Genomic DNA, 138,394 nt, shown 5'->3' on the forward strand with positions numbered 1-138,394 from the left:
AATCATCATAGGACACCGCACTAGAACGACCGGGAACAAATCCTACCTAAAACGACCATGGGCGGTCAAAATGACCGCCAGTTTATAAACTCTATATTCTGTCAAGATAAATCCCCAAATGAGATATTAATGCATCGCATATGTTAGTATGTCTGTTAGGAAACGACTGACACCAAAATTAACATTTTAACAACTTAAATACTATTTTTCAAACAATTTAAAATCGCCGCTGTCCAACGCCAGTAAATACTGCAACGCCTCGGTGGTGGTCATGGCGCGTCTGTAACGGCGTCGGTACCCAGACATGTTGGCAATAATCAGAAATCAAGTTTAGACTATTACTCTCCACTGGAGGACGCTAGTGTGTTTCTAGGACAGAGCGATGAACTTCGTGAATGAAATGATGCGATCAACATCCTTGTTTTTGTGCAGTTGATCTTAAACTCGTTTTAATGTAAATATTGTGGTGACCCACATCTATATAACGAGAGACATTCACCTAAGAGGACGGTGTACCTTTAAGGGAAGAGGCGAGGGGTGAGATAATGCACTTCCGCTTCCGGTTGACAGTAGAGCGTCGTTGTCGAATGTATGACATGCTAAGTTGGAGCTAGTAAGCTACCTCGACTACGTCTACTCTCACGTCTCCTGTCTCGTTGTTTTCTAACTCCACAATATATGCGATTTTATCTTTTTTTTTTCTTTTCACAAAGTTTTTCAACTTTGAAAATCCAAAACCGTCAAAATAACTGCCTTGGTCGTTGCAGTGGTAAGATCTGCCGGTTATTCCCAGGTCTCCGTTTGTTACAAAGGGTGATCGGGCTTTTGCTGTAAGAGCCCCACACTATGGACCTCTCTTCCTGTTGAACTAAGACAAACCAAAATCTCTAGCTTCTTTCAAATCTCGTCTTAAAACGCTTCTTTTTGTGAAAGCTTTTACAAATGTCTGATATTTGTTTTTATTTATTGATACTGTTTTTCTTTTTTACTCTTACTTATTTGGTCTTGCTCTTGTTTTGTCTTGTCTGGTTTTATTTCTTTGTAAAGCCACCTACAAAGTGCTATGTAAATAAAAGTTATTACTTTTTGGGAGGGCTTTTCTCTCCTCTTTTACTCCCCAATTGTATCCGTCCAATTGCCCCACTCTTCCGAGCCGTCCCGGTCGCTGCTCCACCCCCTCTGCTGATCCGGGGAGGGCTGCAGACTACCACATGCCTCCTCCGGTACATGTGGAGTCGCCAGCTGCTTGTTTTCACCTGACAGTGAGGAGTTTCACCGGGGGGACGTAGCGCGTGGGAGGATGACGCTATTCCCCCCAGCCCCCCCTCCCCCTGAACAGGTGCCCCGACCGACTGAAGGAGGCGCTAGTGCAGCGACCAGGACACATACCCATATCTGGCTTCCCACCCGTAGACACGGCCAATTGTGTCTGTAGGGACGCCTGACCAATCCGGAGGTAACACGGGGATTCGAACCAGCGATCTCCATGTTGGTTAGCAACGGAATAGACCACCACACCACCCAGATGCCCCAAATATTATTTATTATTGTAATTATAAATGCGACTCCCCTCCATACCCCTGTACCTTGAAGCAGGATGCTCTATACAGGAGTTGCACCACATGGCCGATGCTGGTCTTGGAGATCCGGGGGAGCTCGGCACAGAGCTTTGGGACTACAACAAAAATTAGGAGCTTCCTAGACAGAGCTTAGCCATTCTCCAGAGAACTAGCTTTAAAGCATCTTCCTGCATAGATGGAAAGGAAGAATGGGAGAAAGGGATGCGGCGGGGGGGGGGGGCAGCAGGACAAGGAGGATGGGGAAAGAGAGAGATAGGGAGAGATTTGAGCAAGATAGAAAAGTAGTTCAACAGAAATACATCATACACAAACAGCACAAGTTCCATATCTCCCACACTGTCACTATGAATAATGGGAAAAACAAAGCGATGGAATGACATCTGGGGTTACAAGTTGTTTAAAAAAACATGTCTAGGTGTCCTCAGTCTGAAACTTACTCATTCTCTTATCATGCTGAGAAATAGTTTCCCAGTCAAAATCTGCCCTATGAGTAATCATCACAGGACACCACTAAGACATTACAAACTCACTAGTAGCAAGCTGAAGCAATGAAGATAGTCATTTCTACCAACAACCAAGACCCCCCACCCCCGTGTTAATGAAATGATCGTTGCTCTAGCTTATCTAAACATCTTAAAGGCGACCTCTGGACTCTGTGACAAAACTTAATGGGATATGAAATTATACCAGTCTGACATCTAGTAGTGATCTTATAGGATTCAAAGATTAAGATCGAAATCAAAAAGTTCGAACAGCTGAAAAGACTCGGTCAGACCGCCCCACATGTACTGGAGGTCATACAGGGAAGTCTCCACCCTGTCTGGCCACTGTATGTAGGGGTTGTGCAGTGGTGGGACCTCAGGAGAACAGGGGTAAATGGACATGCCAAATTGGGATAAAAAGGGGACAAAATTTAAAAAAAAGGCAATCAACATGAAATGCCTTGTGTCGTGTGGTTACATGACACAAGGCTGTACATTATAATGGTAGAATGAAATGAGCTGTTTGAACTTACACTGCAAAAACAAAAACAAAATAAACAAACATTTCTTAAAATGTATAATTTCTATCTCTTTACTTGCCCAGTAGTCCAAGTATTTGTGATACGGTAACAAATAAAGTGTTTTTTGACACTAATTACTAGGGACGCACTGATACCAATACTGGTGTTGGATATTGGGCCGCAAATGGCTTCATGGTCAGAAAAACGTATCCCAACTACTTCCCTTATTGACTTGAACTAATGGTCTACGTTTGCACTGTTCATCAAGTGATGGATCAGTACTCAGCATCGGCCGATACTTCAGAGATCCTGCCTTGGAATCTGTATCTGCAGGGAAACAGTGACATCAGTGCATCCTTACTCATTACTGCTATTTCTTTGGAGATGTGTCACTTTTCCATTGTAGCAATTAAGCAATCTCGTATCTGATTCATTTGCAGCACACCTCATGGGAAACTGAATTTGTGCGTAAAGTATTTTTACTGAGGCCTTTTCAAGTACACAGACCACTCTGTATGCTGTATGACACGTTGAAAAGATTTAAGAGATAATGGCTATCTTTATAGAGAAGTACCTAAGTAATTAATTTTAGGTTTGACTTTGGTAGAAATGGTATGGGGGAAGAGCCTCTTATTTGGAGCTAACTGATAGCTAGTGGGTGCTACAGAGCAGAAACATTAGCTTAATTATACATGTCACAATTTGACTAAAAGACTCACTTTGCAATGCCCTTAGAGTATGTCTTGTTTATGCCCTAAAAACAGCATATATATATATATATATATATATATATATATATATATATGTGTGTGTGTGTGGGGGGGCAGTTTTAAATAAAGTTTAAAGGCTAAAGACTTTATATCTCTTGGTATTATTAGACTAAATCTATCTCTCTCTGACACTCTGGTGGACTTAAGTGGATGAGATACTGTTGACGAGGACAAACTCATACACAGAGACATAGACATATACAAATGCTGTTTCAGTTCTCATTTGGAAAGCGCATATCAAAAATAAGTTAATTATATTTATACTTCAGCTATATTTCCCCCTCAAACATAAGCCAAGAGTCACCACTTACACACATACACATTTTAAAGCCTGAAAACACGTCTGCTTTTTGGAAAGCTCTGCCAGTATACATACAGTGCTTGCCCCCTGGCAGAATGTGCACCTGTTGCTCTGGCTGCCTATTACATCTGCCCCGAGCCTCGACAAAAAAGACAGCTGGTGCCCTTTTTAGACACAGTCAGGGTGAGGCTTATCTCAACCATTCAACTGGAGAAAGTAACGCAGTGGATTACCTACATAAACAAACCAGAGCTAGGGGAAGGTTTCTGCTGTTTGTCTTGAGAGTCTGTGGTTCCGCCAGTATGAAAAACCGTTGGTCTGTGTTAAGGTGGCCGTTGAGATGTTGCGTAATGCTGATCTGCAAGCTGATCTGCAAGCAGGCTCTGGGACGGCACTTTGTCACTGAGTCGTGGAAGCCGTTGCCAGCGGGGTGACTGTCTTTAGTCTGGCCATGATTCTCATTTGAACCTCAGCAGATTCAGCTGTCATGGCTGGTAGGATGGTTTCAGCTGGTCCGGGTCTGTCCTCATGTATCTCCTGCCTACCGGGCGGTCATTCAGGGTGCTGAACTGTATGGTCATCCTGTTGTAGCCTCTCCATCTCAAGTCGTGACAGTAGCTTCCTTCTTTTTGAGCACTGAGCCACTAGTTTCTTCGGAGTCAGTGTGGAAGTAGATCTCCTTCTGGTCCACAGTTCCCACATTGGCTTCATATAGCCCCTCTTCAGGGGTCTGCTGTTGTAGTACAGCATGCCATCAGTTTCAGGTTCTCGGCCCTTGTCCATGAAGGCCTTGTTCCGGTAGTAAATGTCTGATCAGGTTGCACTGGTTCCCCAACACGTGACGCGGACCTTGTTGACCCGGGCGACATCCGAGCCGGTATGACTCTATTCATGGTACTCTCACTCATATCCGATGTAGCTATGTATAGCATTAGGAGTCTAAGCCACGGACCCTTACTGGATACTTGTCCCAACCGGAATTTAGTGCACAAAGGAATGTACTGAAAGTCCCTCTCAGGTACTTCGCCTAAACAAGCCTTGTGGTATGGGCAGAATATTCATCTCTGTGCAGGATGTGTTTTGCCACTGTTGGTTAGTTTAATGGAATTAAAGTGCGGCCCGTCCGTTGCCACTGGGCGGGTTCAGGACAGACACGGTTTCGGGGGGGGGGCAGAGAGTTTCTATTTACAACGTCTATACAGTCTTTCATTGGCACTGGCCGGTGTGCTCAGCTGCTGGAGCCGTTACTGCCCCCCACCCCCCCTCTCTCTCCCTCCCTCCATCTCTCTGTGTCGTTCTGTGCCCGCTGTTGTCACGTTTCCCCCCCCCCCCCAGTGTCAGTCCAGGAGCCTCACAGCACAATATCAAGCGTAGCCAGTCGTCTGAGCACACCTGAGGCCGATCCGCCACTCATCAGCCACTACCGTGCCTGCTCTCGCGCCACCCACGCCCCCCTTCTCTCCGTTTGCAGCCGAGGTTAAACCCACTACCACATAAATAAAACACGCAAAGCTACATGTCCTGTGCTATGTATGTAAAATCAATGTTTTCCAGACCACGTTTGACAGCACTGAGGGAGGTGGTCAGGTAGTTACAGAGGTATTCACATATTTCACATTACATCGGCGAATATCCCCCAAACCAAGCGTTGTGGTGCGTGGAGACTATAAATCAGCATCTTTTATAACATATTTGGCATCATACAGTCAAATGGTTGAAGTCAATGGTTCGAGTTACCGAATATCCAAACGAAAAATAACTTTACTGCATGGGGAGGCGGCGGGTGGGGTGCAAATGTCTATTTACTTTTGCATAATTCCTTCAGACTGTTTCAGTTTCCGATTGTATCACTTTCAAGCAACTTTTACGCAGCTTAATCGCCTTTTGGACCCGACCAATAAACGTAGCATAAGGCACGCGACCCGACAACCTACCAAGTCTGCGAGACTGCGCAGCGTCCGCGTTGTCTCCCGGACTGCGTGGTGCGCTCACGCGTCGTTTTCCTTCCGCGACGAGCCCCCAAATACCACCGACCCAAATCAATAAGGCTTTGTAGGGCCGAGCCTCGAGGGGCGACTTGTCGAGACGTCGCAGGCTGATAAAAAGTTTCGCGCTAAAATATTGCAAACGCGGATACGTCCCTGAACGGAACCCCCCCCCCCTGCTCTTGTGTGCATCCAGGGGGGTTGTTGGGGGCAGCGCAGACTGTAGGGGCAAGACTACCGCCAACGACCACCTGTTGCAGCTCGAAACAATTGCTGCATCCTGATCTGCCCAGAGCCCCCCGGAAGAAGATAACCCGCGTACTTCTGAGGCTGCCTGTCTGTCTGATACCTCTGTATATTGGCCTTACTGGATGCAAAGGGGTGGATAAGCTGCAGTTTTCCTGCATCATACCCCCGGTACATATCAAATCAGAAACACTGCTAAACGGGAGATTACATAAACTGCATGCACAACAGCGTGCCCACTTGCAAACATGCACACACAATCTCTCTCTCTCTCACACACACACACACACACACACACAAAGACTCTATAGAGCCAAACGAGTCTTGGATTATCGCTGTCATGTGACAGAGCGGAGGGTAAGTGGTTTATTGCAGACTTCAGCTTCCTCAACACAAAGGGGAAATGGTTTTCAGCAGTGCAGCATGTCATGCCTGTGTTTTAAGGAAGGCTTGTTCGGCGACTGTTAACAGTGCAGGGTTACGTGGCCATTACAAGGCCCCCTCAGTTTAACAACTAGGCGTGCTTGAAACCACCAGATGAATTCACTGACGCTATGTTGTGTCCTTGCAGCCAGCTATAGCGTTCATGAGGACAGTCAGTCTTTACTTGCCACAACGCAGTATGATGGGGGGTGGACATGTGCAGTTGCCTTTTGGTGTGTGTGTCTCTCTCGGTACGGCTGTCTCTGCCATTGTATACGTGGTTGCATCTGTGTCTGTCTGTCTGTCTGTGACTGCTGCCTCATGCATTTACCACACTTCAGTTAGAAACTTCAACGTGAGCATTCATGTAGGCATAAAGCAGCAAATTAACACAATTCCCTCTTATTTAATCCTTGTCTTTTCACTTACAGACGTGTATTTAGTACTGGGAGTCAGAGTACTAAATAATTATTAATGCAATGAATAAAAAATGTCTTTTTTTATATTTATCACATTGTCTTCATAGTATAACTGCCACTTTGTATTTGCCAGACTGTTGTACCAGTACTATTAGCAGTAGTCGCATTAGTAGTAGTAGTAGTAGCATTAGTAGTAGTAGTAGTAGTAGTAGTAGTAGCAGTAGTCGCATTAGTAGTAGCAGTAGTAGTAGTAGTAGTAGCATTAGTAGTAGTAGTAGTAGTAGTAGTAGTAGTAGTCGCATTAGTAGTAGCAGTAGCAGTAGTCGCATTAGTAGTAGTAGTAGTAGTAGTAGCAGTAGTAGTAGTAGTAGCAGTAGTCGCATTAGTAGTAGCAGTAGTAGTAGCAGTAGTAGTAGTAGTAGTAGCAGTAGTCGCATTAGTAGTATTAGCAGTAGTAGTAGTAGTAGCAGTAGTCGCATTAGTAGTAGTAGTAGGAGTAATAGTAGTAGTAGTAGTAGTAGTAGTCGATTTCCTTCAACAACTAATAGTTAGTGGGGGGGGGGTGTTTGGGAAGTATGCTCAGACTGGTGGGCAAGCACCAATGATGTTCCATGGCCTTTAAACTAGAACGACCAAGGCGGTCATTTTGACCGTTTTGCATTTTCAAAGTTTAATAACTCTGTGGGGGGAAAAAAAGAAAAAGATACAGACCTGCCGCTACCCGAATGAACATAAAATTGCCTATATTTGCGTTAAAATTAGTTTTAGATCAATTGCACAAAAGGTTAGAAGGTCTACCTAAAATGACCGCTTGTCATTTGCGCGTCATCGTGCGCGTCACGTCACTATTTGAGACGTGTGTGGGTCGCGTCATTTCATTCGCGAAATTTCTGTCAAACACTCCCCGCCTGCCGCCCAATGGCTGCTGGGATAGGCTCCAGCATCTCCGGGGAAGAGGTTTTGGGTAATGTAACATCTTAGACCAACAATGTGCCTAAAAATAAGTAAATAAATAAATAAAGCATACCTTTATTCATTTTAAACGGTGGGCTAGGGCTACGTCGAATGTGCATTTTTAATAATAAAGTGAGTAAACTCTCCATCCAAATCTGCTGCGAACGCGCCTTACGAACAAAAAAATGACGTCATACTGTAGCCACCGGGGAGGCGGTCGCTCTGACTGTCGGCGGTTCTGCGCTGGGGGAGCGCAATGGCTGATGGGACTGTTAAGGTTAGATTTCAAATTGTGTTTTAATGATGTGGTGTTCATGTTGTGGGTTATTCTTGTGTTGTTGTTTTGGGGGTTCGACTCAGACTATGTAGGAGACCGTTTACTGACTAACTGACAGTAGCACCGTAGGATCTCTCTGTTGTGTTATGGGGCAAATTGTGCAGCAGGCGTCCAAGCTGGTGCCCAGGTTTGTCCACTGAAAGTTTGAGACTGAAGGTCTAGTTTCAAATACGAGACCTCGATATACGGCCGCTGTGAGTATCATCTGTATTTTACGACCATCCAGAGACCTCGTCTATCCAAATCCAGTCTTGCACAGGTAAATCTGAATAACTCCATATTCTGGTGCGGCATGTACTCTTTCTAGAAATTCCTGCTTTGCTTCCACTATGGGTTCAGGCCTGTGTTTCAAAGTAGAGCCAGAAAACTCAATAAATTTCATCATCACAAGTTGCAGGATTTGAGAATGAGCCGGGATGCTCCCAGGTCTAATGCCATAGGCTAACTGACATGATCAACCACTTGTACACAATCTCATCTCATCACATCTCATCACATTTCATCTCATCACATCTCATCACATTTCATCTCATCTCATCTCATCTCATCTCACCTCATCTCATTTAATCTCATCTCACCTCACCTCATTTCATCTCATCACATCTCATTTCATCACATCTCATTTCATCTAATCACATCTCATCACATCTCATCTCACCTCATTTCATCTCATATCATCTTATCTCATCTCATCTCATTTCATCACATCTCACCTCCTCTCATCTCATCTCATCTCATTGTGGGCAGTGTGACCAGTGGAGGTTAATTGTAGTAACACCGCCCCTTTAAGTTTGTATTAGCTGGTTTGATACATGGCGGAATGTTTGGTTGCTACTTGAAGGCATTTGGTCGCTGCTTGTAGAAGCAGAAAGTGCAAGTTGATTCCACACGGCCAGTGGACGGTACACAAGGAAGTGTGACAAATACAGGTGGGCAACAGGAGGCTACAGCGTTTGAATTGTTACCCTACCCAGTGACTTCCGCCTAACAATAGGGTAGGTGATTGAACCATAACCAAACATTTCATCAAGGGTGATGTGGTTAATACGTGGACTAAATGTATGCTTTTGTTTTACAGCTTTTGCATATTGCTGTCAGCCGCTGTTCTTCTATTGTTTTTTACTTTTATCATTTTTATCTGCCGTGTTATTGCTGCTAGTGGTGGTTTTGTCATTTTATTTTTGCCAACCAGTTACATTAACAACTAAGCCCTCTAAGTGAAGTTGGTTAGCCATAACTGTGTTTGTTTCTCATAGTCTGGATGCATTTTATATCAGGCCATTCATAGTCAACCATAACTGGGCCCACTGATTGGGACGTTAGTTTGAAGCGCTCACCGTTTGTGCTCTGTGTGCATTTTTGTAGTTTCCTAGCCCTGAGTTGGCTTCTTGGTGTGATTTTTATGCCTATTGGCACTTAGCCTTGAGTTGGCTCATTTATTATTATATGTAGATGGAGTGATTGCTGTGTGAGACTTTTTGCTTCTTTATTTGCATGCTAACTATAGATTCGGAGTGTTCCGATGTCCCTATCAGTGGCCCAGTTTGTTTGAGGTTGGATGACCTATGCCATCTCTGTTCATTTTGGTATAGTTGTTTTTATTGACGTATTGCTACAGCAGTAAAGGTTCTTTTAATCTGTTCTCCCAACCAACTGAATGAATACTTTTGTGTGTATTTTGAAACCTTTTGGTCTGTTCATTCAAACTGAACACGCATCTGTACACTTTCTCCGGGTCTCCCACCCTGTAATTGGGGGGGGGGGTTGTCACTATAGTAGTGGTTGGAATACTAGCAACCCCCAGGGTCCATCTCATCTCATCTCCATCTCCATCTCCATCTCATCTCATCTCATCTCATCTCATCTCATCTCATCTCATCTCATCTCCATCTCATCTCATCTCATCTCATCTCATCTCATCTCATCTCATCTCAGCTTGTACAAAATCTACAACGGCAAAATCACAACAACTTGCCCAACTTGAGTCTGTGATTCGACAGCAATGAACTCTTATAAACAACATCTCTATTGGACAAGGCGTGCGAAAGTGCCGCGCGTATACGTTCACTCACCTCTCGCAGCAGAGTAGAGTAGAGTAGAGGGATGAGCGCGTTCATGGACGCCAACAGGACAGCGTCGCGCAGCGAAATTTAAAAAAAAAAATCCTCCATCATTTGCAAAACAACATCGCGCAAGTCAGAGCGACGATCCAGGTCGTTGCGTGACACGGCGTCGTATAGCCCTACACGGCATATGAGGACTGGTTCTGGGTTTCTTGGTCCAAATCCTTCACCCACCCACCCACCCACCCACCTTTTTCTACTCGACAGTCAGGTTCGCACACAGGTACACAGCGAGCCGCACGCCCTCGGTTTGGGTGGGGGGAGAGCGGGGAGGAGGGTGACGGATGAACCGTGCCACGCCGCGACTCCCGCTGCGCACGCGGGTCTCACCCAGATCCCTGATACCACACATCCATCAACACCTCGATCTGTCCCCCTCAACGATGTCACGCATGCGACACTATTTCAACATTTTGAGCAACAAGGACAATCCGGAACAAGCCGCTTTTCGAGGCGTGGGCTTGTCGGTTTTAAAGGGACAAGCACAAGACGGGGGATGCCATCCGGCAAGTGCGGCTGACACCACCGTAAACCCTCCACCAGGGTCCCTCTACCACACATCCATAGGAAGTGGAACAACAGCGCACTTCTGCAGCCCGCAGACGCTGTAATCCCGTTAGCTGACCAGCGTCCCCGGGTGCGCCCATAACTGATGTGTGAAGGTGTGTCAGTAACTCTGGAGACTTTCTGACCAGGAAGTCGGATTATTCAAATGAGCTGCACGGCTCACTAGAGTCATGCCGCAGCCTAATTAAGGTTGCCTGGTTTTCCTATGAGGTCTTTTTATGTCGTCGCAGGTCCTGCTCTGTACTGTGTGCGTGTGCGTGCGTGTGCGTGCGTGTGCGTGCTCCTTTCCTTTATCTTGCTTTTGTTGCTGCTTTTCCACCTTTGTCTTATTTCATCTCTTATTGGATTTTGATGTTTCATTGGCTCATTTGTTTTCATCACGTGTCCTCTTTATTTTACTATAAAGCACTTTCGATCGATCAATCAATCAAGTTGCATTTTATATAGCGCTTTTCTAGCTGCAACAGCCACTCAAAGCGCTTTACATAAACATAAATTAACTTCTTGGCCTTGTTAAAGGAGGTACTATATAAACAAAGCTGCTGCTGCTGCTGCTGCTTCTTCTTCTGCTTCTTCTTCTTCTGCTTCCTCTTCTTCTTCTCATTATTACTGAGTATTGTCATAAAATATTCATGGCTTTCAGTCACGTGGTTTTTGTTGCTATGACCACCATCTTGAGAACCGCGGTCCCCAGGAAGTTTGAAAGACTGTCCAGAATCGCTCACTTAGCCACGGAGGAGAAGCAGCGTTATCTGCAAAAAATCGAGTTTTTAGAATTGGATCCTTATCTTCTATCCAAAGACCAATTAACCCCACTTCAGTCTGCTATAGACCTTCCTCATTTTACGTTTCACGACGTTTACGTGTACCTCGTCCGCAATCCCTCGCCATACTCAGGCGTCCCCGCGCTTAAGCATATCAGTTCCTTCACGCCTCAGAGCGCCTACGCTTCCGATGGCCTTACGGTCGCCCCATCCTACTTCTGACACCAATGTAGCGAATTCGGGGGACAACGCAACCACAGAAACTGCCGCGGCCGGGAAGCGAACCCGTACCGCCCGCACCGCAGGAGGCATCGCTAACCGCTAGACTAAAGGGTCAGATCCACGAGCCAGCGGTCAGCGTGTCTTCTTATCCACGCACGTTACAATATATTACATTTTTTGGGTTACCCCAGATGTTATGATGTTGGTCAGAATATAGGGGATGATGTGATGTAGGTATTTATTTCATGCAAACTATATATATATATAAAATATAGTTTGCATGTTATTATTTCAAACGCAGCAAATAAGCAAAAGGTACATGTTTTAAAAGCAGCAGGAGGAAGTTTCTACTTCTTATATCCTGCCCCCTCTCTGATGCTCAGTCTACACAATCTCGTTAATAAACTTGTGGGTTTTTTTTTACACATGTAGACTATGCCTTACTCATATACCTTGTCAATGAGTCAACAACAAAAAACAATAAGAATAGTAATGATGGCAATTAAAAATGGAATAAAAATACGAAAAATAGTGGAAAAAATGAAATTAATTTGTGTGTGTGTGCGTGCACAGGTGCGCGCATGTTTATTTATTAAAGCAATAAAAATATAGAGAGAATTCACCCCAACTCTGAAAAAATGCCAGCTTAATAAATAAATAAACAATAAATGATAACTAACTTGATAAACTTAACTTGCTAAATGATAACTTTATTTAAATTCCACCTTTCTGAAGAGCGTCACAAGGTGCCTTACACAACAGGACAAAGTAATGCACATAGTCAAGTCAGTCAAGTCAGTTTTATCTGTATAGCCCAATATCACAAATTCCAAATTTGCCAACATAAAACAACACAATACAATAAAAATGTAAGACACAATACCAGATCTGCTCCACAGAACAAGGTAAAACACTGTCAGGATGAAGTCACAAGAGCATAAGAGAATCAGAGCGGATTAAACAAGGATTATGATAAAAATAAATAAGATGATTAAAGCAAAATGTAAAGAATTAAAAATGTAAAATTATAAAAGTATAAGATATAAACATTATAAAAAATTAAAAATTGGTCAACAACAGATTTACTATAAAAAAAAGCCTTCCTGTAAAAGTAAGATTTAAGAAATGGTTTACAAGAAGGCAGTGGGTTTGCTAGCCTAATTTCCTCAGGGACGGAGGTTCACAGCTGTGGGGCTCTTACAGAAAATGCCCTTTAGTAAGGAGGCTGGCTGAGGACACAGTTAAAAAGGACCTGCCTGAGGACCACAGGCAGCGTCCAGGCTCATGGGCTGTGAGTAAATCAGTGATATATGTAGGAGCGAGGCCATGTAGGGCTTTAAAAGTAACCAGTAAAAGTTTAAAAGCAATCCTTTTCCTAACAGGTAGCCAGGGAAGCATGGCCAGAATGAGGGTGATGTGTTCATGTCTCTGGGAATTGGTTAACAGTCTGGCAGCCGAGTTTTGGACAAGCTGGAGGCGGGAGATGGACTTTTGACTGAGCCCTGAATACAGGGAGTTACCATAATCCAGACATGATGAGATGAATGCATGGAGGACTTTTTCAAGGTCCATTTGAGATAGAGAATGTTTAACCTTTGTGATGTTCCTAATTTGTAGAAAGCAAGACTTTACTACCTTGGTAGTGAACTCTTGCTTGTGTCAAAATGGAGCTTGGAGTCAAAAAAGAAACCTGCATTGTGGGCAGAGTGTGTAACATTGGAGGACAGGTTCCCTAGACTCGTTTCCATGTTGCCAGTTAGGTCAGGCGGGCCGAATAAAAGGACCTCAGATTTGGACTCATTGAGCCGCAGGACGTTTTGTGACATCCTGAACTTAATATCGAAGAAATGAGCCATAACAGGAGAAAGATCGTGTGTGCCATTACCAGTAAGTGGGACATAAAGCTGGGTGTCGTCCGCATAACAGTGAAAATTAATATTGTGATGACGGATGATCTGACCCAGGGGTCCACATTCCCATCGCTGTGATCATTATCCTCTTCCTCTTCCTCTTACAGTCTTTTTACCTACTAGATTCCTCCTTCATCCTCCTTCTCTTCCCTTTCTTTTATACTACATAGTTTCTCATCCATAATAGAAGGGTCTTGAACACCACACTTAATCTATGTGTATCCACTCTGCACGTGTGTGTGTGTGTGTGTGTGTGTGTGTGTGTGTGTAATCACAATTATTTCATTCCACTCTGACGTTAAATGAGGAGCGAGACAAGAATCTCTTACAATATTGTCACACTTTAATATGCTCATGACCAGATGCATGCCGATCAGTACAGTACAGTCTCTCTTATTATCGGGCAGTTGTCTGTTCTTCCCCTCCTTACCTCATGTCTTCCAGCTGACACCCCACCAAGCACGTTTCTCCGGTTACTGAGTATGGACTTTGTTGCGCTCAGTGAGTTTCCCACACATTCCTCTGTTATCAACCAGCAGTGAACAATGGGCCTTTAAGTGCTCACGTGGGGAAGACACTTCATAAGACTACCTCTGTTCTGCTACATAAGACTACCTCTGTTCTGTTACACATGAACTTTACGCACCTAGCCAACCCATATAAACTAAAGTTAAACATGGTGTAGCTCAGGGATGGGCAACTTTGTTGATAGAGGGTGCCACAAAATGTTTTATCCTCACTACCAGAGGGCCAGATTGTGACCGTGCACTTCCACCAGTGGGATACTGTAATCCCATCACTCAATTTACCAATTACAGCCACTAATTTAGTGAAAAGAATAAAATATATACCAACATTTCTATTTCATGAGCTTAACACAGAAACAAAATGTCCACATTCCCATTATTTCAGTGCAATGGGGGTCTCAAAAACCATCATTCAATAATGTACAGAAGTTAACATTCACACCAAGGGCAACAACTAATATACGTACATGTTTGCAGTGCATTTCTACTTGCTCTCCCATTCCATGACATATTTCAAATAAACATGCATTGAGCTCAAAGTGGTAAAATAGGACTGCATTTTATAAAGCGCCTTTCTAGTCTACCCACCACTCTAAGCGCTTTTTTACAATAAGTGCCTCACATTCACCCACTCACGCACACATTCATATACTGATGAAGCCATTCAAAGCCCTTGAAACGTACCCACAGGTGGACAAGTACAACGTGCTGTCCTACAATAGACTGCATGTCAATGTTTGTGCGTCCAGTCCGCATGAGCTGGAAGAATTTAATCTGTCAGCCTGTTTCTCTATTTTGACTTGATGTGCTTCACTGTTGAGAAGCTGCTCTTGCAGATGTATGTGCGCCCAAACATGCTGGCCATTGCGGGTGCAAAATCCCCCGAGGAGTGGAAAGCAGGACTCGGGTAGTAGTCTCCAAAATAAAATTCCTCTCTCATTGCGCTTGGCTTGAAAGAAGGGTTTTGACTGTAGTTTGCAAAGTTCAAGCTGCGCCTCTGGGGGTTGCTCACTGACAGCAGCAGAGAGGGGGTCAGTGAATAATACAATTTGTGGCTGCATGGCGTGGACATCTTGAAAGCATCCCCTCAACTGCTGCTGCAGCGTTTCTGTGTCTGCTCTGTACTTGGGAAATGTCCTCTCACATTCGGGGACATCTTTGTGCATCTCTTCACAGGCAGGGGAAAGTGTGTCAAATTTGGATGGTCGGATGAAACGCCTTCTTTGAGCAGGGCTAATTTACGTTTAAATGCGTTCATGTGTGCATAGACATTCAACACCATATGGCCTCTTTCCTGCAACTGCATATTAAGGTGATTAAGGTAATATCCACAAGGAAGGCCATATTGCAGAGAAGATCTGTATCCCTGAGTTTATTGCAGTAAGCACTTGTATCACGTCGAATGCTGTCCTCCAAGAACACTGGGATTTCAGTGCACAGTGCAAAAAAACCTCTCCAAGCACTTCCCGCGGCTCATCCATCTGATCCCAGTGTGCATCTGTAAATCCCCATAAAGCGGCACTCACTTCATCCAAAAAGGCTACAAACTTACTATGATTGAGAGACCTGTTACCCCCTCAAATGAGATCGGTAACCTTGGTGACTAAATCCATGACATGGCTGAAGTTCATTGTCTTGGCACAGAAGGCCTTCTGTAAGATCAAAATAAAGTAGGATTTAGCCTATGATTGAAAAAAAAGATCTCACAAAGAAAACCCACATTCACAACCATATATTAATAGTTAGCTAGCAGTAACATTACCCACCTGATGTATGATGCAGTGCAATATTGGACAGTTAATGCCACTCTGTTGGAGGAGCCTGGCAAATTCAGTGCATCTTCCTTGAACTGATGGTGTGCCATTGGTAACAAGAGCTGAAAGCTTGTCAAAGCTCCCATGCTCACTTACAACACTTTTAATGGTGCTGAAAACATCCTTGCCCTTGGTAGTGTCATGCCAAGACATCGATTCCAATAACGCCTTGTGCACTTCAAATGAACTGTCAATGGCTCTTGTGTTAATGAGAAGCTGGCTAACATCCATCACATCTGTACTCTCATCCAATGCAAAGGAGGAGCACTTGCTGTCACGCATGATTTGTTTTAGCTTTCCCTCAACATGATTCAGAATGTCAAAATTCTTCATGTCACTGTGTGACGGGACAGAGAGGCGGTTTCAAAGTTCTTAGCCCTGTTATCATCTCCAAATGCCACCTCTACTGCAAATAGTTTCACTGTTTCGCCATCTGACAGGGTTTCTTTGCTTTAGCAAGCTCAGGGGAAACAACACAAGACGCCTTGAGCAAGGATTCCTGTGTAGACGTGGCTTTGGTAAAGAGGCTCTGCTGTCAGTGTATTTGTCCTTTGAGAGCAGCGATTATAGTGGCTCTGGCACCTCCGGTGTACATGCCATATGTTATCCAAAGGAGTTGAATCAAGTGCAACTGGACTGGTATATATCCGTGAAGACGTTTTGCCTCTCATCCAAGAGGCTTCCTCAGTTCGTGCCTTTCTGACTTGACCAAGCTAGTCTACTACTCGGGTAGTAGTCTCCAAAATAAAATTCCTCTCTCATTGCGCTTGGCTTGAAAGAAGGGTTCTGACTGTAGTTTGCAAAGTTCAAGCTGCACCTCTGGGGGTTGCTCACTGACAGCAGCAGAGAGGGGGCCAGTGAATAATATAATTTGTGGCGTCATGGCATGGACATCTTGAAAGCATCCCCTCAACTGCTGCTGCAGTGTTTCTTCGTCTTTCTGACTAGCTTGGTCTAGTCAGAAAGGCACGAACTGAGGAAGCCTCTTGGATGAGAGGCGAAACGTCTTCACGGATATATACCAGTCCAGTTGCACTTGATTCAACTCCTTTGGATAACCATGACCTGGATGAATGAGAACATTCACAGACATGCCATATGTTAAAATCCCTCATAGCTGATTTTGATTCCAGGCGCACTAAACACATAGGTTTGCCTTTGAATTCCATAAAAAGATATTCTTGCCTGGAAGACACGGTTCTCTATGTCAAGTTTTCTGTTTTTGCTGCTCATTTGTAGTTTGTTTTTTGATTTTCGGTTGTTGAGTTACCAGTGCTGGGGGTGCCGCTGCTGGTTGTCTCTGCTGGGGGACATCTTGTCAGGCCTGAACAAAAGATGAACTCCACAGAGCAGAGCTGTTAAATACAGGGTGACCAATTGGGCTCTACCAACTACCCACCATGTCATAGGGGGGAATGTTATTCTTAATTTAGATATTTTCTTTGTTTCTTTGGAATATGTTAGGTTTTGGTTCTTTTGCTTTGGTTACTATTTAAATGGGTTAATGTATTGAAGAATTGTCCTGGTTTTTGTTTTTGTTTTTGTTATTTGTGGTTTAGTTGGTGGACTGATGTTTGTGTGTTACCCCTTTTGTTTCAAAAGGGTCTGACCAGCCAGTATATATGTTCCCCCTTGTGTTCAGTTTGTAAGGTCAGTTTGGTATGTGAGTTAAGTTCTGTTTAGTTGACCTCTTTTATGGGCCCAGAGCTTTCTGCTATCACGGGGGAATGGTTTTGGATAAATAAAAACTTGTTTTTTGAAAAAACGACCTGTGATTCCTCTTGCCTACCAGCTTGGTCCCTTACAGGTGTGCTGCCAAAGAGGGTGAAAATGAACATGGTACAAATACATGACAATTTGTAGAGAGACACTTCTACATAGGCGATGGGCTCATGTCCCTGCCCACCAACACAGCCAATCAATCTCCTCCAGAGGACTCAATAATCTCTCACTGAATCAAACGTCCACCTCCACAATACCGTTTCCAACAGGCCAGCTGTAATGAAGGCTTTCCAACCAAAGTATCATGCCCAAGGCATAAAGGATTTGGACCTCAGCGGATAGACCACACTTACACAGAGGATTCTTGGGTTGTGCTGGGAGATAGGTAATAATGACACATTCACCTTTGGAATATCAATGTGTGACAAATCATTCATGCGGTGCAGGGTTCTGTCTGCCATAAAGTGTATTCCATCCCTTTGGTCTGGTCTCTCGGGTCACTGTACAAGGACGAGCTCAACTGCAGGAACTAACCAGTGACACATCTGGTTGGGATGCTCCACTCCAGAGGAGAAAGGGAGTGAATTGGTAGTCTGGCAAGACTCACTCCAGGAGTTGAAGTGGCTGCATATCCCATGCACCTAGACACCAGATTCCCTCTCCAAGGAAAGATGCACGGAACTGTGTGTGTTTTCCGATGCCTCCACCAAGGCTATTGGTCAGGTGGCTTATCTCAGGGCCATCGAAAAATATGGAAACAGCAATGTCGGCTTCATCCTAGGGAAAGCCAAGCTAGCTTCTCAGTGTGAGCCTACCATCCCTAGGCTTGAACTTTGTGCTACAGTCCTAGCAGTAGAAATGGCAGAGCTCATCCTTAACAAGATCAACCTCAAGATGGGTGCAAGTGAAGTTTTACTGTGATAGCAAGTTAGTACTCGGATACATACATAATGAGGTAAAGCACTTCTATGTGTATGTGCACAATAGAGTCCAGTGGATAAGTCAGTCAGCTAAGCCACAGCAGTGGTTCTACATACCAACAGAGCATAATCCGCCTGATCATGTGTCCAGGACTGTCCCTGCATCCCACCTTGCAAAACAAAATAGCTCAGCGGACCAGCTTTCCTTCATAGACCATATTAGGGTCTGCAAGAAAAACCTCAGTCTTTTGAGCTCATCAGTCCTGAACCTGATGTCAAAGTGTGGCCTGAGGTGTCAAGCTTCCACACACATGTTCAAAGGCAAGACCTCACCATGGACTAGTTCAAGCGCTTCTCTACATGGGACTCACTACTGAGAGCTTCTGCCTTCCTCATCCACATAGCTCGAGCTCACAAGTCTACAGACTATGCCAAAGAATGTAGAGGGTTGCATTGGTGCAAACAATCCCACAATCCTGATGATCTTTCCCAAGCTATGGACGTCATCATAAATGCAGTCCAAAAAGAAGCTTTCTCAGTGGAATTCTCTGTCCTCGTTGATGGCAAAAGCCTGCCCAAGAGCAGCCCACTCTTCAAACTCAGTCTTGTGCTTCAAGAAAGCCTCATGAGAATTGGAGGCAGACTCAAACACGCACCAGTAGAACATGCTGAGAAGAACCCCTTGGTTCTACCTAAACACAACCACATCTCTACTCCCTTAGTATGCCACTTCAAGCAGGTGAACCATCAAGGCTGCCATTTCACTAAAGGGCCCATCAGATCTTCTGGCCTCTGGATCATCAGATACAAAAGGCTCATCAATTCAGTCGTACAAATGTATTTCACCTGTTGGAAGCTCTATGGCAAGATGGAGGTGCAAATCATGGCAGACTTGCTACCTGAATGCCTCAGCACACGTCCCCATACACCAACAAGGGATTGGATGTCCTTGGGCCTTAGAAAGTCACTGCAAGGTGCACAAGAAGTGGGCATGCTGAGAGCAAGCATTGGGTGATATTGTCTTTATGTATGCTCAATAATCCAGGTAAGAAAATCCCAGAAAGGGGAACAAGTTCATACAGACACAACGTTTAGTAGGAGAAACGTTTCATCACTCATCCAAGTGACCGCATCAGTCTCAACTGACTGCAGGTATCCCTCAGCCTTATAAACAGCACAGCTGCATAACAACCGAAACCAATGATTGGTTTCATATGCAAATAGGCGTGACCACCAACTATAGTTTCAATAGCCATGTCTACTATTCACAGAGGATTGGGGAATAGTTGCAATCACATTATTGTAAGAAGACAGCAGATGTACTTTCAACCATCCCTGAACCGAGGGGGCAGCCTAAGAATATTGGCAAATTTCACCTCTGTGTTGATGTAGGACTAACAAATTAGGCTTCCGATAGAGCCCTAACATCTGTAGACTCTCAACTACTCCTACGTGTGAGGAAAAGGCTCGTGGACAGGCTGCATTAAGCTCTCATGGGTCGACTTCAGAGCCCTTTGGAGCTGAAGGCATCTAAATCTGTAGGAGTTCTGCAATTTCTCACAAGATAATTACGACTTCTACCTTAATTTTACTTACTGATTGTTGTTTGATGTTTTTTATATTGAATTTTATCATCTTGATTATTCTCTTGTGTGTTTGACTTTTTTCCCCAAGTTTTTAATGTTGCCTGCTTTTTTCTTGTCTTTGCCTTGCAACTGTCATAGACATGACTTGGCCCCTACTTCAACACCATTATGAACCATTAACAGGCACATATCCACACACTTATGTATGCTGTGTACAATTGGGGAGAGCTGCTTTGCTTAGTGTAATGGAATCTCCCCAAACATACAAACTATCTCTAATCATAAGCACTTAAATTACAAATCTTCACAAATAAATATGTTTGCCCGGAGACTTGTCTTTCATTCAACAATAAAACCCTATTATTTATGGATTCATGCACTGAGACAACGCTATGACTGGGAAACAATTGTGTCTACTGGTAATGAATTACCAGTCCCATGTGGCTAACTGTGAGCCAAGTTAATGAATAGAGGGCATTAGAGACGAAGATACATTTACTATTGCTCAAAGTTTTCATGCTCGCAGAAGGAGACCATGTTTCAAAAAATTTCTGGTCCCTTAGGGGTGGGGGTGGGGGTGGGGTGGAAGTTGTTGAGAGTGGGAAATGGGTGGGGGCATAGGGCAAAAAGAAGGAAAATTATTAGCCATAGGATTGGTGGACTGGCTGAAGCCAGTCAATGAAATCTAGCCTCCTGGCTTTGTACTGTATCTGTTTAGTTCTGTCCTCAACACAGGACAGTCCATTATCAGCTGGTCTCTGGAGCACTTTCTCTGCCAGGGATAATGCCAGGCATCTTCTTGATCATGTATCATGTTTGAGAAGTGCAGTGTTGGGAGGGTTACTTTTAAAATGTATTCCGCTACAGATTACAGAATACATGTCATGAAATGTAATTTGTAACATATTCCATTAGATTACTCAATGTGAGTAACATATTCTGAATACTTTGGGTTACTTTAATGTTTCCTTACATTTTGTGTAACAGTATATGTAGCATTCACACAATGCTACTTACTTGAGTAGACTATTCTGTTTCTTCTCAACATGCTGAATGCATTTGAGTCAACTTAAATGTATATTAACAAAAGCTAGAAGAGTATGTAAACACAAAAGATCTATGATTTTTTATCTGGTAAAAGAAACAAAGAAGAGAACTTTCCCATGTCCTTTTCTTTATTTCCATAGCTGTTAGAATGAAAAACCTTAGACAAAGATGAAGATATAGCATACTGTTTTACTGAATTTACTGTTGAACTAACATTTAGGTATCACGTTCTCGTCATTTTGTGTCGCAGTCCTCTTAAAATTAGAATGGCACCAAAGGAGAAAAAAAAGTAATCCATTAATTTCAAGAATGTAACTGTATTCTGAATACCATACATTTAAATTGTAACTGTATTTGAATACAGTTACTCATATTTTGTATTCTAAATACGTAACGCTGTTACATGTACTCAGTTACTCCCCAACACTGGAGAAGTGTAATATTTATATGCATGTCTACTGTTATTGTTGTATAATAACATATTGTCTTTAAGATTATTATAGCGAAACTGCAGTTTAGACAGCCGTTCTCTATTTTATTTATTTATTTATTTATTTATTTATTTGTTTTGTGTGTGTGTGTGTGTGTGTGTGTGTGTGTGTGTGTGTGTGTGTGTGTGTGCTGTTCCTGCATTTTCCCAGGAAACAGTCATTTTGTTAGTGACTTTTCCGTTTTCTTTTTGAGTGGGGCAAACTAGTTAACGGTAGTTTTTAGCTTTGCATGATGGCTGTCCTCAAGGTCTTTGTAATAGATAGTGGCACTAAATGTAACGGACCAGCTTAAAGTATGATGAAGATATTAACATCTTTTCTGAACAATTTGCTCAGTATTTAAAGGCTCGTTTCATGCGTCAGCAATAAAATGAACACAATAATGTTCAGAAATGACGGTGTCTGCAAGAGATGTTATTTCTGATACGAATCTCCAATTTAGACCAATGCCCTGTGTATGTCCACATGAGCAGGCCCCCTGACATGGTGTGTAAAATCCATGGATTCTAAAATGTAAATTCCATGGACGTTAAAACATTGTTTAAATGTGTTACCACAATATCTGTAAGATTATCAATATGATTCAGATTCAGACAACTTTATTTATATCCCAGCAGGGCAATTCAGTTTTGCAAAATACCCAGACCCACAAACTCACAGAGAAGTGCCAACAGCAGTACGTCAGAGACAGCAGACAGATCAGCACATGGGCGAGACATGCACACTGGCTCCCTCTTGTGGTCATTTATGCAGACACACATGAGGACCAGTCGAAGTTCAAGACGTAAATTTAAGACGAAGTCTCCTATTATTTATATATCATCACGGTGGCCCAGTGGTTAGCACGGTTGCCTCACTGCAAGAAGGTCCCGGGTTCAAATCCCAGACCGTCTCAGCTCCTTTCTCTGTGGAGTTTGCATGTTCTCCCCGTGTCCGTATGGGTTTCCTCAGGGTGCTCCGGTTTCCTCCCACCATCAAAAAGACATGCATGTTAGTCTTGATGCATGCTCAATAATCCAGGTAAGAAAATCAAAGAAGGTTGAATCAGCTCATCTGGATACAACGTTTATTGACTGATACGTTTCATCACTCAGCTAAGTGACCTCTTCAGTCACAACTGACTGCAGGTACCCCCACCCCTTATACACTTTTATTTACTATCGATGCTTTCAAAGCAGAAGAGGGGCAGATCCAACAGAGACTCACGTTGTGCAGTCACAGCATTGTCCATCTGACAAGGCTGTGCTTGCAAACATCCCCAAAATCCTCTGTGAATTGTACACATGGCCTTTGAAACTCCAGTGGTCAGGCCCATGTTTGCATATGAAACTAGTCGTTGGTTTTGGTCGTTATGTCACTGTATTGTTTACAAGGGTGGGGGTACCTGCAGTCGGTTTAGACTGAAGAGGTCCCTTAGTTGAGAGATGAAACGTTTCTGTCAATACACGTATCCAGATGAACTGATTCAACCTTCTTTGACATGCATGTTAGGGTTAATGCTCCTGTCTGTGCCCCTGAGCAAGGCGACGGAAAGAAGAACTGGAGTTGGCCCCCGGGTGCTGCAGCTGCCCACTGCTCCTATACAGTGGGATGGGTTAAATGCAGAGAATAAATTTCATTGTGACAATACAACGTCAAATAAAGTGGCTTTTTTTCCATTTTCATTTCAGTGAATAATGGATAAAAGCTTTGAGAGGTCATTTGAGAATATAGCCCTTTGTTGGGGGGGGGGGGGCAGCACACTACAACAGTTAGCACCATGGGGTTTAGACTTTAGTAAAACAGCGAGGGGGTCTTGACACAGACCGAGGATGCAGGTACGCTGGCAGTACCTCAACCTTTCCTGTCACTGCTTATCTCAAGTACAAAGGCAACATTTGGTGGGGATGCCCTGGTTACCACAGCTCCGCCATCCATTTGGAGCCATGTTTGAGTTAAAATTAAATTACACCTGGGGCTGGGCGATATGGACACAATCAAATATCACGATATTTTGGACCAAATACCTCGATATTGATGTTTTGACGATATTTTACAGGTGACAATTGGTGCTCTCACGAAATATTTACACAATGACATTTTTGATAAACACTCATTAGTAATGTGGATGTGATGTCCAAACAGGTAGCGACAAATGATATAACAATTTGCAAAGTCTAATAAGGCCAGAAAACTGCATCTCTTTACTGTAACGCCACCTTTAAAACCAGGAAAAGACAACACTTATGCCATATCACAATAGTACTATATCCAAAACCCCAGATGATATCTAGTCTCATATCACGAGTGATATATTGTCCAGCTCTAATTCACCATCTATTTTTTCCTCACCTATTTGATTAGGTAATTAATAATTAATAGCTGATAGTTAATGTATTTGACAGTGACTCAGTCTTTGAATGCGCCATGTTTAATTTCAAAGTGTAGCTAAACTGATTTTTCTTTTTTCTTTTCCTGGAATCTACTAATAGACAAATAGATGGTGGCACAAACCTACGGCCTCACCCAGCGGCGGCCTCACCCAGTGATGGCTGGGAGAGCTGGTGCTGGATTGGCTGGGGGAGCTTGGTCTGCTGCGTCCGGTAGGCCCAGGGACCACGGCCCTGCCTGGAGTTGCATCTGCAGAAGAGACACTGAGGGCAGTCTGACAGGATGTGGAAGCGGGGTAGGCTAAGCTAACTGTTAGCCCACGCAGACTGGCAGTTCTGACAGTCATCCTGACTTTCGTTCTCTTGGACAGTGATTTTTTTGTTTTTTGTAGTTTGATATATGTGTTCTTGTAGTTTTTAGATGTGTTTTTGTCTTTGTGTAGCATTGCTGTGGGCTTGGGGGAAATGATATCGAAATGAAAAAGTGTTCCTGATTTCTGAATTTGAATGAAATCTCCTAAGTGACCCCTTCTCATTCTTTTATAAGCATTTGAGGCAGGTAGATACACTTCATACGTTGGTGGAGGAGCAGATCAGCTGACCTGTGAGCAGCCTTGACACTCACATTGGTTTCCCGCTCAGTAGAGCAACAGTTTGAGAAACTTGCATAAAAGATGCAATGATCCGGGAGTTATCCATAGTTGTTGTTAGGAGAGCTGGTTCTTCACATCAGCCTCGTCTTAAGAAGATTGCTGGCTTAGTTTATGGGAGAAGATAAAATAACCCTTTGAATTAAAGTTTTTGAACAAAATGAACTGCTCCTGTGTCTTTACATTAACTGAGGATAATAATTTGGAGAGTCAATATACCCATATATACTCATTTGATCACTGAAATCATCAATAGTCGTTGGTTAGTTTTTATTATGTTTCTTTTATTAAATGACAATGTTGTTCTGTAAAGAACAAATCATTCAAACAAGCCATCAAACAATTACTTTGTACTGTAGGTATAAGCTGTAAGTGAAAAGCAAGCACATATTTTCATTCAATTTAGGTGTAACCTGTTGCTATACTTGCAACAATTTGGCTTCTTTAAGGCAATTTTACCACACTGTCTTTTCCATACTTACAAGCCTTATTAAAATGCTTCTTATCTGGATACAGTTCTCAGAGGTGCCCTAAACTACATGAGCAATAAACATATAATGTGATAAAGCTAGACAGGCCACAAAATACATCAAGTGAAGATTAATTCAGTAGGATATTTGCAGCTACAAAACCTACGTTACACCTCGACCTTATGCTTTCCACTAGTCATTTGTATATATTCAGTTTAGGCACTATAGTACGCCTTGTCTGTTTAAAGAAGATTCGTCTTTGGCTGCATTCAGTAAAGTCTTCCAACACAAATCCCATTTATAATGCAAAAGATGATGAAAAGGCGGGGGAAACAATTTCCTGTTCAAACTAATCCAACAACCTTATCCGGCGAACTTTCTCCGGGCATACTGTAGGCACGCACATGCACAAACATATATAGCAGAGTGGCGCATTTATACACTCAGTACAACAGTTTAATACAGTGTAGTGTATTTACATATGGCAGAGAAAAGCAGCAATAACAGTCATTTGTATTATGCTGCTGCTGTGAATCCATCAGCTCAGCAGTTCTCAATCGGTTTGCAATGAACAAGCACTGAAGTGAGCTGCGGGCTTTGTTCGTGTGTTCAGCAAACTTATATCAGATTGAAATATTATATTAATGTAATTAAATTGATTGGCTTGCCATTCATCTCTTCTGAGTCAATGCAATTTTGTGACAAGCAGCTTATTTTCTTCACTGCTCCATTATTTGACAGGGAACAGCAAGAAAATAACTCCAGCAGTTATTTTGTATGGCTTGAAATTTAGTCATTTTTCCTAGGCAAAAAAAAAAAAAAAAAGAAAAGAAAAAAAGACTGCAGTTGAATTTGTCATTGGATTTTTACTTTTGAGATCTGAACAAAAGAGATCTGAACATTTTATGAGACCATAGTCACATTCAGATTTGATGTGTGATGATGTGGCACTTTATCCAACAATTGTATTATTTTTGCTGTTTTTACCTTCTGCTATTGATATTGTAGTGCTCAGGTGTACATTTTTACTAGACTGCAACCAAAGTATATGATAGTCCCAGCACAGTGCGAGCCTGACCACCTCAGGATCTAGTATTGGTATGTGGATTACATTGAGTTCAAAGCAGACTTGGGAGTGTCCAGACTGAAAAATGCCAAGAAATTATGATTAAACTGTTTTCTCTAAGAACAATGCCAGTGCCTAAGAATTACGCTATGGGTGCTACTTGGGCTTCAATCAACAATTTCCTCAAGCACATTCTGCAGGCTACTCTTGCCATGGATGTCCTTTAGGTGACGCCTTAGGCCAGGCTTGTGTGCAAAGTGAACAGCACAGTAGTTACACTTATGAGGTTTGTTCCCTGTGTGCAGGTTGAGGTGGTCCTGCAGCGTGGCCTTCTGGGAAAATGTCTTGTGGCACAGTGGGCAGTGGAAGGGCTTTATGCCGGTGTGGACCCGTATGTGACGTGTCAGGTTACTCTTCTGAGAGAAGATCTTCCCACAAAGTAGACACAAGTACTGCCTGTGTTCTTTGAGGTGTCCTACGTAATTTTCCAAGTGCTGGAAGACCCGGTCACACCTCCTGCACAAATAGGGCCTCTGAACTAAGAGGCCTTCCACATCTGTTTGCTCTACTCCAGATAAATGATTCCCCGATAGGTTTGCTCCTGCAAGATGAAGCAGGTGGGCCTCCACTGAGTCTTGATCTTCTTGTGGCTGAGTAGTCAACATATACATTTCCTCCTCCTCCTTTTGCCCCTCCCCTTCTTCATCACCATGTTCCTGGGAGCTGTCTGCCAGTTCTGACTGAGTAGCAGAACTTTCATTGACTGAAGATGGTTTTGGGTTGCGGAAGGATGTAGGAGGTCTCTGTTTGCGTCTATGGGCACCTGTATAGTGGTAGAGGTCGTAAGAACGACTGTTTGTATGGACCTGCTGGACTGCTCCATCTTCCTCTGAGTCCAGGGTTTCAAGGCAAAAGGCTGTGTTGTTTGATAATTCAACTTTAGTTTTATCTACTTTTTCATCTTCTCTGACCTCCCTTTGTTTTGTACTCTCTACCTTGGCCTCTTGCTTCACAATCAGCTCAGACTTAAATCCGCCTGCTCCATAATGGTCAGTTCTTACCGCCCCCTGATTTGGAAAGCTGGTGCTTGGCCGTTCTACATCTCTTTCCCCCTGATCTTGGAAATTAATGTTGGGCCAGCCGCTGTCTGGCTGCTGGGTTTCCATTGTTTCTCCTTCTGACTGTTTTTCTATTTTCAGGTGAGCCAACGTAGGATTAAGATACTTAGAGACAGCCTGGGCAATCCTCTCCACCACCTGACTCATCTGGAGGGCACTGGCTGCAGTGAGGTAGCTCACTAACTCTCTAAGAGGGACCTGTATAGGAGAAATGAAATTGATTATATATTTCACAAAGTAGGTTTATTTATATTATCATTCTATGTCAGGACAACTGAACAAACAAGTGTTTTACTGAGAAGTAAGCTTTTGGAAAATGTCATGGAAAGGGTTAGGACATGTTTTTAAGAATTTGGAACAATGATTCTCATATTATTGGTCAGTTTGAATTAACACATCCTTAATGCAGTTAAGTGTAAGACTGCCATTGCCCTAAAATGATCTTCATGTACTTTGAAGAATCATTCCTGTTGAAATGAGCAAAAAAGTGAATGATTTGGCACCTCTAGCATCCCTGTGTAGCAAGAGTGGAGCAGCCTTCTGCCAACCTCCATGTTTTGCACCACACCCAAATTCAGCTGAGACTGTCCCTCATGAAGTAGAAACTGGTCATGCAGGAAGTCAGAAGATGCCCCCAACACCACACGGTGACCATGGAAATGAAGAGGAGGGGTATCAGTGGTGTCTTTTGACCCTTTAAGCAGAAGTGTGATATCACAAAAGCGGCGTTCCTCTCTCAGGGCCCTCATTTTGGTAAGGATGGAGTCACCATAGCCAGGGAAATAAAACTGTAGCGTGTCAGAGGAGGCTGACATGATGGTCTGTATCTGTTTCAGAGAGATAAAAAAGTACACAGTGTTATTACTATGGTAATATATTGGCTACAATATCTGTTCTTACATGTAATTTCATGCACCTTCTGTCTTGTTCCATTATCAGCAGGCCTATTACTATGTAGATAGTATGTCCTTTAACTATTAATGGTGAGTCCCCAAATTGCATAGTTTCTTAGTTTTATGTTTCTGGATCCAAGAGTAAGAAAGGATATTTGAATTATTTTTTCAGTGTGAAATATAATTTTCTGAGTGAAGAAATGACATATTTGATGACAATGTGAGCTTGCCTGCTGCTACACGGCCCAATCGTGACTTTACATCATATCACTGTGGGATGGTTTTGTTTTGCTGTTAAAGAATAACTGCAAACTTAAATATGATTTAGAGGGGAAAAACTGAAGTACATTGCTTCATTCCAACTGATGACAAGTGTTGGATGAAATCTTCAACCACATTTGCCTTAATAAATTTGCCAACTTATGCCCCTGGTGGTTGTGGCTGATATACACCTGCAGCCCAGAATGCATGTCCAAATTCTTTTGTCCACAGACACATCAGTCATGCAAAAAAAGTATGGATGTTACCACCCCCACTGCCCAGACAGACGGTATGGCGAACCACTTCACATGTCCTTGTCCTACATAGAAAGACTCCCCCAAGACCCCCACCCACAATGTTCTATTCCTGAGCATTTTGCAAAAATGAGAAAGGGTGATGTAGGAGGTTAACGACAGGTTATTCTTTAAACACAATTCAAACATCTCCAAAAAAAAAAATAAACAAAATAAAACAAAACACAGACTGCAACTTCACCATTCAAACCCCGCCTTTTACTGTGGCCTTGTCCTCTGAGATGATGAACCTTGACGTAAAGCAACGGTGGTGCCCCGGCCAGAGCTCTCACCGTTGGAAGAGGCGGGATAGTCGATAGCAGGACCGTCTAATTAGCTGATTTTTTTTCACAGTAAAGCAAGGGAGAAAATAAAACCAAAACAAAATTAAACAAACGCAACTGCCTATTCATTCTTTAATGTGGACTGATGACATACGTTGGCAGCCGGTGATGAGCGACGGTCATTCAGAAGTGAGCTCGTCTTCCTGCTTCTGAGGCTTATTTACGCACGGTGTCTGGCGTGGGGCGCGCGCAGGAATGAATTAACCCCTTCGTTACCTCTGCTTTACCGGGCATCTCGGCAAAGACGTCAAACGACGGGCTGTTGTGCTGTGCACTAAATCCACTCTATCGACAAAGCAATGCCGGTTAGCGAACTGAAAGTACGCTTTAAAAAAACAAAAAAAAAAAAACAAAAGCAAACGCAGCAAAATAAATAAATAAATACAAAGAAACAAGCGCTGTAATGACCAAAACAAACCACTTGTCGGAAATAAAGCCGTGTGATTGACGTCTAAAATCTCTCCTCCGTCCGAGCTATCTTTACACTTTGGGTCACTTATAGCGGCGCATATACTCCCAAAGCGTGGGTCGCTATCAATGAAATGCGGCGCCGTTAAGTTTCGACGACACGGACAGTTTTACGTTACCGTCGCGTAGCTTTCCCGCAGTCCCGTTCCTACGGCAACGGACTATACAACGGAGCGGCAGAGCCGTCTTCAAAATAAAAGCCACTGGCGCGGTCACAAATATCGGGTTTGTACTGGCAAAATAAAAGCGACTAATCTGAACGAAGGTTGTTTACGTTATATAAGAAAAAGAAAAAGGAAAGGAAAGGAAAGTCCCACACTGTTCCGCAAGTTATCCCCGAGCCGAGCCGCGGCGGCGTCTCTGTCGTGGGGAGCGGCGGCTAGACCGGAGGCGCTCAGGTCAAACTGATGGGGAGTTTAGAATAACATGTCGGCGATGTGCTGGAGTCAGCCTCATCTTCTGCCCTCTCCGTTTATCTTCCGTCCGCGGCTGGCGAAGGCACGGTGAGCAACGTGATTCACCCACTTGGGGCTGACTAACAGAGAGGTGGGATAACGCGGTCAATCGTAACGACTAGCCGTCGTGGATGATGCTGAATAGACAGTTTGCGAGCTCCGAAGAAGCCATTTAACCGAGGCATGAAGTCATTTCGCTAACTCACCGACGCCGATGGAATGGAAGAAGAAGACACGGCACGAGAACACTTTGGTCGACAGCCGACGGCGACGTAAATGCGGGGCGACTAGCTAAATCGGCAAACGTTAGCTAGCCAACTTTTAAGTTTCTCTGAAGTTACACTATCAGCGGGAGGACTACGATATATATATATATATATATTTTTTTTTATTCAAACCGGATTCGCCCAACTGTTGAAACTAGCTCAAGTGCGGAAAAGTAAGTATCGTCCGCCAACATTGTGATAATTAACTACTTAGCTACTGTAGATGACAGCGTTGACATTAGCGTCCGTGTTGCCTCCACCGGACTGTGCAACAGTTTCGTTGCTCAGGCTGTGAGGCTCCTCAGCAGCCCAACACTTAGACTTGGACCGTCCATAAGGTGACCTTTTGACCGTCTTACTCACTGTGCGCTTGTGATGTTTGGGTCTGAAATATTTGTTGTCTTTTAATGCACTTTTTTGTTCTTAATATCTATTGTGTGTTATGTGTTTTTATGCGGCGCTGATGTCCTTGTGAAACGTAATTTCGCTCCCTTGTGTGTGTGTGAGACATGCATATAAGGCAGTGACAAATAAAAGCAGTCTCAGTCTAAGCCTAATATATTTTAATTACAATATCTGGCAGGCTTTTGTTTTGCTGCATGGTCTCCAGAGCTTGAATTTACGCATTTAATAAAAGCAGACCGACATTCGCCGCTGTCATAGCTGAACATGATTCATGATGCAGTGGTGCAAACCTAAACCAAGTTCACGCGGAATTAATGGTTACGGGTTCTCAGTGTTAGAAATGGTGAAGTTATGCACTTTTATATGTTTGGGTGGAATTCAGCATTCGAAAAGATTAACATGTAAACATGTCTGAGATGTGTACTAGCGTGTACACAGAGTTTTTGTTTGAATTGCAGCGCCATTAGCTCTGAACCACATGTGCCCTTTTCTCCAAACAATCCCACAAGTGCTCTTACATTGATACCATAGGTCTAATACTTGGATTGATAATGTTAACCACATAAAAGATCAGGATCCACTACGTACCAAGAGACGTTGTTTGGAAAGTTCATTCATTCTCAGGTTAAAGTTTTTAGCTATTTATTTATAGCAGAGATTTTTCATGTTTAAATTGTGGGTGATCCCAGATGGCAAGTTAGTAAGAAATAAGAGGTGATTTTTAAACCGTGGTTTTTCAGGTGCATAGGTTTTTTGAGCTGACAGGGCTATATGTCATTTAAACGACTTTACATTGTATCAAGGCTATGCAAATATGAATCCTGGTTGTCTCGTATATGTGCACGTTATGGGGAGCGGGATATGCCAGAGAGGGTTTTTACTCAAATCTTTGAACTCTTTCCATAGCACCTAATAATGTTCAATACCAGTATCCTATTAACATAACAATTGCCAAAAATGGACACACATTCCCAGAGCAAGGTAGAGAAAGGTTACTCTATCTGTCTGTGAATGTTCTCATTCATCCAGGTCGTGGTTATCCAAGGAGTTGAATCATATACCAAGTCCAGTTGCACTTGATTCAACTCCTTTGGGTTACTCTATCTGTTTACTTATCTCTTTTGCATTTTATTCATCTGTGCACTATTCTGTTGTTTCTGCTGGGCAAACCCAAAGACCCCATGAAGTGAGATATGGGTTTTGGTGATGGTTAAGGGATGAACCTGTTTAAAATGTATGCCTAGTCCATTATTCTTCCTGTGACCATTGCACAACCTCCAGTCAAGGACACAATTGTTTGATATACCGAAGCTGCTGAGATACTGACATCTTTGTGTGAGGTGCTAAAGTGGTGTTCTGGTTCCAAATTTATACAAACTACCTAAATGTAGACTTTGTAATGGTGTCAAAACGATGGCATCTAGGTAAATGAGCAGCTCTAAATAAGCTCTTTGCTTATATATTTTTTGTTTTAGTCTGATGTGTGAGCATGCGTATGTTTCGAATTGAGTGGGGTAGAGGAGGGGTTGTGAGAGTGGGCGTTAGCTTCCTTGAAATGGTATGGCCTAAGATGTTTTTCTCTCTGATTGCTCTGTCCGTATAGTAGAATGAAATGTCCTGACGAAAGCCATCATAGCCTTAAATTTTTTTCATTTTATTTTTTGTTTATGTAGATTCATTTTAGACTTCCATGTTGAAAAACATCCAGAAGAGGATTAAATATATTCCCGGTATGTTTCTTTATCCCCATGGTACTGTCACACCTCATTTTGAAAGAGGACCTGGGTGGGGATGTTTGTTCAGAGCACACGTTCTTGTGGGATGTTCTGGATTTTATATCACTCATGCAGGCAACCACCTTGAACTGGCTGAGAGAGGTGAAAACTAAGGTTATGTGAATGGATCCCCCCCCCCTTTTCTCCCCAATTTTACTTGGCGAATTACCCCACTGTTCCGAGCCATCCTGGTCACTGCACCACCCCCTCCGCCGATCTGGGGAGGGCTGCACATTACCACATGCCATGCCTCCTCCAATACATGTGGAGTCGCCAGCCGCTTGTTTTCACCTGACAGTGAGGAGTTTCGCCAGGGGGACGTTGTGCGTGGGAGGATCACGTTATTCCCCCAAGTTCCCCCTCCCCCTGAACAGACCCCCGACCGACCAGAGGAGGTGCTAGTGCAGTGACTGGGACACATATCCACATGTGGCTTCCCACCCGCAGACATGGCCTAGGGATGCCCGACTAAGCCGGAGGTAACATAGGGATTCGAACCGGCTATCGCTGTGTTGGTAGGCAATAGAATAGACCGCTACGCTACCTGGACGCCAATAGATTTAAACCTCCCTGGATTTGTTATTTTTTATCTTTATTTTTTTATTTTGATAATTCAGGTTGGTAGTTTTAAATTGATGAGCCCGGCTGCCCAGATGATTACATCTATACAGCCTGTGTTGATCAATACTGTACCTATAATCACAATCCATAATCACAAATGTATGCTTCTAAAGAAGGGAAGGGCTCACTATTTAATTGATAGTGGAGACTAACATTATTTTTAATTTTTTTTATTGAATCTATGAACATTACTCAATATTAATGAAGAGGACCTTCTAGTAACACAAGATGTGGGCTCTTTATATACTTCCATACCCACTAATACTGGACTAGGGGCTCAGATTCTTCCTTTCTAATTATGAAAATACTGTTACCTGCTGAATACATCATTAAGTCAAACTCATCTGGTGCTTACCAACAATTATTTTCTGTTTGACAAGGATTACTGCTTATAATTCCATGGGACTGCTATGGGAACTCCATTATCCCCAAATACTCTAATCTACACATGGACAATTTTGAAATAAGCTACATTTAAAACTATAACTCAAATAAATGTTCAATCAAATATTAGGCTAGATATATTGACTGGTTTGGAGCTACTCAGTAAACAAGATAAGGGACGTTGTAGAGTATATTAATTCCAAGCCACCATCTTTGTCCTTTACAGTTTACATGAATCCAACGGCAATGGCCAAGACAATGGCTCTTGTACAGCCACCTGTTTATATAAAGTAGACTATGAAGTCTTTGTGGCAGCGGTCTCTGAAGCCTTAATTTTACAATGTCTTGACTTTTGCTTTTGTTCATTTTGAAGCAGAGGGAATGCTGTACAAACTACTCTAAAAACTAATTGTGTGCCCCATATTTGTTTATTTACTTGTACTTTGCCTTGAATTTTGACTGACAAGAGCACTATTATTAGTGTACTGGTGGTCTTTGCACTCCTCTTCAGAGCTCTTTGTTCTTTAACTTCCTGATATGTTGCCGCAAACTTCTGCAAAATTTGAGATGAAACGTGAAGAATTGTCAAGGGAGTCTTTAAGTATGAAACCCTCAATCTGTCCCCTGTCGCCTAGTGTGAACAGGGTCAAGATAGCAGGCAAGACCGATCATTAATACCAGTGTTTAAGTCTGAACAGCCTGTGTTGGCACAGACTAGTTCAGTTTCCAAATGTAGAGCTGCCTTTCCTTGCCTTCAGATGTGGCCCTGGTTTATGATTCAAAGGTCCATGACACTTTGGAGCCACCTAGATGCTCAAGACTGACATGTCACTCTTCAGATCAAGAGCTTTCCAACAATGTCTTTGTTATTGTGCCATGATAAAGTTGGAATTCCACCCTTGGCCTCCTTTTTCGAGATAAAAAGAGCAAAATCTTCAAGTAGGAGTCAAAGAAAGTTGAATCAGTTTATCTGGACACAACGTTTATTGCGAGAGAAACATTTCATCACTCATCTGAGCGACCGCTTCAATTTCAACTGACTGCAGGTATTCCCACCCTTATAAACAATACAATGACATAACGACTGAAACCAATGATCGGTTTCATATGCGAATTGCCGTGAGCATTAACAAGAGTTTCGATGGCAATGTGTACTAGTCACATAGGATTGGGAAATAGTTGCAATCACGGCATTGTAAGATGGCAACAGATGATCTCTTACCCCCCACCCCCCACTCCCAGTTCAGGGATAGTTGTTCCCTCTTCATATAAATTGCCTCTTTGACTCCCCGTTCAAACCAGCAGTGAGTCAACTGTAAACTGTAATTGAGGCATCAAACTCTTGCCAGCTGTGGCTGATCAACTCTATACCTCTGTAGTTGCTACAGCTCTGCACATCACCCTTATTCTTGAAAATTGGTACCAGTATGCTTCTTCTCCACTCCTCAACCATCCTCTTAAACAATCTAGTGAAAAACTCCACTGCCATCTCTCCGAAACACCTCCATGCCTCCACACGTATGTCATCTGGACCAACCGCCTTTCCACTCTTCATCCGCTTCATGGCTGCCCACACTTCCTCCTTGCTAATCCACTGTACTTCCTGATTCACTATCCCCACATTGTCCAACCTTCTCTCTCTCTCATTTCCTTCATTCATCAGCCTCTCAAAGTATTCCTTCCACCTTCTCAACGCACTCTCCTTGCTTGTCATCACACTTCCATCTCTATCCTTCATCGCTCTAACCTGCTGCACATCCTTTCCAGCTTGGTCCCTCTGTCTAGCCAATCGGTACAAGTCGTTTTCTCCTTTCTTAGTGTCCAACCTCTCATACGACTCACCATATGCCTTTAACTTTGCCTTTGCTACATCTCTCTTTGCTTTACACCGCAGCTCCTTGTACTCCTGTCTACTTTCTTTACCTTTCTTACTATTCCACTTCTTTGCCAACCTCTTCCTCTGTATACTTTGCTGTAGTTCCTCATTCTACCACCCAGTATCATTGTCTTCCTTCCTCTGTCCAGATGACACACCAAGTACCTTCCTAGCTGTCTCCCTCACTGCTTCTGCAGTAGTTGCCCAATCACCTGGCAACTCTTCACTACCAGCCTATGCCTGTCTGAACTCCTCCTTGAACTCCACACAACAGTCTTCCTTCTTAAACTTCCACCATTTGAGCCTTGGCTCTGCCTTTACTCTCTTCCTCTTCTTGATCTCCACAGTCAGCCTACATACCACCATCTGATGCTGCCTAGCTATGTTCACCCCTGTCACTGCCTAGTAGTCTCAAATCCCTTTCAGATTGCGCTTCCTACATAAGATATAGTCCACCTGTGTGCACTTTCTTCCACTCTTATATGTCACCCATTGTTCCTCCCTCTTCTTGAAATATGTATTCACTACAGCCATTTCCATCCTTTTTGCAAGATCCACCACCATCTGTCCTTCCACATTCCTCTCCTTGACACCATACCTACCCATCACCTCTCTTCTTTTCACCAACATGCCCACTGAAGTCAGCTCCAATCACTACTCTCTCCTTGGGTACACTCTCCGCCACTTCATCCCACTCACTCCAGAATTCTTCTTTCTCTTCTATCTCACACCCAACTGAGGGGCATATGCGCTTCTAACATTCATCATCACACCTTCAGTTTCCAGCTTCATACTCATCACTCTGTTTGACACTCTTCACCTCCTACACACACTCTTGACATAATCTTCCTTCCAAATTACCCCTACCCCATTTCTCCTTGGTAGAAGAGTTTGAACCCACCTCTGATGCTCCTGGTCTCACTTCCCTTCCATCTGGTCTCTTGCAGTATATCTGCTTTCCTTCTGTCCATCATATCAGCCAGCTCTCTCCCTTTACCAGTCATAGTGCCAATGTTCAAAGTTACGACTCTCACCTCCACACACTTACCCGTCCTCCTCTCCTGCTGCCTCTGGACATGCTTTCCCCCTCTCCTTCTCATTCGCCCAACAGTAGCATAGTTTCCACTGGCACCCTGCTGGCCAACAGTACTGGTGGCAGTCGTTGGTAACCCGGGCCTCGACCGAGCCAGTATGGAAATCTGATTTATGATCTGCATATTTGATTTCGCAAAGGTTTTACGGCAGATGCCCTTCCTGACACAGCCCTCCCCATTTATCTGTGCTTAGGACCGGCACTAAGAATGTACTTGCTTGTGCATCCTCAGTGGCTGCTGGCTGGGTTAGACATTACACAAAAAGAATATAAGAAAATAAAAAATAAGCAATTACAATTTTAGGAATGGATTCTCTTTAAGTTGTCACTATAAATCCTACAGCCGCAGCACACTATAAATGGTTACCTCTCCTCACTGTGCATCGGTGCTTTAAAATACTACCAGTAACCTATTAACAAAAAAAATTTATTAATTGGAAATACACTTGCATCCATTTTCCACCATGACGGTGTTCTGACGATCCTTTCCTGGTTGCTGTCCTTTGCAATTTATTGGAAAAGTTTGAGGCATAAATGACCTACACAACATTGATATTGCAATGGACTGTAGTCTGAAAATCTGATCTTGCATATTATCTGGTCTTGCAAATTATCTCCAAATGATCCCTACAATTAACTCCAAATTAGTATTCCCACTGATATCTAAGGGAAAAATGTATAAAAACAGAAATATAATCTTTGGTGGGAGCATAATGGCCTTTGGTTAGTAGTGTTTCAGTAGTATCCATGAACAGCAATATATTCAATTTGTTATCGTGAGATAAATATGGAATGAGAACCGCTGTACCAATTCGTTTTGAAAGAGTAAAGGCCAATAGGGAAACTCGGCCGACCAATTGTGTAACTTCAGTGAAGTTGTTGGTCACCTGATCCAGTGGCCCAATTATGTCTAACACAGTCACCCAGTCACTCCGAAATGATCACTCAGTCACTCCAAAATGATCACTCAGTCACTCAAAACATTATCACTCCATCACTGTAAACATGATCATGGACAGACATTTGTGGTTGTCGGGCTGGCCCCGCTGGCCGCTCTTGCCAAAAATAGGTTGCTGTCAGTGTGTGTGTGTTTTAATATATATATTGCTTTAGAGGATGGTTGTAGTTTTGTGTGCCACAAGATGCTGATAATGATGTTCCTTAAAATAGCTGGAGAAACAATGACAGGGACATGTGCTCAGAGTTGTTTTGTTCTGTTCCCCCCCCCCTTTTTTTGTGTGCAGGCCATTGGCCTTTACTTTTAAAAGGTGCTATATTTTGCCAGCTTTCAGCTGTACTAATTTTTTGTAATTCACAGTGTCGACCTTGGAGCCTTTTGACCAAATCAAGTCACGTCAATTTTATTTGTATAGCCCATTATCATAAATTACAAATTTGCCTCAGTGGGCTTTATAGCAATAAAACATCCTGTCCTTAGACGCTTGCATTGGATAAGGAACAGCTCCCTGAAAAAAACCCTTTAACAGGGAGAAAAAATAGGAAGAAACCTGAAATCAATGTATTTTCTACTTCTCTACAGAAACAAGGAATCTCTGGGTATGAAGCAAAACGCAAAAGAAAATGTCTCCCTGAATGGAATATATATAGCATGCATACTACTATCTAAATATGCGGACCATATAGCACAATGTGTTCAAATGTTCTTGTAAAATTTGTTTTTTTGGCAAGAAACTTGAATAAACACAGCTGTTGGAAGGAGAAATTTGTTGATGTTTTCACAGCAGTATAAAATAGATATTAGCGAATTACAACATTTTTAACTTCCTAACACAATTCTAATCAGCTTATAATACATAATTAAAACTGCTCATCTCAAATTTTTAATCAAAGCAATTATTTAAATAAAAATACAATAATTTTCCCGAATCAATTGAATATTGTTTTGTTTTGTTTTTTGATTCCCCCCCCCCTTTCTCCCAATTGTACTTGGCCAATTACCCTATTTTTACAAGCTGTCCCGGTTGCTGCTCCACCCCCTCTGCCGATCCGGGGAGGGCTGCAGACTACCACATGCTTCCTCCGATACATGCGGAGTCGCCAGCTGCTTCTTTTCACCTGGCAGTGAGGAGTTTCACTAGGGGGACATAGCGTGAGGATCATGCTATTCCCCCCAGTTCCCCCTCCCCCCGAACAGGTGCCCTGACTGACCAGAGGAGATGCTAGTGCAGCGACCAGGACACATACCCACATCCGCCTTCCCACTCACAGACACAGCCAATTGTGTCTGTAGGGATGCCCGACCAAGCCGGAGGTAACATGGGGATTTGAACCGGCAATCCTCGTATTGGTAGGCAATGGAATAGACTGCTACGCTACCCGAATGCCCGAATAGTGTATTTTTATGCAAATAACCACTATAGATAACAAGAACAAAGTAAAAAGACAACAGTTAGAATTTGGGATGGTTTACACTGACTTTGGGATGGTTGCAGGATGGTGGTGAAAAAAGTTAGCCTGGAGCCCTGCCTTTGGAGGATCACGCAACGATTTGTTTACTGATCAACAGCCGGAGATGGCATGTTTGACATGGTCAGCTTTACTTGTCATCTTGCAAGTCAGCACGTCTGAGCTCTGTTAATAATTCTGAAGAAATAATATGATGGAGATTATCTGATTCAAAGGAAAAGCTTCATAGGGGCAAGTTTATACAAATTACTATGTCAAAAATGATTGGCTAATTTCACAGAGGCCTACATGGGATGTGAATCATGGGACTAACTCTGACCAGCTTGTTAAGTCTGAAACTTTTTCTTATTACAAGGCCAGTGAAATGGGACGCCGCACAAAGTACATAATTTCCCAGCATATAAATGTCATATGGAGCCAGCACCTCCAAGTCTGAGGCCATGGTTCTCTTGCAGAAAATGGGGGATTGCTCCCTCCGGGTTGGGGATGAGTTGTTACCTCAAATGAAGGAGTTCAAGTATCTCGGGGTCTTGTTCATGACTGAGGTTAGGATGGAGCAGGAGAATGACAGGCGATTGGTGCAGCATCAGCAGTAATGCGGACGTTGTGCCGGACTGTTGTAGTGAAGAGGGAGCTGAGCCGGAAGGCAAAGTTCTCAATTTACCAGTCAATCTTCATTCCAACCCTCACCTATGGCCATGAGCTTTGGGTAGTGACTGAAAGGGTGAGGTCGCGGATATAAGCAGCTGAAATGAGTTTCCTCTGTAGTGTGTCTGGGCTCAGCCTTAGAGATAGAATGAGGAGCTCGGCGATCCGGAGGGTGCTCGGAGTAGAGCCGCTGCTCCTTCATGTCGAAAGGAGCCAGTTGAGGTGGTTCGGGCATCTGATTAGGATGTCTCCTGGGTGCCTTCCTTTGGAGGTTTTCTGGGCACCTCCAACTGGGAGGAGATCCAGGGGTAGACCCAGAACTCGCTGGAGGGACTACATGTCCAATCTGGCCTGGGAATGACTTGGGATCGCCCAGGAGGAGCTGGAGGGCATTGCTGGGGAGAAGGATGTCTGGAGTGCCCTACTTAGCTTGCTGCCACCATGACCCGACCCCAGAGAAGCGGCTGATGATGAGATCAGATGAGATGAGATGAAATGAGATCAGATGAGATAAATATCATATACAGTTCAATCAATGCCACGACTAGGGAAGTCCTGTTTTATAAAATATATGACCTGCCTGTCCAGGGTGTCTCCCTACCTGTCACCCAATGACTTTTGGGATAGGCTCCAGCATCCCTGCGACCCTTAGAGCAGAATAAGCGGTTTGGAAAATGGATGGATGGATGACCTATAACTGATGGTATCCAAAAACATAACATATTGAGTTGCTTTATATGCCAGTCTCTTTAGGCTGAATTCAGGACTTGTGGGAATCACAGAGCCACCTGGCTTTTAATCTTGATCCAGTATATATCAAAACTAAGCCTTCAGGATCTGTTTACCCACACAACAAGTGAACACAAAAAGTTCAACATGTACAAACAGACTAAAAACTTAAGTCAGGCAGGAAGAGAGAGAGAGACGTGATAAGTTGAATGACATCATTAGCTTGCAGTAGAGTAGAGCACCCTCAAAAGACAAGGTCTGGTTGAGCAGATAGCTCAGTCCTCAGCTAGAACCAAGACTGATAAGAAAAAACAACAAGAAAACTGGTATCATTTTCTTTGCCTGCCTGCTGAATGATAAATACATGGGTTTATATAAACACACACACATGCACGTACACACACACGCACACACACACACACACACACACACACACACACACACACACACACACACACACACACACACACACACACACACACACAGAATAGAGAGAAAGCATAGTGTGTTTCTGCATTATTAAATGTGTGCTCAGCTTCCGATCTTGGAAGGGCTGTATTTTCCCTGCATTCATGTGACAGCGGTGATCTCCCCATGTATGCATGCCTAAAGCCATAAAATTGAATTATCAAAATAAAATATATGGACATTTTTTTCAGACATCAGTTCTAGCTTTCCCTGAATATCACATAGCAAAAGCACAGAACCAAGTTCAAAATTAGCCCGTAATTGTCAACTTCTGCAAACCAATAGGACTTCCTGTGTGCAGTGCAGCTGGGCAGAGGTTAGGTACTGGGTCATTGCTTGGACAAAAGAAATGATCAAACTCCCTTACTATTAGGAAAAAACCTCACAAAAGACATTAGACAGCAACACAAATTTATTGTATAGACGTTTCCTTAGGGATAAAGGGATATTTGCCATAGCATAACTGCTCAATTAAAGATCTGATGTGTGTGTTTTTCCTTGTTTGTTTAGGGGCACAGTTTATGCTAAGGAAATTTGGCCCTGCCCAATTGTGTGTGGGGAGAGTCCAGAATTTAGGATAGATGGGAAAAGGTCTGGTCATGTCTATGCCTTGCATGCATTATACAAGAAGATCAAAGCATCAACACAATCAGATTTAATATTGCATTTATTTTAATTAAAAATCCTTGGTCATTTGGACTGGCGGCCTGTCCAGGGTGTCTCCCCGCCTGCCATCCAATGACTGCTGGGATAGGCTCCTGCATCCCGCAACCCTGAGTATAATAAATGGCTTGGATAATGGATGGATGGATTAAAATAAAGGACATGAGTTGAATTCTAAAAACATCAACATATTAGAAATGTGAAGTAAAGGAGCACTGCTTACAGTTTGTGGCTATTCCAATCCAGGCCCGGAGGCAACTGAAGCTCACAAAGGGGGCACTTGGAAATGTTTGTTGTGTGTGTGTAATATAATTGGGTGGTACGGTGGCGCAGTCGTTAGCGCGGTTGCCTCAAAGCAAGAAGGTCCTAGGTTCGAGCCCTAGGGTGATCCAACCTTGGGGGTCATCCCAGGTCGTCCTCTGTGTGGCGTTTGCATGTTCTCCCCGTGTCTGGGGGTGGAGTCATGTTTCTTTGAAAGTGCAGGTGTCACAACACCCATAACACCGGCGGCTGTGACGCCCATGGATTTTTGTGTATCTCAAGTCTGTCAAGTCACCATCAGATGCATCCTTGTTTCAGTGGGTGGGCCAAGACCACAGCCGGCCTTTGAAGCATTCTTGGCCAAATGTGCACATATATTTTGTGACAGTACTTGTGCCATGATAGATGTAAAGACCATAGTCTGTATAAAAAACATGGATGCAGTGCCTGTGATGTCACCCATTGGTTTATGAAGAGTCATTTTGAAGCCTAAAGTTTGGTTTTAAGCTTGCTGCCGTTTAGTTTTTGGAGCCAGAAAATCGAAATTTGGGTAATGGGGTGGAACATGTGTAGGAGCTGGGTGAAACCTCGGTGGCGGACAGGTCGACAGACCTGTCAATCAAGGCAGACGCTCTCACCATGCCACTTTTTTAATCCTTAATATCTTCTTAACAGAACAACAATTTTCAAACGAAATTGGTGATTGAGACCCTGACTACTTGTAGGGAAAATATTGACTTCATATTTGAAGGTGAAGTGGGGAATTCTTTCATTGACTCAAGAGGAAAAGTGGAGATTAGATGGCTTCATTTAACACCAGCTCCAAACACATTCCGCTGATAATATATTCTTTCTCGTTCTCATATGTGCCCCAGATGGCCATGCACATCTGCCACAAAAATACCAAAAGTGCCCTTGCCAAGTCCCGAGCCCCCTACCTGCTATGAAGCTGGCTGTGCATTGCATCATGCACCTTGATTCAGGAAAATAGGGCCCATACTGTCCATCTACTCTGTTACATGTTAAGCAAATGTACAATATATCACACTTGGTAAGGGAAATATTAGTTGAAAATGCACAGAAGCCTTAAAGATAGAGACATATGGGCTGAAAGTCTAACACAATACTTTAGAGAGGATTGGGCATTGCATGTTCTATTGTCAAAAGCAATGTAGCCCAATCTTTTTATTTAACAATCTCCCTCAACCTCTTCTTTTGTCTTTCTGCATCTCTCTCTTTTCTCTGACAGGTGGATATTCTTAGTTTTGTAGGGCCTGCTTTATACTGATGGTCATGGAATCACCCACTGCTGGTTACTCATTACATCAAAAGAGCCTTCTCTCCAACCTTGACCCAACCCAACGCCTTGACCCCAAAGAGAAAGTCGTTGCCACCTGCCTGAGGGTGCAGCTTTACTACATTGGAAAGGGGAGAGAAGGGGAAGAGATTAACAGATCAGCGAGTGAGCTCGCATATCCACCTGGAGTCTATGTAGCAGAGGAGCTGTGTATTGATGCAGCCAAAGCAAGTGGTAAGTCGCTAGAGTTTTCCCTCTGAAGCACCATAACCTTCATTTGCATGTTTAAGGTTCATTGACAACCATGCAAACACACACACACACACACACACACACACACACACACACTTCTCTTCAGGTTGTCCATTGTGTCCAATGATGACCCCTACTTTTGTTTGTTATGAGTCCTTTGGTGGCTGTAAAGTCCAGTGTGGGATGCACACTGTCTTACACAGCCAGTGCACACGAAGGCAATGGCAGAGGGTGGTGTGGAATTAACCGCAACCATGGATTTGTATCTCCTACACTTCTTTGTCAGGTGCTTTTCCTCCCCTTTTTTCTTGGCAAGCTTCAAGCCTTTATGGCATACACGGCAACAGTTGGGTTGTTCAGCAGCTGCCATCTCTAGTATGCCAGGATGGAGCACATACTTCTTAAGGGAGGCCTTCTGTTGGTCTTTGAACCTCTTTTTTGGTCCACTGGCTGAGCGGTGTCCTAGTCTCAGCTTGCCATAGAGGACCTTCTGAGGGATGCATTTCTCTAGCATTCTGATGAGGTGACCAAGCCATCTGAGTTGGTGATGAAAGATGGTGGCCTCTATGCTCCTGCTGCTGGTGCATTTTAGAATCTCCAGATGTGACAGACAATCCTGCTAGGTCACTTTCAAGATCCGCTGGAGCAATTTTATGTGAAAGGCTTCAAGCTGTTTCAGGTGGTGGCTATAAAGTGTCCATGTCTCACATCCATACAGAAGTGTGGATAGGCACACTGCCTGATAGACCGCCATCTTTGTATTGAGGTGCAGGTTGTTATTGGTGAAGATCCACTCCCTGAAGTGTCCAAAAGAGGACGAGGCCTGTTGGATCCTGTTCTGGATGTCCTGATTGATGTTGTAGTCACCAGAGAGGATGCTACCAAGGTCTTTGAAGTGTGGTAAAGGGACAAGAGGGGAGTCTCAGATGTAAAATATGGGAAGTTCTGGTGAGGGATCAGATGACTATTGGCAGAGTATTTCTTGTTTGGGGATGTTAACAGACAATCCCATTCGAATGTATACCCTCACAGCAGCTGTAAGTGTGGCTTGCAGTACTGCTGGGGTGTGTGCCACAAGAGCACAGTTTTCAGCATACTTTAGCTTGAGTATGCACACTGACCTGAGCTTTGTGTTAGCTTGGAACCTTCTGATGTCGAAGAGGTTCCTATCCAATTGGAAATCAATAATCACCCCACTCTCTGCCTCTACGTCCTTGAGCATGAGAGTTGTCACACAGAGGAGAAAGGTTTTAAAAAGCAATGGTGCAAGCACACAGCCTTATCTCATGCCTGTGTCTACACCAAATGCTTCAGACTCACCTTAGAGCTCAACCTTTCATGAAATTGACGTAAGACATTGACGAATTTTGTGGGGCAGCCATAATGCAGGAGGACCTCCCAAAGGAGGTCACAGTCTACTGTGTCAAAGGCCTTTGAGAGGTCGACAAAGGCAGTGAACAGGTTTTGCTTCTGTTCTCAACACTTTTCCTGCAGTTGTCGTGCAGCGACGATCATGTTCACAATGCTTCTGTTTTTCCTGAAGTCACACTGGGATTCTGGAAGGAGCCCCTCAGTGATGTTGTCAACTACCCTGCAGAGTATGACTTTTGTCAGTACTTTTCCAGCCACTGCAAGAAGGAGCAATATCCCCTTGCTGTTGCCACACACAGATTTATAACTCATGTTCTTGCAGATGATGACGATATTCACGTCCCTCCACTATTGATGAGGGATATATTCCTGCTTCCTCACCTTGGCAATGAACAGGTAAACTGCTCATGTACAGAGGTAGCCTCATTGCTTTAGAATTTTGGCAGGGATAGAATCACGACCTGGGCTGTTGTTGTTCTTCAATGATTTGATGGCTGAGAAGACTTTGCCGAAGGATGGAGGTGCATAGAGGATTCTGGATGGTGGACAACAATGGAAGCTCATCAAGGATGGAGGTGTCCACTGTGTTGGAGTGATTGAGGAGTTATTCAAAGTGTTCTCTCCATCATTGAGTGATCTCAACCTGGTCCTTTATGAGGCTTGACCCATTAGTGCTTCTAAAAGGACAGTCAGAGCAGCTTCTACCCACAAGGTAGGGCAGGGAAGGGCAGTGGTTGGCTGATGGCAGGGTGGGCCCAGTTATCATTCCTCTGGGGACCACTACAACTCCGAGATCCCCTACCAGTTTAGCCTGGAGTCGCAAGACTGTCAGTTACTATGGGCTGCCACGAGGAGGTATGTTAGGAGTCTTGGTGAGAGAGAGGCCGTGTACTGGCCTCGGAAGTCTTATGCTTTCGGCTTCCTTTACCCTGGTCTGGGTGAGCCAGCGACAGGGGCTAAGGGAGGAAGGTCATATGCATCCCTACATGCAAGCGTCTCACTAGCATGCTACACAAGGTGCATCACTACACTCTGTGAGCAAAGTTCACAACACACACACACACACACACACGAACACACACGCGCACACACACACACACACACACACACACACACACACACATATTTGCACACTGTCACTCTTTCACTTGTTTTGGCTGAGAATATCTGTCCTTTGCTGATGTTTTTTTTATATCGTGGTATCAAGGGCTGTCCCGAAGTATTCGGTTATTTGTTTGGCAGGTTGGTGTTCAACCATAATTTCAGTATTTGGTCCTTCTTCTTTTTTTGCACAGCCAAATGCATAGTTTTTATTTACCGTTTCATGACTAACTATTCTGTAGTGTAGCCTAAGACGACATCCAAATGAGCCAAGTCCTTCTGAAAACAGCTTTTATTTCAATGAAATAGAGATGAGCAGAATGTCCTTATGCATGCTCAATAATCCAGGTAAGGAAATCAAAGAAGGTTAAATCAGTTAATCTGGATAAAAAGTTTATTGACATAAACGTTTCATCACTCATCTAATTGACCTCCTCAGTCTGAAGAGGTCACTTAGATGAGGACATGTGTTTGCCCACCAAAACCTTCTGTACCTTTAACAACAATAGGCCCTGGTTTTCAGCTAAACTCAGGCAGCTTCGTCAGGCCAAAGAGGAAGCCTACTGGAGTGGAGCTAGGATCTGGTATAACAAAGTCAGAAATACACTCACAGAGGAGATCAGAGTGGCAAAAAGGTGCTACTCTGAAAAGCTGAAAAACAGGTTTTCTGCGAATGACCCATCATCAGTCTGGAGTGGTTTGAAAGACATTAACAACCACAGGAGACCATCCCCTCACACTACAGGGAACCATCAACTGGCTGACGACCTAAATGGGTTTTACTGCAGGTTTGAAAAGCAAACTTTCACACCCCTCACCCTCTCCAGCCACAATACACAACCAACTGCACCCCCTGCCAGCCCCTCTCCCCTCCCCACCCCACCCCCACCCACACTCAGGATCTGTGTTGAGGTCGTGCGCCAGCTCTTCCAGAGACAGAAGGCCAGGAAGGCACCGGGTCCGGATGGCATGTCACCCTCCTGTTTTAAAGTCTGTGGTGACCAGCTGGCCCCTATTTTCACACTGATCTTCAACAGATCACTGGAGCTGTGTGAAGTCCCCTTTTGCTTCAAGAGTGCCACTATCATCCCGATCCCCAAGAAACCCAGTGTCACAGGATTACATGACTACAGGCCCACTACAGGCTATGGTCATGAAATCTTTTGAGATACTGGTGTTGGCCCACCTGAAAGAAATCAGAGGCCCCCTGCTCGACCCCCTGCAGTATGCTTACCCAGCAAAAAGATCAGTGGATGATGCAGTCAACATGGGATTGCACTGTATCTTCCAACACCTCGACTCCCCAGGGACATACGCAAGGGTCCTGTTTGTGGACTTCAGCTCAGCGTTCAACACCACCATTCCAGATATTCTCCACTTCAAATTGTTCAAAACCCCATCTGCCAATGGATTAAAATCTTCCTGACAGACAGTAGGCAGCTGGTGAGGCTGGGGAAATTCACATCCAGCACCCAGACAATCAGCACTGGAGCCCCCCAGGGATGTGTTTTCTCCCCTCTGCTCTTCTCTCTCTACACAAATGACTACACTTCAGGTGACCCATTTGTTAAACTCCTGAAGTTTGCAGATGACACAACCATCATTGGCCTTATCCGGGATGGTGACGAGTCTGCATGTGGACAGGAGGTTGATCAGCTGGCCTTCTGGTGCAGCCATAACAACCTGGAGCTGAACTGAACATGCTCAAAACAGTGGCGATGACAGTGTTCTTCAGGAGGAGCCCCTCAAGACTGTCCTCCCTCACCATACTCAACAGCACGATGTCTACAGTGAAAACCTACACATTTCTCGGTTCCACAATCTCCCAGGACCCAAGGTGGGCATCCGACATAGACACAACCATCAAAAAAGCCCAGCAGAGGATGTACTTTCACCGCCAGCTCAAGAAATTCAACCTGCGTTAGGAACCATTGATTCAGTTCTACACTGCCATAATCCAGTCTGTCCTCTACACATCCATCTCTGTCTGGTTTGGTTCGGCCACCAAACAGGACAGGGACAGGCTACAACGGACAGTTAGGTCTGCAGAGAAAATCATCGGTGCCAACCTGCCCTCCATTCAGGATTTATACACTTCCAGACTTAGAAAATGGGCACGCAACATCACTGCAGACTCATCACACCCTGATCACAACCTGTTCCAACTCCTGTCCTCTGGCAGGCACTGCAGAGCACTGTACCCCAAAACAACCAGATATAAAAACAGTTTCTTTCCACGGGATGTCATTCAAATGAATGCTTAACACTGTCAGTAAATCCAACCATTTTGTATATACTGTACTGTACATTGTACATCTACTGATACACTGTCATGCCCATCTACCTCAGGCATGCATGAAAGTAATCTGCTAACATCTATTTCAGCATCTCTGCACCATTGCATCTTATCAATCCTGTGTCTATATCTGAATATTGTTGTATTGTAGTGCTGTTATTCTATGTTAAGTACGCAGAGAGAGCCATGAAACTGGAGCCAAATTCCATGTATGTGCAAATCTACATGGCAAATAAACATGATTCTAATTCTGATAAGCATGGTTCTGGTTGTGAGCCTATCAGAGAATAATCCCCATTCATTTCTCCATTGACCAGTTTTTGAAAAATTCTTATAAAGCCATACCAGCATAGTTATTGAAATCGCAGGGTTGTGGTGATATTAAAGAACCATGAAATGAAAAAAAAAATCAAAAATCAAAAATTGGTCAAAAAAGTTTATTTAATATGTAACTACGCAATAAACAAAAGTTCTCTCAGATCATATCTTAGTGGTTGTGATCACTTCATAGTTCACAGAAGATTTCCCCAAATCATGTCTCTTAAAATGCAATCTCGTGAAATAACTCAAATCTTGTGTGTGTGTGTGTGTGTGTGTGTGTGTGTGTGTGTGTGTGTGTGTGTGTGTGTGTGTGTGTGTGGTGGAGTACCTCAATTCTGTTTTCAGCATTTTTCATTCTAGTCAGAATGCAAGAAGTCAGGTTGGCTTGCTGGTAAAATGACTAACCATCAGCAGTCAGACATGTAACTGGAAGAAACGCCTCACACTGACTGAAATAAAAAATGTTTTTAGAAACATTCTAACTAAAAGGAATTACTGATTCAAAAGTCCAAATCTTTCTGAATGACATGCATTTTCCTACTGGGTTTCCTACTGGGTTTTACGGATTTTCTGTAGTGATTATTATCAGCAGTCACTTGCAATATAGCCATCAGCTCAAAAACAAGGACTTTAAAAACAGTTCATTATTTTGAAGATATCATTGCTGATATCTTGATTTATTTATTTTGATAAGAGGTTTGATGTGATGCAACAGAAGTTAGTTTGCTTTAGAAGTTGAGATCTCATACTACTACTACCACTACTGTTAAAACTACTACTCATAATATACAAAAACTGCTACTACTAACACTACTAAAACTACTTATATAAAAACATCCCAGTCTTGATGTAATAGTAAGGATTTTTCACAGGTGTCAATGGAAAAAAAACCTTACTATTACATCAACATTGGGATATGGCCAGTTATGCAACCTAGTTAAAAGCTTTAAACTGAAGAGGCTAACGCAACTATACTTTTATGCCCTATCTGACTTAGTGCTTCATTACACTTTAATTAGAGTAAAAACTGCCATTTTGGTGCCTTTACTAATTCATATTCATGAGTTTGAGAGACTTGTCGTATAGCATCATATGATGACTTGCATTGGATTGGTTGAAAATTGATATTCATGAGCATCACAACCAATCAGTGTCAGTTAGCTGTTATGTTATTGCTGCCACACTTGAAATCATGTTCACATGAGGTAGCTATTGGTCAGGTTGAAAAAAAAAACAAAAACACACTAGTATTGGATGCCACTTGATATGGGTTCTAATGGTTACTTAACTGAAATTTACTTGGGGATATGATAGTTTTTTTCTAATAAATAATCTTAGCACTTTAGCCTATGAGACTCCCTGTCATTCCGACGAAATCAGGACCTAGTGGCAAAGGCTATATAGCAGGTTCATTTTAAACCTATGGGAGATACGCTACATGGCCACCAGTATGTGGGCACCCCTTCTTATTAGTTGGTTTGCTATTTCAGCCACAGCTATTGCTAACAGGTGCATAAAATCAAGTATACGCCCATGCAATCTCCATAGAAAAACATTGGCACAGAATGGGTCATACTGAAGCGCTCAGTGACGTTCAACGTGGCCCTGTCATAGGATGCCACCTTAACAAAAAATTTCTGCCCTGCTAGATCTGCCCTGGTCAACTGTAAGTCTGTTATTGTTAAGTGGAAATGTCTAGGAGTAACAACATCTCAGCCATGAAGTGATAGGTCACACAAGCTCACAGAACAGGACTGCTGAGTTCAGAAGTGCATTGCGCATAAAAAGTGTCGGTCCCTTGGTTGCAACACTCACTACCAAGTTCCAAACTGCCCTTTGAAGCAACATCAGCACAAGAACTGATCATCGGGAGCTTGATGAAATCGGTTCTATGGCCAAGCAGCCACACCTGAGCCTAAGATCCCCATGCACAATGCCAAGCGTCGGCGGGAGTGGTGTGAAGTAAACCGCCATTGGACTCTGGAGCAGTGGAAACGCATTCGCTGGAGTGATGAATCACGCTTCACTATCCGGCAGTCTGACAGAGCAACCTTGGTTTAGCAGATGGCAGGAGAACGCTACTTACCCGAATAGATAGTGCCAACTGTAAAGTTAGGTAGAGGAGGAATAACGGTCCGGGGCCATTTTTGGGCCCTGACACACCAATCGTCGGCCCGTCAGTGAGCATCTGTGACCCTAGTTTTTGCAGTATCTCCCGCACCATCAGCATTAGTTGGACTTCTGTCGCAGCTTTTCAGCCGATTCAGCATGTTGAATCTGCGGAGCCCGTCTGTGAAAGAGATCACTCTGATCAGCTGTTCAGCTTAGCGAATCAGTACAGAACATACTACATGCTAGCTGGCCGTCGGCTGTAGCCTTTGCGGTGTGTTCAAGTGCTACTTTTTGGCCCAGGCAGCAGGTGACGCAACAGTCGGCCTTCGTTGCTGCTAGTCGGTTTGGTGCGTCTGGGCCCTTACATGGTTTCGGCTAGGCCCCTTAGTTCCTGTGAAGGGAAGTCTTAATGTTACAGCATACAATTACATTCCAGAGAATTATTGTCATTACACTACCCCTCTCCTTCATGTGAAGTGGGATCCCCGGCTGTGACAGTCCAGCCGGGGACGCACTATCCCGAAGGAGGGGGGTAACGTACACAGATAAGTAGACACGTTAGCCCTTGGCTAATGGGTGGGACCCTTTAGTCGACTGGTTAACGTTGTCGCCCGCGGTTTGGGAAATCCGAGTTCGCCTCCTGGCTGTGACGGTCCAGCCAGGCTGCACCCCAAATCCGCTACATTGGTGTCAGAAGTGGGATGGTGAGATCGTGAAGGACCGTGATGTCATTGCAAGCATTTCCCGAAGGAGGGGGGTAGTGTAACATACACAAATAAGTAGACCAGCTAAGGGGTCGGACCCTTTAGTCGACTGGTTAGCGTTATTGCCCACGGTGCGGAATACACGAGTTCGCGTACCGGCTGTGACGGTCCGGTCGGGCTGCCCCCCAAATTCGCTACAATTTACACGTGTATACACACACACACAGAGAAAGAAGTATATGGCTGTGTCAGCCCCTATAGTCTCTCCATAATCAGCTTGTCACTATCGACTGGTTCTGTCCCTGCTTATTTTAAGAATGCAATTGTTCAACCCCTTCTGAGAAAACCATCTTTAGACCCTAACTCTCCGGATGATTTCAGACCAATCTCCAAACTGCCCTTCCTTTCCAAGGTTCTCGAAAAACTTGTTAAACAATTGAATGCATTTTTAAATAGAAATGAACTTTCTGAGATCAAAGAAGGTTGAATCAGTTCCCCTGGATACAACGTTTATTGACAGATACGTGTCACCACTCAAGTAAGTGACCTCTTCAGTCTAAACTGACTGCAGGTGTCCCCACCCCTTATAAACATCCATCCATCCATCCAGCCATTATCCGAACCGTTTATCCTGTTCTCAGGGTCGCGGGGATGCTGGAGCCTATCCCAGCAGTCACTGGGCAGCAGGTGGGGAAACACCCTGGACAGGCCACCAGGCCATCACAGGGCCCGTTATAAACAACACAGTACAATAGAGTGCCTAACGACCGGTTTCATGATCAAATATGGGTATGCCCATTAATTAGAGTTTTGATGGCCATGTGTACTATTCACGGAGGGTTGGGGATTGTTGTTAGGACAGCATTGTAAGATGTGAACAGGGAATGGCGATCCTTGAACTGGGGGGGGGGGCTAAGAGTACATCTGTTGCCATCTTACAATGTTGTGTTTTATTACTATTTATTTATTGATTATTGATTATTTTAATTATTTTACATTGTTTTATTGTACTTATTTTGTTTCCCCTCATATGCAAAATAGTTTTGTGACGGGAGGAGGGCCACTCAGACCCCCCCCCCTCCCCGGGTGAAAAATCTCCCAATAGTCATACTGATAACATCTTGACCTGAACCACAGATTGAGAGTTCGAACTGTTTTTCTCGTTGGAGATAGCACAGATCTGGACGTGAGGTAGGGGGTGTTTGTCGAATGTAAAGGTTGGGAAACACCGCGGTTTACCCTCCTAGAGTAAAAAGCAAACATCATGTCTTCATACCAGGTCAGCAAACCTGCTAACTGAGTCTGTGTAGTCATACTTAATGTGGGAGTTTTAAAGAGCCACTGTTTTCTTTGAAATTATTCATGTTTCAGTGGCTTGATATTTCATAATTTCCCACAATTTATCATCAAAAAACAACTAAGTAAATAAAATATTTTATGTATTATAAATGCCCAGTCCTTAGCATGTAAGAGTTTTATGTAAATGGCATTTCCCTTATCTGTTTTAAATAGCTACCATTTTATAATTGCTCTAGCATCAGTAATTTTCTTTCTTTGACTATCTCTCTCTCTCTCTTTGTCATTCTGTCGCTCTCTTTCATATGCGGTTTGACGATGTCATATCAGGAAACAGTTGGCTGTCTTATATTTTTCCTCTCCTCCCAAGTCTTTATCTCATTTTTTACAACACTACCATCAGTCCCTCTGCTACAGGTTAGCAGCAACCACCCGTTCTACTTCTCCTTTTTGTGCTTCATTCATCATCATTTTGCTTTATTTGTGTCAAGTATTTCATATTCTGTTCTTCCCTCTCTCTTCATCTCCTTTTGTTCTGTACTCAGGTCAAACCCCTTCCACTTTCCCTACTGTACACCTCTCCCTTTTATGCGTAAACACAGTAAATAAATTCCATGTTAGTGGATCATATATGGCAGCACGGTGGCTTAGTGGTTAGCGCTGTTGCCTCACTGCAAGAAGGTCCTGGGTTCGAACCCCAGGCCATCCCAGGGCCTTTCTGTGTGGAGTCTGCATGTTCTCCCCGTGTCTGCGTGGGTTTCCTCCCACCATCAAAAAGACACGCATGTTAGGGTTAATACTCCTGCCTGTGCCCCTGAGCAAGGCAATGGAAGGAAGAACTGGAGTTGGTCCCCGGGAGCTGCAGCTGCCCACTGCTGCTACACAATAGGATGGGTTAGATACAGAAGAACACGTTTCATTGTAACCGTACCATGACAAAAACTAAGTGGATTTCTCTCTTCATATTATTCATGTTATGATTGTGTTTTGACCTAGTTTAACTTACTGTTGCACAACATTATGTGACTTATAATGCTGGGATACACTAGATAACGCGTATAAACCAACAAAAAGTGAGTCCACGAGTTAGTTAAACAATATTTGGAGGGTAGCTTATATGAAAGAATAACAACCCATAAAGCACAATACTGAATTGTTTGTCTCTAGCTTAATTCCTTGCACGTTATTTTTTTAAAATTATTATTATTTTGTCTATCCCAAGCAGTGCAAAGATAGAGGTACAAGTCAGGCCAAAGTTTTAAAAATATGTACATTGTATTGGTGTTGAAATACTCTCAGTATATTCTCTTAATATGCATTGTTATTTCGTTTTAATATTACATATACAGGTCAGTGTACAGTATTGTAGGAGAGGCAGCAAAGCATTTGCAGATTTTTTCCAGAAGAGGATTATTCAGCTGACAGATGAATTATCATTCAGTCCATTATAAAATGCTCCGGAGAAAACGATTTGTTTAGGAGAATGTTCCAGCATTTTAATTCAGTATCCCGCTCTGCATTTATTGAATGCAGCGTGAATCCTCAGTCCTGTGTGGTTGAGTCAGTCTTGTTAGTGTTCACACATTTGTTAGGTTTTGATTTGCCTTGCTCGTCCCGCTGACATGTGGTCTGGTTTTGATACGGTTGACCTGGTTTTGTCGACCGTGACAGTGAACCTAGAATATAGTTCAAGTAACACTGTTGTGTCAGTGTTCCCTGAAGAAATCACTCTTAATTTTAGGGGTTTGGTGGAATCTGTGTACTAATACTCGTGTTAACTGTAGGTCCGATTTCAGTTTAAGTTTGAGTTGTGGGGTGTCGGGGTGGCGTAGCGGTCTAGTCCATTGCCTACCAACATGGGGATCGCCGGTTCGAATCCCTGTGTTACCTCTGGCTCGGTCGAGCGTCGCCTGCAGACGCAATTGGCCACATCTATGGGTGGGAAGTTGGATGTGGGTATGTGTCCTGGTCGCTGCACTAGCGCCTCCTCTGGTCGGTCGGGGTGGCTGTTCAGGAGGGAGGGGGAATTGGGGGGAATAGCATGATCTTCCCACGCGCTATGTCCCCCTGGTGAAACTCCTCACTGTCAGGTGAAAAAAAGTGGATGGCGACTCCACATGTATCGGAGGAGGCATGTGGTAGTCTGCAGCCCTCCCCAGATCGGCAGAGGGGGTGGAGCAGCGACCGGGACGGCTTGGAAGAGGGGGTTAATTGGCTGGATCCATCCATCCATTATCCAAACCACTTATCCTGCTCTCTCTGGAGCCTATCCCAGCAGTCATTAGGCGGCAGGCGGGGAGACAAGCCATTACAGGCCCGACACACACACACACACACACACACACACACACACACACACACACACACACACACACACATTCACACCTAGGGACAATCTAGTATGGCCGATTCACCTGACCTACATGTCTTTGGACTGTGGGAGGAAACCGGAGCCCCCGGAGGAAACCCACGCAGACACGGGGAGAACATGCAAACTCCACACAGGACAACCCGGGACGACCCCCAAGTTTGGACTACCCCAGGGCTCGAACCCAGGACCTTGTTTCTGTGAGGCAACCGCACTAACCAGTGTACCACCATGCCGCCCTGGCCGGATACAATTGGGGAGAAAAAGGGGGGTGTCCATAAATAAATAAATGAATAAATGCCACAGTAATGTAACAAGTGCAGTAATGGATCGTTGTTTCTTGGTTGTAGTAAGCCGTTTCCTTTTATCTGGAGTGAGTAACAAAGGTGTATGTTAATCATTTCAGGTGTTTATAGCAGTATTAAGTAAGATGTACTGTAGGTGAACACAAAGACACATTCTCAGAATCAGGTTCATGTTTATTGGCCATGAAGGTTTGCACCTACATGGAATTTGACTCAGGTTTCGTGGCTCTCTCAGTGTACTTAACATAGACTAACAACACTACAACACAACAATCTTCATAGATATATATATACAAAGATTGACTTATACAGGTGAAATAAGAGGTGATAAGGTGCAATGGTGCAGAGAATATAAGATATGTTTTGCATGAACTTTACTTTGTTCACTTGAGTGCGGCTGTGTGTAAGCGGTGTTTCTGAGTGGGGAAGGTTTTCACTTTGATGATCAATGATGTGAAAATCAAAACAATAAGGGTAATTGAATGGGAGTGTAGACAGTAATTGATTTGTTTGGACTCTGAGGTCATCATGGGAGAGGATGGTTAAAGCACTGACAACTATCTGCTTAACAAGCCTTGATCAGGACTCACTGACTGAGGGACTTGATGCATACAGATGATGACCTTATCGTTGTGGTCGAGTTCACTTCCTCCTGCAGTGTTTATTTTCTCACATCGACCCTTTATATTGTCAGTACTTCCTGTTCTGTGATATCACTTCTTGCCCGTGGATAAGCCACTTTGCTTGAAGGTTTTCACATTTTGACATGGGCCTACATGTGACCTTTTGCTGCTGTTTGTGAAAGATTGATAAATTAATTTATAATTTGGTCCCTTGAATGCGGTCATCATGGTGAGAGCAACACATTTTTGCCACCTGGTATTTTTTGACGAGGTAACCATATCCATAATATGTCATCATGACCAGTTTCAATTTTATTATTATTGAGGCGAGTGACACATAGGTTATGTATTAGTCAACCAAATCTTTGGTCCAAATCTGTCTTAGACTGTAGATTAGTCTAATAACGAACAACGTGTGACCTCTTTATTGGCACAAATCACTCATCAATTTCTTCCGATCATCAATGCTGACATTATACTTAGAAACTCAGTATGGCCTACAGACACTCTGTTATTAGAGTAGGTGTTAAAAACTGTACCGAGGTTTGGGTGATAACTCGGTCAAGGTGGTGTTATTCACATGACAGTTACCCTCCACTTTTGTGTGGTAAACACTCTGCCAGCTTTCACAAAGGTGCCGTTTCCTTATAAATGCTTGGGACTCCAAGTTGTCTCTTGCCTGTCTTTCCGGATGTGCACGTTACTACAATGTGAAAAGCAGTCACAATGAAAGAGATCACAAAATTATTTTTTTGGTGGCATCCGGGTAGCATAGCGGTCTGTTCTGTTGCCTACCAACACGGGGATCCCCGGTTCGAATCCCCGTGTTACCGCCGGCTTGGTCGGGCAACCCTACAGACACAACTGGCCATGTCTGCGGGTGGGAAGCCGGATGTGGGTATGTGTCCTAGTTGCTGCACTAGCATCTCCTCTGGTCAGTCGGGGTGCCTGTTCGGGGGGGATGGGGGGATTAGCGTGATCCTCCCACGCGCTACGTCCCCCTGGCGAAACTCCTCACTGTCAGGTGAAAAGAAGCAGCTGGCGACTCCACATGTATTGAAGGAGGCATTTGGTAGTCTGCAGTAACCGGGATGGCTCGGAATATTGGGGTAATTGGCCAGATACAATTGGAGAGAAAAAGGGGGGCCCAAAGTCCAAAAAAGAAAAAAGAAAGCGATCACAAAATTGTTTTTTGATCACTACAAGAGTGGTGAGAAAAAAACATCTAATTCCATTTGTCTTGGAGTTGAGATAATCAAGCCTCGTGGCAATCATCGCCATTGGAAGGTACACTATATGGACAAAAGTTTTTGGACACCTGGCCATTACACCTACAGGAGCTTTTATAACATCCCCGTTCTAAATCCATAAGCATTAATATGGAGTTGGTCCCGCCTTTGCAGCTATAACAGCTTCCACTCTTCTGGGAAGGCTCTCCACAAGATTTTGGAACGTGTCTGTGGGAATTTTTGCCCATTCATCCAGAAGAGCATTTGTGAGGTCAGGCACTGATGTTGGACGAGAAGACCTGCATTGCTATTTCCGTTCTAGTTTATCCCAAAGGTTTTCGATGGGGTTGAGGTCAGGGCTCTGTGCGGGCCAGTCAGGTTCTTCCACACCAAACTCACCCAACCATGTCGTCATGGACCTTGCTTTGTGAACTGGGGCACAGTCATGCTGGAACAGAAAAGGGCCCTCCCCAAACTGTTCCCACAAAGTTGGAAGTATAGAATTGTCCAAAATGTCTTGGTATGCTGAAGCATTAAGAGTTCCCCTCACTGGAACTAAGGGGCCTAGCCCAACCCCTGAAAAACAACCCCATACCATTATCCCTCCTCCACCAAACTTTATAGTTGGCACAATGCAGTCAGGCAGGTAATGTTCTCCTGGCATCCACCAAGCCCAGACTCGTCCATCAGACTGCCAGACAGAGAAGCGTGATTCATCACTCCACAGAACATGTTTCCACTGCTCCAGAGTCCAGTGGCAGCGTGCTTTACACCACTCCATCTGACGCTTGGCATTGTGCTTGGTGATGTAAGGCTTGCATGCAGCTGCTCAGCCATGGAAACCAATTCCATGACGCACAGTTTTTGTGCTGATGTTAATGCCAGAGGAAGTTTGGAATGCTGCAGTTATGGAGTCAACAGAGCGTTGGCGACTATGCGCCTCAGCACTCATTGAACCCGCTGTGTGACTTTACGTAGTCTGCCACTTCATGGCTGAGTTGCTGTTGTTCTTAAATGCTTCCACTTTTCAATAATACCACTTACAGTTGGAATATCTAGCAGGGAAGCAGTTTCACGAACTGACTTATTGCAAAGGTGGCATCCTATGACAGCACCGCACTTGAATTCACTGAGCTCTTCAGAAGGACCCATTCTTTCACAAATGTTTGTAAATGCAGACTGCGTGGCTAGCTGCTGGATTTTATACACCTGTGGCAATGGGTCTGAATGAAACACCTGAATTCAATGATTAAGTGGTGTGTCCCAATACTTTTGTACATATAGTATATCTTGAGTCTATCACTATGCTTGGCTTAAAGGGACAATTCACCAATTTTCAACCTTATCTCTGCAGGGATTGAAAAACAAAAAAAACACCTGCAGTTGTCCCTGATCGTTTCTGCGTCTCTGAGGCGGCAGTGAAACCAAGTTTTTTCCCAGCCTCCAAGTGACGTGTCGTGAAGTCATTTGGCAGCTAGAAAAACTAAAGCCTAGCAGGGTTTCTAATACTCTAATCTACTCTGAACACGCTGTTCACAAAACACATCATCATTCTTTCGGCTAAACTACATTTCTGATGGTGGAAATGGCATCCTTCAACTCTAGAGAATACAGAGGCTTACACGCAATGCATTCTGGTACGTGTAGGTACTGTGGGAAAGGCTCTGTGAGCAGGACAACACCGATTTCTCCATCAATAGAGTACACAGTGAGGACTTTATCGCTTCAATCCACTACATCACTCACCAGTACTGATTGCACATGCACAAATCCATTTGTGGAAGTTTCTTTTAATCTCGTGGTTGTTTAATACTATTTAATATTCAATGCCTGATCAAAAGTGACTGGTTTATACAATAGAGACATTTCTTGACTGATGATGGTTTAACAATTTATTGTTTGCTCTCTTTGCACAGGGATCTCTCCAGTGTACTGCAGCCTATTTGGCCTGATGAGGGAGAGTGATCATTTGTGGTTACCACCCAATTACATTCTTACACTTGACCAGTCAGCCAACCAGAGTCTCCTTTTTAGAGTCAGGTAAGAAGTGATGCTTTTAACGATAATTGTGTCAGTCCCTGTACTTTAAATTTCTTGGCAGTATGGACTTGGCTAGTTCTTGGATGGGAGACCTCCTGGGAAAACTGAGTCGCTGCAGGAAGTGCTGTTGGTGGGCCAGTAGTCTTCACTCTTGGTCCTAATAAAAACAACAAATATCAAATCCCAATGCCCCAGTTCAGTGACGGGGACACTTGCTGTAGGAGATGTCGTCCTTCGGATGAGACGTTAAATCGAGGGTCTGACTCACTGTGGTCATTAAAGATCCCATGGCACTTATTGCAAAGAGTAGGGGGTTCCCCGGTGTCCTGACAAAACTCCCAACCTGGCTCTCTCCACCTGGCCACCTAATAATCCCCCCATGTAATTGACTCAATGATTCCTCCCTCTCCACCTCAAGCTGATGTGTGGTGAGCATTCTGGTGCAAAATGGCTGCCATGCATCACTCAGGTGGGTGCTACACATCGGTGGTGGTTGAAGTGAGATACCCCCTTCAATATGAAGCACTTTGGGTAACTAGAAAAGTGCCATATAAATGTAATGAATATATTACTATTTCATTTTTTCCTTATTTTTGCATTTTCTTCTTTTTCTAATTTGATCCTCCTCATTTCCTGTAGGTACCACTTCTCTGGCTTGTTCAATAGTGAGACTTCATCCTGCGTGCATCGATATGGAGTATCTAAGGGAACGGAGAGTCCTGTAATGGATGACTCCACCATGGCATACCTATTTGCTCAGGTTAGTCTCCCTGGGATTAATATGGTGTTACCTTGTTCTAATGACGAGTCTGATGTTTATCAATTACAATAATAATTGAATTTATTGGTTTTTCCGACAAAGAAAGCAATTCTCCTGACTTAACTGATGAACTGTGTTGAATGTTATTTTAGCTTTGGTTGTATGTTTTCAGTTCCCTTTCTCTCTTGTCGACTGAAGCTTTACATCTGTTCATGTGTGTGACAGAGGCACAAAAAGGCAACTGGGGTACATTAAGGTTGTTTTACCAGTGTCTGAATGATTTTAAGTGTGTGTGGTTAAAAAGTCTATGCTCAATGGGGCATCCGGGTGGTGTGGCGGTTTATTCCATTGCCTACCAACACAGGGATCGCCGCTTCGAATCCCCGTGTTGCCTTTGGCTTGGTCGGAAGCCGGATGTGGGTATGTGTCCTGGTCACTGCACTAGCGCCTCCTCTGGTTGGTCAGAGCGCCTGTTCAGGGGAGGACTGGGAGGAATGGTGTGATCCTCCCACACGCTACATCCCCCTGGCGAAACTCCTCACTGTCGGGTGAAAAGAAGAAGCAGCTGGTGACTCCACATGTATCGAAGGAGGCATGTGGTAGTCTGCAGCCCTCCCCGGATCGGCAAAGGGGGCGGAGCAGCGACCCGGAAGGGCTCGGAAGAGTGGGGTAATTAGCCGGGTACAATCGGGCAGGAAAAGGCCCCCCCCCCAAAAAAAATAGTATTAAAAAAAATTACACTGAATAAGTTTGCCCCCCCCATACCAGATCTGTACATAGTTGTGTATCTCTTCTATCATAGCAACACAAAACCCTTTGAGTTTCAAGAGACTGTCCGTTTCTGTGACATGCAACTACCTGCTTTCACACAGCAGTGTGTTTAGCTGGCTGGGAGGGAGAAATGAGAGCAGTTGCACTTCTGCTTTGAAAAATGTCAGCGGTCCAGCCGACAGTCTTTTCATGTGTTTGGAAATCAAGTGATAAGCTTATTGAGGTGTTTGTGGGCTTAACCTCTGCATACTTTCAACAAGTTAACTTGACTGTACATCCTTATTTGCTTCATTCCTTGCTCTGGAACAGATTTGTTTCTTCGTTCATCAAAAAATGTAGAAACAGCACAGTCAGATTACATTTTTGTCATCTGTTGAGCTGTTTGTGCTCAGTTTAGCTTTATTGTCAGGGTATTTCTTTAACAGCTTTGGAACGAGGCAGTCTATACCTGCCGGGACTCAATGGGAGTACTTGAATTTGGGTTACGTCTTACTCCTTTTTTATTTTTTTTCAAACTATTTTTATTGATATTTGTTAACATTGTAAACAATATTTTCTGTTGTTTCAACATTTTTTTTCCCATCCGTTATCTTAAACCGCTTATCCTGCTCTCAGGGTTGTGGGGATGCTGGAGCCTATCCCAGCAGTCCTTGGGCGGCAGACGGGGAGACACCCTGGACAGGCTGCCAGGCCAGCTTCACTGAGTTATACTCTGGAACTGTAATGTCTCAATATGGTCAAAGAGGGGTTGCCATATTTTGAACTATTTAGCCGTAGACCCACGTAGTGTGTATTTGATCTTTTCGAATCTAATAAAATGAAGAACATCTCTGATCCAAGCCTCATGCGATGGAGGAGAGGATGACGTCCAACGAAGTAATATCCGTCTTCTAGCTAATAGAGTCAAGAAGGCCACAATGTCTGCTTTAATTTTTGGCAGGACCACTCTATCTGGTATTACCCCAAAGAGTGCTGTTAATGCAACTGGATTAAAGGGCACCCGAAGTACCCCTGATAATGTTTCAAAATATTGGACCAATAGCTATGAAGAGATGGAGCTTGGAGATGAGCTCCATAGGAGCTTGGTGACACCTGTCGCAGACCGGGTTAATATGAGGGTAAATTTGAGAAAGTCTGAGTTTTGTCCAGTGAGTGCGGTGTATCATTGGATTAGACCATGTTTTACACATATAGATGAAGAGTGGACCCGGAGAAGAATATCATCCCATAGGTCAGTGTTAATTTCTTCACCTATATCCTGCTCCTCCAAGATGCTTTGACAGCTAACAATGAGGAGCTCTGAAGAGAGAAAATTCTCTCATATCCACATGATATGATACCTGTTGAGCGGCATGGTGGCGCAGTCGTTAGCGCGGTCGCCTCTCAGCAATAAGATCCTGGGTTCGAGCCCCGGGGTAGTCCAACCTTGGGGGTTGTCCTGGGTCATCCTCTGTGTGGAGTTTGCATATTCTCCCTGTGTTTGCGTGGGTTTCCTCCGGGTGCTCCGGTTTCCTTCCACAGTCCAAAGACGTGTAGGTCAGGTGAATCAGCTGTACTAAATGGTCCCTAGGTATGAATTTGTGTGAGTGTCGGCCATGTGATGGGACTAGCAGCCTGTCCAGGGTGTCTCCCCGCCTGCCGCTCAATGACTGCTGGGATAGGCTCCAGCATCCCTGTGACTTTGAGCAGGATAAGCGGTGTAGATGATGGATGGATGGATGATACCTGTTGATGTAGGGGGTGATGATAAAAATCAATGGAGGGGCTTTATGGGCTGAGAGGGAAATTGGGAGCTCGTGACACGGGCAAAACGTCAAACCTGTCGATATGTAAAAACTAATTTTTCTCTTCCCTCTACCATATCTACCATGTCATCCACCCCCTTTCTTCTCCTTTATTTTTTTCTCTTGCTCATGTGCCTCAATATTTCACCCATCCTCCTCCTTCTTGCCTGTCTTTCCTCCCTCCCTTCCTCCCTCCACCAGTACCACAGTGACTTTGTGAACGACAGGCTGAATGTTCCAGTCAGCCACGAGGCTCTTCAAGAGTGTTTGGGTCTGGTTGTGCTAGACATGATGAGGCTCGCCAAGGAGAGTGGCCAGTCGCCCGTGGACATCTACAACGATACCAGGTAAGACAAAATGCACACATTTGCAAGCACATGGACATAAACATAAGCAATTCTGGAACACATAAGGAAGCATGAAGGCATATCTCCGCACAGCTGTGTGTGTATGCTACACAGACAATTATCCAACTGTTGCAGTGGAAGTACACATACAAAAGAGCAAACCCAGCGTGTCAGATCAGTTTGACAGACTCAACAGGACATTGGATGCCATTGTGTTCATTGGGTCCCCCAATGGCACAAAGACAGTTTAAATATGTGCGCTCATGCAACAGAATAAAAGAATTAGATTTCACGGTGTGAGTGAGATAATGTCTTAAATCAAAAACGTGTGCTTGAAATCTGATCTTCAGTCAGCATTTGTCTAAAGATTAAACTAATGCGCTATGTCTTTACATACAATGTTCAGTGTCCTTTTCTGCCTCCCCTCCTCACCCAGCACTCAATGTGGGAACATTAATAATGATATTGTCAGGATAGCTACATCTATAACTGCTGCATTATGTAATGATTATTCTCTCGCTCTTTTTTTGGAGCGCCCCCATAATATCATAGATTAAGCAAACAAATTCTGTTCTTGACATGGCTCTCTTTTCCACTGTTCTCTTTGTATCTCTCTCTCTCTCTATCGCTCTCTCTCTCTCTCTCTGTCCATCTGTCTGTCACCCCCCCTCCTCTGTATTCTCTTCTTAATTCTGTCATCTTCGTCTCATATTTCTCTTACCCCCCCAACCTTCCATACCCGTAGCTACAAGTCCTTCCTGCCAGCAGGCATGCGAGCCCACATCCAGGAGTATAACATTGTGACCCGGAAGCGGATCCGCCATCGCTTCAGAAAGTTTATTCGGCGGTTCAGCGAATGCGACACTACCCTGTGTGACCTGAAGTTCATATATCTGACAAGCCTCGAGACACTCCTGCCCTCTCTTTACTCCGAGCGCTTCCTGGTCACAGACCTCTCGGGCCGTGAGGTTTCCATCACTGTCACCGGAAATGATGGCATCCAGTGGTCAGACGGGAACGAGGAGGAGCTGAAGGTGAGAGGGAAATGTCATGTTGCTGTACTGGTGCGCTGACACGTCTGTCACCAACCGATCCGTACCACCTGCCGGGTCTGCACCATGCATGCACACCATTGTGTACAAATTATGATAGTTAATGCAGATTACTCCTGTAATGCCCACTCTGTACACAACGTGACATTTTACAATGATGCTTGTCACAGCCGACCTGTACCACACATTATTTAAGGGAAATAAGGAATGGGATTTACAGGAAAAACACGTTCACCGTCCATTTGCCAAAAGTTAGCAGTTTTACATAAATCAGATAAGTATCAGGTATCTAAAGTTAAAGCTGCATTATTCTTGATAAGCAACAGTTTTGATATTAACTGTGAATCAAATGACTCCCTGTAGGGACGGAAGGGGTGGAAAGTTGAGTGTGTGTTTTGAATCTCTGTAGCACTGCCGTTTTCCATCTTGTGGTCAAATATTGTATAACAGCTTTAATTGTTCTTTTGGGGTATTTAAGAGAGAGTAGTGACTCACAACAGTGTCAGTCTGCCCCTTAGATTAATTTCTAGACTCCTCACCTTGTGCTTTCTAGTAGTGTGTAATATTTCATGGCACGAGATGATAACAGACCTTGGCCCAGTCTGGCATGCCAACCCAATGGTGCAGTGACAACCTTCATGTACCCACCATTTACTGTTCAGTTTAATAGTTAAATTCCTCGTTTTTGTTAATGGTTGAGTCAGATGTTCCTCTTGCAAAACGGGCATGATTAAAGTTAAAGCTTTACATCTTGCAAGATTATTTTTCCCAATAATATTAGCTGTGTGTCGTGCATAGCACAAAATCTAAATCTAAATGAGGAAGTTTCATTTCATCAGGTATTCAGCAGATCAGGAAGTTTAGAAAGCAGTACATTTGCAGAATGGTTTGGGCAGTGAAGTAAAACGTGGTATTCTGTATGCATATGTGGCACTGACACGCGTATACGGATTGGCCAGAAGGATCAGGAAGTAACAATACCACCACAAGAGACAGCTGCAATATCATGCCGTTTTAGCCGGCTGCAGGTTCTAGTCTTTCCCAAAAGATGGAGCTCCTTTGCTAGGTTTTAGAAAGCAACGTGTAGTATGTGTTTCTATGTTTACATGTATTAGACACTTGGCAGTGCATTTTCATGAATGTCTTGCAGCTGAATTTGTGTTGCTTTAGTTTAGCTGCATTTGTGTTGGTTCAGTTTAGCTGCTGAGATGGCACAGCCATACATTCAGACAGTAAAACATCAACGTGGTATTTTGTACGCTGTCTCTGTCTCATACAGACATACTGTGACTTCCCTGAGGTGATTCACATCACCATCAAACAGGCCAATGAGGAGAGTTCTTCAGAAAGCCAGATTGTTACCCTCACCAGACAGGACAACCAGATCCTGGTATAGTATGGTCTCCTCTTTACTCTATAATAATCTACACTAATACACTGTGAAAAAAACCAAATGCTCAGTGTCTGGCTAGTGGCTGCAGTAACAGAGTAATCAGTAATTAATTCTTTAGGTAAGAGCAATTGTATCAAATCTATTTTGGACATGACACAGAACAGTGCAAAATTTTCACAATTATAGCAATACACAGGTCCTCTGGTATTTTTTTTCCCTTTTTTGTATTCAAACTGAGTTGATCCTATAAAAATATATGTCAGTACAGAATGTGAGAGTAAGACAGGCTCAGCAGTTCAAGGCCGGTAAAACATACACTTAGGCCATTCAAATGGCAAGTCATTTGCCCAACTGGGTCAGCTGTTTGAAGAAAGCTTGTGGTCTTACTATTTCTCACCTAAGGATAATAATAATGATAAATCAAACTTATATAGCGCATTTCTAACATTCGAAGTCACTTTACAATAAATGGGTTGAAACAAGACAACAGATAAACATAGCATAAACATACAGAGTGGATGGGAAGGGGGGCTACAAGAGAAGCAGAAGCGACACACAACATCAGCAGTACTCTCCAACTTAAACAGATACAGAAGGGCAAGAAAAACAAAAAACAACAGCACCGTGGAATAAGCCTATTGTCATTACATGTGTGTTCTCTCATTGGTCCAGTTTCTTCTAAAATGTGTGTGGGGAGGACACAGCGATGAGTAAATCAAACTATCAAACAAAGTATAAAAGAGGCTGTTTAGTTATTCCTCTAAGAAGGTTCCCTTAGGCAAGACAAGGCAAATTTATTTATATAGCACCTTTTTTTACACAAATATAACCCAAAGTGTTTTACAAAAGGCACAAAAAGCCCACAGTAGGCATAAAAAGCATAACTGCAATAAAAGTAAAGAAACTGAAAAAAGAAGGAATATATTTAAGAGGAAACAATTAAACAAGAAAGTGATAATAACAGTTCCTGGGGCATTACTTATTAAAAATATGAAAAGATTAAACTCCTCCTCTCTGGCCTTGGATTAAAATGGTATCAGACAACTGAAGTGCTGTTTTGTGTAATGTAGTGATGGACACAAGTTTTTAACCTGGAGTTAAATGTACTCAAGATTGGTGCAAATCTACTCTCTTAAGGTAGTTTGTTCTAATTGTGAGTTTTATTATGTGCTGTACCATGTTTGGTTTTAACCCTGGGAACTACTAGTAGAGCAGCCTTAGATGACCTAAGAAGTCTGGAAGGTTCATATTCTGAAAGCAGGTCCGTGCTGTACTTCGTCTCTGAATCATTAAGAGATTTATGAACAAGTAGCAGTATTTCAAAATTGATTTTGTGGAAGCCAGTGAATGGATCTGAGAACTGGAGTTATGTGTTCAGTCTTCCTAGTCCTTGACAGAACTCTAGCAGCAGTATGGGCTGTAGCTGTTTGGTTGCTTTTTTGGGGGGAGACCAGAAAAAAAGACCATTATAATAATCTTATCTACTGGAACTTAAGGAATGAGTTTCTAAAGTCTTCTTTGGACAGGAATCCTCTTATTCTTGCTATGTTTTTAAGATGGTAATATGCCAACGTTGCTACTGTTTTTAATTTGTGGCTATCAAGATTTATTTGAGTCTGTAATTATGCCCGGATGTTTAGTTTGGCCTGTAGTCTAGATTGACAGGGATTCAAGGTGAGCAAAAATTTTCAGCCTCTCTTTCCTAGGGCCAAAGACAGTGGTCTCAATTTTATATTTGTTAAATTGGAGAAAATTCTGGGAGATACAGTCATTAATTTGTTTCAAGTACTGACGTAACAAACTATGGGGCCATAATCACTTAGTGAGGGAGCTATGTATATTTGAGTATCATCTGCATAGCTGAGGTAAGTAACTTTGTTGTGTTGCAGAACTTGACCAAATGGACCAAGTCAGTAAAGTTTGGACAATACTGGCTCAAGGATTGAGCTATGGGGGACCCTGCAGATCCTTTTCCTGTGATCAGATACATAGCAGCCAATTGAACCAAAGTAGTCACTATGTTGACAATATTATTTGAACCAATTTAGGACGATTCAGGAAATCCCAACATAGTTCCCCAGAACTTTCTAGAAATAGTGCATGGTCGACAGTGTCAAAAGCGGCACTATGATTAAGTAGCATTAAGCCTGAGGTGTTGCTAAAGTAGATGTTTGGATGAATGTCATTTAAAACCTTAATAAGTGCAGTTTCAGTGCGGGCCTGAGATCCTGAAATTATCCAGCAATCCATTTGATGTTAAGAAGCGACAACTTGTTGAAGAACAACCTTTCAATAATTTACTCCTGAAAGGTAAATTTGAAATAAGCCCGTAGTAGCTAATTACAGAGGCATCCAGGTTACACTTTTTTTTAAGGGAGGCTTAATGACAGCAGTTTTTAAGGAAAAAAAAAGAACCACATCCTGTTTTGTCCAAGATCGTCACTCGATGGCCTGCTGGAAGGGACAGCTGCCCTCCCGGATCATTATTATCCTGACCTTAAGCACACTAAGACCATGCCTAAACTCAAGTTGAAGGTTTCTGCGAGTGTGCCACCAGACTACGTGGTCTGCTGAGAGGTCATGACAGCTAGCTAGGGGAAAGGACCATCCCCTTCACGGACTTAACCAATGAGCATTGCGATCCTTTCGTGGTTCCTTGCCTGTACCGTGGGACTGTTTCATGTTTCCGTAATTACTATTAAGTAAATAAGATAGGAAGTCCCACTTGCATTTCCATCTAACACCGTGACTTTTCCCTTTGAATGACCTTCAGTGGTCATACCCAGGTCATGGTGTATTAAGAGGGTTGTTACTCAGAAATGGATTAGAATAGACGGTGGATTTCTGTTATTGACAGATATGAAATTATGGGTTTCATTCAACTCTGTGACCTTCAATCAAACTCAACATTACAGATTTTCAGAGTAAAGTAAATGTGTAAATGATGTTGTCATTATATGACTTTTTACATGCCAGGCTATAGCCAGCCACTCTCAAAATGATGAAGGTTGTGATGGTTATACTGTCAAAAGAGTCAAGAAAATAGTCTACCAGGTGTAGGGGTAGGTAGCGTAGGGGTCTATTCTGTTGCCTACTAACACAGGGATCGCTGATTCGAATCCCCCTGTTACCTCTGGCTTGGTCGGGCATCCCTATAGACACAAATTGGCCGTGTCTGCGGGTGGGAAGCCAGATGTGGGTTTATGTCCTGGTCGCTGTGCTAGCGCCTCCTATGGAGGACCCTGCAAATCCTTTTCCTGTGATCAGATACATAGCAGCCAATTGAACCAAAGTAGTCACCATGTTGAAAATATTATTTGAACCAATTTAGGACGATTCAGGAAATCCCAACGTAGTTCCCCAGATCTTTCTAGAAATTATAAGTGGTCAACAGTGTCAAAAGCAGCACTATGAGTAAGTAGCATTAAGACTGAGGTACTGCCAGAGTTGGTGTTTGGATGAATGTCATTTAAAACCTTAATAAGTGCAGTTTCCGTGCTGTGGTGGGCCTGAGATCTTGATTGGAAATTATCCAGCAATCTATTTGATGTTAAGAAGCTACAAACTTGTTGAAGGACAACCTTTCAACAATTTTACTCATGAAAGGTAAATTTGAAATAAGCCCATAGTAGCTAATTACAGAGGCATCCAGGTTACACTTTTTTAAGAGAGGCTCAATGACAGCAGTTTTTAAGGCATTTGGAAAATTATCTGTGAGAAGAGAAGCACTAACCATTTGCAATAGATCCCTTGGCAAGGCAGCTGAAAATATTTTTTACTCAGGCTTGATGGAATAGGATCAATAGAGTAGGTGGATGGATTAAGAGAAAGCACAATTTCCTTGAATAATTTGTAGCCAATGGCATCAAATTGTGATATGGATGCCAAGCTTTTATACAAATGTATAGGTGGTCAAAGGTTTTTTCCTGCTGCAGCGTTGCTGATGACGTATTGTTTTCAATTTTATTGCTAAGAAGGGCAGAAAATTCATTTTATTTGATAGTGGAAAGAAATTCAGGTGGTATAGTTGTTGGGGAATTTGTCAGCTCATCAACATTAGAAAATAAAATATGTGCATTGTTAATTTTTTTTTTTTTTTGTGTAATGACTGAAGTGAAAAAGCATTGCCTAGCCTTTCTCAATTCTAGGCTATAGATGCATGGTATGGTGTATGTGAAGCTTTGTTTTCTGCCATTAATACTCATATTTCTCCAAGGGGCTTTTTGCTTACCAGAGAATCGTTTAGCATTAAAATTATTTATCTGTTACTGCAACATGTTATGGCAGTTGTATGTGACCCATACTAGTGACAAACACACACAATGCTTTGCTGAATGACAACATTCAGCAGGACTAAGGTTTTATGTCAGTAAAACAGGCAGATGACGATCCTCCATGAGATCTAACAAAATCATTTCAGTACAGGTGAATTCAAAGATTTACTAGCATCACAGATTTAGTTCATGTTACTGCTTGGTTACATTTATAGAAAAATAGAAACTTAAGTTGTGAAGGCTCACTCATCAATACAATAAATGCAATTGAGTTTTAAAAATCAAATATTGCAAATCCATTCAAAGATGATCAATCAATACCTGATATATATATATATATATATATATATATATATATATATATATATATATATATATATATATATATATACACATATGAGCAGAACAGACATTCTGGCTTAACCAGACATGCAAAGATTTTCCTAACATTTAATATTTCACATCTCACCACCTTAGAGGACATTGTCTGTGCAAGGTTCGGTTGTGTTTAATTATAAAAACTAGTAGTTGGCAGAAAAGCTACAAGCCATTGAACTTTGCTTGCTCTTTCTGACTCTCTCTTCATCCCCCTTCTTCACTGTCTTTTACTTTCGGACCGTAAAGGAATTGGAATTCCATTCACGGTCAGAGGCGCTATCGTTTGTGTCATTGGTGGATGGGTACTACAGACTAGTGGCGGATGCCCACAGCTACCTGTGTAAAGAGGTTGTTCCACCTAGACTTCTGGAAGCCATTCAGAGTCACTGCCATGGTCCTGTGTCGTAAGTCAGAAACCCCAATGACAAACACACACACACACACACACACACACACACACACACACACAAACACATACACAAAATGATGAGTCCTATTGGAATTATTTCAGGACTACTGCAGTAGGTGCATGTTGTACATCAAGGATGGGCAACATGATCCAGAAAGGGCGGTGTTCCAACCAAGCAGTTACGCACCTGATTCTATTAGTAAACATGTAGCCTTTGCTAAGGACTTTGATTTATAGACTCAGTCGTGTAACTTCTTGGTTGGAACAAAGACCTCCACCCACACCGGCCCTTTCTGGGTCATGTTGCCCATCCCTGTTGTACATTACCGTGCATTTCAGACACCTGTGGCACAGACATTTCATGAGAACTCGTTCTTATTCACATACTTTCACACCCAAACAAGCATATACATGCAGTATAATAACTCACTAAGTGATCAGATATGTTCATGCTCACTTACTGATATACTTAGTTACATGCATACTCGTACTGCTTTGATTATACACACGTTCAACTGACTGAGCTTTACCATTCTGTGTTTTTGCATATAGGATGGAATTTGCAACTGCTAAACTACGCCGCTCTGGCAACCACCAAGGCTTCTATATCCTTCACTGCAGCCCCAGAGACTACAACACATATTTCATGTCTTTCGTTGTTGGGGTATGTTGTGCCAATGATTAGGGAGGAAGAGTAAGGTTGTGACTGAGCCAGTCCTCTGTGGTCAGATAACTAAAATTCATACTAAAACATGGATCTATTCACACATTAGCGTTATAATTATAGTATTATCAAGCCATACTTCAGAGCGATTTGACCGACACATTTCTGTAATGATAATAATGAATCAAACTTATACGGCGCTTTTCTGGCACTTAAAGTTGCTTTACAATAAACGGGTGAAACAAGACAACAGGTAAACATAACACAGACATACAGGGGTGGATGGGAAGGGGGGCTACGAGAGGGAGAAGCGGCAGCCACACACGACGCCAGCAGTACTCTCCGACTCAAACAGATACAGAAGGGCAAGGAAAACACAAAACAACAGCACTGTGGACGTTGATTTTCTGTAGGGGTTTACTCCCGTAGCCTATTCCTTCCCCGAGGTATCCACCAGGCAGTGGCACTCTTTAACCCATAGCTGGGGGCTGGTTCATGGGCATCAGGGAATATCCACACACCGGTGGGCTTGCGTATCGCACAACTAGGGGCCATACCTCCTCCGAGTCCCTTGTACTTCAGCCAGAGTCCAAGGTCTACCCGGTTACCATGAGTCACCACGGGGGGGGGGGGGTGCGCTACACAGGGCTTGCTGTTGGAGAAGCTATGTATTGACAGGGAGAGACTTGCATGCTTGGCTCTCCTGTTCGCATTATTGCTAGCCAGCGGTGAAGGTTGAGAGTGAGACGTGACAGGCACAGAACACTACACCAACACACTAGACGCTTCACAACAGCCCCACTTCTTACACAAGAATATCAGACACAAGTGATACAGAAATGAACTGCATATCTCCATGTCATGAGATGGTGACTAAGAGATGCATTCATTCAGGGAGTGTGCATTCAAGTAAATAATTTTTTTCTGACCTTTTAGCAAGAAAATGACATTTTATTACAATTGCAGCTTTATTTTACATTTATGCTTTGCAGTCAATCATGAAGGTTCTAATTATTTTCATATAACTTTACAAATACACCTTTGATTCAACACAGCCCACCTTCATAGGAAGTTAGTAATTGCTGTTCATTTGACTCAGCTTATGCTTCACCCCGGCTAACAACTAAATGCCCTTCTACCCACTAGCTCCCAAACTAATTTACATATGAGCTCACACTGTTTATGGCATCATCGCAACATTTCTTAAACATAATGAAGTGCTTTGGCATAGTAAACACATTTGCGTGACTTCATATTCAGTGATAGCTGCATCATGAGCATGGGCTGATTAGCTGTTTCTGTCAAGTGAGCAAGCTGTCTGTCGTTTACACTTACTGGCTGTCAAAATCATCCACAGTCTTATCAACACGGGGTTCGCTGGTTCGAATCCCCGTGTTATCTCCGGCTTGGTCGGGCGTCCCTACAGACACAATTGGCTGTGTCTAAGGCTGGGAAGCTAGATTTGAGTATGTGTCCTGGTCGCTGCACTAGCGCCTCCTCTGGTCGGTCGGGGTGCCTGTTCGGGGAGGGGGGGTTGGGGTGGACTGGAGGGAATAGCGTGATCCTCCCACATGCTACATCCCCCTGGCGACACTTCACTGTCAGGTGAAAAGTAGGGGGTGGCGACTCCACATGTATCAGAGGAGGAATGTGGTAGTGTACAGCCCTCCCCGGCTCGGCAGAGGGGGTGGAGCAAGGATCGGTATAGTTTGGAAAATAGGGTAATTGGCCAAGTACAACTGGGGAGAAAAAGGGGGGGGAAAAAATCTGCAATCTTGGGGGTGGACACGTTCTATATATTGGATTGTTTATGTTAAACACTAGAGGGAGCAATAACCCTTTATTTCTCACAAAAAATTTAGATATCAAATGTTGACCCGTCGAACATGAATAGCCACAAAGAACAGCTCTTGAAGAGCCACCAGTAGTACACAGGTCACACCTTTTCACTGGAAAGTATCTGTGGGCTTAGGTCCAAGTCGAGAGTTTGTCAACACGCTCTATGTCACGCTGCCATAGTAGTTCATTATTACTTGTCTGTTCTCAGTGTGACGCAATGGTGGACTATAAGCACTGCCTGATCTTGAAGAGTGAGTCTGGCCAGTACATCTGGAGTAGCACCAAGAAGAGTTTTGACTCACTGAGGGAACTTGTGCAACACTGTCAAAAGGAGGCACACCGCACTGATGGACACACGTTCCACTTCACCAAGGGCTTCCCGCCGAGTGCCCGAGGTCAGAACTGTCACGCACCCCCACACAGCGAGGCCAGAAATACACACTGGTGAACATGTAGGCTATAGTTCTACCATTACATTAGCACTCCCTTCAGTAATAAAATGCTGTCATTTATGGTTCACGTGACGTTAAGAACTGGAGAGCAAATCTCATACTTTTGGACTATTGAAATTCTAACGTTTATTAAGAACAAAATTAAATGACAATTGTAATATTGTTTTTTTTTAATTTGAGGGGAATTTGTTAGCTGGTCTGTCACTTCAGTCAGTAATACATATACAGGCAAAACACAAGCTGATAGGTATGAAGAAAAAATGACAGGTGTTGATCTCTCTACCTTTTTCCTTAGACAAGTCTAACCTGTTGGTGTGTAGACAAAACCAGGCCACAGAGGTTCCTCTTTCCCCATCCCTCCAAAAACACAGCATCAGCCAGATGGTTTTCCATAAGATCCGGAAGGAGGACCTTGTCATTGTGAGACACTCATTAATTATCTTTCTTCTAGATAGACAAAACATACTAAAGTTTGTAGTAGAGTTTGTAGGGGGAGGGGAAAAAAAGTCTCCTGCTTCAAGGGAACCTGGCTAAGCAATGACCAGCCCTGCTTGAGCTCTCCTTTTGCAGCTTGGTAACTTAAGAATACAAATTGGGCCTCATAAAAGAAAATTCTCTATCTGTCGATGTCCAGCTGAGCTGAACCTCAGTGTTGTGATGCTAGTTTAATAATCCCCCATGCCACCAGCGTACCCCCCCCCACTCCATTGACCATATCTAATGACCTTATCATCATGAAAGCTGAATGAGTCTGGAGTCCTGTGCTGTACTCTTCTCCCCAGAACAACAGTCTTGGCCAGGGGACCTTTACGAAGATCTTCTGCGGTGTAAGGCAGGAGCTGGCGGATTATGGGGAGATGCATCAGATGGACGTCATAGTCAAGATCCTGGACAAGTCTAACCGCAACTACTCTGAGGTCGGCTCTTTTAGTGGGTTAATGAGTGGGAGATGGTGCTGCTCTTTTTATTGTTGGTCTTCATACTAGTAGAGGTAAAATTACCTTAGAAAAGGATAATTTATTTCTTATCCCTTTTGTGGTCCGCACATTCTGTATACTGCCCTTGTTTGAAGGGTCATTTATGACCCGCCTTCATTAAGCCTCTAAATTAAAGCAACTTAATTTCATTTTAAAACCCCAAATCTATTTTGCACGTAGAAAAAACCTGTCATTCATCACAAACTTTGTGACTCTCTGGGTTTTCTCTCTTCACAGTGGGGTCAAACATGACCCAAACACGTCTTAGGGGTCAAAATAACCCTAAGACAAGCTTAGTACTCTAGTGGTGTACAGCTTTCAAAAATAACGATTCACTTTTTCTAATGTTGGGGTCACTGTAGGAAAAGCCATCTAATTTCAGGTTGAAAAAAAGATAATTTAGAGTCTTTTCTCTGCTGTTTAACACACGTTATGGGTCATTTTGACCCATAAGACAACAGACGGGTTAAACTGACATCTTGCGTTTTCTTATTTTCTCTTTCCACATTTATCTCTTAACAGTCATTCTTCGAAGCAGCCAGTATGATGAGCCAACTCTCCCACAAGCACCTTCTTCTTATCTATGGTGTGTGTGTTTGTGGCGAGGAGAGTAAGTGTGCAACACACACACACACACACACACACACACACAACCACACACATGCACACTTGGTGTAACTGTTCTAGCCGGCAGCTGTTCATTATATTCTCCATCCACGTCTCTTCGCTTTTGCCGTTTTCACCCACCTGGTCATCTTGATGAACAACAAATCATTGCTGATACTTTGGGATATATGTAAGTGGGGTAGAGCAAAGTGCAAAACCTAAAGAAATTAGGGGTACTAAGGAAAGAGATGCTTGAACACTATGCAATTGCACCAGAACTGTGAAAATGTACTAAAAAGCAGAAGTTTGTGATATATTCAAACCCAATACCAAAGTAAAATGTATAAGTACCCACTTAAAGAGATGTGTAAATACAAGACAGTCCAAAGTTGTCTACAAATAATAACAAGTTGAAACTTTTCTTATCAACACATGCACTACTGCATACATTCACAATTGTGATAGATAGACTTGTTCCTCATCACATTTAACTACTTTTGTTTGATTCGATCATCTTTAACTTACACGCAGGGGTTAAATTGGGCCGGATCTTTCCAGATCTGAGATCCAGCACCTAGGATCAAAATTGGAACCAAGCGGATCTCAGCTCCGGCACCTTAGATCGTCATAGAAATATATTGTAATTGTTAAATTAAAAAGAATATTGATCGCTTCATAATAAGTCTAAAGTAATGTCGTTGGTTTGGCTATACCCAGTGCCGTATAGAGAGTGCTCTGGTGTTGATGAATAATGGGCCACACTGACATTTGCAGTGCAAACTCAAGCTGCATCATCATTGGTTCGTTGTGTCTCGTGTCAGCGCGGGATCTGGAGACGTCAAGCAAAAAGCGCCATAGTGTGCACAGAATCCAGAAGCGAGCAGCAGAGTAGAGCAGATGACTGTGCACTGACTGAGATAAATGATAGGTTATTTAACTTGCTTGCTAGATCTAGCATCCAGACAGTCAATACTATAGCAAAAAAATATGTCTGTAGACTAATAGCAAGCAAAAATAGCTGTCTGCTGGGGAGCAGTACATAAAGGGATTTGTGGGCAGTGTCGTGTGATGGTGTGGAGAGAAAAATATAACCTTGGCCAGGCAGCTAACATTAGCTATTGTTGCTAGCGGGCACTCGACTGAGTGAGGTAATTTAGCAAATAAATGTATGGTAAGTTAGCTACAGCTGACTTTAGCCAGCTGTCTAGTTGGTTCAGTAGGTTTATTGGGAGCAAAATGGATTTGTGTGGAGAGGAAAACAGCTAGCTAGCTAGTTAGCTACACAGAAAGCTAAGTTAGCTTTCATTTGAAACCACATTTTGTTACCACTCTAATTTACCTGCGCAATTCAGCAAAGGAGGAGGGGATGATAAAAACAGCTGACAGTCAGATTCGCATACTGAGTGAGAGACATTTTTAATAGCTTCCAGCAGTGAAATAGCACATCGTTTTTTTTTTTACTATCAGTGTGATATGTGTTATTGGCACCATTCCAGCCGCATCTTATTATTATTTTTTTTAATAAATTTATTTCTGATTTTTCCCTTTTTTCTCCCAATTTAGTGGCCAATTGATCCCTATTTTAATTCAAACACCCACCCTCGTATTGCATGCGTTCGCCAACTGCATCTCTCCGGCCGGCAGTCTCGAAGGAAAGCGCCTCCCCACTTTCGTGACAAGGCGAATCCAAGCCGAACCACTGTTTTTCCGACACACACAGAGACGCATTCACATGACGAACACAAGCCGACTCCGCCCCCCTCCCGAAGACAGCGTTGCCAATGATTGCTGCTTCACCGAGTCCGGCCATAGTCGGATCTGACGAGACCGGTTCCAGCCGCATCTTAGTCCCGACCTCCACCAACTAGGGATCCCCCACCTCAGAAATCCCAATTTAACCACTGCTTACACGATGCCATTGTTTTTGACTCCGTTTGTTTCAGTGTTTCTGTTTGTTTGTGTTAACAACATGAGAGAAAATCTTTTGACTTAAGGGAAATGAAAATGACAGTACGGAATAACATCCCAGAATTTTTCCATTAAATTTTGGACAAAATCAGGTCAGGGTCAAGTCAAATTCACCAAAAAAGTGAAAATACTTTTTTTGTCATACTTGGTAAAAAATTGTCAATGTTGCTTCAGACTAGAGCCTGAATGTTCATTTTTCTATTTCTGGATATTCTGTCCATTACGATGATATCAAATTGGTTATTTTTAGGATTTGTGGGGTCTAAAGTTTAGGGGTTCAATATCTTGATATTATTTAAAACATGCTGCAGATAGCCACTTGATAATTATTTTTGACAGAAAGGGAAATCTCGCGGTTAAAAATATGGTGTCAAGGGGTGTCCGGATAGCGTAGCGGTCTACTCCGTTGCCTACCAATACGGGGATCGCTGGGGGGTTCGAATCCCCGTGTTACCTCCGACTTGGTCGGGCATCCCTACAGACACAACTGGCCGTGTCTGGGAGGGAAACTGGATGTGGGTATGTGTCCTGGTCGCTGCACTAGCGCCTGGATCCTGGCACAGGGGGTGGAGCAGCGACTGGGACGGCTCGGAAAATAGGGTCATTCGCCAAGTACAATTGGGGTGAAAAAGGGGGAAAACTCCACAAAAAAAAAAAACGTCAAATGAAAGCACAGATTTTCCTTTGACACCATCACCCTTGATATTGCGTGACCCTTGAGAGGTCATATTTAAGGTTATGGGATTTCTAAAGGATATCACTCACAACTGCAGATAAACACTTCTTTAGATATATGAAATAAACCTGTGTCTTGGGAACAAAAAGAACCATATCCTGTTTTGTCCAAGGTCGTCACTCGATGGCCTGCTGGAAGGGACGGCTGCCCTCCCAGATCATTATTTTCCAACCTTAACCACACTAAGACCATGCCTAAACTCAAGTTGAAGTTTTCTGCGAGCGTGCCACCAGACTACGTGGTCTGCTGAGAGGTCGTGACAGCTAGCTAGGGGAAAGGACCATCCCCTTCACGGACTTACCCAATGAGCATTGCGTTCCTTTCGTGGTTCTGTGCCTGTACTATGGGACTGTTTGATATTTCCGTAATTACTATTAAGTAAGGAAGATAGGAAGTCCCACTTGCACTTCCATCTAACGCCGTGACTATTAAGGTTGTTACTCAGAAATGGATTAGAATAGACGGTGGATTTCTGTTATTGACAGATATGAAATTATGGGTTTCATTCAACTCTGTGACCTTCAACTTAACTCGACATCACAGCTTTTCAGAGTAGAATAAATGTGTGAATGATGATGTCATTATATGACTTTTTACCTGCCAGGACATATCCAACCACTCTCAAAAGGATGAAGGTTATGGTGGTTTTTCTGTCAAAAGGGTCAAGAAAATAGTCTTATCAGGCACAGGGTTAGGTAGCGTAGGGGTCTATTCTGCTGCCTACCAACACAGGGATCGCTGATTCGAATACCCCTGTTACCGCCGGTGCATCCCTACATACACAAATTGGCCGTGTCTGCGGGTGGGAAGCCAGATGTGGGTATGTGTCCTGGTCACTGAACTAGACCCTCCTCTGGTCGGTCGGTGCACCTGTTCGGGGGGGGGGGCAATTGGGGGGAATAGCGTGATCCTCCCACGCGCTACGTCCACCTGGTGAAACTCCTCACTCAGGTAAAAAGAAGCGGCCGGCGACTCCACATGTATCGGAGGAGGCACGTGGTAGTCTGCAGCCCTCCCTGGATTGGCAGAGGGGGTGGAGCAGCGACTGGGACGGCTCGGAAGAGTGGGGTAATTGTCCGGATACAATTGGGGAGGAAAGAAATGAAATAAAGTAAGTAGTCTACCATTGGGGGCATTTTCATGATTATGGCAGACGAGTAATTAGATAAAAAAAACATTGATTGCACTCTATTACTTATACTGTCTGGAATTTAACAGCTTCATGGGGTGGGATTTGTGGTGCTTGGCACCACTTTTGGATCTACTTTTGGTGATGAAGCCTGGCCAGTGATATGAAATGAGTAAAAGATCTGTGTGGCGTGATGAAGGGTAATGAACACAGAATGACAATTTTACCAAGGAACAGTTTACCAACAAGTCAGCGCACGATAGCGACAGCTCACGGCACAAATACAAATTAGTTGGCTGAGCACAACACAACAATGATTGAACGTGTTGATATGCAGAAATGCAGAAAGATAAGAGCACTGTCAGGTAGCCAGGAAGGCATGGAACTGGCACCAACTGGAGGACACTGACTCACTGATCACTGCAAAGACAAAAAGAGAGGGAGCGACAGAGCTCTCACTTTGAAAAAACACAATAAGGAAGAATCGGTACAGGAAACGCGGTTGTTTACCTGCTTCCTCTCTGCAAGCACTGTGACTTGATGTCACTCTTGGGATCAACAAGTCACTGCTGGATGGTTACCCTTTCACTTTACTCAGACTGAAACTGGCCACACCTTGGTGGGAACAAAGACCTGCACCCACACCGGCCCTTTCTGGATCAGAATCAGAATACTTTATTCATCCCCGAGGGGAAATTGGGTAATCATGTTGCCCATCCTTGATATACAACATACTCCTATCGCAGTAGTCCTGAAATAACACCAACAGGATTCATCATTGTGTGTGTGTGTGTGTGTGTGTGTGTTTATGGAGGTAGGGGCAGCTCTCATGTTAAAGGAAAGCAGTCAGTCTAATCACCAGTCTTTTTTTTTTATTTCTAAAGAAAGGAAAGTTCTGGCAGTATGACAGTGGATTTGTACATGTTTAATGTTATTGGACATAACCACAGTCTGCACCAACACACAATAGGAGTGAATCCTATTCCTGTATTTATGCTATATGTTGGAGAATTCATAGGAAGGGCATACAAGCACCTCCGGTGGCAGAGAACTTAAATACACTTCAACGTGAATGCCATTCCTCTCATCTTGTCTATTTTAAATGATGCCTCAGTAAGTCTCACACCTCTTTTTCATCTTCCTGTCAGACATGATGGTGCAGGAGTATGGTAAATTTGGTTCTCTGGACACCTATCTAAAGAAGAACAAGAATCTTGTCAACATCACCTGGAAACTAGATGTCGCCAGGCAGCTGGCCTGGGTCATGTACTATCTAGTAAGACTACTGCCACACAATACTGTATACACTGCCACACAATACTCTGCACACTGTGCTCTGGCGGTGGTAATACATGTTGACAAATATTGTCAAATAATAGCTTCCATTATTGGAAGTTAAGAATTTATTTTATTGTGAAATTAATTGTTAAGAAAATCCCTGTTAACAGGCATCTGGGTAGCGTGGCGGTCTATTCTGTTGCCTACCAACATGGGGATCATCGGTTCGAATCCCCATCTTACCTCCGGCTTGGTCAGGCGTCCCTGCAGATACAATTGGCCGTGTCTGTGGGTAGGAAGCCAGGTGTGGGTATGTGTCCTGGTCGCTGCACTAGCGCCTCCTCTGGTCAGTCGGGACGCCTGTTCGGGGGGGGAGGGGTAACTGCGGGGAATAGCGTAATCCTCTCATGCGCTACGTCCCCCTGGCGAAACTCCTCACTGTCAGGTGAAAAGAAGCAGCTGGCGACTCCACATGTATCGGAGGAAGCATGTGGTAGTCTGCAGCCCTCCCCGGATCGGCAGAGGGGGTGGAGCAGAGACCGGGACGGCTCAGAAGAGTGGGGTAATTGGTCGGATACAGTTGGGGGGAGAAAAAGGTGGGGGGGGGGCCCAAAAAAAGAAAATCACTGTTAACAACAAACAGGAATTAGAGAATTTTATCAGGGGGTGTTATAATTCAGTTAAGGTTTGAGTCTTTAACAAATGCAAACAAGGCCATGAAATGTGGATACCAGTAAACGGTGTAACATTGTCTGCATTTGTTCATAGGAGGATAAGAACATCATCCATGGAAATGTTTGTGCCAAAAACATTCTCTTGGTGAGAGAGGAGGATCGTAAAACTGGCAGCCAGCCCTTTATCAAGCTCAGTGATCCTGGCATAAGCATAACTGTCCTGCCAAGAGATGGTGAGTAACTTAGTCAGTATACTCTCCTTTCAAATCAATTACAACGTTTATGCTAAGGCTTGCCTTGTGTGTAAAAACAAATCAACCAGTTTACTCTTACCATCTGGGCAGATACGATCTCCTCCTGATAATTTAATATTTTTCATAATCTTCTTTCTCTTTTACCTACCTCATATATGCTTCCCTTCCCCTAATCCCCTAATTTTTCCTTTTATCTGTCCTCATTTCTTGCTACCCTCTGTCCCTTCCCAACGTCGCTCTATTCTTTTCTGCCCTCTGTCTTTCTCACTCTGTCCTATTGTTTTAATCCCTCCAGTTCTGGTGGAGCGTATTCCATGGGTGCCCCCTGAGTGCATTGAAGACCCCCGTAATCTGAGTCTGGCTACAGACAAGTGGGGCTTTGGAACCACCCTTTGGGAGATCTGCAGTGGGGGAGACAAGCCACTCAGTACCCTCAACTCCTCCAAGGTTTAAGAAAGCGGGGGAAAGATTGATATAGCGCTGGAGAGAGAAAGAAACAGAGACACTATTTATCATCTGTATACATTTAATGGAAACTTGACAGTGTCCTATAGACTTTTTAAAACTCGTACAAGAGAGAAATCCTACTTTAAAATGAAATAAATAGGGTGTCCAGGTAGTGTAGCGGTCTATTCCATTGCCTACCAACATGGGGATAGCCGGTTTGAATCCCCGTGTTACCTCCAGCTTGGTCGGGCGTTCCTACAGGCACAATTGGCCGTGTCTGTGGGAGGGAATCCGGATGTGGGTATATGTCCTGGTCGCTGCACTTGCGTCTCCTCTGGTCAGTCGGGGCACCTGTTCAGGGGCGAGGAGGAACTGGGTTGAATAACGTGATCCTCCCACACGCTACGTCCACCTGGTGAAACTCCTCACTGTCAGGTGAAAAGAAGCGGCTGGTGACTCCACATGTACCAGAGGAGGAGGCATGAGATAGTTTGCAGCCCTCCCCGGATCAGCAGAGGGGGTGGAGCAGCGACCGGGACGGCTCGGATGGGGTAATTGGCCAAGTACAATTGGAAGAAAAGGGTAAAAATCCCCCCCCCCAAAAAAAGAGAAAAATATCCTATGAAGGATTATTAGGCAAGTCAGCATACGTAAAGTTTATCTTCTGAGTACCATAGTTTGCAGATGAAGTTAGAAATGATTGTGTTTGTGTTGTTCATAATGGTTTATCTTTTTCTAATGTAGAAAAACGTGTTCTATGAGAACAGGCACCAGCTGCCTGCTCCTAAGTGGACGGAGTTGGCCACTCTAATCAACAGTTGTATGGACTATGAGCCCTCACACAGACCCTCCTTCAGAGCAATCATCAGAGATCTTAACAGTCTCTTCACGCCAGGTAGGTGAACAGAATCACACACAGTGTGTATATAAAAGCCACCCATATTTAATCTCAACTGCCTCTGCATGTCTTTTATACAGTCTGACTCACCCTAAACACATATTCTAGACCTGCCTGTTAAACAAGCACATATATGAACATGCCCACAGATACACACAGTGTTTTTCAGGATTTCATACAGTCCAAAAGACCTTAATTTCTAATAAGGCAGCATTTCCCAACCCAGTCCTCAAGGAACCCCTATCCTGTAGATTTTCATTGTAACCCTGCATAGGTAGCCCTGCTTATACTTACTCAACCAATCATCTCGCAGCACTTAATTGAGTAACTACAAACAGGTACCTATTCAGGGTTGCAAAGAAAATCTGCAGGGTTTCCTTGAGGACTGGGTTGGGAAACACTGTGATAAGGTATTATAATCATCCTGCTTTTTATTTCCTACTGTTATGTTGTGAACAGACTATGAGCTGGTGGTGGAAAGTGACATGATGCCCAACAGGACACGAGGCTTTGGTTTCCCATGGGCCTTTGAAAGCCAGGAGCCTGCTCAGTTTGAAGAGCGGCACCTCATCTTTCTTAAGCAACTTGGCAAAGTGAGACAAGCACAGGAACTTGTTCAAATTCGCTTGCAAATACACCCGAATGCAAATGAACAAAGTATAAGAAACAGAAGAATGTGAGTCAGAATGACTCATAAAAAGTTACAGAAAAATCAATGCAGCCTACAGTGTTTAAGATCTTAGATTGATTTGGCCTTTTATGCTCACGCAACATTTTCATATCAAATTTTAGATCAAAGAACTGTCATACTAACTTTTATTATTGATTGAGCTTCGTCTATCCATCCATTATCCAAGCCACTTATCCAAATTCGGGTCGCGGGAACATAACATAAAGGGTCTTCACCCTTTATGTGAAAAGCCAATTTTCTCCATGTGAGATACTGTTTTTAACTGTATTTCTTTATCTGGGATACCAGGTCGACCCTTTCTTTTGTCTCTTTTAACGTTTTGTGTGTATGTGTCTGTATAAGTGTTTATCACATCTCCAATTTTTTTCATCTCATATTTTAAACTCTTTTTCTCTTTCTATAAAGCAAGAGTGTATGTTTGTATGTTCACTTAAAACTCCAGAAATACTCACTGTAGAACAAAAAGAAAGGTATCTTTAAAATCAGCACTTTCCAAGGATTGCACAGTTTAGAAAAATATTTCAAAAACCAACTAAAAATTTGATTCATTTGCGAAAGAGGCATTCCAACGATGCTTTGTTGAGACTTCCGGCAAATCCTTCCAGTGGTCAAGGGAGGCACTACACCTTACATTGTCAATGCTAGCCTGAAGGCACGCAACGTGGTTTACCCTGAGGTGCTTGAGCACTGAGCGATTAATACACACATTCGCAAAGAAGCTTGATGAATGGATTGAACATTAGGACATTTGATACGTTTAGTTGATAACATTCATTTATTCGACATTCGTTTATCACATGTATCATATCATAAATTATCTTATATTTCATCACCGATTATATCGTAAAGATCAGATCGTGTTGGTTGTTTTGGTGAGAACCTTTTCCCCGGGCAACGCCGGGTACCTCTGCTAGTCTCTCCATATACCTCCTCTATCACTATCTCTGTCTCATTGTATCTCTCTGTATCTATCTGTCTCTGTATCTCTCTCACTCCTTCCCTCTCTTTACCTTTATCTTCCACCCCAAACCCTCTACTCCAGGGAAACTTTGGTAGCGTGGAGCTGTGCAGGTACGATCCCTTGCAGGACAGCACTGGAGAGGTGGTGGCAGTAAAGAAGCTACAGCACAGCACAGCAGAGCATCTCAGGGATTTTGAGCGGGAAATTGAGATCCTCAGGTCACTCCAGCATGAAAACATTGTCAAGTACAAGGGAGTTTGCTACAGCGCTGGTATGACTGCATCATTTTATATCTGTATGCTAAATGCAAGTAAAATAAAATCACAATAAGTTATTGGAATTTTTCTCCTTCCCCATGTACAAGCTTTGCTTTGTTGAATTTGATCTTGCTCAAGCTGCTTTGCTTTCTGTTTCTCTGGTTTATAATAATGATGATAATACATTTTATTTGTACAGTGCTTTTCAAAATACTCAGACACTTTACATATATTAAGATAAACATAAGAGCAACACACCTAAAGCATAAAACACACAACATTAATCACACATTTAAAAACAATTCGGAAGAGGTGAGTTTTGATTAATGATTTGAATATGGACAGATCGGTACAGTCCCTGATGTGTTTTGGGAGGGAGTTCCAGAGAGAGGGGGCTCTGTCCCCCCAGGTCCGGTGGTCCCGTCTGGTGGAGACAGGAGGTTAATGTTGAAGGAGCGAAGGCTGTGGGAAAAGGGGGGGGGGTAGTCAGGTTGCTGTAGATGGTGTCAATTTTAGTTTGGGAAAAATGTAAGGAAAGCGTTGCACTTGTTAACCATGAAGGAACTGGAGGTATGGTCACTGGGTTTGAGAGGTTTGTTAAGATGAATAGATAGGTGTTTTACTAATCCCAGACAGAAATTCACTCTTCCAACAACAACAAACTGAAGACACAATAAGCTGCATAACAAAATGCTACAATAAAAATTAAGAAATAAATAAGAGCGATAATTTCGTGACCTCTTAACTCATCGTTAGACACAGTACTCACATTGAACTCAGTGTCCCCTCAGTCATGTTAAAATCTACAGCTGGTATATTAAGCGTTAAATTATAAAAACGCTGTGTTATGTTTGCAGTCTATATATAGAAAATTGAAACATATTGCGGAACCATTATCGAAAGTGAAGGAAGATATGGTATTAATCCTTGTTTTGATATTGCTCAAACTGACGCTGCTGACAGTCAGCATATATAGCATACATGAAAACATGAAAATGTGTTTAGCACTACTTTATTGCTAGTTTAGTGCTCGTGCCAAATATTAAAGTGGCTCATGAAAAGTCTGTTGCAGAATGAGAGACTAGTAGTGTATAATACCCAGAGAATTCAGAAACAGTTTTTGTACCACTCCCTTATATTCTGTTATGTGCCAGGATTACTGAATCGACAGGAGCAGCCTTCCTCCCTTACTCAGCCCATGCTTTTAGGTGTTAACGTTGCTACTCTTGCAGATTTTTTACTGTATTTCCAGGGACAAGATGTTGGGAGTTTTCTGAGGGTAGTTCTGAAATGTGTATGCCTAGTGGGTCCATGAGCTTGTTTATGAACAGGAATTTTTTCTGTAGATTTTCTTGAAAATCACCTTATCTACATAAATTTTAATCTTCTCTGTTTTTCTACTGTATCAGCAGTTATTTCTCTGCTGCTGCCCTCTACTTCTCTGATTTTGTGACGTTTGTTCTGATTCATCCACAGGAAGAAGGAACCTAAGGCTGATCATGGAATATCTACCATATGGCAGTCTAAGAGATTACCTCATCAAGAACAAAGACCTTTTTGATTCCAAGAAGCTGTTGCACTACGCCTCCCAGATTTGCAAGGTAAAGTTGTGGTTTTTACAGACACTATAAGCTAAGACCCTGATCATGACATTCACTATACCTGTTGGAGCAATGCCAAACAAGCTCATAAAAGTAGAGCTTCTGTATAGGATATAAATTGTGCGTTATCTTTACATTGAAACCTCCACCATATGGATTGTAAATTATCTGTTCACATACGTGTGTCAGTGCATCATACATGCTTAAGTGCACTCAACCAAAAGCCTTTTTCTCTCAGGGTATGGACTACCTTGCCACTAAACGGTACATCCACAGAGACCTGGCCACACGAAACATCTTGGTGGAGACTGAGATGAGAGTGAAGATAGGAGATTTTGGTTTGACCAAAGTCCTTCCACAGGACAAAGAGTATTACACTGTCAGTCAGCCTGAGGAAAGTCCCATCTTCTGGTAAGGAAGACATATTTGAATGTTGTTGTTTTTTGTGTATTAGTTGATGTACGAAAATGTTTTAATCTATTTAAAGACATTCGGGTTTGTTATGTTTGTACTACCTCTCAGGCTTTACTGTGGTGTTTTCCAGGTATGCTCCAGAGTCCCTCACAGAGAGCAAGTTCTCTGTGGCATCAGATGTGTGGAGTTTTGGAGTAGTTCTCTATGAGCTCTTCACTCACAGTGACAAGAACTACAGCCCACCAGCGGTGATACATTTTTTCCTTTTCTCCCCCTTATCTTCTTTTCCCCCAGCCCTCCAATTCATCATTTTTTTTCTTTTACCTTCTCGTCTTTCTTACTGCCTTAGTGTCATTGCATCTCTTCTTCTTGTACGTAGTCCCTATTCTCATCCCACTTTCCCCCATTCAGTTGTTGCTGGCTGATCTGTTTGTAAACACGTGTGTGTATAGTTGTCATGTACTGTTGACTGATCAAATGCTGACTGATTTGTTTTAGTATTTTCTCCACGGCCAGATATCAAACATAGGAAATGCTTCTCGTTTTTAGCAATTTCCCCAAGTTGTTTTTTTCTCAAACTAAAAAAAACTGTTTTTTCCAGGTATTTATGGACAAGATGGGCAGTGAGAAGCACGGCCAGATGATAGTCTACCACCTAATAGACCTGCTGCTGAAACAGGGATATAGACTACCTACTCCAGAACACTGCCCGAAGGAGGTGAGTAACTCTTAATGTGTTCATTCATTCAGTCATTGATTCATTCATCTTCAGCTACTTCTCCGGGGTCGGGTCGCGGTGGCAGCAAGCTAAGTAGGGCACGCCAGACGTCCCTCCCCAGCATCGTCCTCCAGCTCCTCCTAGGGGATCCCAAGGCGTCCCCAGGCCCGATTGGACATGTATTCCCTTGAGTTCTGGGTTTACCCCGGGGTCTCCTCCCAGTTGGACATGCCCGGTAAACCTCCAAAGGAAGGTGCCCAGGAGGCATCCTAATCAGATGCCTGAACCACCTCAACTGGCTCCTTTCAATGTGAAGGGGCAGTGGCTCTACGCCGAGCTCCCTAAGGCTAAGCCCAGACACCCTACGGAGGAAACTCATTTCAGCCACTTGTATCCTCGATCTCACCCTTTCGGTCACTACCCAAAGCTCATGACTATAGGTGAGGGTTGGAACAAAGATTGACTGGTAAATTGAGAGCTTTGCATTCTGGCTCAGCTCCCTCTTCACCACAATGGTCCGGTACAACGTCCGCATTACTGCTGATGCTGCACCAATCCGCCTGTCAATCTCCCACTCCATCCTACCCTCACTCATCAACAAGACCCCGAGATACTTGAACTCCTTCACTTAGAGCAACAACTCATCCCCAACCCGGAGGGAGCAAGCCACCATTTTCCAGTAGAGAACCAGGGCCTCAGACTTGGAGGTGCTGACTCTCATCCTGGCCATTTCACACTCAGCTGCAAACCGCCCCAGTGCACGCTGGAGGTCGCGTTCTGATGAAGCCAACAAAACCACATCACCTGCAAAGAGCAGAGATGCAATTCCGAGGTTCCCAAAATGGACACACGCCTCACCTTGGCTGCGCCTTGAGATCCTGCCCATGAATTATCACAAACAGAATCGGAGACAAGGGACAACCCTGGTGGAGTCCAACACCCACCGAGAACATGTTTGACTTTGTGCTGAGAATGCGGATACAGCTCTCACTTTGGTTATACAAGGACCGGCTGGCTTGTAGCAACTGCCCCGGTACCCCATACTCCCTGCAGTACCCCCACAGAGTACTCCGGGGTACACTCTGTATATACCTGTTATGTCCCTAATATCAGTGTTATTTTTCAAAAAAAGACTCAGTGAGAGTTTTTCTGTTGCCCTTGGCTGGGGGCGTGACTTGTGAAAAGATATTGCTAGTACTGCTTGTGTTATTGCGAAGAAGCGGTACCTTACTTGAGGAGGACACACAGAAATGTTATTGGCATAAAGATCTCGAAATTATATTCATCTATAGTCTAGATACTGTCTCAGTCTGTGGCTTTCACTCGTCTGTGTTAGTCCTTTAAGGAACATGTAGTTGTAGTTGCTTCTTTTTACTCATCTTGATGGTTTTTTATCTCTAGTAATTTGTTTATTTTTATTTATTTATTTTTTGTGAGTGATATATGTAAGTACTAGAAGCTGCTGTAAACCAGAGTCAGTTTCCTTGTATGCATAAACATACCTGGCCAGGGTGTCCGGGTAGTGTAGCGGTCTATTCCGCTGCCTACCAACACAGGGATCGCCTGTTTGAATCCCCGTGTTACCTCCGGCTTGGTCGGGCGTCCCTACAGACACAATTGGCCGTGTCCGTGGGTGGGGAGCCGGATGTGTGTATGTGTCCTAGTCGCTGCAATAGCGCCTCCTCTGGTCTGTCGGAACACCTGTTCGGTGGGAGGGGGAACTGGGGGGAATAGGGTGATCTTCCCACATGCTACATCCCCCTGGTGAAAGTCCTCACTGTCAAGTGAAAAGAAACGGCTGGTGACTCCACATGTATCGGAGGAGGCATGTGGTAGTCTGCAGCCCTCCCCGGATCGGCAGAGGGGGTGGAGCAGCAACCAGGAAGGCTCGGAAGAGTGGGGTAATTGGCCGGATACAATTGGGGAGAAAAAAGTTCGGGGGGGGGGGCATACCTGGCCAATAAATTTGATGCTGATTCTGATTCTGATTTTGTTAATACTCCCCTCAGATTCAGAAGCTCATGGCAGAGTGCTGGAGCAGTGACCCAAGCCAGCGTCCAACCTTCAAGACATTAGCGCAGAGCGTGGACACCATACGAGACAATAAGGAGGCGTGAGGGGCATGGAATCCTATGAGCTTTTAACTTTAGCTGTGACTCATAGAGCTCAGTCCGCAGAAATCATCAAAAGCCATGAATTTCATTGTGGTGCTTGGAACTTCAGCATTGTTTTATCAACGGTGTATGAAACTGTGCAGAGTATCGCCTCTATGTAGAGTCAGAGGTTATTCCCACTTCCCCAACAGCAAGTCTTTGGTTTTCTCTGACTGTACATGGGTGTAAACCTATCAGCCTAATCAGCAGATGTGACATCACAGCAAACCTACCTTCTCAGCCGTGGCTCCGTCTCTACAGAGACTACTACAGCATTTGATTAGTAACCTCACCTGGATACAGCTACCATCCATCCATCCATCCATCCATTATCCAAACCGCTTATCCTACTCAGGGTCGCGGGGATGCTGGAGCCTATCCCATCATTGGGCTGCAAGCGGGGAGACACCTTGGACAGGCCGCCAGCCCATCACAGGGCCCACACACACACACACACACACATACATTAACACCTAGGGACAATTTAGTATGGCCGATTCACCTGACCTACATGTTTTTGGACTGTGGGAGGAAACCGGACCACCCGGAGGAAACCCACACCGACATGGGGAGAACATGCAAACTCCACACAGAGGACAACCCGGGACGACCCCTGAGGTTGGACTACCCTGGGCCTCGAACCCAGGACCTTCTTGCTGTGAGGCAACCACGCTAACAACTGCGCCACCGTGCTGCCCTGGATACAACTCCCCTGAAATCCAAATGTCCACTTATCAGTGTCAGCCACGATGCTTCAAAAACTGATAGTAATTCTAAAAGGATTCCTTTTTGGTGACAGGAAGCAAACTTAATTATGTGATAATCAAAGTGCACCCCGACCAACCAGAAGAGGCGCTAGTGCAGCGACCAGGACACATACCCACATCCGGCTTCCCACCTGCAGACATGGCCAATTGTGTCTTTAGGGACGCCTGACCAAGCCGGAGGTAACACGGGGATTCGAACCGGCGATCCCTGTGTTGGTAGACAACACAATAGACCGCCACGCTTACCTGAGGTGGTCTAATGGTGGGTGTAGGTCCATAGAGCTTCACAGCCAGCGAAGTATTTATTTTCTTAAGTGACAGTATTTATTTTTACCCAATTATTTCCGACCGTCCGACCGAAGAACTCGGATGTTTTTGAGATTCTACAAAAGCGTCTCTTAGCCAAGAACTTTTTCACGGTAACGTTTTACGACTTGATTAATGTCACGATGCTTTACGTCTTGAAAGATGGACTGGTGGATAGGCGCACGTGGTACGGTGTGCGTAGTCTTCCAGACAGAACGTTGGAACGGTTCATCAGCTGCACCTAAACGGGGGGGAGTATTGGGAGGGGTGACCTGGAAAGAGCTGATGGTTTGAAACCGGACGTCACAAAATTAAACGGTGAGAGATGCTCAGTGATTTGGCATTTGTGATGCAAGTGTGAATTAATCTGTCAGAAATGCATTATGTTTTGCTCATGCTTCAGACAGTCAAAAAGAACATTTTGTTGGACTTACCAGTGAGAGAAATGAATGTGTTATTCCTGTCTTCTCATAGTTTAAAGGTGTCGTAACTGAAGGTCTGTCTGGTCTTAATGCAGATGGTCCGTTCCTTCAGTGTTCATTGACCTGATCGTTTTATTCATCCTTTTTCCAGTTGTTAAAAGAGACGGTCATGAATAAGAGCGTTTATCTCAGTACGATGCTTTCTTTTTGTGTTTCATTTCACGTTACATTCCAGATTTTCATTACGTTACCACTACTTCTTCCAACTGTTCAACGTTTCTTATCTTTTAGGTTTATTAGGGGATTTCGCATTTCCTTATTTCAGTTTTGTGTTTCATTGCAAGGCTCTTGCATCATTTCTAATGTAGTGTTGGGACGTGTGTCTTGGCGGATGTCGCGTCGTTTTCATGACATTTTAAATACATTATTTTATATATATAAAGATGTTTTTAAAAAATACATGCTCAATTTCATTTCCCAGTTTGCTGTTTGCCGCTTTTATTCTGCTGTTTTGTTTTTCAGTTTACTGTGCGTTGAGCCGTGGCGGGAAAGCCAAGAGAATTTTTCATATAGGTGTTCTTCAGCCCCCCTCACGCCCCCCTCCAGATGGAGCACACCGTTTATACTCCCATTACGAGCTGCTCCCAGCCAGTTTAACTACTTCATCGCCAGACCCCCCCCCCTCCTTCTCCCCATGTCTTAATTCCTCAAAAGTGAGCAGCAACAAATCTAGCAACCTGCTCCACTCCGTGGGAGAGAACTTCATCCTCATCATCATCCTCATCTTCACTGGAGTCCAATCTCTTGGGAGGGGCTGTGAGGGTCCTCCGGGGTTTGGACAATTTGTAGGGTTCCAATGTATTTTGTGGCCAAAGTGTTATTGTCTTTGTTTGCATTTGAATTTGGGTACATTGTCATTGATTCTTAACATATGCAATGTTTTGGGTTTTTTGGGGGGGGGGGTCCCCCTTTTTCTTTCCAATTGTACTTGTCCAGTTACTCTATTTTCCAAGCCTTCCCCGTCGCTGCTCTGTCCTCCCGGGAAGGGCTGCGGACTACCACATGCCTCCCCCGATACATGTGGAGTCTCCAGCCGCTTCTTTTCACCTGACAGTGAGGAGTTTCACCAGGGGGGACGTAGGGCGTGGGAGGGTCACGCTATTCCCCCCAGTTCCCCCTCCCCCCTGAACAGGCGCCCCGGCCGACCAGAGGAGGCGCTAGTGCAGCGATTCCGGAACACATACCCACATCCGGCTTCCCACCCACAGACACGGCCTATTGTACGGGGATTCGAACCGGCGAACCCCGTGTTGGTAGGCAACGGAGTAGATCGCTACGCTACCCGGATGCCCGCCCAACATATACAATGTTGAATGTATAGAAACTTGGCCCGCCTGTATCACGTATAGAGCAGCCGTCTACCACCCAACATACGATGCTATGAAACACATGTGATAATCATAATATTTAATTGCTTTCTGACACATTTTGTTTCAGTGCTTAATATTTCATATTTACATTTGCATTGTGAAACAACTTCATACAGACACATTTGTCATTGGTCACATTCAGGTATCGATACAACTGTGCCCTTATCAAGACAACGATGAAGTATAGAAATCAAAGGTAATTTTGGAAGGACTCGGTTTATTGGCAGATGTATCAGAAAGACTGAATGAAGTCTGCCAGTTGTTCAAGCCTGAGTCACCGGCAGACCCACAGAACTGATGTGTCAAAGCACGGGACTGATGGCAGGTTGTGTACCCCTGATCCTTGGGTCGTATGGGCTTGTTGTATCCCCACACATTAACCTGGGCACTGCTTTTCTGAAGCATCACAAGCATGATCTTCATCATCTGGATTAGAAAATAAAGGATAAAGCTGGCACCTGTGCTTTGTGGAGACAGTATAGTGGGTATGCCACGACTGCTGGCACCCCAGTTAGACACTGTTGTGTATCAAGGTGGTTATTTGTACATACAGCCAAGTAACAACTTTACAACTATTCAGCAGCAATAACACCCAAAACCCCACCACCACCACCACTTATCCTCCAGTGTGTCTCCACCACACAATTTCCCATTTGCACCACTCACTTCCGCCCCCCCTCCCGTTTTTTGTCTATCCACTTCACCTCTCTGTTCTGCTGTCTCCGTCCTTCTACTCCTCCCCGTCTGTCCACCAGTCACTCTCCTTCGTCCCTTTCCCGGTCTCCAGCCCTCAACTCCTCCCCATCTGCCCACCAGTCACTCTCCTTCCGTCCCTTTCCCGATCTCCATCTCTCTACTCCTCCCCATCTGCCCACCAGTCACTCTCCCCCCATCCTTTTCCCGGTCTCCATCTCTCTACTCCTCCCCATCTGCCCACCAGTCACTCTCCCTCCATCCCTTTCCGTCTCCCATCTGTCCACCAGTCATGTTCCCTCCATCCCTTTCCCTGTCTCCATCCTGTCACCCAGCCTCAGCACAAGCGCCCGATGTCCTGTTTGGTACAGCCCTGGTTGCAGCACATCCCCGCCACTCCCAGAGAGAAGTTCCTCTTCCTCTTGTTGCGCTCGGGCCAGTCAGCGCCTGGGTTCCTCTGCTGCTCACCTAAAGCTGTGGACTCCGGAATGTCCCGCAGAGACTCCGTGTTGCTCACTGGGCGTTTGGGGTCTTCCGGTGCCCCCAAGAGAGCCAAGAGGTCTGCCAGGGAGTAGGAGGAGGGGGAGATGCGGAGAGTAGAGTGGGCATCTGTTGCATCAGCAGGGAGTACTTCTGCGTCAGTTTGCCAAATGTGCTGGTTACCTTCCGCCATGTAAGACCTCCTCTGGGGAGGAGCTAACGGGAGAAGGGAGAGATGGTGAACTTTTTGAAAATAGTCTTATACTGTAAATATTTTGCCCTCTTTTCATTATTTTCCCTCAATAACTTTCAACGTGCCACCACACCCCCCCCCTTTTTTTTCTGGGTTTCTTCCCCCTTTTTCTCCCCAATTGCACCCGGCCGATTACCCCACTGTTCCGAGCTGCTCCATGCCCCTCTGCCGAGCCGGAGAGGACTGCAGACTACCACACGTCTCCTCCGATACATGTGGGGTCGCCAGTCGCCTCTTTTCACCTGACAGTGAGGAGTTTCCCCGGGGGGACGTATAGCGCGTGGGAGGATCACGCTGTTCCCCCCTCCACCCCCGAACAAACGCCCCGACCGACCAGAGGAGGCGCTAGTGCAGCAACCAGGACACATACCCACATCCGGCTTCTCACCTGCAGACACGGCCAGTTGTGTCTGTAGGGACGCCCGACCAAGCCGGAGGTAACACGGGGATTCGAACCGGCGATCCCCGTGTTGGTAGGCAACGGAATGGACCCCCATGCTACCCGCACACCCCTGCGACGACTTTTTAAAACAAATGTATTTTCCCTAAGTGAAGTTTTGTCTGATTGGCTAATTAATCAATTACTGGATAAATATATTGTAGCGAATTCGGGGGTGGGGGGCAGTCTGGGAGATCGTCGCCACAGCCGGGACGCGAACCCGTGTCTCCCACTCCGCAAGCGACAACGCTAACCAGTCAACTAAAGGTTCCGACCCGATAGTCAAGGACCAACGTGTCTACTTATCCATGCACGTCACAATATTTAGCATTCACAAAAAAAAAAACCCCAACAAGGATCAACTTGGTGAGGGCAGATCAAGCTGACACAGGGGCGGGTAACTTACCTAAGTGCTCCTCTACGGAGCGTCTCCAGCGCGAGCCTCCGCACGTGAAGATGACGGCCCTGATGAACTCTCTGCCGCACAGCTTCACCCCGTAGTCTCTGGGCACGAGCAGAGCGCCCGCCGCATCAGCCTCCGCGCAGCCACACATGTGGCCCATGCACATGACCATCACAGCTAGAGTCCCCCCCCACAGCATGTTCCCCCACGCAGATGCCCCGGTGTGCTGGTCTGGACCTCTTCGGTGAAGTCAGGTTCTCCCTGGGCTTGGCGATGAGACCAGGATTTGTGAAGATGCAGTTTGACCCTCGTCTCCCTCTTCTGACATTGCCTCGCTCACTGGGGCGACTTTATATAGTGCTCTCCTCTCCATCCTATGAGTCAGACACTTGCCCTCATCAGCCATGTGCCTTAAAACCCAGCCATCTCTCTCTCTCACACACACACACACACACACACACACACAGACACACACACACACACACACACGTCACCTCACAGATGATGACGTACTTTAACAGGATTTATTTGGTTTAATAATGTCAGGGTTGATTTGTCTTTGTCCTCGCACAGGCGCGCACATACCACGTGCATCAGACCACCGTCCCCGAAATTCAGGAAAACCAAAAACGAGCAGCCGTGCTGCTGTGCTTCACACACACACAACAGTTTGGTTATCTGAAGTGGTCAAGTAATCCACTTTCAAGTGCTTGAACACCAGCCAGGTCTCCACTCGTGCCCTTCACTTTGAGAAAAAAAAGCAACGGGGAGGATAGGAAGGCAAAGGATGGATGAGTCAGGGCTGCAGTGACCCAACTAAAAGTATTTTGGGCCCCCCCCCCCCCCGAAACTTGAGTTTTTACTCTGAGTACCGGATAACTTGGCAAGCTGGCCTCTGAACTTCTACACATTAAACTACACTAAAATATACAAGTTTAGTTACATTAAAAACAAATTTTATGCACCTCTCGTTTTTTGGGGTCACGTCAAACGACCCCTCGTGGTAACACCCAGTAAGTCCCAGTGTGGCGAACGTGAAGAAAGCGCCACAGTATCGGAGGAACTCCCTTGACCCTGCAGCCGGTGTGCATTGCCTCCTGCCTCTCTCTCGCCTGGTCCTGCACCAGCATCTGAAGTTCCATCTGAGATGATCACACAGCCCCAACAAGCAACAAAACAGCAACACGTGAGAGCTCAAATAGCCGCACAAAACGCAAAATGATGACTTCAAACCACTCCGAAAAGACACAGGACGAATGAAGAGATAGATCTCTGTTTGAAATCTGAAACAAAAGACCAGTTGATCCTCAGAGGAGGCGCACGAAGCGGCACGGTGGTTAGCGTGGTCACCTCGCAGCAAGAAGGTCCTGGGTTCGGGCCCCGGGGTAGTCCAACCTCCAGGGTCGTCCCAGGTCGTTCTCTGTATGGAGTTTCCCCGTGGGTTTCCTCCGGGTTCCCCCAGTTTCCTCCCACAGGCCAAAGACATATAGGTCAGGTGAATAGGCCGCACTAAATTGTCCCTAGTTGTGTGTTTGTGTGTGTGTGGGGGGGGGGGGGCTGTGATGGCCTGGCGGCCTGTCCAGGATGTCTCCCTGCCTGCCACCCAATGACTGCTGGGATAGGCTCCAGCACCCCGTGACCCTATTTCGGATAAGCAGCTTGGGTAATGGATGGCTGGATGGTTGATCGTCCTCCTGCTAACTCTGAACACCCATCAGTACATAAAACCTCCGTCCCCATACAAGCAAATGCAGAGCACACACACATCAGCACGCGCACACCCGTGCTTCCTTCACACAAGTTTCAGTTGAAGGAGAACGAAAAGTGAAAATAAACGGCATTCTTCATTGAAAAAAAGCTTTTATTCCGGAACATTCGCCGTGTCAAAGACGAGCCTTTATTCTCACCCATCAAGGCAATGAAACTGTCTGATGGCATGAGGGTAAAGAAAAAAAAGGCTTTTATGACGTTTAAAATAAAGAGGGATAAAATTATAGCGTGCCAAAGAAACGTGATTATGATTTCTTTCTAGCCTCGTCATTACTGTCACAGTCCTGTATATGCAAATTAATAGCTGAGCATTAAAAGGCATTAAAAGCTCATTTAAGAATATTGCGCATCTCATTTGATGAAATCAGTCTGTAGTTATGTTGTCTGGTTTGCAAAAAAAAAAAAAAAAGCAACGTCCAGCAGTGAAGCCGTCCTACAGTAGTAACCAAAAGTCAAACAAAGAGCACAAAAATGTTAGTATTTTGATTTGATTATGTATAAATTTTGTGCTTCAAATACCTTCAAAAACTGCAACTACACCAGTATGGACAAATTAATACCTTACAGAAGTAATCATTTTATAATCAGTTTGTTCAATGGCCCTTGATGCTGATTACCTTAAAATTACAGCATGTCCAGTTTCTCTTGCTGATAGTGATGGTGTGAATGACGTCATTAAGTGGCACAGTAATTAGCTGACTTCAAAGCTGCATGACTCAACAATGTGACAGGCAATGGGAAAGAAAAAGTTGTTAAAATGGCTCAATAAGTATAATGACAAATTGTCATGTAATGTAATTAAAACCCCGTGACAACACCTCAACACCTCCCTACAGTGTGCATCTTAACTTCTGGAGTGATTCTGAATTGCTGGTTCATCTCGGATAGAGTAAGTATCATCTTTCTTGCTTAACAAGTTGCTACTAGTCTTATTGCAGCTGCTTGAGTATTAGTCCTTGGGTCTATACATCTGCTGCTGGTTCCTAGTGGGATCTTATTCTAGCTGTAGCTGTCTTATTCTATTTACTTACTTGTCTTATTTACTTATTCTAGCTGTAGCTGTCTTATTCTATTTACTTATACTTGTCTTATTTACTTATTCTAGCTGTAGCCTTTTCTCACCTAGTGTGCCCTTAAATATTTCTTGTTGCCTAGCTGTTTAGACTTAGTTATCCTTTTAGCTTATAAACATATTCCTTGGTAACTAGCTGTTTGCAGTTTTAATAGTATTGTGTGAGGTTTGATAGAGTTTTACACACACACACACACATACACAACCTGCCTCACTATCCCACAACCTTCCATCCATCACTGTGTCTCTATACGATCTGCTGTTGCTTGGAGCAGCGGGACCATAGGGACTGCAGGCTGATGGAGGACAGGACCACCAGCACTACTGAGATGATGATGAGGACGGACACGTATGTAGTGTGAGACATAAGGGGGGGGGGTGTCAGGAGCCTCTTCTGGCATCATGTTGGTCAGGTTCAACATGTAGCCTAATGTCCAGCCAACGCCAGTTGTTTTTATCTCCTTGACAAATGTAATGGATGGGTAACTCTCTGAGGTGAAGTGGTATCCCTCGGTCAGCAGGGTGAGGGTGTACGTTCCAGAGAAACAGTACCTAGCCAGATACTTCACCTTTATGCTTGGTTGCTGCTGCAGCATCTGTGACTGAGGGGTAGAGCAGTAGCTTGCAAGGTTCCCCTTGATGGTGTCGAGTGGAATTGAGGTATCAGTGAGACTGAGGAAGTTCACCACCAAGTAGCGAGCAGAGAAGGCCCCCAAAGGCCCCTGCAAATGCGGCTGAAAGAACCCGTTGAAGGAGCACCGGCTGTAACTGCAGCGGGTGAAATTGAAGACACTTCTGATAACTTGTTGGCACTGTGAGAAGTTTCCTTTCCCACTATGCATGAAGGTTGTGGGAGCTGACAGGGGTTTCCTGTCTGACACACAAGGGCTGTCATAGAGAACGGAGTAATTTTTTGAGTTGCTGAAGCCATGGTGGAAACAAGGATCAGACAACATCATTGGACCTGACTTAGTCTGCTGTGCCAGTACCAGTCGGAGCACTTGGTCTTTTCCAAAACACCGGAAGCTGTACGTGTACAGGTTGTAGTCATTGCTGTAAGGTCGTAAGGACACTGAGTTCTTTGGTGACTCAGGGCCATCCTGGTGGTCAGGTACAAAGCTGATCTGAGTAGAAGCTCCACCTAGATCGAGGGCACCTGTGGCACGCAAGCCCTGTTTGAGGCAGTCATTCAAGTAGTTGACAGTGACCCAACCAAAGGCACCCTCCTCTTGGCCGCTGAGGATCCTTGCTCCCTGGAAGGAGAAGGGGAACTTTTGCAAGGCTGATACCACGGCCTCCATGACCTTATCAGACGCAGAGCTGTTTGCCATATTGAGAAGTATCATGCCGGCCGTAGCAACTAGGTAGATAGCGGTCTCATGGTGCCTGTTAATGGGCACCAAGTGCTCTGCCGTCCTCATACACTTTTTTCAGAGACTCGCCTGCCAAATGTGGGGTGGGAGCATAACTGGAGATCCCTGGACCATTGACTTTGCAGTATGAAGTCTGTTCAATTCTTCTTGTGTCGTTATCCTTCTCTGCAGCAAATTATAAATATACACAGCTGTATGGGAGGATCCGCCATCCAGTACAATACCATACTTATACTTTGGGAGGAGGGGCTTGTTTTGCAACACCGCTACTGTTACCAGGGCAATAATCACTATGACGTCAATCACAGTGATGAGGATGGTCAGGGGTTTGTGCCAGGGGTTCTTCTCTTCCATCTCTTTATTGTCCATCATCAGCCCCTTCTCCGGGGTCGGGTCGCAGTGGCAGCAGGCTAAGTAGGGCACTCCAGTCGTCCCTCTCCCCAGCAACGCCCTCCAGCTCCTCCTGGGGGATCCCAAGGCGTTCCCAGGCCAGATTGGACATGTAGTCCCTCCAGCGAGTTCTGGGTCTACCTTGGGGTCTCCTCCCAGTTGGCTGTGCCCGGAAATCTTCCAAAGGAAGGCGCCCAGGATAGTTTATTGATCCCATAGGGAAATTACGCTCTGCATTTAACCCATCCTAGCTAGGAGCAGCAGCCGCTGTCCAGCACCCAGGGACCAATACACTTGGTTTTAAAATGCGTCTTGGGCGATCGGGTCACAAGTGGATAGAGAGACACATTGCCAGTTTCACCTGTGTCTATCATGCGTCTCCAAATGCGACCTAAAAAAACGCATTTTTAAAACCAAGAGTAAGGGGGTGTAATTCGTCTTGCCATGTCTCGGTTGGGGGCGCAGACCCTAACATGCACGTCTTTGTTTTTTTTATAATGGCTTGACCTGGGCTGTGGCAGCAATGCAAACTGATGCAACTGGTGGAAAAACCTGGACTAGGCAGGGAGTTTCTAGAAGCAAAGCACCTCGTGAACCTGTGGACTCACAAGCTGACATTTGGTCTCATGCTTAGCTGCGCCATTTGCATAGCATCGCGACCCCTTCAAACAAATGTTTGTGAGTGAGTCTATCGTAGGCTTCACATGGCGAAACTTCAATGCACATTTATTTGCATGAAACATTTGCTGCTTTTTCACAACAAAGACAAATGGTTCTGAGCACAGAAGGGGGACTTTTCCAATGGGATTTCCATGAGCACAGTTTGGAGCCAACCCATGCCAAGGATGGCTCCAAACTCTTTAATATCAGGCGTTAGCGCCACACATGGAGGAACAAGTCAGATGCTTCAGAAAGCACTAGCAACAACACCAAAAAGTTCAATCTTACAGCTGAGATACCACACACCCACAAATAAACATACACTCGAACATAACACCACTCCCTGCAAAAGTCAGCTTGAGAAAGTGGAGGAAGTGGATAAAAAAAAATCCGTCACGGACATGTTATTTGGCTTCGCTCCCCACTCCCACGAGTATTTATATATACCACAAATACCACATCCTGAAGTCGAGTGGGCTGCAGTGGTGTCCCTAGCTGTATGTGGAGTCCGCAATCTGCATACCAAGTAGCCCAAGGGGAAGTTGAATTTACAGCAAATACATTTTGAAAATATATGACACTTTCAAATGAATAAAACTCTTCTGGCTTTTAATGAAAGCACCGGTCCTGGTGATCCGTTCCTGGTGTCCTGCAAGTCACTGGTAGATTACCACGGGGCCAGCCGTGCACAAATTACGTCATGCTGTTTTGGGGTGACTGTTGAATGCACGAAGAATAAGTTCACACAGCTGTAAACTACTAATAACACACGTTAGCCCCTAGCTAATGGGTCTGAACCTTTAGCCGAGCGGTTAGTGATGTCGCCTTGTGGCGCAGTGCACCTCGTATCGAATCCCGCACCGGGCAAGAAAATAACCAGTTACACAGCTATTTTCAGAGTTTAATTTTCAGGTTATTCAAATCAAGCTGGGGATAATTTGATGATGTCGGACTTGCCCTACCTGCAGTAGTTATGACACTGTTTCATGCAAATTGATGTGAATGTTACTACAGTGTCATACGATACTGGACCATTTTCAGAATGGTTGGTGTATACTATCAGGATAATTCCCAACCCAAACTATGCCCAATATTAACTACATAGATTATACGTATAGTATAATTCCCTTTAACACGACCCAACAAAACCGTCAAGTTTTTGATGCCATTGTCGTCTCATGTGCTAACAACTAAAGAACACTGGCTTAACAATAATGATGTCGATACCTTTATTTTGCAGCAAAATGAGTATATTTTTAATTAACATAATTAATTTTGTCTGTGGCTGGTTTGTCTTCATTTAACAATTTCTTTAAAAATTGTCCCCTTTGTTCTCCCCTAATTGTATCCGGCCAATTACCCCCACTCTCCCGAGCCGTCCCGGTCGCTGCTCCACCCCGTCTGCCAATCCGGGAAGGGCTGCAGACTACCACATGCCTCCCCCGATACACCTGACAGTGAGGAGTTTCGCCAGGGGGACGTAGCTCGTGCGATGATCACGCTACTCCCCCCAGCCCCGAACAGGTGCCCCGACCGACCAGAGGAGGCGCTAGTGCAGCGGCCAGGACACATACCCACATCCGGCTTCCCACCCGCAGACACGGCCAATTGTGTCTGTAGGGACGCCCGATCAAGCCGGAGGTAAGACGGGGATTCGAACCGGTGATCCCCGTGTTGGTATAGGCAACGGAATAGACCACCACGCCGACCGGACGCCCCCTTAACAGTAAAATGTTAAGTCAAGTTTAGATAGTGTGACGTCACATGACCTCTCTTATCTGTCTGCATAACTTGAGCGCCCCTAGTAGGAAGATAGGCGGAACCCATTAGATGCCAACAGCTATTCTTAAAAAAATGAAACAAATTAAAATGTCACACCTTTCAGTTATACACGACGCCCAAACACACTGACGTCATCTTAGGGACCAATTCACAACAGTGGCAAGGAGTCATTTGCTATGAGTGATGATATTTAAAAAGCGCTCCAATGGCTGACGATCATCTCTGACATCTTAATGGAAGAAAAGGCGGCAACAACGCCCCACGGACGTACTGAAATTGCCAGGGTTAGTCGTGCTGATTTTCTGTTGCAGATCATCAGGTCTGCCCTTAAGTAACCCTCTGCTGGATTTGGGATATTACATCTAAAATTCTTTGACCCAGGTTTTAAGAAATAAAATAAACTAAAATACACAGATGTAATCTAAAATTACAAGTGTTGCGATGAAATGAAATGAAATAAAAATGGGAAGTGATGATTTTTACTAGCACAAGTCTGACAATGACTTGCCAGTACATCATCTGTAAAGGGCTTCTATGGTGTCACGTGAGTCTCTCTTGCGTGCATGTGCAGTCGGTTCTCCTCCCAGGTCTCCGTGGTGATGGTGGCCGCCATTTGGATGCTGCCTGCCCTTCCTCTCCTCACATAAGTTTTTCTTATTACATGATGATGCTGGTCACGTGGCTTGGGTCCTGGACTGCTCCGTTGGCACGTGGACACTGCTTGGCATCCTGTGCATCATGTTCTTCATACATTTTATGTCCATTATAATTCTGTTATCCTCTTTCAACGTTGTATTATGTAAATTGTGTAAACACAACATCCATTGCACGCTGTCCGTCTTGGGAGAGAGATCCCTCCTCCTCCTCTGTTGCTCTTCCTGAGGTTTCTTCCTATTTTTTCTCCCTGTTAAAGGGTTTTTTAGGGAGTTGTTCCTTATCCGATGAGAGGGTCTAAGGACAGGATGTTGTGTTGCTGTTAAGCCCACTGAGGCACATTTGTAATTTGTGATATTGGGCTATACAAATAAAATTGATTTGATTTGATTTGAATTTGACCATGTACTGTATGTAGCTGCAACTATTTAAGATGTAACAACTGCAACCAAATATAAAGCTGATGAAGCCAAACATTAAATGCTCTGTCAGTCCAACACCACAGGCTTTCACTTATTTCTACGATCCTATCCACACACAAAAAAGCAGGACTAAGAACACTGCAAAGTCAGAGTGACGTTTGAATGTAGACGAATTCCCGCTACTCTACCAAGAAAAATATCCAAACACCCCATAAAGCAGTTCCCAGATATCACATATCCATTCATGAGTTGACATCACAAGCGGCAGAAGGCCATGCTGATGTTGAGTCTCGAAACCACTGGCTGCCTATGAATGATTTTAGTCATTTTGGCTGGAAGACAAAGTAAAACAAATGATACAACAACACAACAGACCCTTTGGACTGAGGTCCGATAACGATATTGTTGTAATGATCCTCACACATCCCACCTGCTGCCCTGCACCTCACAGGCCCAAATATTTCATAAAACGTAAGCCGCACAACAGCAAACAATGAAATAAAACCTCGAGTTTGTTTGAATGGACGAAAATTCATGACTGCAATAAAACACGTGCTTTCTGGTCTCATATAAGCGCCAACAAAGAGCAAGAAATGCCACTCTATCTTGTACACTGGGTGTACCATCATCATCATCATCATCACTCGGGGTCGAGTATGACCGTCCTCCCTCTGGGTCCCTCTGGCTCTTCAGGTAGAGGTCGATCCTGGAGCCTCATAATGGGAGGAGTCCTGCGCGTGACAGCTTTGTACGTGGAGTGGCTGATGCGTCTGCATCCACCACACGGTCCTTGGCAGGGGGTGGCCAGAGTCCAAATGGCATGGAGAACCAAGACGATTGGAGACCACGCTCTGTTGCAGCCTTCATCTCCTTTCACTGCCGTTGTGACCTGGAGACATCTTCCACCAGTTCCACCGATGGGGTCTTTGTTGGGTAGTGCTTCATCTGGAACGTCCCCCTTGACCTGTCCGCCCTGGGTGACCCTACCAAACGGATCTAGGGTGTATATATAAAATAACGCCACAGAAAAAGGATGGGTATACAAAGATTAAACAAGACTGACTGACAGAACAGTCTGACAAACAGACTGACTAACGGACTGACTAACAGAAAGGTAGAAAGTGGTGTTAGGACTCTGGGGTAAGTGAAAAGCACAGCAGACAAATTGGTTCTCAAAACAGGGCACTTTGGCTCTGATCCAAGAGGCTACGTACGTGACCATGGCACCACGTCAAGTCAAGATTGTGTTTGTAGAGCCCACAGTCACAATTCAGTCCCAGAGGACTTTAAGAGCACATTACAACTTATGTTGTAAGTTTTGTCCAGTGGCTTGTAGCTTTTGTCAGTGTTACCACTTTGGGCCTCTGGTACTCCCCCGACTCAGGGCCTCTGGTACTCCCACGACTCAGGGCCTCTGGTACTCCCACGACTCAGGGCCTCTGGTACTCCCACGACTCAGGGCCTCTGGTACTCCCACGACTCGGGGCCTCTGGTACTCCCACAACTCAGGGCCTCTGGTACTCCCACGACTCGGGGCCTCTGGTACTCCCACGACTCGGGGCCTCTGGTACTCCCACGACTCAGGGCCTCTGGTACTCCCACGACTCGGGGCCTCTGGTACTCCCACGACTCGGGGCCTCTGGTACTCCCACCACTCGGGGCCTCTGGTACTCCCACGACTCAGGGCCTCTGGTACTCCCACGACTCGGGGCCTCTGGTACTCCCACGACTCAGGGCCTCTGGTACTCCCACGACTCAGGGCCTCTGGTACTCCCACGACTCAGGGCCTCTGGTACTCCCACGACTCGGGGCCTCTGGTACTCCCACGACTCGGGGCTAGCTTGTCTCACCTGCAGCCGGCCGTTGTTAAGCACAAACTCTTGTTGCTTTTTCACGTTTGCATCCATTTAGGGCGTCCGAGTAGCATGGTGGTCTATTCCGTTACCTACCAACACGGGGCTCGCCGGTTTGAATCCCTGTGCTACATTGGTCGGGCGTCCCTACGGACACAATCGGCCGTGTCTGTGGGTAGGAAGCTGGGTGTGATTTACATTTTGCATCATTTTAAATTACGATATCAATGGCTCAAATGTCCAAGCTACAGACACTTATGATAAACTTATAAAACATTAGAGTTGATTTTTAGCAAGAACAATAATATTATAATAATAAACATTTTATTTAAAGGTGCCTTTCATGACACTCAAGATCCCCTTACATCAAATATAAGAAAACAAAGCAGTAAAAAACATTAGCGCAATCAACAATAAAACACACATTAAACAATTGAGCACACATCAGCAGGAGTTAAACACAGGTTTTTCTTCCCGAGTTGGTCTGGTTCTGGCAACATCCAGTGAGGGGGGAGCTGTACCAGTGGGCCGAGAGGAGTTATTGACGGGGGTTATCAGGGAGATGATAGAAGGCAGGCATGTTTGAACTAGTGTTGTGGGATTTGGATCCAGGTGTCATGTGGAGGTGCTGGACTTAGTAATGAGTTCAGACATGTGATGTTGAGTTGGAAGACCGAATACACGTAGGGCAGTGGATGGGGATCAGTTTCAGGGCGACTGCTGATGGTAAAGTCAGTCTGCGTGACGTTAGCAGAGGCTCGCTGCTCATGAATGGTACTAATTTTGGAGTTGAAAAACTTATTTAAAAAAAAAAGCAGAGCATTATTCATTAGAAAGGTTACTGTTCATACTGGTTTCAGGTGGATGAAGTAACCTTTTAACTGCGGTGCAGCGTTCCAGTAGTTCCGTCAACGGCACTGGTGGTATTTGCATAACAGGATGTTTTAGCTGCTGAAAGAGCATTTGTGTAATGGAGGGTATGACCCGAACACATTTGTTTGTGAACTGCAAGTCCAGTCTTGATGCAAAGCCTCTCGAGGCGCCCACCCATAGCCTTGAGCTGACATAGTTCAGGTGTGTACCAGGGAGCAGTATAGGGGCAAATAAAACAACCCGTGTTTTCAGAGGGGTTAAAGTATCAAGTGCAGAAGAGAAAATATTATTGCAGCAGTCCGTAAGACCAGGGAGTGAGGAGGTGTGAGCAGGAACGGGGTTCGAGGTAATTAAACCGCTGAGATCATCCGGATTAACATGTCTAAAGTTGCAGTGTGATATGGTACGATGCACCCTTGATTTACTGAGCAGGAGGTCGGTGTTGAATAACACAGCTTTAGGGTCAGAGATGGGTAGTTCAGCAGAGGCGGTGTTATATGATGCGATGCCGGAACAGCAAACTAAGCCAAGGATAGGACTCTTGACGTGGGTTGTAAAGTTGACATACTGCATTAGATAAAAGCAATCTAACATTGCTTTAATGTATTGTCGGTGTTATCAAAATGAACATTTAAATCCCCCATTAGGATTATATTTGAAGACGTTGCACTAGGGGTGGTTAAAACTGTTGAGAGTTCCGTGATAAAAAACCATCGATGCCTTAGGTGGTCTGTACAGAGCAGCAACACTAATGGGTGTCGGTCCATAGAGCTTAACGGCCAGCAGTTCAAAGGAGGATCGATCAGGTGGTGGCGGTGGCGTTATACTATCGCGATAGTTCAGCGCGCAGCCGCCTCCTCTGCCCGAAGTCCGGGATTTGCGCATGTAAACAAATCCTGGCGGAGTTGCTGAAGTTGGTTGTGGAAAGTCATTCTGTGACTTCCAGGATTCCGTGAGACACAACTAATCCAGTCTGTGCTCCGCGATGACGTCACTGACCAGAGGGGCTTTTGCTGGCGATAGATCGCATATTACAGAGGGCAAACTTATGACAGGTCGTGCGCGTATACACAGCTGATTTAGCTAGCGGAAATAGCACAGTGTGGTCTACGTGCCATCCGTTATCCATCCATTATCCAAACTACTTATCCGAATTCGGCTCGCGGGGGACTGGAGCCTATTCCAGCAGTCCCATGGTTCTATGTCGTGTGCATGATGACGAGCCTAATAATGGTCTGTGTGCGTAACGGAAGTACATAAAGATAGAGATGATGAATCCACCATATAGAGCACGACACTATAATACCACGAACGTGTCCGGCATCTACTAACGTAACTGGGGTGAGCCTGCTGATGACGGGTTATTGTGTTGGTTATTGTGTCCAATGACAACAGACGTCTTCATCTTAATTAGGAATTTAGAGGTGCGCTTGTTGAGCGGTCCCGCGAACAGCAGTGGCGGCAGCGCGTGTCGTGGCTCCGCCCCGCTCGCCGCTGCCTGAAGGCGTGATCAGTCGAGCACGCACGCACGCACACACACAATATCTATTTCTAACATGTCGATAAACAGGATATACTATACAGATAAGCCACTGCCAGTAATGTGAAGTGATTAACAAATCCAGGGGGAAATACAGTTAATGACTTGGTGATTACAGCGATAATCGACAAGCATGGCAAGTTGACGCACATTACCGATAGCTTTTAGCGGCTTTTTTTTTCAAATATTGTGCAAACTATTGGATTGTATTAATGTATGAAAGCTAATCGCTAGCAATATTGAAAAATTACATGCTTTTGACGTCATCAGTTACACGTAGAAGGCCCAACGAAATACTCTAAGAAGAAAACAAGAAAGCATTATATTATTATTATTATTATTAATGATAATAATATTATTATCCTTAGCCTATTGATATTGAAACAGACCTGTTCACGTGAGGCTCCCGGAGCTCTCATTGATTGACTAAAGAAAGGTATGAGCCTCAGTAAGCCTTTGGGAAACTCACCTCCCTGGTTGATACAGGTAAGCCATGTGTGTAATGAGCTTGTGGTAAATGCCAACATTTCACTGAAAGCTGGTTGACTGACAGTCGTGTGGTGCTCTTTAGCCTACCCCATTAACAGATTCAGCTTGATTTGGCCGATTTTAAAACCGAGTCTCCTAAAGGCCCTGTGTCCACAGGCAGATGCTTTCTGTTTTAATTTTACCAAAAAGTCCCTACTTTACTGTGAAGTGCTCTAAAGCCGGACTGGAAACTGTTAAAAACACTATTACTGTTCATAAAAGACATCAACTGAGAAGAAATAACTCTCCAGAACCTTAGATAGAAAGGACAATTTGGAGATTGGTCTGTAGTTACTTGGGGACAGGGGATCTAAATTACGTTTCCTCAGCAATGGCTGAACAATGACATGCCTAAAACTGTCTGGCTAAGAACCAGAGGCCAGAGAATTATCAAGAATTTGCAGAATAATGGGGGCTAACAGCTGAAAATACCTCCTTGAGCAGCTTAGTGGGAATGATGTCGAAGATGCCGGAGGAGGAGTTCATTTTGGAGGCTGTACTCTCCAACACTGAATTTGTAATTAGTTGAAACTGGGTAAAATAGGGAGAAATATGAGAAATGGATTTGGAACCCGATACTCTCCACGTTATTTACAAAAATTTTGCGGGCAGCTCAACATCAGGTTCAAAAAGAGAAGTGGGGGGGGGGGCCATTAATAACAGAATCAAGTACGCTGATCTTGCATCCTTATCTGCCTTCTGGTAAATTCACATTTGGTTTTTAGGGGTGTTATGTGCTAATTCGGACTTGTTGACCTTCTACTGTCGTTCAGATTTTCTACAGTCTTCTAAGGGCACGAGTGTGATCATGCAGCCAGGGGAGGTTATTTGATTTTTGTTTCCTAGTTTTAAGAGGTGCAATTTGGTCGAGGATGGATAGGCACTGATCACTGTTTTAGGATAGCTTTATGGTCAGATATAGGCATAGCCACCAGATTAAGACACTCGAAAGAGAAACCAGATGAGCGCACAAGGCCGAATTGCGCAACAAATTCGTTGTAAGAATACAATGACGAAATAAAGTGGCTTTCTTTCTTCTCCCTCTTCTTCACCGGCTTCCCCTGTCTGCTGCTGCCTGAGATAAACCCTCGGCAGTTAATCCTTGGAAGCGGTTTTCTGATATACTTGTGGATGCTGTGTTTCATTATGAACTTAGTTGTGTCAAGTTATGTGAACTCATTTCACATAAAATCATTCCACATAACTTGACACGATTAAGTTCATTTACTTACTTTTCCCAAGGTAGTCGGTTAACCAGTTTTTCCCTAAGTAAACTTAACTCCTAGAATTTACAGCATACATACAGTGCACCAGGAAAGTATTCACACCCCTTCACTTTCCCCACATTTTGTTATGTTACAGCCTTATTCCAAAATGGATTAAATTACTTTTTTTCTCATCAATCTACACACAATACCCCATAATGACAAAGTGAAAAAGGTTTTGTAGATATTTTTGCAAATTTATTAAAAATAAAAAAACTGAAATATTGCATGTACATAAGTATTCACACCCTTTGCTATGACACTCAAAATTGAGCTCAGGTTCATCCTGTTTCCACTGATCATCCCTGAGATGTTTCTACATCTTGATTGGAGTCCACCTGTAGTAAATTCAATTGACTGGACGTGATTTGGAAAGGCACACACCTGTCTATATAAGGTCCCACTGTTGATAGGGCATGTCAGAGCAGAAACCAAGCCATGAAGTCAAAGGAATTGTCTGTGGACCTCCGAGACAGGATTGTATCGAGGCACAGATCTGGGGAAGGGTACAAAAAAATCTCTACAGCTTTGAAGGTCCTGAAGAGCACAGTGGTCTCCATCATTCGTAAATGGAAGAAGTTTGGATCCTCCAGGACTCTTCCTAGAGCTGGCCGCCAAGCCAAAATGAGTAATCAGGGGAGAAGGGCCTTGGTCAGGGAGGTGACCAAGAACCCGATGGTCGCTCTGACAGAGCTCCAGCGTTCCTCTGTGGAGATGGAAGAACCTTCCAGAAGGACAACCACCTCTGCAGCACTCCACCAATCAGGCCTTTATGGTAGAGTGGCCAAACGGAAGCCTCTGCTCAGTAAAAGGCACATGACAGCCCGCTTGGAGTTTGCCAGAAAGCACCTAAAGGACTCTCAGACCATGAGAAACAAGATTCTCTGGTCTGATGAAACCAAGATTGAACTCTTTGGCCTGAATGCCAAACGTCACGTCTGGAGGAAACCAGGCACCTCTCATCACCTTGCTAATACCATCCCTACAGTGAAGCATGGTGGTGGCAGCATCATGCTGTGGGGATGTTTTTCAGAGGCAGGAACTGGGAGACTAGTCAGGATCGAGGGATAGATGAATGGAGCAAAGTACAGAGAGATCCTTGATGAAAACCTGCTCCAGAGCGCTCAGGATCTCAGACTGGGGCGAAGGTTTACCTTTCAACACGACAATGACCCTAAGCACACAGCCAAGACAATGAAGGAGTGGCTTCGGGACAAGTCTGTGAATGTCCTTGAGTGGCCCATCCAGAGCCCAGACTTGAACCCCATTGAACATCTCTGGAAAGACCTGAAAATAGCTGTGCAGCGACGCTCCCCATCTAACCTTACAGAGCTCGAGGGGATCTGCAGAGAAGAATGGGAGAAATACTCCAAATATAGGTGTGCCAAGCTTGTAGCTTCGTACCCAAGAAGACTTGAGGCTGTAATTGCTGCCAAGGGTGCCTCAACCAAGTACTGAGTAAAGGGTGTGAATACTTATGTACATGCAATATCTCAGTTTTTTATTTTTAATAAATTTGCGACAATTTCCACAAAACCTTTTTCACTTTGTCATTATGGGGTATTGTGTGTATACTGATGAGAAAAAAAAGGAATTTAATCCATTTTGGAATAAGGCTGTAACATAGCAAAATGTGGGGGAAGGGAAGGGGTGTAAATACTTTCCGGATGCACTGTATATGTATGTATGTATGTATGTGTGTGTGTCTTTGCAATCCCTCCATCTCTTTCTCTTTGCATATACAAATATATGTATTGTATGTGTGTGTGTGTGCGCGCGCACGCGCGTGTGTTTGAGTCCGAGAGCTGAGTCATAAAAACGGTTCTCAGTCGATGGATTTCCTAATGTATGACCCCTGTGGGTTTATTCTGCTGTGTCCCTGGCTGAGAATATCCCAGCCCCTTACCGTAAGTGAATCGCTGACAGGCTGTACTTCCTCCCCCCCCCCTCTCTGTCTCTCTCTCTCTCTCTCTCTCTCTCTCTCTCTCTCTCTCTCTCTCTCTCTCTACCTCACAGCACGAGACTCTCGTTTAAAACACCTCTACAGCTCTACCGGACGACCTGCCACGTCACCTTTACCGCAAGGTGCGTTTCTCACGGCGTGCGCGGCGGCCCGACGGGACACGAGAGCGAGAGACAGAGAGAGAGACAGAGAGAGAGACAGAAAGAGAGACAGAAAGAGAGAGAGAGAGACAGACAGAGAGAGAGAGACATAGAGAGAGACAGAAAGAGAGAGAGACGGACAGAGAGACAGAGAGACACAGAGAGAGAGAGAGACAGAGAGAGAGACAGAGAGAGAGAGAGAGAGAGAGAGAGAGAGAGAGAGAGAGAGAGAGAGAGAGAGAAAGAGAGAGAGAGAGAGACAGACAGAGAGAGGGAGACAGAGAGAGGGAGACAGAGACACAGAAAGAGAGAGAGAGACAGAGAGAGAGAGACACAGAGAGAGAGACACACAGAGAGACAGAGAGAGAGAGAGACAGAGAGAGAGAGACACAGAGAGAGAGACACAGAGAGAGACAGAGAGAGAGAGAGACAGAGAGAGACAGAGAGAGAGAGAGAGAGACACAGAGAGAGAGAGACAGAGAGAGACACAGAGAGAGAGACACAGAGAGAGACAGAGAGAGAGAGAGACACAGAGAGAGAGACACAGAGAGAGACAGAGAGAGAGAGAGAGACAGAGAGAGAGAGAGAGAGAGAGAGAGAGAGAGAGAGAGAGAGAGAGAGAGAGAGAGAGAGAGAGAGAGAGAGAGAGAGAGAGAGAGAGGGACGGGCCGGTGGACAAAGGGGGAGGAGGGTACGGCCGCGGGCGTGCAGGATAAACCGGAGCTGTGCAGCGCCTCAGGTTGTCAACGGTCGCGGTTAGCTCGGCTTGCAAAAAGGAACACCGGGATTTCGTCCACAGAGGCGGCTGGGTGGGAGGGAGGGAGTGTGGGAGGGAGGGAGGGGAGGGGAGGAGGGAGGGGGGTCACCTTGTCTTCCCGCTCCTCGCGCGCGCGTGAGCGCGTGCGTCCGTGTGAACCGGCGCGCCCCAGAAGCGATGAAGAGGATGTGGGGGGGTGAACCATCGCGGAAGAAGGAAAGAGAGTCGACGGGTGACAGCATCATATGGTCGCGAGGCAAGAGACGCGTGCCGTCAGGCTTGTTCCGTCAGCGCCAAAGTCTTGTTTTCTTTTCGAGACGAGAGGGCGAGCTCAGCTCCCCTCCTCACGTCGCGTGGCGGTTTTGTTTGTTGTCATGACGATGTTTAAATTTCCTGCAGTTTATTTGTTTTTTTTTTTGGTTTTGTTTTCCTGGGACACGTCCGAGTACAGTCCTTAACTAGACTTTGCTCTGAAAAACAATAGCTGTCAAGACTGCGAGTGAGTACTAAGAGTGCTTTGGGTAAGTGGCTAATTAACAGTTCATCTTATAAATGTGATCTCATGGTGTCTCGTTGTGCCTCTTTGGCAACTACATGAGTGGCTGACTGCTGAGCACCCAGTGGTGGGCCGGTCAGATTCAGACACAAGCGGATACACTACACATGTGTGTATCTGCTAAATATGAATATGAGGATGGTTAATTAACGATTTATTTTAGTGCACAATTTCAAATGAATCGATTTGGGTGCACGAGACTGCAGATTTGTTTCCTGTATTGATTGTGTGTGTGTGTGTGTGTGTGTGTGTGTGTGTGTGTGTGTGTGTGTGTGTGTGTGTGTGTGTGTATGTTCTTTTGGACTCTGGCACCTTTTCAGAAGCAATGCCTTGCAGTTGTTATCAACATAATTAAGACAATAAGGAAATGTGTGTTGAGTGATGCTAGACACTCACCCCAACGTCATGACACGCCGAGTTTACCAAAAATCAAAACAAAGCAACACACAATATTTACACTTTCGAAATCAATATATAACCGACTGAGTGGTTTTACTGCAGACAATATGAATTTTTGTGGAAGACAAATACCAGGGCAGATATTGTTCCTCTTAATTGTAGTGGTAGTGTTTTTTTTTTTTTGTTTTTTTTTTTTTTTTTTAATAATTTCTAATTTAGCAAACTGCCTGAAATCTGATTCCTCTACTAAAGGGATTCGCAGTGTAAAATATACTTTTTATTTTTTCCATAGGTTAAATGGACCTGGTCTTACTCTTAGTTGTCGTCGTCACATCATGGCAATCCCTCTCAGGTACATACACTATACATCATAGTGTATGCAAAGATGCATACAGCTATGAGTAGCTACATGTTCAGATATATATACTTAGCACAAAAAGTAAGGACATTTGTGTTTGGTAGATTATTTCTTTGTTGTAACAATGCTTCTTGGCAATAAATCTTATTCCGTTGGAAAGCCTGTTTATTCCCCTTTTAAATGGGGCCACATTTGTAAAGAACATGCATTTGTGGGATGAGCAGCAGAGCTGAGTATGTGGGTTGCGCCCATGAAAAATTTGCCAAATCTTCTCTGCTAATGCCAAACAGCTTATTTTGCTGTTGCTGTTGACTCTTGTTTTGAGCTTCTGGTACCCCAGGTGCTGACAATCAGGTTTTCAAGATTCATTGCCAAGAAGCATTGTTACAACAAAGAAATAATCTACCAAACACAAATTTCCTTACTTTTTGTGCTAAGTATATATATATATATCTATATATATATATATATATATATATGTGTGTGTGTGTGTATGTGTGTGTGTGTGTACATATATATGCATATATACATACACACACACATACACATATATATATATATATATATATATATATATATGTGTGTGTGTGTGTGTGTGCGTGTGTGTGTACATATATATGCATATATACATACACACACATACACACATATATATATATATATGTGTGTGTGTATATGTGCGTGTACGTACATATATGTATATACAGACATATGTATATGGTATATATGCATGTGTACACACACACACACACACACACACACACACACACACACACACACACACACACACACACACACACACATATATATATATATATATATATATATATATGCCTGTATGTATGTATGGGCACATTGTATACATGTATGAAGAAGTTGACAGAGAAAAGATTTCATTAATCTGAAACATTTTTATACTTATTTTGCAAACATGGCACAATTTGACAGCTGAAACATAAACATATTCGTATGACAAGTGCACACGTCTTTATTGGATACCTTATTGGCAAAAAAATGTCACAACTGAGAAAAAGGGTCATTTTTTTCCTTAACATGGAGCTTGTTAATTCATTTATATATCTGGCTGAAACTCTCCCTAGCCTTGTTCACTGTGGAGGCAGACTACCGCTTCTATGAGGCAGAGTACCAAGGAGAGGTGGAGCTGGCCTGCCGCTTTCAGCCAGTATCTTTACATCACAATCATGACCTGAAGGTGACCTGGCACTGGCTCAATTCCACCTCCTATCTGGATGTGTACCACTTTGACGGTGGGGTGCAAAATCTGGGATCCCGGTTCCAGGGTCGAGTCAGACTACTCACGGAGGAGCTGGCCAAAGGCTGGGTCAAGTTACAGGTCAGCAATGGCGGTGACTGTTGTGTTCAACTGAATAGATGGTGGGGGGGGGGAGGTGAACCAGTGTTCAAATGTTTTGTCCACATTTGATTCTATAAACACAGAGGGAGCTTGGTAAGCCCCCAGAAGTTGTGTTTATTGCTTCTCTATGCAATGCCATTTGAGTTGCTCTTCCCTCTTACTCAACATGGGCTCACACCCATCTGTTTAGTGTTTATAAACTGATGCACGAAACTTAACTAATCAGTTGTAGTGTCTGGAATTCAGTGAAAGAGAAACCTCATTGATTATGATATCATGATTGATTATGACCCATTGATAGCATATATTGCTATTCTATGTGCACAGAATGCTGTGCAGTAGCGAATAACACAAACCCACCATATTGTGAGAATGCAACGTGTATCTTGGCGTATTTAGCCGTGGATGTAAAAGAACTCACTCTTTTGTTTTTTTCCAAAATCCCAGATGTCCAAGCTCAGGATCGATGACTCTGGGTTATACCAATGCCTGGTGGAGATGGAGGCAGCAGATTATAAAACGCTAACATTGTCTGTTAAAGGTCAGTATTGAGTTAGTGTAACTGACGCAATAGTTGTTTTTCAGACAAAAGTCCTGGACATTGACCTTGAATTACTCTTAGATTTTTTTCAGAGCACTTCTCATTTGTGTACATGTTAGCAGATTGGTCAATGTGAAAATGAAAGCTAGGCCAGTATGATTCAGTGCAATCAATGCTGAGTTAATCCTGGTGCAGAAATTCCCCCTCATGTTAACGAACTCATGTTATTAGTGCATGTTAATGTCTATTACCGCAACAGCTTCAGTCACTTCCAGGATTCTTCGTGTCCACCGTAAAAACTACCAGGTCGTTAAAGCGTATGTTAGTACCTATTTTCATCTCATTCTTTATTCTTTCCCAGCTTCCTATAAAACACCGACCAAAACTATCAAGCGGCCTGCAGAGGGAGACGAGGTGCAGCTGAAGTGCCAGTCTGAGGGCTACCCCTTTCACCCAGTTATCTGGAGGGATGGAGACATGCAGCTCCTCAGCTCTAACACCACTTATGTAACAACACCTGACCAACTCTTCCAGGTCACAAGTCAGATACAAGTGAGGTCTTCAGTCAAAAACAACTACACGTGCACCTTCTTCAATGGGCCATCAGCAAGGTTTGATATTCCAGGTATGATGAAACTTACCTTTGAGGTTTTACTCAGAGGGCCATGCTCAAACATCCCACTTTATTACATGTACCCATGGTCATTGAAACTCTAGTTAATCGTCACGAAATTGGTCGCTGGTTTCGGGTCGTTATACAACTGTATTTTTTTTATAAGGGTGGGGGTACCTGCAGTCAGTTGAGATGAAGAGGTCACTCAGTTGAGTGATGAAACGTTTCTCTCAATAAATGTTGTGTCCAGATGACGCAGTTCAGTCTTTCCACTGAATTGCGTCAGCTTACTCCCACCTGTCAGTGGAACATCAACACTGTGGTTTTATTCAGGCAGTGCTTTTCGCAGCAGCTCGTCTCATAACTGCTTCCAGCGTAGGTTGTAGATAAGTGTTGGTGCCGCGTGTGAAGTTTTTTGTGTGTTTGTGCGTAGATGTGTGTATAAATTCTACCTTCGTGCAAGCTTTGTTTAAACTCTGAAATGTATTGTGGTAGAGGGCTGCTGTACAATAAACACAAACAACACGTCCTAGGTGCCAAGAAACACAAATGAGATACTTAGAAAAAAATAACCCATCAGTGCATGTTTTGTTTTCTTGCTTGTTTTTGATTAATATTCTTCTTCTTTTGGCTTGTTCAGTTTCTCAGGGGTCGCCATAGTGGATTTTTGCCCTCCATAGCTTTCTGTCTGACGCATCCCTCTCCCACAGTCCAACCCTCCTCGTGTCCTCCTCTGTCTGGTCTCTCCATCTTTTCCATGGTCTTCCTCTTTTTCTTTTGCCAGGTATTTCCAGGTCCAATACCTTCTTTCCTCTATAGTCTATGCCTCCTGTCTGTACATGTCCAACCCATCTCAGTCTTGTCTCTCTCAGCTTCCCATCCATTCCGCTGATCTTGGAACGGAGCTCTCACTTCTTAATTTCTCTTCCACTCTTTTCTAGTGACTCCCAAGGACCAACACAGCATGTTCAACTCTGCTACATGTAATGTAGATTCTAGCCTGTCTGTTGTTGTCACTGTGTCCGTACCATAGAGCATGGCAGGCCTGACCATTGATTTGTATATCTTGCCCTTCACCCTCAATGGCATTCTTTTGTTCCAAAGTACTCCAGCTACCTTTCTCCATGAATTCCACCCAGATTGAGTCCTTTTCTTGACTTCCTTCTTACAACCGCCTTCTGTCTGTATTGTCGATCCTAAGTACTTGAATTCGTTAACTTCTGGGACAGCTCTTCCTCCTACGGTCAATCCTGGACTTTCTACTTGCTTATTTATAAACAGGTACTCAGTCTTTGCTCTGCTGATCTTTAGTCCGCTAATCTCTAGCGCTTCTCTCCAATCTTCAAGACCGCTCGCCAACCTTTCCTTGTCCTCGTTTGCCAGCACGATGTCATCAGCAAACATCATGCCCCATGGTGGCTCTTTCTTAAGATGTTCTGTGAGGCTGTCCATCAGTATTGTTTTTGATTAATAAGCATGGCAAAAACCACGCTATACGATGGAAAGGATCTTGTGATATTGACGCGATGAATCAAAGAAATGAGGTACTGACATATCACCCACGGCATGGAAGAGTCTGAATCAGCCTCACAGGATGTTCATGATGTTAAATGCGACAGACTACTTGACAGCTGAGGTGGTTTTTCATTCTTTACTCACGATGATATGTTTCTGCTGACTACAGAGAGAGACAGGAAAGCTATGTCTAACTCACTGCTTGATTAATCATGAGATGAGCTCTTTTCTTAGCATTGTGCATATGCTTTCCTTGTACATTCACTGTACATGTGCTTTCAAGCACCACTGTATGTGGTGCTTGAAAGTTTGGGAACCCTTTAGAATTTTCTATATTCCTGCATATAGAAATCATCAGATTTTTGTGTGAAAATCTGATTATGTTTTAGGTCATATTTATATAGTATGACCTAAAACATCATCAGATTTTCACATTCCATTCCAAAACATTAACTTTATTCTTCTTTAACCATCCTTTGGTAGAACGACTTGTGTGCTTAGGGCCGTCGTCTTGCTGCATGACCCACGTTCTCTTGAGATTCAGTTCACGGACAGATTTCGTGATATTTTCTTTAAGAATTCGCCCGTATAGAATTCATTGTTCCGTCAATGATGGCAAGCCATCCTGGCCCAGATGCAGCAAAACAGGCCCAAACCATGATACTACCACCACATTTCACAGATGGGATAAGGTGGCACGGTGGCAAAGTGGTTAGTGCGGTCGCCTCACAGCAAGAAGGTCCTGGTTTCGAGCCCCGGGGTAGTCCAACCTTGGTGGGTCATCCCGGGTCGTCCTGTGTGGAGTTTGCATGTTCTCCCTGTGTCTGCATGGGTTTCCTTCCACAGTCCAAAGACATGTAAGTCAGGTGAATTGGCCATACTAAATTGTCCCTAGGAATGAATGTGTGTGTGTGTGTGTGTGTGTGTGTGTGTGTGTGTGTGTGTGTGTGTTTGTGTGTGTGTTGGCCCTGTGATGGCCTGGCGGCCTGTCCAGGGTGTCTCCCCGCCTGCTGCCCAATGACTGTTGGAGTAGGCTCCAGCATCCCCGCAACCCTGAGAGCAGGATAAGCGGTCAAGATAATGGATGGATGGATAAGGTTCTTATGCTGGAATGCAGTGTTTTCCTTTCTCCAAACATAACGCTTCTCATTTAAATCAAAACGTCCTATTTTGGTCTCATCCATCCACAAAACATTTTTCCAATAGCCTTCTGGCTTGTCCAAGTGATCTTTAGCAAACTGCAGATGGGCAGCAATGTTCTTTTTGGAGAGCAGTGGCTTTCTCCTTGCAGCCCTGCCATGCACACCATTGTTGTTCAGTGTTCTCCTGATGGAGGACTCATGAGCATTAACATTAGCCAAAGTGAGAGGCCTTTAGTTGTTTAGAAGTTACCCTGGGTTCCTTTGTGACCTGGCCGACTATTACACACCTTGCTCTTGGAGTGATCTTTGATAGTTGACCACTCCTGGGGAGGGTAACAATGGTCTTGAATTTCCTCCATTTCTACGCAATCTGTCTGACTGGTGGAGTCCAAAGTCTTTAGAAATGGTTTTGTAACCTTTTCCAGCCTGATGAGCATCAACAACGTTTTTTCTGAGGTCCTCAGAAATCTCCTTTGTTCTTGCCATGATGCACTTCCACAAACATGTGTTGTGAAGATCAGACTTTGATAGAGCCCTGTTCTTTAAATAAAACAGGGCGCCCACTCACACCTGATTGTCATCCCATTGATTGAAAACACCTGACTCTAATTTCACCTTCAAATTAACTGCTAATCCAAGAGGTTCACATACTTTTGCCACTCAGATATGTAATATTGGATCATTTTACTCAATAAAATAAACACCCAAGTATAATGTTTTTGTCTCATTTGTTTAATTGGATTCTCTTTATCTACTTTTAGGACTTGTGTGAAAATCTGATGATGTTTTAGGTCATATTTATGCAGAAATATAGAAAATTCTAAAGGGTTCACAAACTTTCAAGCACCACTGTATATATGTATGTATGTGTGATGACCAGCTATGGTGACAGGCATGGGTGCAAGTCCATGAATACTGGGATGGCATCCAACGCTTTACCTGTGACCCCGTCCATAGGGTTAGTGGTTGTGTCAGGGAGGGGATTCGACCTAAAACTTTGCCAAATCATTATGCGGATTAACAATACCATACTGGATCAGTCGAGGCTCCATACTGGATCGGTCGAGGCCCGTGTTAGCAACAGCCGCCATTGGTGCTGTGCCCTCACAGGGTAATGATAGAAACTATAAAATCCACTGTCACCTCTTTGAAACAGGGAACAAGCTGAAAGAAGAAGAAAAAAGAAAATGCATGATATACAGCTGTGTTTTTAGGCATTGAGCAACAAAAGGAAGTGATTGTGTTTGAGGCACTGCCACGTCAGCTGAACCTAATGTGTTAACACTGTAAATTCTTGACTGGTAACATTTTGGTGTCTTTGCATTCTTCACAGATGAACTACCATTACGTAATGAGGGAATTCATGCACTCATATCACTGAGCATACTGGGGGCTCTGCTGTCCATCATTTTAATCATAGCCTGTTATCGGCGAAAAGGTAAATCCATCACCCGTGACATTTCAGAGGCTTCACACAATGCATAGAGTGTAACAACAGTTAAGTCTAGATAAGAGGTGTTAAACTGTACAACAACACAATGCCATGGAGGCTGCAGTACTAAAGAATGCCATGACACATCCCGTCTTAACATGTTGAAAGATGGAAACTCCAAATGTGTACAGCACTGAGTAATCAAGAGAGTGCTGTTTTTTTTTCCAGTTACATATATCCCATGACCATTTGTCAAAACCAAAGACTAAGGCTTGTTGTGCTTCTTATGGACGGGCTGCAAAGTGTACCTACAGTAAACATTTTTTTTTTTAGTAAGGCTCTTGAGATGTCAACACATACCGTGGTACGCTTACAAGTCTGTACCTGTACTTTACACCACAACCCAGTCAGTTTGAGATTTAGAAAAGGAAGTAAGAACTAGCCGTCTTCTTTGTAGCAGATTTGCTTGTTATGGTCGGTCAACTTCTGATTGTAGCGCATGGCCAGGGACCCATGATCGTCATCACGTTCTTATCTAGCCATGTGACAGCATGAGTTTGCATTTTTGGGCTCCATCTTTGCGAGGACTTGTGAGGTCAGAAACGCCCTACAAGGTTTTAATTTCCATGAGAGGGGAAGTTGAGCCTGTCCATTAACATGCGGGTATTTTCTTTGCATGAATGGCATAGGAATGTTATGAAGTACATCTACTGAGTGGAATTACTTGGATGTTTTATTGCACTTGCTAACTCATACTACTGCCTCAGACGTGTGTGTGTGTGTGTGTGTGTGTGCTGTGGGTGTTGTATGTGTCAACAATACAAGGAAATTGAGAGGCGTCTGCTTTTGTGCTGACTAATACATTCTTATAAATACGTGCGTGTCCTTGCCTTGGAAAATCCCTCTTTACTGTATTCATGTATTTCAATTCCTGTATGCTTAGGCAGGAACATCAACTACTGTTTCTCTTTCCATAGCAAATGACCTCCTGTGAATTTCTAAGCCAAAGTCCTAGAGGGTGGAGATGAACTTTCGGAGGAGGTACCCCAAACAAGATGGAAAACACGCACAACCCCAAATCCTGTTGTCTCCCGGGTTCAGGGGGCCCACGGCTGAATCTCTGAACATTTAGTAGCCACGACCTTTCCTCTTGCGTGAATTGCGGTTACGCACATGAGAGGCAGCCTTTTTAGGAAAATATGGCAAAATTCTCTTGGCGAGACATGGATAGAGGATAGCCTCCAACATGTACTGAGCAGAACAGTTGAACTGTTGTGTGAACATCACATTTTTTTATTTTTATTTTTTGGACCTGGATTATCGAGCAAGGATGAAGACATGCTGTATGAACGGTTGCTGAGGAAGGAGCAGGTGATGATGTTTGGAACACCGTCACAAACCCAAGGAGAGTGTTAGGGGCGTCCGGGTGGCGTGGCGGTCTATTCCATTGCCTACCAACACAGGGATCGCTGGTTCGAATCCCTGTGTTACCTCCGGCTTGGTCGGGCGCCCGTACTGACACAACTGGCCGTGTCTGCGGGTTGGAAGCCGGATTTGGGTATGTGTCCTGGTCGCTGCGCTGGCGCCTCCTCTGGTTGGTCGGGGAGCCTGTTCGGAAGGAGGGGGAACTGGGGAGGGGGGGGGAGCTATGTTCCCCCTGGTGAAACTCCTCACTGTCAGGTGAAGTCTGCAGCCCTCCCCGGATGAGCAGAGTGGGTGGAGAAGGCACCGGGACGGCCCGGAAGAGTGGGGTAATTGGCCAGGTGTAACTGGGGGAGAAAAGGGTGGGGGGTGGGGGGGAGTGTTAGGACACAGGAGCCACTGGAGCATTAATCGCAATCTTTTAAGTCCCACTTGTTCCGGTGGCGTCTGGACACTGCTTGGCATCCTGCTCGTCATAATTCTGTTATCCTCTTTCAATGTTGTATTGTGTAAGCTGTGTAAACACAACATCCATTGCACATTGTCTATCTTGGGAGAGAGCTCCCTCTTCTGTTGCCCTCCCTGAGGTCTCCCCCTATTGTTTCACCCTGTTCAAAGGGTTTCATTTTAGGGAGTTGTTCCTTATCCGACGTGAGGGTCAAAGGACAGGATGTTGTGTTGCTGTAAAGCCCCTCGAGTCAAAATTGTAAATTTGTGATGTTGGGCTACACAAATAAAATTGGCTTGACTTGACTTGACTTAGAGAACGGAGGTTCGGTCGTTTAAACATCACCCAGCTTCTACTACATGTGTGTGTTTTTTTGACGCTCACAAAAGTGGATTGAGACTCGAGGTTTAAAAATGCCGCCGGTTTTTTGACCGCTGAATTTCCACGCTCATGAAATAAGAATAAATGTTACAGTGTCCACAGAAAACACAGCTGTCGTTCTCATCTTTCAGTTCAAAATGTTTTACACGGTGTGCACACCAGCCGCTCTGTTGGGGGATTTGTCGTGACAGCAAAGACAGCAAGATGTTATGAGAGCCAGATATTTGCATGCAAAACTGAAAGAGCACATAGTCGTTTCACTGTGTCCCTCTCATACTGATGACCGGGGACGGAACTGTCACTTTCTAAAGATCACTGTTTCACATGTTGCTCTACATATCGAGCCATGATAGGCAAGATGTCATTGTTAGGACTGCAAGGAAAACATTTATTGACTCTCTAGAGAGCAAGAAAAGCAGCAAAGGCCACTATATATATATATATATATATATATATATATATATATATATATATATATACACACACACACACACACACACATATGTACACACAAACACACACACATACACACACACACACATATATATATATATATATATATATATATATATATGCTTTTAACTGTTCCTTTAACTGATCGTCGGGTGAGTCCGCCATACCAGATTGTCCCTAGGTGTAAATGTGCATGTGGGACCTGTGATGGCCTGGTGGCCTGTCCAGTGTGTCCCCTGGCCTGCCGCCCAGTGATTGCTGGGATCTGGGATAAGCTCCAGCATTCCCGCGACCCTGACAGCAGGATAAGCGGTTTGGATAAATGGCTAAATAAAGCTACTCCATATATGCATATATATATATGCATATATATATATATGCATATATATATATATATATATATATATATATATATATATATATATACAGTGCTGCTTGAAAGTATGTGAACCCCTTGAGCAGTTTAGATGTTTCTGTTGTTTTACCATGATTTTCTTATTCTATCATCACCAGTTTTTATGTCAGATATATGTTTATCAGTTGCATGTACTTGTTTAGTGGGACTTGTTTAAGTAGCCCAAAAACTACATGAAACATGGAATTAGTGTATGTGCAAAAGTAATTGAACCCCCAGATGCATTGGTTAAGTCAAGCAGGTAACACACTGAGGTGAAACACATTTGGGTGCTTAATTAATCATTTAAGCAGACCAATGAAATGAGACATCCTTGGGAAAGGGTTTGGCCTGCACTAATTAAAAGAGAGAGGAAACCAACCAAACCACGGTGGTCCCATACAAATCAACAATGCCGAGAGCAAAGGTGATATCCGAGGACATAAAGAAGAGGGTAGTGACAGCCCATCAGTCTGGGGAGGGCTATAAGACCATCTCCAAAAGATTCCAGCTCCATCCATCCACTGTAAGACAAATAATTTACAAATGTAGGGCCTTCAACATGACAGCAACTCTGCCTAGAAGTGGACGCCCACCAAAACTATCACCCAGAAGCACCAGAAAAATAATAAATCAGGTAAAGGCCAACCCACACATCACCTCTAGAGAGTTGCAGACCTCTCTGATAGCATCTGGGACAAATGTGCATGCGTCTACTACTACTACTACTACTACTACTACTACTACTACTACTACTACTACTACTACTACTACTTTTGGCTGCTCCCGTTAGGGGTCGCCACAGCGGATCATCCGTTTCCATCTCTTCCTGTCCTCTGCGTCTTCCTCTGTCACACCAGCCACCTGCATGTCTTCCCTCACCACATCCATAAACCTCCTCTTTGGCCTTCCTCTTTTCCTCTTCCCTGGCAGCTCCATATTCAGCATCCTTCTCCCAATATACTCAGCATCGCTCCTCCACACATGTCCAAGCCATCTCAATCTGTCCTCTCTTGCTTTGTCTCCAAACCGTCCAACCTGAGCGGTCCCTCTAATATAATCGTTCCTAATCCTGTCCTTCTTCGTTACTCCCAGTGAAAATCTTAGCATCTTCAACTCTGCCACCTCCAGCTCCGCCTCCTGTCTTTTCGTCAGCACCAATGTCACCAAACCATATAACATAGCTGGTCTCACAACCATCTTGTAAACTTTCCCTTTAACTCTTGCTGATACCCTTCTGTCACAAATCACTCCTGACACACTTCTCCACCCACTCCACCCTGCCTGCACTCTCTTCTTCACCTCTCTACTGCACTCCCCGTTACTTTGGACAGTTGACCCCAAGTATTTAAACTCATATGCCTTTGTCACCTCCACTCCTTGCATCCTGACCATTCCACTGTCCTCCCTCTCATTCACGCATAGGTATTCCATCTTGCTCCTACTGACTTTCATTCCTCTTCTCTCCAGTGCATACCTCCACCTCTCCAGGCTCTCCTCAACCTGCACCCTACTCTCGCTACAGATCACAATGTCATCCGCGAACATCATCGTCCATGGAGACTCCTGCCTGATCTTGTCCGTCAACCTGTCCATCAACATTGCAAACAAGAAAGGGCTCAGAGCCGATCCTTGATGTAATCCCACCTCCACCTTGAACCCATCTGTCGTTCCAACCACACACGTCACCACTGTCACACTTCCCTCATACGTATCCTGCACCACTCCTACATACTTCTCTGCAACTCCTGACTTCCTCATACAATACCACACCTCCTCTCTCGGCACTCTGTCATAAGCTTTCTCTAAATCTACAAAGACACAATGCAACTCTTTCTGGCCTTCTCTAATACTTCTCAATCAACATTCTCAAAGCAAGCATCGCATCTGTGGTGCTCTTTCGTGGCATGAAACCATACTGCTGCTCGCTGATCGTCACCTCTCCTCTTAACCTAGCTTCTATTACTCTTTCCCAAATCTTCATGCTGTGGCTGATCAACTTTATACCTCTGTAGTTGTTACAGTTCTGCACATCGCCCTTGTTCTTGAAAATCGGTACCAGTATGCTGATTTTCAAGAACAAGGGCGATGTGCAACTCTGTGCATGCGTCTACAATCAGACGGAAATTGAATAGCCATGACATTCATGGGAGGGTTGCTAGAAGGAAGCCTCTGCTCTCAAAAAAGAACAAAGCTGCCCATTTCAACTTTGCCAGAGAGCACTTGGACAAACCAGAGACCTTCTGGAAGTCCATTCTCTGGACAGACGAGTCCAAAATAAAATTATTTGGTCATAATCAAAACCAACAAGTTTGGAGAAAAGCCAACACTGCATATGAAGAAAAGAACCTCCTCCCAACAGTTAAGCATGGTGGTGGAAATGTGAAGGTCTGGGGCTGCTTTTCTGCTTCTGGACCTGGACGACTCCATATTATCCAAGGAACCATGAATTCTCCGGCATATCAACAAATTCTTGACCAGAATCTCCTGCCATCAGTCAGGGAGTTGAAGCTGGGACGAAAATGGATTATGCAACAAGACAATTACCCAAAGCATTCCAGCAAAACTACAAAGGCATGGCTTCAGAGAAAGAGGATCCGTACTCTGGATAGGCCCAGTCAAAGTCCGGACCTTAATCCAATTGAAATGTTGAGGCGAGACCTGAAGAAGTTGGTACATACCAGACGTCCCTCCAACCTCTCTCAACTGGCTGAGTTCTGCAAGGAGGATTGGGCAAAAAGCCCCATAAGCAGATGCGAGAGACTGGTTAGTGGTTACCGAAGACGTTTGGTTGAAGTAATGGCTGCAAAAGGAGGAGCCACAAGCTACTAATACAAGCGTTCACATACTTTTGCACATGTTAAGTTTTCAGTTTTTGTGAAATAAACTACCTTTGTTGAATCAAATAATGAAAATATATCTCTTTTTGTGTGTGTGTGTCCATTATTTGGAAGGTGTGCTTTACAAATTGGGATTTGGATGTATGTGTAATAAGCTTATTTTAATGTTTTTAAAAAAAACAGTGACCATGTCTGTGTGTGTGTGTGTCAACTTTTGTAGAATGGGAAATTGAAGGATTTCCAAGAAACGCGTACAATGTCATTGTTACAAGACAGGAAATAATGCCATCAACACTTGGAGATTTACTTCTCTCTTTACCCCGACAACTTCCTCCTGGCTGCCTCCTGCCTCAGATTTCGGGCTTTAAAGCCTTTATGTGTGTGGGTTAACTCGAGCTCTTGCGAAGAGCTGCAAGTGTGGCATCACATTTCTGATTCCCCGCTCACCTCCCCTGAGATACACCACGTGTTTCGCGGGTATCTGGTTCTCTGCTTTCTTATCGAAGAACAAACAGGAAGTGTAAACTAGTTCAGCGTTGACGTCTAAGATAAGTATCGCAACTGCTTTTTTTACCCGCACTTCATTTATAGATTTCCAGTTTACACGCAAGAACATACACTAAACATTCGCCCCGCTCCCTAAACTCAACTCAAGACTTAGTGCAGACTCAGGGGTCCATAACTGGCAAAGAAAAGGTAAAAGAAAGAAAGAAAGCCATAAAAGAGCAGAACCATTGGTAAAAGATAAACCCAAGACAATACATAAACTTTTGGGGGGGGGGGGGTTCCCCCTTTTTCTCCCCAAATATATCCGTCCAATTACCCCACTCTCCCGATCCGGGGAGGGCTGCAGACTACCACATGCCTCCTCCGATACATGTGGAGTCGCCAGCCGCTTCTTTTCACCTGACAGTGAGGAGTTTCACCAGGGGGATGTTGTGCATGGGAGGATCACGCTATTCCCCCCAGTTCCCCCTCCCCCCTGAACAGGCACCCTCGACCGACCAGAGGAGGCGCTAGTGCAGCGAGCAGGACAAATACCCACATCTGGCTTCCCACCCGCAGACATGGCCAATTGTGTCTGTAGGGACGCCCGACCAAGCCAGAGGTAACACAGGGATTCGAACCGACGATCCCCGTGTTGGTAGGCAACGGAATAGTCCACTATGCTACCCGGACGCCCCTCAAAAAGTGCTTGTGTCTCAGTATCTCTCTCATGTCTCTTTCTGTCGCTGTCTCGCTTCTCTGCTCAGTTGGCCCCTCCCCCAAATATGAGTCTGTCTGCAGACTGCAAGACATGGGTGTAATGTGGAGGGGGCCTAACTTGAAGCAGGGGGCTAACTTGAAGTTGTTCCGATCGCAGTGGTCCCACTGCCGGGGTTGGTAGCGTGTGGTACTGAATCTTACATTAGCTAAACCCTTGATGATTACATTATCAGAGTCATGGAGCCGGCAAATACATTTATACATGAGATTTCTTAGAAGAGCCTGAAAGGTACTGACTCCTGCAGCCACAGACATTTCATTTGCACTACACCATCTAGGCCTTTTTAGCACTATTCTTATAGCATCATTATAAGCTACTCGAAGTCTCTGTAAGCTTGCTTTTCTGTAGTGTGACCACAGGTGTGCAGTATAAAGTGGTGTACAATATGTAGTTTGACCACAGGTGTGCAGTATAAAGTGGTGTACAATATGTAGTTTGACCACAGGTGTGCAGTATAAAGTGGTGTACAATATGTGTTTTTGACCACAGGTGTGCAGTATAAAGTGGTGTACAATATGTGTTTTTGACCACAGATGTGCAGTATAAAATGGTGTACAATATGTAGCGTGACCACAGGTGTTCAGTATAAAGTGGTGTACAATATGTAGTGACCACGGGTGTGCAGTATAAAATGGTGTACAATATGTAGTGACCACGGGTGTGCAGTATAAAATGGTGTACACTATGCTCTGAAGAGAAACATCTTCACACTAACTGAACACATTGCCTATAAATATTGTCTTTCATTTGTTCAGTAATATAATGTCCAAGATATTTCACCTTATTACATATCCCAAGATTATTACCGGACAATTTAAAATCAGGAAATTTTAGATAATTGACCTCTTTGGTTCTGCAGATCATGACAACACTCTTACTAGCATTGTGTTTGATATCGCACTCCACACCATACACATAACATATATGAAGGAGCTGCTGGAGACCAGCGCTACAGGGACTAAAGCATGACAAGGTCATCCGCATACATAATATGGTTCACCAAGGTATTACCCATCATGCACCCAGTGTTACAGGCTTTCAGCTGCTTGGACAAATCATCAATATACAGATTGTAGAGAACTGGAGACAGAATCCCCCCTTGTCTGACACCATTGGTGACCCCAAATGGGGCTGAAACGCTATTACCCCTATTTCACTTGCATAGTCTGGTGGGCACACCAATAAGCCAGGATTCTCACAATGTATTTAGGGATTCCTCTTTGACTTAATTTAACAAACAACTTTCTATGATTAACACGATCAAGAGCTTTAGAAGCATGAATAAAACATAAGAAGCGATGAGTTTTGGCCTCTGTATCTGTTAATAATTTCCTTTAAGGCATATACACATAAGTCAGTGCCTTGTTTAGCTTTAAAACCAAACTGGTTATCCGTGGAGTTGATAAATTCATGCACTTTATCCAGCAGGATTCTTTCTAGGACTTTTGACAGTATGCTGTCTAGAGCTGTAGGCCTGCAGTTCTCTAGGCTGCATACTTTACCAGCTTTGTCCTTAATGACTGGCACTAACAGTACAGACAACATTGAGTTTGGTAACAAGCCATGGACCATAAAGTCAGTAAAACAAATAGCAAGGAGAGGCGCTATCCTCGGACTGGCATGTTTAAGGTGTTCAGCAGTAATATGATCCAAACCACTTGCCTTGTTAACAGACAGCTTGTTTATAGCTTGGTACACCTCATGTGACAGGATCACCATTGAATCATCACTTTCAATATCGCCCACCTTAAACAGATCACTTTGGACACAGTTGAATAAGGTACTATAATGCTGTCAGCACAACTCAGCAATATTGTCTGTACCGGAGATAGTACCATCAACGGTGCATGGTAGAGAGGTTTTACAGTTGTTGAGAACTCTCACTTCTTTCCAAAAATTAGCAACATTGTTTCCGAGCAGCTTCCTAGCCATGGAATCTGCCCTCGTGGCTTGCTCATTTTTACAAATGAAGTGAATGGTCTCCGGGTAACCAAGAGGTCTATTCCGTTGCCTACCAACACGGGGCTTGGTCGGGCACCCCTACAGACACAATTGGCTGTGTCTGCGGTTGGGAAGCTAGATGTGGGTATGTGTCCTGGTCACTGCACTAGCGCCTCCTCTGGTCGGTTGGGGTGCCTGTTCTGGGGGGGGGGCTGGGGGAAATAGCGTGATCCTCCCACGCGTTACGTCCCCCTGGTGAAACTCCTCACTCTCAGGTGAAAAGAAGTGGCTGGTGACTCCACATACAGTGGAGGAGGCATGCGGTAGTCTGCAGCCCTCCCCGGATTGGCAGAGGGGGTGGAGCAGCGCCTGGGACAGCCCAGAGAGCGGGGTGGTTGTCCAGGTACAACTGGGGAGAAAAAGGGGGGGGGGATGAAGCGAATGGCATACTTGTATCTTGCATTAGTGAGCTTCTTGTGTTCAAGCTCAGGCCCTTGCCTGGGTCTGCCTGCCATAGCCCGCGATTTAAAGGCTTCACGGGCTTCTTCATGATACCCAGCTACATACTTGTTCCAACCAGGCCTGATGTTATGTGTCTTATTTTTATACTTATAGAAGGGCTTACTACCTTCATACAGACCACTAACGATATCATCATACACGCAGCAGGGACCTCTCTTACGCCTCATACCCTTACAATTCATGTCTCTGCACATAACTGCATCTCAAAGCAGATGTATATTACCCGAAGTTTCATCGGTACGGAGATGATAGGCTAAGATGATAGGCTAAAAGAAACAGGATAAGAGGTAGCAAATAATGTGCAACTATGTATTCTGAGAAACATGTCATTTAATAATTAAGGGATAATCCACGGTGTGTGTTGAAGAATTTTAACGCATGATGCGGAGGCAATGAACCGCCCGATGTGAGGTGGAGGGTGGTGGCATGCAATCAGAAAAGTTTACAATCATAGACCATCAGTATGAGTAAGTCTATAGGCTATGAGGTCCTGAGTAAACATAAATAGGTAGTAATAAAAAACATAAGCTACTGAGTAAAAATACACTACGACTACTTTCGGCCGCTCCCGTTAGGGGTCGCCACAGCGGATCATCCGTTTCCATCTCTTCCTGTCCTCTGCATCTTCCTCTGTCACACCAGCCACCTGCATGTCCTCCCTCACCACATCCAAAAACCTCCTCTTTGGCCTTCCTCTTCTCCTCTTCCCTGGCAGCTCCATATTCAGCATCCTTCTCCCAATATACCCAGCATCTCTCCTCCACACATGTCCAAGCCATCTCAATCTTGCCTCTCTTGCTTTGTCTCCAAACCGTCCAACCTGAGCTGTCCCTCTAATATACTCGTTCCTAATCCTGTCCTTCTTCATCACTCCCAATGAAAATCTTATCATCTTCAACTCTGCCACCTCCAACTCCGCCTCCTGTCTTTTCGTCAGTGCCACTGTCTCCAAACCATATAACTGAGCAAATATACACTGACCAGCCAAAACATTAAAACCACTGGCAGGTAAGTGAATAACATTGATTATCTCTTTACAATGGCATCTGTCAAGGGGTGGGGTATATTAGGCAGCAAGTGAAGTCAGTTCTTGAAGTTGATGTGTTGGAAGCAGGAAAAATGGGGAAGCATAAGGATCTAAGTGACTTTGTCAAGGGCTAAATTGTGAGGGCTAGACAACTGGGTCAGAGCATCTCCAAAATGACAGGTTTTGTGCAGTGTTGCCGGTATGCAGTTGTCAGTACCTACCAAAATTGGTCCAGTGAAGGACAACCGGTGAACCGGCAACAGGGTCATGGGTGCCCAAGGCTCATCTATGCACCTGGGGAGCGAAGGCTAGCCGGTCTGGTCCGATTCCACAGAAGAATCGGTAGCTCAAATAGCTGAAAAGGCTATTGCTGGCTATGATAGACAGGTGTCACAGCACACAGTGCAGTGCAGCTTGCTGTGTATGGGGCTGTGCAGCCGCAGAGCGGTCAGAGTGCCTATGCTGACCCCTGTCCACCGCTGAAAGTGCCTACATGGGGCACGTGAGCATCAGAACTGGACCACAGAGCAATGGTCTGTTACGTCACGTTTTCTTTTACATCATGTAAATGGTGCGTGTGCGTTGTTTACCTAGGGAAGAGATGGTACCAGGATGCACTCTGGGAAGAAGGCAAGCCGGTGGAGGCAGTGTCACGCTCTGGGCGATGTTCTGCTGGGAAACCTTGGGTCCTGGCATTCACGTGGATGTTACTGTGATGCGTGCCACCTAGTCAAGTCAACTCAATTTTATTAGTATAGCCCAATACCTACCTAACCATTGTTGCAGACCAGGTACACCCCTTCATGGCAACGGTACTCCCTGATGGCAGTGGCCTTTTTCAATAAGATAATGCGCCCTGCCACACTGCAAAAAATTGTTCAGGAATGGTTTGGGGAACATGACAAAAGAGTTCAAGGTGTTGCCCCAGCCCCCACATTCCCCAGATCTTAATCTGATCGAGCATCTGTGGGATGTGCTGTAAAAAACAAGTCTAATCCCTGGAGGCCCCAACTCGCAATTTACAGAACTTAAAGGATCTGCTGCTAACGTCTTGGTGCCAGATACCAGAGGACACCTTCAGAGGTCTTGTGGAGTCCATGCCTCGATGGGTCAGAGCAGTTTTGGCAGTGTCATGGAATTTATTGTTTTATCAATGTCAGTACAAGTTTCCCACTAGCTCAACCTAAGCTTCTCCTTAAAGAAAACTACAACTCCCATGGTTTCCACACTGAGCCCTCCTCTTCCTCCATTGTAATTGACACACCTTTGCCTGACCCTTTTCTTGTGAATGTATAAATACCAGTGTTGGAGCACAAAAGCTCTCTCTTTCTCCTGTCTCCCTGGCCAGAGGTAAATGTACACTCACCGGCCACTTTATTAGGCACACCCGTCCAACTGCTCGTTAACGCAAATTTCTAATCAGCCAATCACATGGCAGCAACTCAATGCATTTAGGCATGTAGACATGGTCAAGACGATCTGCTGCAGTTCAAACCGAGCATCAGAATGGGGAAGAAAGGTGATTTAAGTGACTTTGAACATGGCATGGTTGTGGTGCCAGACGGGCTGGTCTGAGTATTTCAGAAACTGCTGATCTACTGGGATTTTCACGCACAACCATCTCTAGGGTTTACAGAGAATGGTCCGGAAAAGAGAAAATATCCAGTGAGCGGCAGTTCTGTGGGCGAAAATGCCTTGTTGATGCCAGAGGTCAGAGGAGAATGGCCAGACTGGTTCGAGCTGATAGAAAGGCAACAGTAACTCAAATAACCACTCATTACAACCGAGGTATGCAGAAGAGCATCTCTGAACGCACAACACGTCGAACCTTGAGGCAGATGGGCTACAGCAGCAGAAGACCACACCGGGTGCCACTCCTGTCAGCTAAGAACAGGAAACTGAGGCTACAATTCGCACAGGCTCACCAAAATTGGACAACAGAAGATTGGAAAAACGTTGCCTGGTCTGATGAGTCTCGATTTCTGCTGCGACATTCGGATGGTAGGGTCAGAATTTGGCGTCAACAACATGGAAGCATGGATCCATCCTGCCTTGTATCAACGGTTCAGGCTGGTGGTGGTGGTGTAATGGTGTGGGGGATATTTTCTTGGCACACTTTGGGCCCCTTAGTACCAATTGAGCATCGTGTCAATGCCACAGCCTACCTGAGTATTGTTGCTGACCATGTCCATCCCTTTATGACCACAGTGTTCCCATCTTCTGATGGCTACTTCCAGCAGGATAACGCGCCATGTCATAGAGCTCGAATCATCTCAGACTGGTTTCTTGAACATGACAATGAGTTCACTGTACTCAAATGGCCTCCACAGTCACCAGATCTCAATCCAATAGAGCACCTTTGGGATGTGGTGGACCGGGAGATTCGCATCATGGATGTGCAACCGACAATTCTGCAGCAACTGCGTGATGCTCGGTCATGGTTGTTCAGCAACTAAGCTTATGCCTATCAAATTTGGTTTCTGATTAAAAGTAAAGGCCTTATGCTGTGTTAACCGAGGTCACAGCCCGCGATGCCAGTGCGGTAATGGACGGTTATGGTAACGTGGTCACAACAAGGGAAAGACGCGCAATGATTTGGTAACAAGGCAAAACATTTCCGTGAGCTCAACTGTCTGTCTAATGTGTCTGTGAGTCAGAGGTTCCTGTCTTTGTATGTTTGGGGCCTTATATTGTTTCTCCTTTCTGCTATTCTGCTCTTTTTCTTTTCTGGAAACTTAAGTTTTACCCTGCAGTACGATGGAATTACGTGGACCATCAAAAGCAACGGCGGCTGCATTCTCTCCGGCTGTAGTGTCACAGATAAAATTGTGGAGAGCACATACGTCTTTCCCACAAAATGGCACATTTGATTTGGAAACTTTAGCACTAGTTAGAGAAGAACTGGAAAATTCTGAGAACTCTCCACAAGGTGCAGAAGTTGTGATCGACTGGCGTTCTTTTGAATTGTGGGAAATTGAATCCGTTCACAGATGCAATCTCCTGCAATCCAAAATAACAGCTAGAATTAGCGCCAGGTTACAACTAGAACAAACCAAATTCATTGAAGGAATCTATCCCATCTGTAGCTCACCAGAGTCCTCTGCGACCGCCTGGTGTGAAGCCTGGTGATCGGGGCAGGGGGGAGGGGAGGAACAGTACATTCAAATGTTTCAGTTGCAAAGAGCCTGGACACAGCTACGGAAATTGTAGAGTGCCCCGTAATCTACACAATTTCCCTAAACAAATTGAAAAGAATATTTGTAAACTTCAATCAAACTACCGCAAGGGTCTAGCAATCCACCATTTCACGGTAGAGAACCGTGGCCTCAGACAAAAGAAACATTCATTCATTATCCAAACCGCTTATCCTTACTCTGGGTCACGGGGATGCTGGAGCCTATCCCAGCAGTCATTGGGCGGCAGGTGGGGAGACACCCTGGACAGGCTGCCAGACCATCCACACACACACACACCTAAGGAAAATTTAGTATGGCTGATTCACCTGACCTACAAGTCTTTGGGCTGTGGGAGGAAACCCACGCAGACACGGGGAGAACATGCAAACTCCACATAGAGGACAACCTGGAACGACCTCCAAGACTGGACTACTCCAGGGCTTGAACCCAGGACCTTCTTGCTGTGAGGCGACCGCGCTAACCACTGCACCACCGTGCCACCTATCTTAACTCATCCCATTCTCTAATATAACTTCCTGAAAGAGTATAAGGGTGATTCTTCAATTTGGGGCACTTTTGGCTTTTGAAATTTTGGAAAAAAAACCCCAAAAATTTTCTTTAAACTGTTTTTTTGTTTGTTTTTTTTCCCCAAAAAAGCTCTATTAAGTGGTCTGGAACAAATATCTTAGCACAGCTTTGATTGTCCTATTCAATAAGTTTTGATATTACGATGCTTTTTTTCAAAGTTGTAACAGCAACGGCGGTGGTGTAGCGGTCTAAGCATCGGCTTTGTGTCGATGCAGTTGCCCACTGGGGACGTCCGCGCCCCGGTCTCGTCAGGTCCGACTATGGCCGGACTCGATGAAGCAGCAATCATTGGCAGCGCCGTCTTCGGGAGGGGGCGGAGTCGGCTTGTGTTCGTCACATGAAAGCGTCTCCGGGTCGCCTGGTCACGGAAGTGGCGAGGCGACTCCCTCGAGACTGCCGCCCGGAGAGATGCGGTTGGCGACCGCATGCAGTACGAGGGTGGGCGTTTGAACTAAAATAGGGATTGATTGGCCAATAAATTGGGAGAAAAAGGGAAAAATCAGAAATAAATTTAGAATAAAAAAGAGTCGTAACAGCAACATGTGATGGTAATGACAACTTTCACTTTTTGGAGAAAAAGCTGGCTAAGTCTTACACTTGCTAACCTAACTCGTTAGCTAGCATACAACGCACAATGAATATACGTGAATAAAGTGAAATTTATTATTTCTGGACTAAACATCCAGTCAGATCAGGACATATAAATCTTCAGATTACTTACAGTTGTGGACATAAAGTCATGCTTCTGCCATGACTGCTCATGCCGCCTCTGGCACTTCTTATTTCCATGGCAACCACGTTGATTTTGTTTGAAAAATTAGCAATTTGCACATTTTTTGATAGATATCACTATTTTGCATACATCTGTCATTGCTATCACGCCGAACGTTTTAGGGAGCAATCACGTTTTTTCAAACAAAAACAATGTGGTTGCCATGGAAATAAGAAGTGCAAAAAGAAACGTGTTTTAACAAAACGCATATGGCTTGAATGCTATAATATTTGAACTGTCTCATTTCTTTCTAACTTTAAATGACCTTACTTAACACTCGTTGAACTTTAATACTTTAGAAAGCAATAACTTGCTAGGAGGGGTTACTAGCACACCCCAGCCACAAGACAGCTTTACCATGCCCGGCCCTAACAATAACACTGTTTGCAGATTCAATCAGTCATCTATTCAGTCTCCCTGTGATGGACTAGTGGCCTGCCCAGGGTGTCTCCCCGCCGGCTGCCCAATGACTGCTGGGATATATTCAGTCTCTCAGGAAACGTCACAACTCTTCCCCACCTGGTAGTATACTGTTCAACTGGCGGGGCTTGAGTCGGGCTCAAAGGTTATTTAGGAGGTGGGTGAGGACATTTAGGAGGAACTGGAGGATGCTGTTCCTTTTCAGCGGGGAGTCCTGATACTTTGGTCCAAGGCTAATCACACATCCAACGTCATGACCGGTTGGCCGCTGCAGTACTTGTGCAAAGGTGTTGACCGTTGCGGTGGTATTGACTGTTTCCACAGTCTACAACTGAAATCAAGCTAAGCATGGAGACACACTCTAGGCCCTACGTATCTGGAGTGCTCTGAGAAAGCTCCCTCCAGATCCTTGTCCCTTCCTTTCTTGTTCTTATACCACTGGAGTCGAAGACCCATTCTCTGGATGGGCATGGGGCCAGACAACAGTGACTTCTTGAAGATGTCTTTGTGGGGCTTAAGGTGATTATATACTGCTACATACTTGACAACAGGCATGAGCAATAGAGAGCATTTCCTTCTCAATTTGTGCATAGTCGCCTTATTCAGTTAACAATCTGGGTGAGAAGGCAACAGGCTGACTGTCGTGCAGAGGGACAGCTCCTTGTCCAAGTGGAACAGGGTATTTGGACTTGGTTTGAGGATAAAAAAAAACTTGAGCACTGTGGGATGCCTGCACAACATCGCTGAGTCTGTCAAAGGGTCACTGCTGTGCTGGCATGCAAACTCTACAGCACTCTCGAGGAGCTGTTGTATGCAGAGTATGCATGGAGGAGTATGCAGAGTATCCTCTTCATGGAGGTTTGGTATAAACATCGACAGGTAAGTCACACAGCCTAAGAAGCACAGTGTTTATCAGTTGGTGGTGGCATGCGCTGGACCGCCTCGACCTTTGCTGGCTTTGGCTGCAGATCATCAGCTATTATGAATGTCCCCCATGTGGCACTGACGGTTGACTAATGTGATATTTGTTGAAATGACCCCTCAGACTGGAGCTTGTGACGATACTACTACAACTAATTTTTTGACATATTTCTATACAATCTATACAGGTTCCAAAATGTTTAATAATAAAAGTCATGTATGTCTCGGTGTCTTTTTATGTTGGTTATTACTGCAGCCCTCCCCGGATCGGCAGAGGGGGTGGAGCAGCAGAAAATAGGGTAATTGGCCAAGTACAATAAGGGAGAAAAAAAAAGGGGGGGGAGCCAAAAACAAAAAAAAAGCAGTATACCCAGGAGGACACTGTTGGGGACAAGCACTTGAGGTGGCACCAAATTTGCCATCTCCAACAGCCTGGGGTTGGATGGACTCAAGTGATTGGAGACCCTTGTGCTCAACTCTTCCACAGGCAAGCTAGTCCATCCTTGAACTCTTAAGTTGTGGCCACAAGAAAGCCTCCTTAAAGTGCACACAGATCTGTGTCAATGTGGAGGAGACTGTGAAGGAGACAGTAAAGAATTGGTTCTTCAACAACAACAACAAACAAACAAACAAATGTGTTTCTGAAATAACATTTTTGCAGTAAATCTTTGTTTTGGACACATTCTTTTTAAGCTAAGTTGCGAAAATCAGATTGAACTAGTCTTTAGAGTCACTGTATTGTCAAGGTTAATGAAGAAAAGGATTAAGATTTTAAAACTCTACACAACATACATGGAACAGAAATGGTATTATAAAGTCTAGCCTAGGTCCTCAGACACCATGATTTCCTTCTCACCAGCGTCACTGAATGCACAATGAACTACTCACCTGACCAGTTTATGATGGTATCACATCACCTTTTCTGTGTTATCATTACATGATGCAAATGACATAATTTGGATATGGCAGATAGTAAAGTGCCACGAGGTGTTTTTGTGATGGCTCCATTTCTGAAAATGTTCAGGGCCCCAAACCGTACAAGTGTACCCGAGTTTCACGTTTTTATGGAAAAGTGACCGTCATTTTCCCATATCTCCTGGACTACCAGTGTCTCAGAGATGGACTAACAGGCACTGGGGTTGTAAAGGATCATCTGTAGAGGCCCTGAAGACAAGAGGCCCTCTGGGGCAAAAGATGAGTGGCAGCTCAAAGTGGTCCCACTCTGGCTTTGAGAAAGGAGTGCGGCTCTTTTTACTCTCCTTTTGCTTTTAGATCGGTTTGTGTGCTCCTAATGTCTTCATTTCACTCTTTCTGGTGTGTGTCTCTTTCACTCTTCATCTCTTCATCACTCCCTCGCTCACCGCATGGCTCAGTGTCTCGGTCTGTCTCGCTTTTCCTGATGTACACAAATATGAAAAGGTATTTATCTCCCATTGTTGACCAACATGGCATATGCGGGTCTCCACCGTACTTCACACACCAACTTAAAGACTGAACTTGGCTCAACGTGATGCCCCCGCCCACAGCCCAAGATGATACGTCTGGTTCCATTACACATCATTATAATATTACTACAACAGTCCCCCGATACGGGACTCCCCCCCCCCACACCAGCTCCTAGCATCTATCTACATAGGCTCGCTTAGCTTTTCTCAACAGCCCTTAAAAACTGCTGCTAAATTTGACAGTTCCCCCCCCCCCCAGATGTGTCAAGTTATCGCAGTTCATCTCTTCCTTTTCTCGTCCTTTTTGAACGGAGGAGGCTCTCAATCACCTCCCCAAACGCTTGGATATCTTTAGACAATAAGTAAAATGAAAAAAATAAATAAATTCAATTCAATTAAACATCACTTAGTAGGTGGAAAAATTGCAAAGGGATGTCTCTTTTTGACAGCATAACATCACGTCAATAACGTTTAGAAACACTTTTCAATTAAAAAAAAGTGTGTGTGTGTGTGTGTGTGTGTGTGTGTGTGTGTGTGGGGACGTAATCCACCCAATTATCCAAACTGCTTATGCTGCTCTCAGGTGGCGGGGATGCTGGGGCCTATCCCAGCAGTCACAGGGCGGCAGGCGGGGAGACACCCTGGACAGGCCGCCCGCCTGGCCTGTTTTTTTTTTTATGCGTCATTCGTGAACACACCGTGACACTGGGTTGGTGCATGATCAGAAGAGGACACCAGTATCCAGACTGTGTTCACGCTGGACCGGTGTTGCACCACAACGTGCGACCCGTCACATCATGGGACCCCCTTAAAACACGCTGTTGCGGGCCGGGACATGTCAAATCACAAGGTATAGTCTCGAAGGGCTGTACAGCCCGGTACGGTATACTCCAATCCACGACACTCCCCATCCCCGGGCCCTGGACACGAAGAACGCCGCAAGAAAAACCCCAAATTCAGGCATGAGGCTGGAAATGGTTGGGGTAAATCCAGTTAACGTAATCGGACATCCCACATCCTGTCCTTTTCCTATCGGGCCCCCGCTCTTGTGGGATAACCTGCCTGCTGCCATCAGACAACCAGAGTCTGCTGAGTCCTTTAAATCCAAGGGGTGGGGGGGTGGAGGGGGGGTAGTGTAACGACCACGAGTAAGTAGCCTCGCTTAGCCCTTAGCTAAGGGGTCGGACCCTTTAGTCGACGGCTAACGTTCGAGGCAGACCAATCAACAGACCAAGTAGGCTAGGCTACAGCTGCCAACTGCCGCACAAAGATGTTAAGGGATATCAACGTTTTAAAA

General features: G+C 44.4%; 5 protein-coding genes and 1 pseudogene across 6 annotated transcripts in view; 2 read left to right on the plus strand and 4 right to left on the minus strand.

Annotated features, from left to right (window-relative positions):
* Positions 1-26,055: 26,055 nt before the first annotated feature.
* On the minus strand, positions 26,056-28,205 carry LOC130122096 (zinc finger and BTB domain-containing protein 26-like). Its single transcript, XM_056291128.1, has 2 exons — positions 27,888-28,205; positions 26,056-27,582 (listed from the first exon to the last, which is right to left on the minus strand). Exons 1-2 carry the CDS (start codon positions 28,197-28,199, stop codon positions 26,434-26,436), a joined length of 1,461 nt encoding a protein of 486 aa, XP_056147103.1. The 5' UTR covers positions 28,200-28,205; the 3' UTR covers positions 26,056-26,433.
* A 14,942-nt stretch (positions 28,206-43,147) lies between these two features.
* On the plus strand, positions 43,148-90,812 carry LOC130121471 (tyrosine-protein kinase JAK2-like). The gene is made up of 23 exons (XM_056290270.1): positions 43,148-43,245; positions 58,906-59,029; positions 59,669-59,789; positions 62,546-62,691; positions 63,437-63,725; positions 65,023-65,133; positions 70,035-70,192; positions 70,750-70,861; positions 72,909-73,095; positions 73,448-73,572; positions 73,935-74,069; positions 74,652-74,739; positions 79,717-79,844; positions 80,615-80,753; positions 81,070-81,221; positions 81,966-82,116; positions 82,579-82,712; positions 83,853-84,042; positions 85,505-85,629; positions 85,868-86,040; positions 86,174-86,291; positions 86,645-86,761; positions 88,771-90,812. Exons 2-23 carry the CDS (start codon positions 58,941-58,943, stop codon positions 88,876-88,878), a joined length of 3,096 nt encoding a protein of 1,031 aa, XP_056146245.1. The 5' UTR covers positions 43,148-43,245; positions 58,906-58,940; the 3' UTR covers positions 88,879-90,812.
* Positions 90,813-92,839: 2,027 nt separating this feature from the next.
* On the minus strand, positions 92,840-94,306 carry rln1 (relaxin 1). Its single transcript, XM_056291180.1, has 2 exons — positions 94,111-94,306; positions 92,840-93,228 (listed from the first exon to the last, which is right to left on the minus strand). Exons 1-2 carry the CDS (start codon positions 94,304-94,306, stop codon positions 92,870-92,872), a joined length of 555 nt encoding a protein of 184 aa, XP_056147155.1. The 3' UTR covers positions 92,840-92,869.
* Positions 94,307-97,196: 2,890 nt separating this feature from the next.
* Positions 97,197-98,694, minus strand: LOC130122134 (ectonucleoside triphosphate diphosphohydrolase 1-like; annotated as a pseudogene).
* An 11,660-nt stretch (positions 98,695-110,354) lies between these two features.
* On the plus strand, positions 110,355-121,437 carry si:ch211-241b2.5 (programmed cell death 1 ligand 1). Of its 2 annotated transcripts, none has more exons than XM_056290516.1 (7): positions 110,355-110,374; positions 112,397-112,456; positions 113,563-113,816; positions 114,285-114,378; positions 114,740-115,003; positions 118,982-119,086; positions 120,058-121,437. In XM_056290516.1, the coding sequence occupies exons 2-7, from the start codon at positions 112,402-112,404 to the stop codon at positions 120,072-120,074; spliced, it is 789 nt and encodes a 262-aa protein (XP_056146491.1). In that variant the 5' UTR covers positions 110,355-110,374; positions 112,397-112,401; the 3' UTR covers positions 120,075-121,437. The 2 variants fall into 2 exon arrangements, with proteins under 2 accessions (XP_056146491.1, XP_056146490.1); XM_056290515.1 differs by lacking the exon at positions 110,355-110,374 and adding an exon at positions 111,234-111,670.
* Positions 121,438-135,073: 13,636 nt separating this feature from the next.
* LOC130121617 (breakpoint cluster region protein-like) overlaps positions 135,074-138,394 on the minus strand; it is a 90,885-nt gene continuing 87,564 nt past the window's right edge. The window contains exon 4 of the mRNA XM_056290459.1: positions 135,074-135,271. Within this exon, the coding sequence (XP_056146434.1) occupies positions 135,074-135,271 (198 nt within the window). The remainder of the gene's footprint in view (positions 135,272-138,394) is intronic.

This window comes from Lampris incognitus, chromosome 12 (assembly GCF_029633865.1).
Source record: "Lampris incognitus isolate fLamInc1 chromosome 12, fLamInc1.hap2, whole genome shotgun sequence".
NCBI lineage: Eukaryota > Metazoa > Chordata > Actinopteri > Lampriformes > Lampridae > Lampris > Lampris incognitus.

Coding starts and splice junctions, on each gene's coding strand:
- LOC130121471 (XM_056290270.1), top strand. CDS start 58,941: ATGAGGGAGAGTGATCATTTGTGGTTACCACCCAATTACATTCTTACA. Junction 73,573..73,934: donor GGAAGGAGGACCTTGTCATT/GTGAGACACTCA, acceptor TCTTCTCCCCAG/AACAACAGTCTTGGCCAGGG. Junction 85,630..85,867: donor ACGCCTCCCAGATTTGCAAG/GTAAAGTTGTGG, acceptor TTTTTCTCTCAG/GGTATGGACTACCTTGCCAC.
- rln1 (XM_056291180.1), bottom strand. CDS start 94,306: ATGCTGTGGGGGGGGACTCTAGCTGTGATGGTCATGTGCATGGGCCAC. Junction 93,229..94,110: donor CTCCGTAGAGGAGCACTTAG/GTAAGTTACCCG, acceptor TTCTCCCGTTAG/CTCCTCCCCAGAGGAGGTCT.
- LOC130122096 (XM_056291128.1), bottom strand. CDS start 28,199: ATGTCAGCCTCCTCTGACACGCTACAGTTTTATTTCCCTGGCTATGGT. Junction 27,583..27,887: donor GCTACACAGGGATGCTAGAG/GTGCCAAATCAT, acceptor TCTCCTATACAG/GTCCCTCTTAGAGAGTTAGT.
- si:ch211-241b2.5 (XM_056290516.1), top strand. CDS start 112,402: ATGGACCTGGTCTTACTCTTAGTTGTCGTCGTCACATCATGGCAATCC. Junction 113,817..114,284: donor AAGGCTGGGTCAAGTTACAG/GTCAGCAATGGC, acceptor CCAAAATCCCAG/ATGTCCAAGCTCAGGATCGA. Junction 115,004..118,981: donor AGCAAGGTTTGATATTCCAG/GTATGATGAAAC, acceptor CATTCTTCACAG/ATGAACTACCATTACGTAAT.